At 41.1% G+C, this 125,258-nt stretch overlaps 1 protein-coding gene across 1 annotated transcript; it reads left to right on the forward strand.

Annotated features, from left to right (window-relative positions):
• Nucleotides 1–2,166: 2,166 nt before the first annotated feature.
• Nucleotides 2,167–121,208, forward strand: LOC118556514 (dolichyl-diphosphooligosaccharide--protein glycosyltransferase subunit STT3B-like; the record flags this gene model as incomplete). The annotated part of the gene is given in 10 exon segments (XM_036145338.1): nucleotides 2,167–2,764; nucleotides 60,427–60,535; nucleotides 77,531–77,818; nucleotides 90,109–90,174; nucleotides 101,972–102,071; nucleotides 105,891–105,989; nucleotides 108,714–108,860; nucleotides 113,969–114,017; nucleotides 115,596–115,750; nucleotides 120,995–121,208. Coding segments are annotated over 10 exon segments (1,493 nt in total), but the record flags the coding sequence as incomplete, so codon positions are not given.
• Between the last annotated feature and the right edge of the window lie 4,050 nt (nucleotides 121,209–125,258).

Genomic DNA, 125,258 nt, shown 5'->3' on the forward strand with positions numbered 1-125,258 from the left:
ACTTATTTTTTTATATGGCTGCTTTCAGTTTTGGAGGGCCATTCAAGATAACCAGCACCCCTCTCCAGCCACTGCAACATTATGGGCCCATTATGTGCACAAATAAAGTCTCCCATACCAGCCTGTGAGGGCAGTGCTATGATCTAGGGTAGGCAGTAAGCATGATGGGTGTATCAAATTATGCACAAGGAGAAAGATGAATTTAAACTCATCAGACCATGTTACCTTCTGCCATTGCTCCAGAGTCTAATCCTTATATTCCCTTGCAAATGTAAGCTTTTTTTTTTCTTGATAAGCTTGGTTTTCTTAAAAAAAGGTTTGGTTTTGGTCTCAACCCTGAGTTCCTTTCACAATGTGTCATCGTCGGATGGCTCGTCAATAGGGGGCGCTTGTGTGCCTCCCAATCAAAATTGCAAATGAATGCTAAAATAATGTCCATTTCCGTTTTGGGTTTATTTTAGGTTAGTTTTTGTCTAGGCATCCTGATTTTAACGTTTCAATGGTGACAGGCCATATATAAATGAGTGCATAGTATGGTTGGAACCGTTTGGCTGCCCTAATTAATATTTAAATGTTTACTTAAGATTATCCAAGGGGAGCAACTCTTTTTGTGTCATTCTTCATCCAATCAGAATAATTCATCATGCCTATCAACAAAAGTCACACCCCTGGCAGTTCAGATGCGCAGGCTCAACTATTACCCAAACATACCAGTGCAAATGGAGGAGTCAGACTACAACAACGAAAAGATAGGAGACAATGCTGCAACAGAACAATATTCCGTCATTTATTGACAAAACAATAATTCCACAAGACTTTCAATGGAAGAAAAAGAAGTAAATAAAGGAACTTGGGCCAAAATGACCAAACTTAAAGATCCAGCAGGCAAGTGACTGTGGACAATTTTATGTTGAAGAAGACTGCAATTTGTATAGCACCCTCACAAAAAAAGTATCACCAGCCACCATTGGTGGAAAGGCTCTTACTTTCCCTGTCATACATAACCAGAAGTTCTGCCATTGTATTTTTAAAATTTGACCAAGCGTTTAAGTGAACACCGACTACTATCATAAAGGCTTTTTTTTCCCAGCAAAATTTTTTTCTGCAAAGTTGTCCTTCCAAATGGAAAGTCCTTAACCCAGTTTTAGCGATCTCCATTGATGGAGATCTCATTGCTTGACGCATCCAAAAAATATATACATATACATGTATATATCTCTTCTGAAACAGACTAACATCCTTTCAACAACCACAGGATGTGGCGTCTGACACATTTGGTTAAGAAATGAGAAGGTACACGCAGCAGTCGGCTGGCAACTTAAATAACAACTTACCAGCGGAAACGTAAAGATCCATGCTGTAGTTATCCAATTAAAAAGTTCTTGCAAATTTACTTTGGCAAATCCAGGTGGGGACTTTGTGGGGGTGGTTTAAATAGTAATGAATGGTCTGGGCTCAATTTTTATAAATAAATAAATAAATAAATAAATAAATAAATGTATGTATGCATATATATATGTGTGTGTGTGTGTGTGTATAATATATACTGAGCCCGGTTCTGCCGGAGGTTTTCCTTCCTGTTAATGGGGAGTTTTTCTTCCCACTGTCGCTTCATGCTTGCTCAGTATGAGGGATTGCAGCAAAGCCATGTACAATGCAGACGACTCTCCCTGTGGCTCTACGCTTCTCCAGGAGTGAATGCTGCTTGTCGGGACTTTGATGCAATCAACTGGTTTCCTTATATAGGAACATTTTTGACCAATCTGTATAATCTGACCCAATCTGTATAATATGATTGAACTTGACTTTGTAAAGTGCCTTGAGATGACATGTTTCATGATTGGGCGCTATATAAATAAAATTGAATTGAATTGAATAATCAAACAGATTTGGAAGATAAAGTAATTAACTAGCAAATATTAAGCAATAATTTAAAGCAGGTTATTCTGTATTTACAGAACCTATCTATGCAGCAGATGATCTTTTTTTTTTTCTTTTTCCAATCACTACCAGGCACTATTTATCCATTGGTGAGCTTGTTTGGCAATCGACACAAATCTCCTCCGCTATTGGCTGGTGAACCTAAAGCCCCGCCCCCTCGTACCTGTCGATCTGTGAAAGGCCACAAGTGCTGGCCGTCGCCCCGCCCACCGGACCCCTCCCGCCCCTTTCCCACCGGCGTTCAGTCGTGAAGCGGATTGAACGAGCGGCGCTTGCTCTCTGTGGCGCAGGCAGGAGTCTGCGGGCAGGGACGTGACGGCTGCGGCACTCAACTGAAAAGCAACGTCTAAAACGCACACCGGCAGCGGCTCCGGAGAAGAGGAAACCCTGAGCGGGAAGAACCGAGGGGAGTTTACCGCGGTTACGGAGCGGAGGGAGACTCGGGAGGCACGTCAGGAGGCGGCGGTGGAGAAGGAGGAGGAGGAGGAGAAGAAGAAGAAGAAGTGGAGGGGGGGACGGACGCTCGCCAACGAATCCGACCGACATCGCACGCAGAAATGGCGGAGCACCACGCAGCCAGCGACGGCAAGCACAAAGCGTCCGGCAATTCCGGGAGCTCGGCGCACGGGAACAGCCGACCGGGCGCCGGCGGTGGAGGAGGAGCCGGGGCCAAAGGAGGCCTCTCCGGCGGGCTGACACAGCCGGCCGGGTGGCAGTCTCTACTCTCGTTCAGCATTCTTTTTCTGGCCTGCCTGGCAGGATTCAGCTCCAGACTTTTCGCCGTGATCCGGTTCGAGAGCATCATCCACGAGTTTGACCCATGGTAAGCTAGCACGTCAGATTGATTTTTATTTTTTATTTTTGTTTGTGCAAGCAGCAGCCGCTTGTTTTGCCAATGAAAGGCGCGTCAATTGACCCATTTAGGGGTTTTATTATTATTATTATTTTTATGCATAGAAAAAAAAAGTTTGTCCTGAATTTTCCGCTCCACTTTGGGACATAAAAAAAGGTTATTTCAATTCTACTCTGTTCTAAACATGACGCACAGCGATGTATTGGCGTAAGTTATAGTAGCAGCGATAAGTTTACAAACTTCATATAGAGGCTGATTTGCATCCTGCTGGGGGGACAAACGCTCGGTTCTCCCGGTGATCGGTGAATGAGAGGGAGGGGGGGGGGGTCTCCTGTCCTTTCGCGCAATCTCTTGCAGTTTTCAGAGGAGCGGCGTGTCTGCGGGACCTTGACGTTCATCCTGCTGATCTGCGTAACCGGTCTGGTCGGACAGCGTCTCTCCTGCAGCTTGTGGCGCTTCTTCTTCTTCAGTGCGGCCGCAGGCTGCTGGAGCCGGTGTTTGCAGCCTGGTAACCCGCCATCTAATGAAATCAGGTGTGCTGGTCCAGGGGAACGTCTAAAAATAAAATAAGAAATAATCACGCAGAGGAGGCAGGGTTGGAAAACACTTTTGTGGAGTCTTCATCCTCAGGTAGAACTTTGCTGCGTTAGACCGAGGGGAACAAATGAGATCCTCAGCTCTCGATCAGAACTATGTTTGGAATTTCTTTCAAACTTAACTAAATGAGAGTGATCATTCGGTGGGTCGATTCTCACCATCTTGCCAAAAGTCTGGCTAACACATGAACCCATCCACCTTTTGCAGGTATAACAGATCAAACTCTTAGGATGGCGGTACTCGAGCTTCAGGGGTGTTTTTATGGCTTGTTTCTTTACTTTTTTTACCATTCTTCTAGAAGCCTATATGTGAGGTCAGACACTGATGTTGGACGAGCAGGCTTAGCTCTCAGTCAGGACGCAGGTTGGAAGAGGAAGGAGCTGTCTTCAAAGAGTTCCCCAAAAAAAGTTAGGATGTCCAAAGTCTCTTGGTCCGAGAAGCATTGAGAGTTGCTTTCACTGGAACTGAGAAGCCAAGCCCAGCTCCTGAAAAGCAACCACCGCCCCACCAGAACCCCCCCCTCCCCCCCCTCCACCAAACTTTCCACTTGGCCCAGAACAGTGGGACGCGCACTGTTCTCCTGGCCACCGCCAAGCCCAGACTCGTCCATCAAATTGCCGAGCGGAGAATCTGATTTTAAAAGCGAATCTATCAAAGTTGCTCGTTAAACTTCTTTTTTTTTTACGTTTTAATTTTAAAGCGGTTTTGCTTGATGCAGATATCTCCAAAACCGGCTCAAATGATCCACCGTTACTGTAAAATAATCAATGTTGTCACTTCTGGGCCTCCGTACCGCAATCACTGCAGGCTGTTGACACGGAAACCAGCCGATCCGGTCCGGCGAGTCTGTCATCGCAGCGCAGGGTTACTCCTCGTTGTAGAACGTGTCACATGCGCTCCGTGGCGCGGGCCGGGACGCCTCGCCGCCCCCCCCCCCCCCCCCCCACTCGCTGCGCGGCGTGGCGCTCGGCCAGACTCCGTGGCCCGTTTATTAATTTCCAAGGACGGGTGCTCCGTCTCGTTCAGGGTGACACTTACCTTTTCAATTATGTTGATAACTTGATTGCTCTCTATAGCCCGAGGCCAAGCCGTAAAGCCGGCAGCGCTTTCCGCACGGTTCAGGTGATCTCGGGTCTGACTCAGGGGGGGGGGGGGGGGAGATTTACTGGACTGACCTTTCTTTAATCAGGGCCGGCCCTGTGTGTCACGTTCATTAGTAATCATTAGCAGATACATACATTACCTGTGGTGTAATCCCCCTCCACCGCTGTACCTTCCTGTAGCAGTTGGTGCTGCCTTGCTTCAGCGCTGCGGCTGCAGAAGTCTGTATTTCTACCCCAGCAGGCAGCCCAGAATTGTGATCTCGAAGGGAAAGTGTAAGTTGTTTGAAACGTTTTATGACAAAGATCAGGAAAGTGTGGCGTGCAGCGACGTTCAGTCCCTCCTGAGTCCATCTTTTCTTGCAGTTGCAGGACTTTTGGAGCACGGCCCTTTCCCACGTCCTGTTTGTTCAGAATAACACGAGCGTAATCCGACTGGATGGAGCGGGTCTGGGAACAGCATTTTATTTTTTTTATTTTTATAATTTTTCAACTCATTCTGCTCAAATCTGGACTTTGACTGGAGCCTTCTCCCACTTGGCTGGCCTCTGCTCTCGCGCTGCTCGTACATTCAGCGTCATAGGTCACAAACGTACACCCCGAGCTATGGATTTATTTTATTTTTTTTCTGTGTCAAAACATTTGAAAACCAGGTAGTCTTAACTTGCTTAACAGGATGTGGGAAATGTGAATACTTGTGCAAGAGACCTCAGTTTCCTCCTGCTAAGTGTGAAAAAAGTTGACCTCTACGTTTGTGTGCATCATGGAGCAGTGCCCAGAGACCCCCCTGTCTAAAATCGTTATTGCATTTTTTTTCATGTTTCTTTCATGATGCACTCTGCTCCATGCTGCTGGTCTTAACAAGGAAACAAGTTTTTGTCAGCGTCTGCTGCAGATTATGGTTTTTGGTTCTTTTATTAGTCTGTTTTCCCTGATTTAATCTTCTCACCTTTTTTTTATTTTAAACCGGGTACAGGAGCTGTTGGATATTTACCGTTTGCTGATTGGAAGGGGCCATCGTTCTCAGACACGCTTGATTGGAGCTGCTGTTGTTGATGTTTTGGCTCTTTTTTTTTCCTCTCCCGTCGTATCCGTAGCTAAACAAGGCAGCAATTTGTTGGAATCTGATTGGATTTAGACGCTCTAAAAATGTCAGGCGACGTGCAAACGACGCAAGCGGCGCTGATTCTTGTCAAAGACTTGCTTGATGAGTTTTGCTTGTTTTCTGGCTGTTCTGATTTCAGTCAGAAAGTTCTTTTTTTTCTTCAATTTTGGTTACATTTCTTTCTTTTTTTGGTCTTTTATTGATGAAGGTCATAAGGGAATTCCCTTGCAACCTTGTGTCCTTGTCGAGAAGAGAGGTTCAGTTTTCTGAAGGCGGCTCTAAATCAAATGAAGTGTTTTGTGTGAAGAAGTCCCCATGCTAAATTTGGTCGGTCCTGCTGCTACAAGTAGCTCGTTTTTATGTTAGTTACGAGTCCTTTCCAGGTCCCTGCTGCTGCTTTTTGTGAGATAAGGGTGTGCTTCGGTTCTCTGGCTGTTTCACCTCACCTTGTAGCGTTTGACAATCACTGATGCATAAATCTGAGCTGAGTGGTCTGAAGAGACGCAAGAGGCCCGTCCAACTAACTTCTCTTTCCCCAGTCTGAAACGAGACGTACCAACCGTGTACGGAGGGTCTAAAGTTAGCTCCCGGGTTAAAATGGGAGGCTTTTGTGATGAGGGAAGATTGCTATTACGTGAGCAGTCCCACGCTGAACCACAGTTGTTATCAGTGTATCAACCCTCCAGATACACTCAGGTCTTCTGGCTCCAGTCTACTCTGCATACCCAGAACCAGAACCAAACATGGAGAAGCAGCATTTAGTTCCTATGCTCCACTTATGTGGAACAAACTCCCAGAAAACTGTAAAAGTGCTGAAAGCCTGAGTTCTTTTAAATCAAGATTAAAAAGACATTTGTTTAGGATTGCCTTTAACTCTTATTGGTTAAACTGTTTTACTGAAACATTATTAGTTCAAGTTTGTAGTACAACTGTTTTTAATATTTGTTTTACTTTGTTTAACATTTTCTACATTTTATTCCAACTTGCTTTTATAATGTTTTTGTTTTCCTATATTTTAGTCATGTGAAGCACTTTGCGTTGTCTTTGTGCCGAAATGTGCCATACAAATAAAATTAGCCCTGCCTTCTGGCGGAGGTTCGTAAATATAGACGTTTTTCTGATTCGGCCCAAAAAGAATCACCACAGTTGACAAATTCATCACTCTTGGAAGAAGGGAAGATGCTTAAATGTTAAACAAATTTTCTAATTCCACATGTTGAGAGGTGTAGTACCCTTGGCGTAGGAGCGCAACGCTGCCCTCTAGAGTCTAGGAGAAAAGCGCTACTTCAGAGGAAGGGCTCGCACTCTGCAGCAATGCTGCAGACGTTGTGTCCGCACGTCTGATTTCCACGTGGGACCTACGTGCGTCAAGCTTAAAGCAACCACAAGTGTGAAAACCTTAAACTGATGACCGGTTGATACTGGGTTTGACTTTCAACTTTCAGTTTTGTTGCGTTCACATGTGCCATCAGTTACAGTGAATCATGACTGACAGTATGGGACAACGGTGACGCTGCTAAAATGTAACTTTTGTCCAAACCCGCTGGACGAGAGCAGATATAAGCAGATCAGGGAGGCTCAGATGTGACGGCATCACTGCACAAAAGATATTTTTGCCAAAGTCTGAACTGAAGGGGGGTTTAAAGACTTCAGTTTAAAAGGAAGATCCCATCCCGGTATAAAATCTCCCCGAACCTTGTGGGTCAACAAGTATTGGTTGAATTTATTTATTTTTTTGTTCCACAATTACAGAAAGCACAAAAGAGCAGTGGACATTACCTGCAGGAAAACACTGTGGTGGCAGCTTGTTGGTCTGGGGTTGCTCCTCTCCTGCTAGAGAGCTGAACATCTCGCCATGTTGAGGTGTGGCGTGCTAACGGGCTCGTAGCAGAGAAACCACATGGCGCTTCTGACTGAGCCCACAGTTAGTGCAGCTTTTACCCACGAACGGGTTTTATCTTTCCAGATAAGTTCATCAGCATTTTTGTCCAACCATCAACAGAAATGTATCATTTCCAGCACAAAAACCTGGCATTTTAACGAGGGTGTGTTAACTTCTGAGGGCTGCTGGATCTCCAGGTTTTTTCTGCCCTTTTCCTCGGAGCTCACGGGTAAAACGTGCCTCCCAGTCGTGAAATAAATCATGGTATAATGGGCGAGTGAGGCTTGTATGTAAACACAGGACACCCTGCGGAGCATGTGCAGCAAGTGTGCCCATTTTATGGATTTCTTCTTTAAATCTGACGACCTGATTTTATTGCTTATGGAATGCATTCAGTCGCCGTTTTCTTCACACTATAAGAATAGCGTTTTTTTTTTTCTTCCTTTTGCACGCTATGTATCTGCATTATACCCGTTCTAAGCCTTCTGGACATGTACTCCTCCTCCTCACTTGTTTATCATGCTGTGAGAGCGCTTCTGCAGCAAAAGAACAAAAAAAAACAAAAAACTCTGAAGTGAAAAAAAACAAGTGGTGGAAAAGGTCTGCACGTAATTACCAGAGTATTCCGCCGACCGTCCGCTGCGTTCGTGTGTGACAAGAGCTTGTGACGTGATTTTTAATCAGGCGGTGCGGGCCTATCAGAACCGGACAGGTGTTCTTCACTGGGTTTTTTTTTTCTTCTATGATACGGATGTTGAAGCTGTGAATAGGAGGGTGATGAAACCTGATTTTTCTTTTTCTGTAAAAGCTCTCTTTTTAATGTTTAATTTTACCGCTTTTGTAAAAGAGGACATTTATTCTGTATAATTCTTGGATTAGTGTTACCGTCAGTACAGCATGATTTAAAATATTAATAAGCTTATTTAACTCATTCCAGGTGATATCTAGTGTCTTTGGCGGCTTATACCAGTCAGTGAGTTTTATTCTTGTTTTTTAGTATCCTTTTTTAATATTTCTTTTTTGCATTAGATGCTTCGAATTGATGTTCGCACATTAAAGTGATTCTCTGAAACAATTTCCCCCATCTTGCACTTTCCAATGCCGGCTGCGAATTTGGACTCTTGAACCTTTTTTTTATTGCAGATGGAAAAGCCCAAAGTAAAAAGAAAAGTTAGTTTCCACATGACTGATCCAGTGACTAATCAGCTGCTTTGGCTTCACAACCATTACACGCCGACATCAAAGAACCGGCACAATGTGCAAGAGATCCGCCAAGCACAATGTTGTTGGGATTTTTGTAGCGCTTTGATCTGCCAATATCAGTTTTAGCAGATTCCTAAATTTCTCTTTAGCAGCCAAAATACAAGGAGATGCTTTTTCCCCTGGCGTTCCTGTTGAGAGGGGCCTTCCCTTGTGTATGTTGGGACCAGAGAGCGTCACACTGCATACTTTTAAAAAGAGTTTTCATGTTTTCAAACACGCCTAGCTTCTTATATTAGCAACTAGCATGGGTAGCATTGGGATAAATGGCATACTACATATGCATGTACTAGAGTTGGGGTTGCCAAAAGCGTGTGTGTGTGTGTGTGTGTGTGTGTGTGTGTGTGTGTGTGTGTGGGGGGGGGGGGGTCCAAAATTTCTGATTTTACAATGTCAGCAATATACTTGTTTTAATATAATTTCTGCCTTTTTTTTTCATGGAAAAAGATTTTTTTTCTTAAACGTTTACGACTTCGAGACCTCAGAAAAAACATCATTTTTTTCTCCCAATATGTGAAATTAATCAAATCATTTATTTATTTATTTTTTTTTTGAGAAAATTTACTCCTGTGGCCAATAATTAATTTTCTTTAACCTACAATTGCTGTCATGCGATACTCTTTCTGGGAAGTTAGGAGAATAAAGTCAGGTTGGGTGTACAAGAATGAAGACCATTACGAGTATAAAGTTTGCACAATCGTTTCAAAATCCTGACACTAATAATAATTGGATGCCGGTTTGTTAAAAAGATTTAGGACTTTCTTATTTGTGAAATTGATACCAAAGTATAACTTTACAAGATGCTCAAGATTCCTCGTTTTAATCCAGGGGAAGACTCCATGTTTTTGTAAGAGTTTTGAAGAAGATGCTTCATTCTCACAACTTTATGACTTTACTCTCATCATTTCCAAAAATGGGGGGGGAAAAAGCAGGGAAATGAATGGGAAATGTAAGATGTATAATAAGCATTTAAAAAATACTAAACTCTGTACGTGCATCAAAGTAGATCATCTAGTAAGACTTTACGTTTTATTAGGGGTGCACCGATTGCTGGTTTCTGACCAATCACAGATTACCAATCTTTAAAAAGCCTGACACGCCGATCCTGATTTACTTTTTTATAACTCACACTGTCAGTGAAACAGTAAAAATGTCTCAAAAAACTGCTCTCAAATAGAAATCAAAGTTTAGAACATTGAAAGTGGATGATTTTCAGGCCACTGCAGAGGTGGATCAGATTGGTTGATAAGATCAGTTTCACATCTAAGAATCGGCCGATCACCGTTTTCCAAAGATTAAGAGAATTGTGGCCGATCAAGCCGGTGCACCCTACTTCTGATGCACTCCACGAAAATTTTTTTTCTTTCAGTATTTAATCAAAATCAGAACCAATAAAAGGACCACTGATGGACGGATTGAGCTCTGATCCAACGACACCAGCAAAGGGCTTTAAAGATGAGTGGACGGTTTAAATAAACAAACAAAAAATAAACGTAGTGGTGGTATAAAACTGGGACGAGATGAGCTAAAGCATCCCTTTTCCACAGCACATTCTGTGGCTTTAATAAACAGCTTTTGGAATAATACATAATTGTTGGGTCTAGTGTAGTTTATTATACGATCCAATTAGAGGAACACTTGTTATGCTCATATTTATCTAACAGCACAGCCAGAGCCCCCTTTATTTTTATTTTTTTAGTGAACTACTTTTTAGCAGAGCGGTTGTTCAGCCATTATTTCCTGAAACCATATTTGTATTATTTTAAACAGCGTGTGTGTTCAAAATATAGGTTAAGTTGGCTTTACTAAAGTGCTCATGTAATTAGAAGGTAATGAGGCATGTGGGGCTGTTGTCTGCGCGGTTGATGCCTGAATGCAAAGCGAGCGGTCTGCCTCATGATTGTTTGCCGGAATAATTGAATCCAACTCAAAACGACTGCAACTGATTTATTTTTCTTCTTTTTTTATTTTATTTTTTTTAACGCCATGTTTACTTCAAAGGCGCGTCGTTAGTGAACGCTAAAAGTTGGTTGATCGTCAGCCTCCGCCGCAGAGCGCAATCTGTCAGCCTCTAATTGGACGAAAGCATCTGAAAGCACCAATAAAGATTTTCAGGAAAGTGTCGGAGCGTGTTTTCATTTTTTAATTTAATTTTTTTTTTTTTAATGCGTGACCTGCATACCTGGAAACGATCGGGAGGACTCGGCTTTTTTTAAACCCGTTAAAACCCGGTTTGATTAAAGCACCGTATCCCTATGATCTAGAGCTAAAATAAAATCGGACCTGGCTGCGGTTCTGCTTGCGGTGAGGACGGCTGAGCTTGGTGATGTAGCTGCAGTGCAAAACTTCTGCATAAGTCTGGCAAATGTGACGCGGGGGGGGTGTATTTATGAGGTCAAGCCAAGGCCAAGTAGGATGCTTGTCCTTTTTCACCATCTGCCCCCGTAGTATCCACCAGCTGCGCACCTTCTCACTTCTACGCCGTCGGACGGACGTCTGAAGAGGCCCGCAGCTAAAGAAAGCGTGCTCGTCTCCGCCTTTCTACTTGCCTGACCGCCTTTTGCTCATCTGCTTTCTTTTTGTTTGCAGGTTTAGTCGTCAGATTTTGTTTTAACAATGAAAATCTGGAAATCACAGCAATTATTTTAGCTTTTCTCTAAACGCAATTGAAAAGTCTTCATTTGGGCGGAGAGCGTGAAAAACGGGTCGCTCAAAATAAACTTTTTTTTTTTTTTTTTTTGCGAGCTTACCTGGAACATGAAGAGCGAGGCTCACCCTTTCCAGACGTTTTTTTTTTTTTAACAAACCTTACAGTATTCCTGCATGCAAAGGACAAATCTATCAGTAAAATTTTGTTTATAATGGTATTCGTCTCTATATTTATTCAGTAGAAACCCAAGACCTGTACTTATGGAACCATTGTTTATCCTATACTTGTTGCTATTGCACTTCTGGTTAGACCTAAACTGCATTTCGTTGCCTTGTACCTGTGTAATGACAATAAAGTTGAATCTAATCTAATCTAATGAAGTTTAAATGCTTTTAAAAATATCTCTAAATGCATGCTGAGGAAGTATTAGGAAACAAAACTGTCCTTTTCCCCCCAAAAAAATGGGCTTAAAATAAAAGCTGAGTGTGATTTCTCTGCTCCTCCTGCACTCGGCGGCAGGCTTAGGCCCGAGAATCTGCATGATGAACGTAAGGAGGAGATCAAAACGAGTCAAAAGCCCCCATTTTAAGGTTCGCGTGTGCGCCGGTGCTGCCTTAACACCCGGAATATCCGAAGTTTCACAGATTTCCCCCGTTCAATCCTACGGTTTTCACGAAACGCTTTGATAGCGGGTTCACGCCTTTGCAAGGATTTTCGCAGCGTCTCTTACAGGCGTAATGAATTATTCTTTGCTGCAGAAAATTGCTAAGTGCTGTGAAAAGAAAATCTCCTCGCACGGAAATGTTGCACCTCAGCTTCTTTTTTTTTTTTTTTTTATAAAGCCTGAACACAATTAGTGGGAGTAGCAGCTCCTGTACTCCTTCCATCCTCGCTTATTTTTCTGTTTCAAATGCAGGGTATCATTATCTCCAAGCAGCTGAGATTATCCTAGGAAGGGCTGCAAAAACGTGTGGGACATGCACTGTTGTTTAGGAAAACATGAGAACACGCTTTGATTCTCCTAACAAACGGAGGGCTTGACCGGTATTCCTACTGATACTGTAAAGCCTTTTCTCAAATCATACCCTCGTACACGGTGTTACCATCTGCCTACAGAGGCTGGTGATGTTCCGTTTTTAAGCCGAAGGTTGTCCGTTTCAACGTTCTCACAATAGATTCTACCCACATCTTTTTCTGCTACATGCAATGTCTTGACTCTCCTAAAGAATGAGCCAATCAAGACTCTGAAACATTCCTAATCTAGCTGAGTAAATCTGTTGCTTCCGTCGGCAGCAGCAGGAAGCGGGCCTCCCCGCATGTTAGCCTTATCCGGTCTGAACAAAGGGACTCCATCCAGAAGTGAGTTCGTAGCACCCGGGTGATATAAATCACTTTCCGTTCACTCTGTCACACATGTGGATGTAGGTGAAACTAGGGCTGGGCGATAATCCTGCCACAGTATTTAGTAGGGCTGGACGATATAGAAAAAAACATAGATATCATATTGATCTATATCGATCAATATGATAAAGTGCAGCCCTTTTATGCTGTTGCTTAGCGATCCATTTTTTATATATAAAACATACAAACACTGAATTCAAACTCAACCATTTATTCAACCAACTTTTTACCAAAAATGCACGTTTTAAAAAAAATGAAAAAGAACGAATGCTCTCTGAACTCTTTGAAGAGGGCGGAGCTTAGTGACAGTAGCGTTCCTGTGTCTGCGTTTGTGTTTGGTTGGATGTAACTAGGGTAATATTAATCCACATGGCTAGAATGGAAGGAAAACTTTTATTCTATTGACCTTTTTACTTGACCATTTTTTTCTATCATCGTTATATATGTCAATCAATCGATATATATTATTGAATTATCGTCCAGCCCTAGTATTTAGGTCTATATCATGGTATCTGGTAACCTGACTCCGCCAGATGGATTTGCTCCGCATATCCATCTGGAAACTTTCGTTGAAGTAATTTTGCGAAGGGGTGAAAATACTGGTTAGCTGATTGGCCTATGTTGGTGATAGACGGGCCAAATAAACCAATCAGATCAACGAAGCATATGACGTACTAACAGCGACACAACCACAAGCTCTTGTGAAACCAGTCGGGAGAAGAGCAAAAACATCTTTTCCTCTGAGAAAAGCCTCTAGAGCAGTGTTTTGCTCTTCTTTCAGTGAAGAAATACTCTGTAATTCCGATAAAACTTGCTGGATAGCCACGCTAACGCTAGTTTCATCGGCTGAAGCCGCCATGTTCTTTAGACTGAACTGTCGATCTTCTCGTTGCGTCACACCTCAACCCGCCTCAAAGCCAACGCTGATTGGACGTCCGTTTGGTGAACTGCTCCAAATTTTCTTTAACGGAAAGTAGCCAGACTGATCTGCGAGTGAAACCCTGAAAGCTCACGAGATCAGGATGGTCTCATGAGGCTAGGTATCTGGATGCTCAGTTTTATCCCTGGTGGCGTTCTGCCTGTTACCTGAAGTAAGAGGCTGCAGCTACACAAACGTTAGCCGTTAGCACGCCTGGCTGCTACCGCATGGCCTGCGTCAGCTCAGCTTTACCTGGCTTTATTCCAGCCACATGATTGGTCCAGCACGGAGCCACTTTTATTTTACCTGGCTGCTGTTCATCTTATCTGTACATTGAATGTCTATGTTGAGCCTTTCTCCCATGTCTATCGATTTGGTAAAGCAGGTGGGATTTGACCTAGGGAACATGTAGCCTTCCCAGAATGCCTATGCTGCCCCTAATAACTATCATATGCCCTTTAAAAAAAAAATCATATAGCTATCGGTTTAGATCTGTGTTATAAAAAATATTATTCTGCAATCACTATGGCCTCACGCCACTCGGACATAGGAGGCCTGTGGACATGATGGCTGTGTATAAGATCCACTGTTTGCTGATTGCAAGGCCGAATGCTTCGTAGAATGATTATTGTCTATGATAGACTGTCTTTGTTTTGTCTCATGCCAAGGCCACTGTGCAGTATTAATGGAGAGCCAGAAAAGCGAGACAGGCAGAGACAGGGCAGACGCAGACTGCAGCGGGACCGTGGGGTGCGATAACTTTCCATCTGATCTCTGCTCTGTTTCTCAATAAAAGTGCTGGAACTATATCACCGCCGTCTCTTCATTTAGTAAAGATGGAAATTCAGTTATTATGGTTTAGAATTCCCAAAACAATCTGACATCCATCTAATTCTGTAAGTTTAATTGCAACTAAAACCTTCTTTCGAATCACTTGGCGCACCATGGACAAAAATGACCGATTCTGGCCTCCATATTCAGCTTTCAGACACAACTTCTTACTTTCAGGCTCAATCACGTCTTCTTTACACGCACTCTACTGAAAATTATCATTACTGTTACAGTCGTTAACGCCTAAGGAGCAGAAAAATCATGTTTTAGATGCTACTTCGCAGCCTGACTGGTGGTGTCCAGATCCATCACGTTCCTGTTAGAAAACGGGTCAGGAACAGATAAAATATATATATATTTTTTTTGTTTTGCAGGTTCAAAAAGTTGTGAGGGCTAGTGAGTGAAAGAGCTGCTGGTTACCAGGACTATTTAGGCAGGGCTGTATTAGCTAGTTAATTGAATCACCGGAGGACTGGGGCAGGGGACGCCTCTGGTTGCCCTGAGACGCTGAGAGAACCATCAGCTTTTATTTGGTTGCCGGAGGAAGGTCAGTTTTGGACAAACTCATCCATGTCGTAGGAAACGAATGGCTGCTGTGGGAAATGGACGCTCCGTTGTTACTCGCTCTATCCCCTGTGTAGCTTTCGCCTCAGCCAAGAGGGGGTTCATGTGCAGATTAGTCTTTCTGGAACAGTATCTGGCCAGGAGAAGCAACCCTTAGGATTAGATTCCTGCCTTTTTTGCTTTAGCGATCAAGCTTTTCCACACCCCTCTGTATGACAACCTTAAGCAGGCTACTTTCCCTACGACTAAATAATCCTTCCTGACCTCCCCTTCCAGGTTAGCCTCTTTGCTGCGGATAATGTGACCAGGGGTGTGAATGGGACTTACCGGCGAGCTTTACCAAGCAGCCATTCAAGACGCTCTGCGTTACAGGAGCGAGAGGCAGCGCTCGACTCATTCAGCCTGAACCGGAGAGGATGCCCCAGTTTTCAGCTCTCCATTCGCCTGCCAGGCTGCGTTTCTTGATGACGTTTTTTTCTGAAAGCCCTCTGCAGCCGCGCTACCCAGCAAGAGGTAGACGCCGGCGAGCCGCAGCTGCTGTCGGAGGGTTCACACGCACCCCTCATTGGCGTCACGTTTACTTCCTGGTTATTAAGCTTTACTGTTGCGCGGGTGGAAGTAAAGCTTATAAGCCCAAAACACAACTCTGGGTTTATAAGAACCGTATTAGTTTTGTTATGGATTTTTCTCATTCGGCGTGTGTCAGAAATATACATACGGGCTAGGGACAGGGCGATTATTGCATCTTTGTTCTAAACTCTTTGTGGGCTACAGGATCCATGAGAGCAGCAATAAATGTCGGTATCTTTTAATTTGTAATGCAGAGCGGACTATTAGGTGTTGTTTGGTGATGAAACTGTACTATTAAATGTGTCTGACGCCTTAAAGTAGCCTTTTTGATAATCCATGTGCTATATGATAATGTGGATCAAGGGATGAAAGTCCGTCCAGCAGGCCAAATATCCTATTGTTACGCATCACAGTTGAACTTTAATATCCTACCAAAAACTGCCTCCAAGCAGTTCTTTGCAGCTACTTATTATTGTAAGGCCAGTTGTGATTTGATGCATCGTGCCGCTCTGGAACACGGTTTCTTTTGATAATTGATCATCTTGGTGCGGTCATGTGTCTAAAACCAATGAGACGGCCGTAGATTTTAGACACAAGCCCCCTGCTCCCGATGTCAACCATCCTGGGGCAGGTGGCTGAGAGCGCTGATGGATATCTGAAATACAAACACAGAAATACTCTGCAGGAAAGGTCGGCTACGTCTTTTCCGTCTTCATAAAATGGCTACATTCAACAACCTAGGCTCTGATTTTATAACTCATATCAAACCTGGTCTGACTTTTGTCTTTGATTTGCTGATATAGAAATCCTTGGCGCTCATTAAAGCAGCCTGAGTGACCTGGACAGCCAGCTCCTACCTCCATCCTGTCTGTCGGAGCGCCGACAGACAGGATATCCCTCCCTGGTTCCATGTCCCTTATTTAGGCAAATTGAAGGGCTAGTTGGACAGAGGGTCTTGTTTCTCATCACCGATGACTGCTGTGTTTTTATGCCCCTTTAGCCACTGTGATTTCTTATTGATGTTTTTATCTTGAAGTGATGGATTTACCATGCTCCTTCATTTATTTACTATTCATTTGTTGGACTTATCAGCACTTTATATGATTTTAATAGACTGTTTTTTGTTTTTAACACCCCAGAAGCAGCTGTTTTTATATTTTTAGTTGTCACCAGCTGTAAAATGAATCACCTATTGGGGCATTAAAAAATGTATTATAAATAATTCATTAGAGTTTTTAACTATAATAAAAATAACTTTGTTTAAAACATTTTTTTTGCTACAATTATGAAACGTTGACCCCGTATTAGGACTGGGCAATATGGACCGAAAATAATATCTCAATATTTGTAGTCTGAATGCCCGATATACAATATTGATCTTTGATAAAGTAATTATAAAAAGGCACTTTTAAATCAAAGCTTTATTCCTAATGTCTCGCAGGTAAAAAATTTTTAACAAACATCTAAATAAATATGAGAAACGGCTGAAACATAACCTACTAGAATACACAAGTATAATTATAACGCAACATAGACCATCTCGATATAAACAATATAGTCTCATCTCTTTATAAGAACATCTCAATGTTTTTAAAATCTCCATATAATGCCCAGCCTTACCATAAATAAGTAAATTCTGACTACAGCTGCAGAAGAGTCTCATCTACCAGCATCTAAATGAAGAAAAAAGATCCCAGCATGGTGGAATGATTGACTTCCTGGTTCGTATTCAGATCGGTGTTTAAACACTGGAGCTGGCTCTGAAAAACTGTCAGAGGTTGGATTTATTTCGTTTTATTTTTATTTTCCATCATATCCCCACAGCCCAGGGAGCCGCGACACAGCGGTGACATTCCGTCGCAGCGGACGTCTGAACCTTTTCCTTCTGTGTCCTGCCTCTCTGCGGAGACTCGCCGGGCAGACGGCTGTTTATCGACACAGATCTGGCTGTTCCTCGCTTTTTTCCCCCCCTGCACGCCACTCTCACTGCCGCTGTTCACAGAGCCCCCCCCTCATCAAAAGAGAGAGACGGGGTTCTTACTGTCAGGTGTTCGAACGAGAGCCCTTTTCTGATATTTGGTGCACTGAAAGGAGTTCTGGAGCTTGGCCTTTAATATGTTCTGGTCATTCATATGCAGAGTAATTCTTCCTGGAATAAAACTAGACATACCTGGTAATAAAAAAAAAAAAAAAAAGCTCAACATGTATTTGCAGGAAGAGAGAGACCTGATTTTTATTAATACACACAGCGGCCTATTTGTCATCTCTAATACAAGAGCATAACCTGGAGCGGGTCCGAGTTGGCCCAGAAACAAAACCAGACAGCAGAACTAAACTAATCCCCCCCCCACGCCGGGTTCCTCGCCCACGAGACAGAACAGGAAATACTGCACCACATCTGCGTGTCGGCGGGCAAACGAGCGGCCGACGCAGCTTTTGTCAAGCTGTTTGTTCGGTGCCAGCGTGGCTGCTTGTGATGCGACCGTTGTTGCGTGACCGACCCGTCTGCAGAACCCCTCCGTCCTGCGGAGAATAGGCGGGAGCGGCACGTCGGCTGCAAGGCGGTAAACTGTAAAGCGAACTTTATTTTCTCCCCCCCTTACCCCTAAATGTTTTACTCAGCCGCTCCGCTTTCCCTCCCACTCCACGTTGTTTTAGTGGAAGTGGTCCTGCGTGCCCTCGGTGGGCTGCAGGGAGAACAAGGAGGATCTGTGCTTATGGATCCTTGTCCTCTCGCTGACAGAAGTCGGCATGCAGCTCTGTGGGTGAGCACACCTGCACGCAGAGAGAGGAGAGAGACGGGAGCTGTGAGGGGAAGGGCGGCGGGATGGCAGAAGGAGGAGGAGGAGGAGGAGGAGGAGGAGAAGAAGAGAGACGACCGCCTGCCAAGCGATCAGGCCGAGGCCAAAGAGAAAAGCCGCCTCATCAGTTTCGGGTCCACATGCAGCGCAGCGAGTCTCCGTCACGTCCCGCCTCGGGCCGAGCCGACCGCGTTCTCTGGCTGATTGGTTTGCGGACCGCGGAGCCCGTTTTAATAAGATCAGCCGCTTAAAGCGTCTTCGGCAGACTCGCCGAACGGTCGAAAACGGCTTTGCTCAGCTTATTCTTAAGTCATTTTCTCCTTTCGGTCTAATCCCCCTAACGTTTAGCAGAAAGTTAGTCGAAGCTGGCAGAGGAACTAGGTAGGGGGGCTGTCGCCGTTAAGTCAGGCTAATCTCGGCGAAGGAACCGGTTTCAAGGTGTTGTGGGTCGACTCACTCCACGTTTTCATACCCCTTTAAGTCCTTTACGAAGAAGGAACGATGCACTATTTCCTTTTTGTCTACATAAATCTGAAAACTGGGCCACTGACTCGGGACTTTGTGGTCAGATTCTTGCCCGTTCTTCTTTACATGATCAGTAGAGCTCGGTCAGATTGGTTGAGCAGCGCCTGTAAGGATTCATTTTTCTGTCTCCCCACAGATTCTATAAGATTTAGCTCTGGACTTTGACTAGACCATTCTAACGCACTGATACGCTCTCATCTAAACTAGTCCCCTGTAGCTCCGGCCGTATGGTTAAGCTCATAGCCCTGCTGGAAGGCGGACCTCTGCCTCAGTCTCAAGTGTTTGGCTCCATCCGTCCATCCAGTCAGCCTCTCTGACCAGCTTCTGTCCTTACTGGAGGAAAGAATCCCCCGTACAGCACGATGCTTCCGGAACGCACAACCAACGGTTCTGTCAAAAGGTTCCCTCACCTGAGCTGCAGACCTGTGCAGCTCCTCTACAATTACCCTGTGCCTGTAGGTTTCAGGTGGATGGCTGTGCCTTGGTAGGTTTGCAGTAGGGCTACAGGATATTTGAGACGTTTAAGTGCATTGTTATACACCCAGATTTATTTCTTTTTTTGTCATGGAGCCAGTAGTAAGGTTTTATTTGTGGATATTTAGAGCAGTCCAAGTGGAATGGATACATTATTAGAATCCAAAGTTTTAAGAAAGTCTTCTGGCTCAAGCCTGCTCTGCATACCTAGAACCAGAACTAAACAAGGAGAAGCAGCATTTAGTTCCTATGCTCCGCTTATCTGGAACAAACTTCCAGAAAATTGTAAAGGTGCGGAAAGCCTGAGTTCCTTTAAATCAAGATTAAAAACACGTTTGTTTAGGATTGCCTTCAACTGTTCTAGTTAACTGAATCACCACATTTTTGTTATTTTTTTCTATCTACATTTTATTCCTACTTGCTTTTATTCTGTTTTACTTTGCTATATTTTAATCATGTAAAGCACTTTGCATTGTCTTTGTACTGAATTGTGCTATATAAATAAATTTGCCTTGCCTTGCCTTACACTTAAAATACAGATGGCTACATAATGTTGCATCCAAGTAGATCTTTGTGGTTGGGATTTTGGGACATGCCGCGGTACGCTGTGCTCCCATTTATTGAACAGCTCCGCTTTTACTCCTTATACTTTGGATCTTGGGTTGAACGGAGGTAATTTTCTACGCCGACCCTGCTGTAAGCTTCTCCATCGCTGTCTGCCTGACCCGCCTGCCGGGTTCCTTGGTCTTCCTCATGCTGCTTGTTCCCTAATGTTCTCCACCAAACCTGCAGGGCCTTCGCAGAGCCGCTGGATTTATGCCGAGATTAAGTCAAACAAATCTGGACTCAATTTAGTAATTGGAGGGCCTTCATTGGACCTTTTCACTGTAAAGGGGGCTGAAAACAAATGCTCGCCCACAGTTTATTATTTTTGTTTTCGAAAAAACTTGAATCTCATTCATCGTCATCTTCCCCTCGTTTGTCACCAATCCCAGCCTCTCAGAAGGGCGCAGGACTCCATCTGACAGCCAGGAGACGTTGAGACGGTGCCTCAGCAGGGCGCCGTTTGATTCGGGTCGTCTTGGTTAACTTACCGGGAAGAAGTTGTGCCGCGTGGCACAGCTTCCATCATCGCTACTCGATGATCTCCGGCGCGGGGCACACACACAGCCCAGCACAGGCAGCATCCCGGCTTAATTCCCGTGGCTGCTGTGTTACCGAAGCCATCGTCAGTCACCATCTGCTGCGGCCTTCCCGACAAGGCCAGGGAGCCGAGAGCTCTCTGGATCTTTTGGTGATGGCAAACGGTGATCAGAGGCCGTTCTGTTCACGTTTAGGGTTGGAGCCGAGGAAAATCCCCAACTGGACTCCTGAGTTGCTTTCGGTTCGTTTCACAGCTTGGACGAGTACAGAACACGGCAAAAAACGAACTAAAGGCGAGACGCTCTTGAAATTAGTGTGTCTGTCATTGATTTGCGCAATAATCTGGCAATGGAATGAGTATTCTGACCCCTAAAATAAGATGATTAAAATACTTCAAATATGATGGAGATGAGTTGTTCCTGTTAAGTGCAAAACTCTTATTCAGTTGGCGGATCATTTAAACTTGCCTTCTCAATTAAATGACAAATGCACAGGGACATTTTACCTACTTTTAGTTTTCTTTTTGCAGCGTAATCCAAGCATCCCAATAAAAAGATTTCATAGTTGCGGTTGTAACACGGCGAGAATGTTCCAGGGGTGTGATTACTTTCACGGCGTGCTGTATCTATGTCCCCACACACGCAGGCGGCGGCTGATTATCTCTGGCTGCCGCTGCATATTAGACAAGAATATGCTTCAGTTCAGTCCCTTTCCAGCTCCCTGGTTTAGATGATTGGCTGCCGCTCATTTTGGCACATCTCGCGTGCCTTGTGGTTGTTTCATTTCAGCTCTTATACCTTTTTATTGGAAGCTCCTTATTGCTTTCCGTCATGTCTTTATTCATTTTTGTTTTTTTTTCTTATTTTCCTCGTTTCTTGGCGAGATTTCTGGCAGCGCCGGGCGTATTTTAGTAACTCGCGCCGTCATACCCGCTCCTTCGTCCCGTAAGCGTTGCAGCCCAGCCTCGGGTTTGGGGGGGCAGGTTGCCAGGTGTTGAAAGCGCCGAAACCAAGACAAGCGGGACAAACAAGCATGCACACCTAAAGTCACTTTGGAGAGCTCATTTCATGTAGAACGCCTGTTTGGTTGTGGCTGGAAGCCGAAGATCGCGGCTAAAAACCTACGCATGGGCAGGGAGAATATGCGAACGCCACAGCGAGCCTCGAGGCGCCGTTTAAGCCGGAAACCCTCCCTGCGAGGCGACAGCGCTCACAGTGACGCGCGCCACGCTGCCGTGTATAAATAATATGGTTTTAAAATAGTTTTATCACAGTCTTCAGATGAAAACTGCTACAGCAGCTCTCCTCTTCACGTATTAACGGAGTGGAAATGAAAACAATTCAGCGTAAATATTAACATGTATAAGGATGTAATGGACAAAGATTAATTTGTATATTGAAATATGACTACAGAAGTCAAACCGTGACAATATTTTCAGTAAAATGACGTGACTTTTAAAGGGTTTTATAATGTCATTTCAGACAGGTTTGGCTGGAAAAGTGCAAAATATAGAAAGATTCTCATTCATCCATTCATATTGAGAGCATGCTGGTCTTGGTCCGCAGTTTGTTCCACGCGCAGCGGCTTCAGTCCACTTGGGTTTGGGATCTGGTCGCTCCATCGTGTAAGTTCCTAAAACGCAGTTTGAAATGACGCATCACACAGCGGCACAAAATATCTCATCGCAGTGTCAACATCCCGATCTCAAAGAGCTGCTTAGAAGCATTAGAGCGAAGGCCTTCATGTTCTGACCGCGGCCGTCCGGTCGGAGCGGCTCTCACCGCCAACACCCGATGACGACTCTGCTGCCTGATATTTAAAAGACCGGCAAAGATTATTGAAGCGTCTTAAATATTAAACCGGCTTGTTTAATATCACTGCGTCCTGATATCTTAGGGTAAGGTGTAGCATCAGGGGCCACTTTATTAGGTACGTCTCACTGGTGCTGCTTTAGTTCTCCCTCTTTTTTTTTTTTTTTTTTTTTTTTTTTTCTTTAACGAACACAACCGTCTCTCTTCTTTATGACAGATTAAACAGGAAGTGAGTCCATTACCAGTACAGGAAGCTTTTTCAGGAACTCATCAACCATTCAGGTCCCCTGCATCTGAGCGTGCAAAACCAGACAAACCGGATAGTAAAACGGCCCCATGAGCAACTGCTGCTAGGGAGATAGTAGGGCTGGGCTATATGGATTAAAAAATAAATCTCCGATTTTATCATACCAAATCCGATTAATCGATTTTTTTTTCTCCTTTTTGTTTCATAAAAAGAAATTAAAGAAATTATTTTAAAACCTTGCTTTTTATGTCAAGCATTTCGTCAGGGAGTTGACCTGAATTCAAAGTGCAACTAAAAACAAGCTGTGAAACATGCTTGTAAAACAAGATGGCAGCCGTGCCATTATAAACAATGAAAATATAACAAAACATTTGCTGCTAGTGGTATTACACATTGAGCTAAGAACAGGCTTCACTGCACTTGTGAACTTCAAACTAAGTTAAAAAAAATGTAAATAAGTAAATGAAGTACCTCGTATTATGGTAAAAAAAAGTTTCCACTTAACAATATTTTGACAATACATTTGCCTAAACATATAATCAGCATCACATGCTGTTCTCTTCATGGAAACCCAATGAGTGTATTGGCAAAATAAAATCCAGATTTTCCAAAAATGAAATCTTAAAGAATTGTAAATTCGAATTAATCGATTAAATCGATTTATCGCCCAGCCCTAGGAGATTGGAAGGGTTTTGAGATAGTAGAATGATAATATATATTCCTATTTGCTTCTAATAAAATCTTGTCTTAATATCTATAATGAAAACGATTTGAGAACAATGGAAAGAATTGTTATACGAGTTTTCTCTTTTAAAGATTAGGAATAATAGGAATAAGTAGTATTATTGTGCAGAATGTTTGTTTGTAGAGTAATTAAACACATATGTGTGATTATCCGCTCAACAACGGGCGCCTCTCCATTTTTGGCCGGATCCCATCTCTCCTATTCTCTCTGCTGCAGACGTGTCCATTGTGGGGGCCGTTTGTCCCGCTCGCTTTCACCGGTGCGCTCTCAGTGGATGACTTTATTATCCCAACCTCGCCACCGGCCATGCTCACCTGGCACGTCGTCGCAGATCATTGCTATCTGGGGCCGCGGCTTTGTTTCAGGTCGCGACAGCAGCCTGACAGCGAGACAAGGACAAAAACAGCCCACGGTCTCTTCCCGTTGCCGCAGAGCGCAGGCTGAACGGAGGAGCGGTCGGAGGGGGGGGGGCGAGAGGGCGAAGAGAGGGGGGCCGAGGGCAGCGGATGAGAAATGGCAGATGGACGAAAGGAGGGCAGATAGGACACGGCGACAGCTGGAATAGGTTGTCAAATCTGTGAGTGGCTGCTGAAAACGAGCCAGTCAGGAGGCTTTTATATCACGGGGTTATCAAGTTGACCAGCTGGCAGGTAGCCTGGCAATGAAACGAGCTGGGAGGGGGGGGGGGAAAGCTGAAGCTCACTGATGCTGAGACCACCCTGCAGAGCTTCAGATTATATTTCGCCACTGCTTGGGTTTGCATTTGAATGCAGATCTGTCAAAATGGAAATGCACAGGTCAGCCTCACGCGTCGTTTTGGTCTTTTAAACTGGATTTATTTGTACCACGATCTTCAGTTTGAAAGCATGTAATGAATTAAGCACTTTAAAAGCTTTTGTTCAGTGTAGGATAAACACAGTAGATTAGGGGTATGTTCAAAGCTCTTTTAATTCCAATTAGCTCCCATATAACTGGGGTTGCACCTTCTAATCCTTTCATTCCTGCATATGAGAAGACGGGCATGAACACAGAGACGTTTTTTTTTCTCCTCCGTCTCCACCCAGAGATTACATTTCTGGAGTTTCTGCATGAAACCTTGGAGATGCCCGTTTATGCGCAGCGTGAGGAAACTGACGTGGAGAATAATCTCCTGTAACAACTAGTCAGTGTAAGCCCCTTAACTCGCTACTTCATTAGAGATTAAATGGCCAACTTTAACTAGCGAAAGCATAGACGGAACAAAACTGACTCATTAGGGAGTTTAGACGGACCCTTGCAGAAGCTCTTTGCGTATCTGCAGAGCAAGATGGACGTTCCTGAGTCCGAAAAATGCCCCTGTTGCGTTAGCGGCGCTGAAATGTTAAAGCATGAACCGGTTCCTGGAAGGAGACCGTGGCACACCAGGACGTTTCCTCTAACGGCAGCGGATGCCTGCTCCCTTTAGCCAGGGGCGTCTCCTTCAGCTCCACATGCAAACTAACCTGGGTGGGAATTTGAAATGCAAATGCGGTGGAAAGGCTGGACTGGCATTCATAATGGCGACATTTCAGCCTCTCTTTTTCAGACTTCTTTCTTTGTCTGAAGACAGAACCAAGGCGTAGCTACTTGTACCGCAGTGGGGATCCAGTCAAACAGAGCGCAGCGCTACAGACGGATGTCAGAGATCGACTCTAAGCACAATGTGCTGCTAACTGGAGGGAGGAACGTCTTAGGGTAAAATAAATATGGACTACTTTTAGAAGTTGCAAAATTACAGAGGGTTCCTGCAGTCTTTTGCCAAGGATATTTTTAGTTTATAAATTTTTATGTTTTGCCATGGTCATCGTTTGGCTCAGTCTGAACAGCAGGCTCAAAGCAAACCTGCCGTGTAAAACATCCGGTTCACTGTAGGGCTGGACGATAATTCAATAAAAATATATATCGATTGATAGATGTATATCGATGATAGAAAAAAAAATGGTTAATAAAAAGTTCAGTAGTATAACAGTTTTTCTTCCTTTTGCTTTCTAGTCATGTAGGTTAATATTACAGTCACTACATCCTCCCAACCAATCACAACGCAGACCCAGGAACCAAGCTCCGCCCCCTTCAAAGAGTTCAAAGAGCATCTGTTTTTTCTTTTCTTTTTTTAAACTTGCAGTTTTGGTAAAAAGTTGGTTAAATAAAGGGTTGAGTTTGAATTCAGTGTTTGTGTGTTTTCTATCTAAAAACATGTCGCTAAGCAACAGCATAAAATGGCCAGGGCTGCACTTGATGTTCTGAATTTGTTAATTATCGATATCGATCGATATGATTTCTATTTCATCGATATGCTTTTTTTTTTTTCTATATCGTCCAGCATTAGTTCACTGTCAAAAGATCAGAGACGGGAAAGTTTTTTTTTTAAATTTTAAAAGTTGCCTATAGTGTGGGAGGACTTTTCATTGGGTGATGATAAAAGGAGTTTTGATGCTCTTTGGCATTTTGTTGCAAACCACAGCACAATGTCCTGCCATGCTGGAAGAGCGTCTGAAGAGATGAAGCCCAGGAGCTTCTGATGAGCCAGCAGGAAACAGAAAGCCACCAGAAGAATTCACACACTTTTCTTTCTGTTATGTTTTCCGTTTTCCACTAACTGAACATTTAAGAAAACTTTTAAACCCACGTTTGGTTTGTTAACACTGTTCCTGCGCGTGTCAATGCTCAGGCGACTGGATGAGTTCAGGCCTGCATCAGAAAATACATTTGTATTGCTAAATATTGCAATAGAATATATTTATTACAGTTTAGCCATATTTTTCTAACTCTTTCAAGGTGTTTTCTGAGTTTTATTATATCAAATGCTAAAATCGTAATGCAGGAGTGGCGATAGCAAGCTGGCTAAATATATTATTGACGAGCAGAATCCGACTGAATAAAACCTGAAATAAACGTTCCACCCAAGCAGTCTTTGGCAACTGTTACAATATACTGTATTGGGCAGCTCTAATCCTGTTAATATATAAATGTATCCTATTTAAATCAGACAATACCTATTTTAATAAACTAAATTTACACATGTTGTATTTAAACAATTTTCATCACTATTGCATTTTGTAATATTTTAAGTAGACAATTGTTTTTCATGATTACATCTGACTGACCTGTTTTCATCTGTCTGCTGACGTTTTGCACTCTGAATTTTCAGTTTTTATTATTTATAAACCTATAAATATTAAGGGCATCCTAGACACTGGGAATTTATACATTCAATTCAAAATTTCAACTGCAAATCAAATTCTTTTGTCACGATAAAATATAAAACGTGTTGCATGCCCTAAAATATAAAAGTAAGAACTGCTTAATTTTTGGTGGACAGTCGGAACAAAATTTGTATTGGGGGAAACAAAAATGGCACAAAGAGCAAAACGTTTGGTCCAACCAATCACAGCAAAAGTTGAATAAGATTTATTTTTTTCTCTCTCTAAAACTCAGGGTCTGGTTCATGGACTCAAACAAATCTGAGCTCCAACCATTTCAGTGCTAGGCAGAGAGAAGATGGAAAGCTCAGTGCTGCGGAGTGCCATTACTTGCCTGGAGAGGGTTGGCTAATGGAAACTGTGGGCATTGCTGGCATGAAGAAAACCTCCCGCTATAAAAGGTCTCAGGAGTGCCGCGAGTATTGCTAGACTTGCAGGCTTAGGTTCTGTTTTTCAGGCCATTAGCTGGATGGTTTGTTTTGATCGTTGATTCTAATGACCGATAAGTACAGCGGCAGCTCCTTTTTTTTTTTTTTTAAGATGGAGATGTAAAACGGATCCGGTGTGATTATAGGGGACGGATTGCTTGGTGTGTGTCTCTATTTGCGCTCTGAACATGTGGTCAAATAACGGATTACTCATAGAGTGAAGGAGTGTAAAATCTGGCCCCTATGTCTGCTTCGCACACGTGTCCAGTTGCTGCAAGGATTCAGGGTATCATGAACCTTGGGCTCTTATTGATTTAGAATTTTTGTTAAATTTATTTATTTTTAAGCTTAACTTGCACATTGTTGCTCTAGATTTACTGTACTCCCCCGTGTGCTGTAAAGGTATCGCCGTATGGCAGCACTAAAGTCGAACGCTTGAAGCTTTATTTCTCTTCACAACAATAGCTTAATTTCACACACATCCAACAAGATGTCAGTTTAAGATTTATTTATTTTTTTCGCTCCACTTACTGTCTCATCTCGCAGCTTTTCAGTCTGCAGAGACACATCTCTGCCTACTCATTTCGCCTCTTTATGAAGGCGCCAAGTCCTCTGAACACATTTTTTTTCCTAAATGAATAAATACAATAAGTTTTAATTTTTTTGTTACTTTTTTTTTTTTTTCCCCAAGCCTGCTGCTACAATTTAATGTGTCCCTGAGACGCGTGGCGCACCAGGAGAAGAGGAGCTTTTCCTTCCACGTTTTAATGAATGTCCCTGCAGGCATAAGCCATATCAGTTGGGGTCCTCCTCCGTTTTCCTATCCAAAGTGGACTGACCCACTTGAATTGGAGATTAAATATATATTTTTTTGTCTACTCAGCTCTCTTTACTTTGACTTGGTCATTAATTCATGAATCTAAGGTTCCCACAGCCTTGATTTCTGGAAAACGACGGTTGCCTTTATCATTTATGTGTGGATGGTTATGGATAAAGAAAACTGATTTTGAAAAATGTTTGAGTTTTGTGACAATTTAATTGCTATATTTAAAACTTTTTTTTTAGTCAAATTTACTGATCTGTCAGCCTTTAAGACAATTCTGCCCCTACTGTTTGTTGGAAATCTGCAGATGACAGATGTAAAGACTTGATGATTTGTCTTGTCAGTTTTTCATTACTGCTAGGCAAGAGCACGATTGGTCATTTAGCACAAGCTAACGCTACTGATGGCCTAGGGGTGACCAGACGTCCCCGTTTTCCGGGGAAAGTCCCCGTTTTGGACAACCAGTCCTCAGCAAAAGCTGTCCCTGGATATTCCTCCGGTTTTAATGTTTGATGACTAATTAAAAAATGTTCTGCGTGTTTTTTCTGGTTGCCAAGTAGCCGGCGTGAGTTAGCATGTTGCACGTAGCAGCTGTTAGGCTAGCTTGTCGCGCTCCTGTTGAAGGAGGGCCAAGTCCCGGCTGCATTTAAAAAGTCAAGAAATAAGAGTGGAGCTTTTTGCCACCAACGGGGATCTGGCCTGTGAGATTTTGTGCAAAAAATTTTATCAGCATGTTTGATATAGCCCAAAAATCTAGCCTAAATGTTTTAAAAGGAAGCATAATAGTTAACCTTGAATAACCTATTTAATTCAGAATTAGATAATTAAACGTGTGAATATGTATTTGAACTTGGCAATGTTTCAAAAGCATTTGCTTATTTCAACATTTATTTATGTTGTACTTACAGTTTATCATGGATTTATGGGAAAGGCCACAACTGCTTTACATAAGGTGATTGGTCAGCTGCTGTTGTGATTTGCAGATTAACCAATCAGATGTAGGAGTCTATTAGACTGTTTCAAGATGGACTGCAGCACAGTAATAAAAAAAATATTAAATGTTTTTAACGCAACACAAACTCAGTTTTCATGTGTACAAAGAATAATTGATACAGATATTATGGATTTACCACATTTATTTATTGTATTGCTGCCTTTCATATTTTATAGGATTCTGTAAAATAGATTTTTCTGCCTTTCTTTAATAGATTTTTTGTTTCTTAGCTTTACGCTTTAGGGTACAACATTTTTTTCAAAGATACCTGAAAGAAGTAGAAAAGCGTTTGGGAAAAAAAAGATCGAAAAGCATTTTATGGTTGTTGGGATTTAGAGCTACACTAGCTAAAAAACACTCCATTTGTTTTTGTTTTTATTTTATTTTTTCGACCATTTTGACTTATTTTATTTTTTTTTAACCATCTAGACCTTTGGAGAAAATAAAGCCAGATCAAATCTTTGAAATTTCAACCTATAAATGTGTGGAGTTTTGTAGGAATCTGGTGAAAGTTTCTTAAACCATTCATACCAGGAAAGAGTTTCATGTTTTTTTTTGTTTGGTTTTTTTTTATTTCCAGTGAAAGCAGCCTTTTTCCTCTTCATAACAAAGTGTATATATAGTTTCATGTTCCACAGTAACCAGTGTGCTTGAAGACCAGGGCACTTCTCGGAGTAAAATGTGTTTCTCGCTGTAAATATTTTAAGAATAGCTCCTCAAACAGCTGGTTTAGTTGTTTTGGGGAAAAGCACTGCCTTCCTTGCTTTCATTTTCTTAGCCTTTTACATTGCGCTCTACAGTCAAACACTATTAATGTAGGCCTTTGAAGGTGGCATCTTCACCTCCCAGTTTTTCATCAACCTGCGAGTTTCAAAGCTGTTTTTTTTTTTTTCTTCTAGACACGCTCTAGTTAGGGAGATCAAGGGCGATCTATCTGACACCCAAATGGATCTAGCTCTGAGGTTGGCACCTCTCCTTTAAAATACTCTCTGTGCTTTACTGGAATATATGTGAAAGAGATCATTAGGCACTTTGTGATTTTCTTTTTTTTTTTATAACTCTAGAGAAACAAGTGACCCCAAACTTTCCCATTTTCCTATCAGTATAGTTCCAGTGATTCAGCAATTACCACAGTCATTATAATTTCATTTACTGTGACTGCTTATCTTGACCTTGAAACTTTTTTTTTTTTCTTTCTTTTAGTCATGGTGCCAAACTGATCCTACTGGCAGCCTCAGTTTTGTATTAGTCAGATGTTTATTCGTGTATTTGTGTATTTGCCGTTCCCAGATGGTAAACTGATGCATGGGTGACCCAAGGTACTCAGAGTTGCATTTAAAAGCAAGGCTATCTACACCACAGCGTTATTTAGTCAGATATATTATCAGATTTCATCACCAATTTGGACAACAGAGGCTTTGAGAGCCTATCCAACTGGGATACTATTTTTTTTTTTTTTTTTTAGGGCTGCAGAACGTCAGCAAAATATTCAATTGCGATGCTGTTGATGAAAATTGCAATGACTATACAAATTATATTTCTATATTTTATGGCTCTTCTTTCTTTACCATCATCCATAAAGTCCAGTAAGGGCAGTTATTCTTGTCAAATATATTATTGATACGCAGAGCATGAATGTAGGGCAAGTAAATAACAGTATCCTAGCAAAAATTGCAATTCTGCATTCTGAGTTTGGTAACACTTTATTTGAAGGGGTGTATATAAGACTGACATTACACTGTCATAAACATGACATAACACCTGTTATGAACATAAATGACTCTTTATAAATGTTTAGGACTGTTGTCATTAATTGTCATTCAGTAAATTATGACACTATTAAAGCAAAGTTGACATTGTTTAACATGTCTTTGTTATGACAAGCCCTTAACTTAACAAAACCCCAAGTCAAGCCCTTAATTTAACCTTGTCTCTGTTAATGTCAAATTGTCATAACAGACATTTTAAACAATGTCAACTTTGCTTTAATAGTGTCATAATTTACCGAATGACAATTAATGACAACAGTCCTAAACATTCATAGTCATTTATGTTCATAACAGGTGTTATGTCATGTTTATGACAATGTAATGTCAGTCTTATATACACCCCTTCAAATAAAGTGTAACCCTGAGTTTTTATTTTTTTGTGACTGATGCAATATGTCGTGACTTTCTACTTTGTATGCAAAGGTTAGATGCATACAGAGCAGATCGACCAGTGTCTTCGGCCGAAATATTTCCACATTTTAAATAATTTAGATGTAATCGAAAACCTACAGACCCGACGGTCATACCGCTGATTATTTATAACTGTAAGGAGCTTGGGTAAAAAAAAATGGTTTTGCGTTAAATGCCTGATGTCATTTATTCTGTGAACAAAGAGGTGTCCCATAGGTGCCTATTACTTAAGGAAAAACAGTGTACTGGGAAAAATTGATCGAAGCAGAATTGTTTTTTTTTTTTTTTTTTTGTGGGGGCTTGGGGCCGCACACAGCTGGTCAGACCAAACACTGAATTCAAGCTACTGTACACTACAGTAGGAAGCAAAGTGGCTCAAGCAGTATGCTTCCAGGATGTCGTATTATGGTGTTGGGTCTCTTGATTGATCATGGATTGGTTTAAATCCATGCGACTGCTTGAAAGAGGTCGCGTTGCATCATGGGTAATGCAAAGGAGCAAAGCCCTTTGAGATGGATGTTTCCACAAGACAACAGTCCAAAGCGCATCAAACCAACACGATTAATATTCTGGAGTTGCCAGCACGGTCCCCAGACCTTAATCCACGAGAAAACTGGTGCGGTGACGCCCGGCGCGGTTTCTGAGGCAAAACCAAGAGCTGCTGAAGGATCGTTGAACGGGTTTTATAGCCGCACGAAGGAGCCAGAAGCTGGTCGACTCCATGCAGCACGGATGTGAAGCGGTTCTCAGAGACTGTGTTCAGTTTCCTTGCTTTCCACTGGTCACTAAGCAGCTCCTGGCAGCTGCAAGCAGAGGATTACTTCTTGTTTCCTTCTGCTTGCAGTGGAGATTAAACCCACTTTAAAAAGCCTCACTTAAGCACTTCTAAAGTCCAAATTCTGGTTGATTTTTTTTTTTTTTTCTGTGGAATCCGACGGGAGGTAGCAAACCTCAGCAGTCCTGCAGCAGCGCTGCGAGGAATAAGGAAGGTGGAAACCTGTGTTTGCTCCAGCGTCAGGGTTGGTAACTTTCTCAGTACAGCGGGAGCCATGAAATAACGTCCGCCCGTAAGAATGCTGATCTCTGCCTTCATTAATTAAATGTAGTTTCCTCTAGTGAGGAGAGCGAAAGTTTTGCTCTTATTCACTTCTGTCCTGGGTGTCTTTGAGGTTTTGTTGCATTTCTTCAGGTTTCTTAGCTGAGACGGCGTCTATTTACTCTTGCTCAATGTTTAAGGCAGCATAGATTGTGCAAATGAAAGCCAACACGTGTACATATTTTTAATTAGACATTTGGAATGTGAATAAATGTTTCTCATTTGTTTGCATTTACTTTATTTGATGAATTTAACGTCTTTAATCAAGTTGTACCGATCTGCCCTGATGACTAGTTGCCACTTATATACTAATGCAGGACGTGTTTTTTTTTTTCCACGTTTATTTATGCTTTAACATGTGGCACAATGTACAGATAGAGCAACAGTTATACAGTTAACAATGTACCTTTAGCATACAAACATAATTGGGCTAGAACAAACCCAAATAAACCCACATACAAACACACACTCAATACAAAAAAAAATAAAAAATAGATAAAGAAATAAGCAAATGATCAAGTCAAGGCAAGCACAATGAGAAATAAATGAAATAAATAAAATAAATAAGTAAAAGTAAAAAGGTCATGCAGGACGTGTTTTAAAGAAGCGGTAGAAGCTGCGCTCCCCTTGACGTTTCTGGAGGCCGATCGTCTCAGCCGGTCGATAGTGGGGTCATTGTGTCGTCGTCACGACGATGTGGCGGCTGCTTGTGACGTTTAATCTTGCTGCCTGCATCAGCGTCGCCTGTTTGCAGGGGGAAGTCTGAGCAGCGATTTGCTCTTTAGGATTCGTGGACCTCGGTTCACCCCGGAGTCCCTTTCCCTCCACTCGCTCCGCTACCTTCCCACTCCGACACACTCAGACCCACTGCCCCCGCTGAGGTTGCTATAGCAAAAGCCGGTATAATGTAATTTTGCCACTCCAAGCAAAAGGTTTGGTCCTATTTTGATGGGGCCCAACAAACAAACGCTGAATTCTGGCAGCGAAATGCACTCCCATCTCTGGGGCTTCTCATAATGGGCTGCTGGATCTGTTTCTGCCTCTGGCCGGGATTTGGAGACTTGCCTCCCAGACGACGGTGAGCGGAAGCCTCTTTCAGCTCTCTGCCTCTGTTGGATATATTGGGAGAAGGGGGGCTTTTATGCATTTTATTTTTTTTTTGCCCACAGCCAAATTTTCTACTTAGATGCCATCATTGTGCGTCTCACAGAGATATTATCTGTGAGTGCTGGTGCTGCTTGATTTTTTTTTTTTTTTTTTTTTTTTTAATCTTTGCGGAAGTTTGAACGTCTGGTTCGGGCAACTGTCTTCTCAGTCTGGATTGTGTGATAACGTTTCATCTGCTTAGGAAGATCCACCACCTTGCTTCCTACTCCTTGAACTTTTCATTATTTTTTCCACATTAGCACCACATTGGCACTAGGATGTTCGTGACGGCCTGACGTGCATTTGTATCCAGCGTCAGGCGGATGTGCACGTGTGTTTTGAGGCTTCTTGTGTTTCCACCTTACATGGTTTGTGGCAAACTTTAATCCGGGGTTTTATTTCCAGATTTGTGGAAAGATGTGACTAAAAATGTTCCCGTCAACGGATTCTCCCAGCAGCTCTTTCTGCCAGGCTGTCGGTTTGGGTCAGCGGGCATGTTTGGGTAGGCTTGCTGCTGTGCCATAGTACTTTCATTTTAATTTTTTTGTATTAAAGATTAAACTTTGTTCAATGTGATGTTTGGGTTTGTGTTTTTATGATCTAACCCTGCCTTAAATTACTCCATGACCTGGGCTTTTCCTGACCTGCTTTGTTTCTTTGTGATGCTGGTTGTTCGCTGATGTTCTGTACAGAACCCGGATGTACTCCGTTTACTAATTAGGGGATTTGTGGAAGGATTTTTGTAGCAGTGGATATTATAGTACCAAGGGCTGATCTTATTCTACCCACTTTTGATAAATGTTCTACTTTATGTTGCCCATCACATAATGTTTCGTTGATGTTTTTAGATCACAAGATTAAGAAATTGAGGGGGGGGGTAAGTTTAAGATATATGGATACTTTTGCCCTGTGGTTGGTGTACATGTCCTGGGAGAGCTGGCCTGGCATCGCTGCACAGCGGCGCTCCTAATTAATGTCGTCTTTTACAACCAATGTCATATGCTTCATTAATCTACCGTCGTGACGATCGGAGACAGTAGATCAGCTGCATCAGCGTGGAAGAGAAGAGATGGCCGGCAGTGACGTACTGTTGCCGGGGTGGGGGGGGGCTGAGAAATGTACATGAACCCACACTGGAATAAGGTTTGCTTTGTAATTTATGAGGCCTTGTAACCAGGCCTTCAGTCTCTCAGCTCTTTTATTGCCATGAGACCAATATAGGTCACGCGTCTGTTTTAGCGGGCAGCACAAGTGGAGGGGTATGTATGATTGTTAGCTCAGCTCGCTGCAGCCCTGCGGATGCATTAGGAGACGCTTGCTGCACGGCCGCAGTGACTGAACGAACCCATCCCTGCGCTGAGATCTGTTGGGAGTTTTTGACCTGAATTATAAGTAAAAGTGCATAAAGCTGCAGTATTTCCTTTTATAGCCACCAGAGTCCCCTTCTTTTTTTCTTTTTTTTTGTCGCACAATCCCTTAAGTGCGAAAGCCGCCGTGCGTCTTGGGTGACATTTAATCGGGGTAATCAGACTCATCGTCCCTTCTTTATTGGATATTATTACAGCAATTTAGCCGCCGCCGCTCCCCAGTACTGTGCTCTCTACGGCTCGTACAATTAGGCATTCAGGATCCCAGTTACCAGGAAGCTGCCTTTTTTGTGTTTTACAAAGTCAGAGAGCCCCCAGAGTGATAAGCGTAATCGGCACAGTAGCTCATTACGTTGCCCCGGATCGTTAAAGGCGGCTACATCAAACGGGAGACGCTCGGGTTGGCGTGCGTTTGTCTTATTTTCGGAGCGTTGCCGACGTTGAGCTGCGGCTTTAACAAGGAAGACCCGAACGGCTGGTAGAGCCACGGACCCAGCCCTTTCCTTAAATATTAAACACACCGTCAGAAAATATTCTCAGCACCGCAGTGAATGGATGTTAGTTGGGTTCAACGGATAGAGTTACAAAGCCATCCACGACGCTTGATGGTTCCGATGGGTAGAAATGTCTGTCCAAGTTTTCTCAGGTGTTTATTTAGATTGGTTGTCGCTGGGGGGGGGGGGGAAGTAAGTACACCCTTGCTGCTTGTGTAGGATTGAAGAGGGAAAGTATCATCCTGTTAAATAAGTAGAAGAGTGTAGATTTATTCTTGCAGCATCACTGATCCCTGCTCCATAAGTCCTGTCTCAGAGGCCTGCCATCTTTTTAGCTATTAAAATAACTTTTACTCTTAAAACGTTGGCATTGATGTATCGGTTCGCCTCCTGCCCTTCACTTTACGGGGATAAAAAAACACGACTATTTGAAGCCACCGTCATAGAATCTGTTGAATCTATAAGCGTTAACTTTAAAAAAAGCAGTACGATTTGGGAATTTAACCTTCCCTGAGACACCCCCCACCCCCACCCCCCAACCCCTTGGCTGAGTTAAGCATTGTGTTCTCTCTCTACTAGTCCCGGAGAAGAACAGAGGGGAGGAAGAAAGAAGCTCACTCCTCTGTTCTTTCCCATTATCTCATAGCTACGGAATATGAAACGGCAGATGCGGCCACGTGTTGGGAAATAATGATGAGGAGACCTCAGTGGCACATAGGACGGCGTATAATTACTCAGCCCTTGCAGCAAATTTTGACCCCGGGGGATTTTTAGAATCACACTGGCATGCCTGCCCATGCAGACATGGCAGCTCTGGGGCAGCAATAACTTGTAATATGATGTAGGCACACCGTCTTAATGACTGTCGAGTTTGCAGTGGTGGTGGTGGTGGGGGGGGGGGGGGCTTTAGTGGAAAGTGCCTCTTCTCTTCCGGACGGCGCTGTTGTAGAGCACCTTACGCTGACATTTCAGCCAATGAGGCGTAAATGTCTTCCTGACGTCCTACAGATCCAAGCAGAACGATTATGATCAGAGAGGGAGCAACAGAGTTTTATCTAGCAGTATCATTAATATTGACAGCGTAATAATCTGAAGGTGTGTTTCTCTGGCTTATGTTTTCTTTTTCTTTTTTAGAGATCTTGTGGGCAATAACTGATTTTTGTAAAGCTCAGTCCAGTTCTCTTTATTAACATCTAAATAAACAGATTATTTAAATGTCATTGTAACAATATAGTAAAATATCTCTTAAAATAAACCGACAAAGAGCTGGTGCTCTTTGCATTACTACAGAGATTAAAATTCAGGTTATTGGTCAGAGGTACATAACACAGCTCTATTAACCTCTTTTTCTTTAAAGACCTCCTGAGAATGTGGAATTGCTCCGTTTTTAGAAGGTTTTCATCGTTTTTACAAGATTTTAAAGGTGTACAGCTTAATATTTGAGAGGAAAAACTGCTTAGTTGCTATGTGTTAAATTGTTCAATTATTGCCTAGACTTAAGACCCGTGACAGCCTTTCTACTTTAAGTGGTCATTAATTATTAATGTTAAAGCTGAAGATGATGTCATGTGCCGTTTATGTGCGTGGGAGAGCAGTCAATGTTACACCGCTCTGCAGATGAACAGCTTTTTACTTATGTATCAAAACAAAGGCAAAACAACCCGACTAGCCATTTAAAATCTTAACGATGTTACATTAACGATTAGGACACTGTGTAGTTGGCATTACTAACCGTAAACAGCATTCACTTGAGACTTGCTTCACTGTAGCATTTTAAAACAGGTCTTCTACTGAACTTTTTATTGACCCCTTTTTTTTATATTGCACCACGTCTATCGATCGATATATATTGTTAGTGAATTATCATCCGGCCCTAATAGACTTAGACTTAGACAACTTTATTTGTCATTTTGTATGCACAGAGTGCGTACAGAACGAAATTTTGTTTGCATACACCTTGAAAATTTCTGTGAATTGCAGCAGGTTCGGCAGTATTTGTAATGCTAGATAAGGATGCAATGATGCAAATGTGCAGATATGCAAATGTGGTACAGAGTCCAGTTATAGCTTCAGCAGTTTCAGCAGTTCAAATCCTAAATTTGAACACCCCACTGACAAAAAGCACAACAAACGTTTGAGACGTCTTCACTCTGTCACAACTTCCACAACGAAGTGTGTGGTGCAGCCTGGCAGTGCTTGTCGTGGTGCGTTCACCAGTCAGAATAAAGATGGTATTTTTCCACAGGTCTGTCACCGATGAGGACCGGTAAAGTTCAAAACTCTGGTCTCCAGCTGTTCTCACGGTGCATCTTGCTGCGTCTTTCTGCTATAGTCTCTTGTTTTTTCCTTTATCTAAAGTAGGAGAGAGTTAATTCTTTTGGTTTGACAGTCAAATTAAATTCCTTCACATCAGAGCTGCAAATCATTGCAGTATCACTGCTTAATATTGGAATAACCGTTGATCACCCATATTTTTCAGAATTTTTTTCTATGTTTGCAGTGGGAACAGTTACCTCACCATTTTCTGAGATCTTTAGGACTAAAAACACACCCATGGTGTGTGTGAAGGGCAGTTAGACTATCCAAATTGTAAAATAAATAATTGATATGCAGTGTGCACGCATGGCACTTGAAATGTGACGTGTGTGCACAGATTGCATCCGGTTTAGTGCTTTGGGATTGAAATATTGTAAATATTAATGTTGCAATGGCTGCGGTTTGTTCTATTGAGCAGCTCTACTTCAGATTAATGCAACTTCAGGTCGTGCTCATATTGTCTTTGTCAGAAATCAACCTGAGGTTTAAGGGACAAATATGTTGCTGTCCAAACAGGAAGTTATTTTGAAAGTGCTTTCAGTTCAGATATCAGCCTTTGATAATTGAATCAGTAATTATTGGTGCTATTTCAAATGTTTGCATTTCAGATATCTCATTGATTAGCCCCCCATACCCCACCCCCCCGGTGATGACTGCAGCACTCTGTCTGCGCCAGTAATTACTCCCCGTCTTTAGAATACAGCGCTTCCCGCTGTTCCTGCCTGGCTCTCTCCCAGTGCTTTCCCTATTTCTGCTCAGTGGTAACAGTAGGTTTTGATAAAAGAGAAGCCCCCGTCCCAGCGGACTCCTTTTCTAAATGTGGAATTGGTGTTCCTTTCATCCATTCTCTTTGATTCACATCCTGCTGTTAGAAATTCAGTGACTTTGTGCTTTTGGGAGCATCTCATTTCTCATCTCCCTCCTTACCTATTAAACGGACGGGCAGGATGAATCTTTGCCTGCCTCTGAATCCATCTTTTTATAGACGAAGTGCTGTTTGGTAGTTGGGCTCATTGGCTCTGGAGCGTTTTGGAAAGAATTGAGGAAGATGTTCGACCTGCCGCGCTGGCGTGGAAAAATGTCTCATCCCAGGTTTTTATAAGCGGGATGCTCTTGTCTGCTTGTTCTTTGTTTTCTCAGAGAAATTTGCAATCAGGGAAACAAAAAAAATTAAATCATTATGCCTATTATTGTTATTTTCGCTGTTAACCACTCTTTATAAAATTTCTTGCATCACCTGAAAGTTTTGTTTTTACAATAATACTAAACAGTAAGGATGCACCGATATCGATATCCAATATTGATATTGCTGTTATGTCCGGTAACCGATATTTACTGGTGTGTGTGTAAATTTACATACACACGTATGTTTTTGGGATAATCAAATTTTGCACAATTTTGAACAAACTGAAAACTATGCTAGCTGAATTTTTTTAATGTGGTTTATAACGAACACACTGCTGACGTTGGATCTCTGCTTCATTTAAAAAAAATGAATAAAATAAAATAAAACATAATCCTAGCTTCAATGCATCACTGTCACTGTCACATGGCCACTAAAAACCCAAATGACCAACCCCATCCCCTCCGTCTTCTGAAACACTGGCACAAAGGTAAACTAGATGGGGGAAAAAAAATCAGTTGTTAAAATAAACCCAGTTTTACTTATCGGACCGATACCGATATGTTTAAAACATTGGCTGAAACCGATGTCAATGCCGATATATCGCGCATCCCTATTACACTGTGCTTTAAAATGGTATTTACCACCTTTTTCTTTTTGCCGTTTTTGATCACAACAAATGTTTCAGGTAAAAAGAAAAATAATCTGATTAAATACAAAATCATTGGAGGTAGAAAGTAGCCTTTGATTAGCCGCATGTTTTTAATTCCACCAGCCTGGTTACTATCGGACCTGAAGAAACAAGAATCTAATTTGGATAGGTTTTCATTTCCCTTTAATGAATGATTTTTGTGTTAACTTATTTCTTTTTTTTTTACCTATTGAAAATTCAAGTATCGCAAAAAAACAGCATTAATCTCTGGAGTGCGCAAATACTGTCCCCCAGATCTGTACCAGAGTTCTCCAAAGAACACGTGGTTTATGTGGGGAAAAACAAGTAATTTTGCTACGGATGGGAACTCTGCTTTCCTTTGAACGGTTTTGGGGAAAACTGGGAGTAAAGTGTTTTAAAAGTGGAGGTTTGTGGCTGCCCAACTATAGGTGTCAGATTCTCTGGTAGAGCAAAGGAAACCTTCAGCACAGAGGAAAGGATTGGCCTGATTGGTCCTAGATCTCCTCAAAGGAGATCAAGGAGTTAAAACACTGCAGAATCTCCTTTAGGTCTTGTATGCAAAATCCATAGCATAAAACCTTATCCATTGTAGTTACATTATTAGGAGGATTATAATTATGCTCGTCTAAAGATGTGCAAGGAGACATTTCTTGGCTATACGCTTTGGGCTGCTCGGTGACATTTAAATATCAGGCGTTGCAATTACTCTCTTGGCAGCGTGTCAGGAGCTGGTAATTTCTCTACATGTTTTTAATTAATGTTTTGGTAAAATACGGTTGGTCCTTGTAATTGTTCCCAGCCGTCGTCTCCGACAAAACCGTTCACCTCGTGCCTAAAATCAGGTTAGATTTCACATGTTGGAGTTTCATTGAGTCGTGTCACATTGTTTAGGATACGAGAAATCGTCAACAAAGACATTTATGCTATAAACTTTATTCTGAAGATGCTTCATTTGGTCAGAGGAAGACTACAGAATGATTGAATTGGTTGCATGTTGATGTGATTTATTTATTTATTTATTTTTGACCATCTTGGCTCCGCGCAAATCAGTTTGTAAAAACAGAAGCCGGTATTCGTAGTCCACAAGGCTTAACGCAGTCGGTGCCTTTCCGATAAACCAAAAGTTCAGCGTGTAAAATATCAGCTTGTTTTGTCTGTTGCTTTTTTTTTTGTTAAAGCATACTTTTTCAAAAGTATAGTGAAACTCTTAGCTAACCACCTGATTAAACAGTAAAAACTGTTATTCTTTGCTTTCTAAGAGGTCCAAGTTGTTCTTGAGCTGCCTGGAAAGAACATGAAGTTATATTAATCTTACATTTTAAATTTATCTGGTCGTTTTTGGAGCGACTGGAAAACATGGCTTTCAGAAGAAAGAAAAACAATGTTTAAAACTCTCCTTTATGGGTGCCATGCAACATTAGGCCAGTTATTGAATTATTCTAATGATATCGGTTCAGGCTCAGTAATAAAGGCCAGAGGTGATGCTTTAATTCTCAGTGGGGTTTACAGCATTTCGAGGGTTCCTATGGAATTTAAAGCCTTTGCTTGAGAGAAAACTGTCTGATGAAGACTTGATGTGAATTTATTGGTGGACTGTTAAGATTTTGTCAGATTTCCATCTGCAGGTAAATTTCCTGCATGTTTTGACCGATTAGCTACCTGCATGTGTTGTTGTGCAAACATTTGCACCATCCTGTTCACATTTAACTGTGTAATATCAATATGTAAATCAAATTTAATCGAGACAAATTTAGAAGCTTTACTAACACTAGTTAGTAAAGCTTCTATTACATTTTAAGTAAAATATTTTCTTTAGTACTGAGTTGTATTTTGGCTGAACTGAGATGTATTTTTGTGTTCAGTCTTATGACCTAAAACATTTTTAATATTCAGGGATTAGTTTTTATGCGTACTTTAAATAAAGCGTTTATTAATTTTTGTCATTATGGAGGTGGTATTTTATACACGGATCATGCTTTAAACTGCCAACCTTTAAGATTTAAAAAATGTTTTAAACCATAATGAAATTTTTTTTTTTGCAGGGAAAAAAATGCTTAGAATAATCGATTAATCAAAAATGAGTTGATAGAATGACGGAGTGGGGAAAGATCCTTAGCGGCAGCCATAATCTGATCAAGACATCCCTGATAAATGCTCTTATAAGACCAAATATCGGTGGTTGCTTCTTTTTTTTTTTTTTTTTTTGTAAAACTTCTAAATTGTGTCTTTGACAGAGGAGACTGCACAAGTGAAGCGTTTTCTTTCTGGTGGGGATTCATGTTTGAATATCCTGCTCCCTTTTCTGGTCGCCCCAGTCCTCTGGGGGGGACGGCTGGGAGAGAGGGCAGCGCTGCGGGGAAATCACAGGAATGCAGCTCGCTGACAGATGAAGCTTCATGTCTCCTGGGATTCTGAATATTTAAAAGCGAAGGGAGCACAATCGAAGCTTGAGTCTAAAGCGTCACTCACACATCCCTCCCTCTCCAGCAGTAAAATGCGGCTAAAGTTCAGACGTCACGTTTCCTCTGAGAGCTGATCGATACTCGCCAGAACCCGGTTGGTTAATCGCACGCTTCACTTCTGAATGGCGTCGTTGAACAGAAGGCCCGGTTCCTGAGCGGTTCTGTCTCGGATGAATTCGCCGCACGTCGGCCCACGGTTTTGTGAGAGCTGATAATTTGGAGCCAGCGTACCGGGAGTGAACCCCCGTCACTGTTCCCTTGTCGCAGCCCATTTCGAGGCGCGTTCATTGTAAAGCCTTTGCACCCGCCATGTGCTCAGAAATATCTCTAACCTTTCTTCCCTTCACTGAATAGCCAGATAATGGCACTTTCTTTACCTTGAATAAAACTCCTTTTTATAGGCTCAGTGAGTGATATGTGTTGACAGAAAGCTTCTTTTTTTTCTTTTTTTCTTCTTTTTAGGAAGAATTTACATATTTCACGCTGTCATGTGTAATGATCTGTTATATTTTATCAAACTGATTTACATAAGTGACGGATTTAAAAAAAAAAGGTGAACATAAAAGCTTTTAATGTCTGCCTGCTGAAGATTTAATGCCAGCGTAACAACGAGATGTTGAAATTTAATACCCAATAGATAAAAACTCCTTCAATGAACCAAGTGCACTGGAGCAGGGGTTCCCAAACTTTGCAGCCTGCGACCCTCGTAACGGTGCCAGGGACTGGCAGGAGGTGAAATCATGTAGCAGGTTGTGTTCAATTGAGGAACGTTGAGTATCTTGTAAAGTTCTACTTTATTGCTTTCACAAGTGGGGAAATAATAAATATTTTTAGCACCCCAGCATCAAATTATTATTGATATCATGACTTTTCAAATGGTTGTGCAAATGGCTGACTTTATTCTTGTAACACTGCGACTCTGTTCTGGCGATATTATGATTTTTATAGTCATAAAGTTCTTTATTTTTTTTGTACCCTTGATTATCATACCTTTAAAAAAGCAAAACATTAGGGCTATGTTAGAATAAAGAAAGTAGTGGCCATAGAGGAGAACATTTCTACAAAACTCCTCAAATTTAGAGATTAATTTTACTTATTTGCGGGGAAAAACCTCTGTTAAAAAGTGGTACATATCCTAGAAGAAAGTTACCATTTTCCACCATTAAATTTTCCATGTGCTATTTTAAAACTAGGATATTCTCCAACATTGCAAAGTCAGGAATCAGGAGGGTATAGAGTGGATCATCTCATGAATCCCCCCCATCCCCCCACTATGGGAAGCCCCTGCACTACAAGACTGCAGCCTACGTACACTGTTTTATAACTTCTAGTTTACTAATGTGTTTTCTTTAAATGTTTAGATGGGGAGTGATGCCCAGTGATTGAGACGGGACGTTAATTCCCTGTTTGAATCCCACAGACTGTGACTCTGGGTCTCTGATCGAGACCCTCAGCCCCAGAAATCTCCCCGGCTGCCGTGCAGTGTCAGCCCGCTGCTCCCTAAGGGATGAGTTAAATGCAGAGGACACATTTCATTGGAATGTACGTTGCAATGACAAAAAAAAGATGATTAAATGCCAGCTGAGAGGGTGGAAATTGGTCGCCTAGAGCGAGTTTGCACACTACGCAGCAAAATGTTACATTGTGAGGCTTTTTTTTTTTTTTTTTTGCCTACAGAAAATGTCTGAGCGTCTCTCGTTGAACTCAGGTGACCCGAGAGCTTCTTCTTCATTGCAGCCACACAAACAGAACGCCCGACAGCAGAGGACGTTGATTTATTAACATCCAAAATGTTGTTGTAGCTGCGGAGATCAAAATGTAGGGTGCAGTGAAGCGTGAAATGATTCGGTGTACCAAACCTACCTCTGGTAATTTCTAAAGACTTTCACAACCCTGCGAACTGTTACAGGTGCCAGCAAATTAAACTTTTCTTTCTCTCCCCCCTCCCCCCCAATGAAGTTCTTGTTCACATTTTAAAGTTTTTACAACTTATTGTGAAAGAATGAGGGCATCACCATGGAAACGTATAGTGTTGATATTTAAATCACTTATTTACTTATTTAATCTAGTCAAGCCAGACAGAATTTATTCTGTCTGGTTTGACTAGATTATCTGCAGGCGTAATGCTATGAGGAAATTTTCCAATCACCTCAAATGACTTCAAATCGTTGTTAAATGTTTCCTAAAGTCTCATTACCGTATTTATTTTGAACTCCTTAAAATATTTTTTCTCCACATTTTCATGCACTCTTTTAGAGGACAGCTAATACAGTTAATTGTATAAAAAGGGGTTTTATCATTACTTGTAAAACTTTAGCATAAATAATTTCTGTTTATATAAAGTGAAGCAGAGAATTGGGTCTTATAGTGAATGGTTCAAAATAGTTAAAAATAGAGTTCAACTATGTCTGACATGGTGACAGCGCATGCTTGCAGGATGTGAAGTTTGCCAACGATTCACTGAAGAAGGTTTTCAGGTATCCGTTCTTTTGGCTAAATGTCAGTTTCATCTTTTTTTTTTTCTTTAACTGAAATCAAAAGGCAGTGCATAAACTCAGGCTTGGGCCGGAATGAGATTCTAATGGTATGAAACCCTGATCAAAAAGGGCAATTTTAAATTGCCTGGGTGTTTAAACCACAGATTTAAAAGAAAAGTATATGCCATGATGGAATTAGTTATTTTAAATGGAAAACTAACAATTATTCCTATATTGCTGAAATATCTGTTTGTTGCTATAATTGGTGATTCTATTTAATTTAGGATAACAAAACACTTAATTGACATCACGTTTACAGCTTTTTAGTTTCATGTGTGTTCAGGTTTGAAGCCAACATTAATTTTTATTTCTATGGCCTAAATCAAGAAATGTGTTTTTAAATTAGATGTGAAGGACAGCACCTGGAAACACGGCTGAGAATTGAACGCACATCCGCACAAGATGAGAGTAGTGTGGGTGAAGTCTCTATCGCAAATTGGAGTCATAAAGTTTTGTAATGGGTAATTTATTCGGTGATAAGGTGGTCAGGAGCTGTGAGAGCTACTGCATTACCCTGTGGAGGTAATGCTCTGGGGTCAGCCCAGTCCACCTGAATTCACCATAGTAGGAAAACCTGCTTGTAACATCGAATGTTTTGGCTGAAACGCTTCTCAATGAAAGAGTCGAATTTCACATGAAACAAGTCTATTTCAGTCTATTTCTCCTGGCATTCATCAGCACATTCCACCCTACAGCCATGTTGGCAAAATCAAAATCATCAATCACTTTTATCCACAAAATGAGTGTTTCACTCACGAAAACTTGGCCTTGAAATACAACAAAGTAGCTTTCAAATTGTTAATCTACGAAGACAGTGTCAAGCCATTCAAACTCTAAGTCAGCTCCCAGGCTACCCTTAGAAGTCGCTTGAAAGCTAATGCTACACATAAGGTGCATGGAAGGGAAATAAAAGTACAGATGTAAACGACCAGAATTACGCTGCAGATAAACTCTCCTTCATTTGGCTCAGACACCGAGGAAGAAAGGAGTTGCAAACAAAGCTAAGCGAGGGTGATTATAGATTTAATACCATCTGTGGACATCAGCAGGCTTTTTTTTTTTTTTTGTTACTGAGAATCGACACACAGTTAAAATTAGTGGAAAAGAAATGTCTATTTCTCAAAAAACGTAAGCTTAGGAACATCTGTGGCTACCTCAGTGATCTGGCTGAATCTGCTTGAGGAATCAGTCATAGCGGTAACATAGACCTTCACCATCTTCCCGTTTTTTTTAAGTCAATGAAACAGTCTGTGTCCTGTGTACAACAAAACTCCATTAGTCACTGAAGGTCCAGGCGATCGGTTAATACCAATATGTTACTTATTTTAAGGATTGCTGCTAAAAATACTTTTTCCCCCTTTCCAATTTGCTTTTAAAATGAGTCAGAACAATGGAAAGGCTGATAAATTCCGATTCATGCAGATGACACATTTTTTCCTGTTCTGCTCTTTGTAGAGTAAGACTGGAAGCATAACGAGCTGATAGGAACTGGTTAATCTTATCAGTTGTGATTGAAATTAAAGTTGTATAGCAGACAGCCTGATTATTTTATGGGTTTCACATCTTTAATGTCAACACTACTGTGATAACTAGAAATGTGTCGGTCGGGATCGGAAATAATTTTTTTCCCTCTTTGCGAGCGAACGGAAGAACCGAGCTGTTCAGCCAGCTGAAGGGCGGTGTGCAGCAACATGTGTGGAAGAGGCTTATATATTATATATTACTGTGCTTCACACAGCGAGAGAAACCAAGTTGCTCAGTAACTTTTTCTAGCGGCTCATTTGAAAGTACTTTAAACTGCAGGAGCGGTGGGGCGATGCATATTTTAAAACCACATCTGGTAAGCTTGGATCCAGCTTACTTTACATTAATGGTTATGGTCTGTGTTATAGTTCAGTTGACTCATGATAAATTGGGTTTAGTCCAATAAGAGGGTGCTTTTTATTTTAAAAAAGGATTCATGGTGAAGCTTATTCAACTTTTTATTTCTTCTTCTGTTTTGGAGCTTCACAAAAAAATCCCATCAAATGTTTCCCCATGACATGTGCTAATAAGCACGTGTGTGTGTCATCGCCGTATCACTTCAAAGGCATTAAAAGTCAGCGCTGTTGTGACAGGTGCTGCCAAGCTGTTTGTGCATAGGTGTAAGCAAAAAAATAATAATTAGGCAGTCAATAGCAGTTTTTCTAACTGAAACAAATCCCAACTCGTGCCACAAGTGTCGTACTCATCCGTCACAGGAATATGAATAGATGACAGGATGTTGCTTCAGACAAATCCCTCACCCCCCCACCGCCTAGACCAAGAAAATACTATAGCTCGGTTTATTTCTGAAATGTATATTCTCCTCCCCGGCAGCCTTGTTTTTCATACACACCAAAGTGATAAATATGAGAATCCTATATCTGGACTTGTCAGGATGCTGCACCACTGGAGGGAATAAACAATGTTTATATATAAAGGTGGTGTTTTTTTTAATATATATATATATATATATATGTAGACTGTCCCACCCTGTTTCCAACAGATATGGAAATAGTTGATCTAAGTTCGTCTAGATGCAAAAAAGCCATAAAATGTTAATAAAAACAAAGCTACAGTCCCCAGTATCAACCGGCCATTTAACACTTGGACCTAATAAAGTGGCCGGGCAATGTAGGTGACGATTTTGCACCCAGAATGCCCTGGAAGCCACATGAAAAAAAGCAGAAATCAGTGCTGTGGAAAAACATGCCGTTCTGCTTTTATCAGATGTTTTCTAGGACTTTCCTGCTCGTTTTATGCTGCTCAGCTGATTTACTTTTCATAAAACTGTCTTTTCGGACCGAAGTCGCTCATTTGCATTTGTTTCTTCAAATGTGACTTAAACTGCGTAGAGTTGTTTGGAACAATATTAAATATTTCAACCCTCCATCTTATATTTGCTTTTACATTTTTACCCAAACACAGATGTAAAACTTGTCAGACTGAAGTTGCTCAAGAATCTGTTTATCAGGTGTCGTAGTGTTGCAATAAACGGCTCTTCTTTGTCCTCTTCACTGTAGAGCTTATCTGTTTTTCTCTCTGTTCCAGTGGGGGGGGGGGAAATCTCCCGCAGCGTCCTATCCTATTTAGTAATGAATTTCAGAGATGGTTTAATTTCAGAACAATGTTACAGCCGCACTTCTGCAGAATCCAATCATCCCACGAGGCTTCTGGACAAAAAGGTTTTAATTTTCCTTTAACCCACAACAAAAATGAATTATTTTATTCCTTTCTGAAATAATACATGAAACTGTGAAGCTCTGCCCCTTAACCGACCTTATAAATATATATATATATATATATATATATATATATATATATATATATATATATATATATATATATATATATATATATATATATATATATATATATATATATATATATATATATAGGCCCACCCTAACACAGATCCACAAACTGCACCATTTTGGAATTAGTCGTCTTTTATTAATATTAGCTCAGTTTTACTTATCTAGCAGATCCCGAGATGTTAAAAAATTACAGCCCATACACATGTTGATGGCAGTAAGGGTGGGCGATGTGGACTTTAAATTTCATCACAATATACTGGTACTATCATGGTAACGATTATAGCGATGATAAAAGACTATTACCACCTTCATGTAGACTTTTTAGGTAACTTTGTGGCTGTGACTTCAATTATAGCCCCAAAAAGTCTAATACAAATACTGTCCTTAAAAAAAGACATTTAATAATGTCGCATACATTAAAACAAAATTAAAAATGTTTTACCAGGACATAAGTTACATAAGGAAATGAGATTTTTGTCACTAAACTGCACACGGTAACGGGAATTAATCATATTTATTGGCATTTATTGACGCTCTGAAGAAACAAACAGTACAGACAATAGCTAATATAACAATCCTGACAATATTGGCAGTTTTTGGGATTTGCAGACATTGCTAATAGGAATATATCATTGTCAAGTTGAACCCAAAATCTGATAAACAAAGTTGTCACAATAACAATAGAACGATACAATAAACGCCCAGCCCTAAATGGCAGTATATCACACATCCCTAATTTTGAAGTCTTCATCCTTAATACCAAATTTAACAATGTTATCCTCTTTGTTCTAACTCCTATAAAGCTTTTAAGCTGGATTCAGGTGGAGTGTGTAGAGAACCTGAAGACTATCAGATGAAATGAAGGAAGCTATATATTTGAGTGTAATACTGAGAGGATGATCAAAGCTAGGTGTATAAAACCTGGGAAACTGTGATGCTATTACCACCATCTAAAACGTTTGCTGTTGTGGCTATTGGTTCAAAACACTGTCACTTGATTAAATTGCTGTCTCAATAAGTGTGCCTTATCCCTCTGTAAGTCCTGATGAAAATTCACCGTGCACGGTAAAGCAAAAAGAAATGGCTCAAATATTGTCGGCTTTTTCCTTCAGAGGTGCAGAAAACACAGCCTGATTTGAAGTTGAGAGGAGATCAAAATGCTGGATGAGCTGGGCTTGGGATGTAATTCACCCTGCAGATCCAGACAGCTCACTAAATAAGATATTTTCCAACCTAGGCGTCCTGAAGAGAGTAGCTGGATTGTTTTTAAATTAAAGTTTTTGTTGTATCTCCAAACAGCCAAATAAATGCTTCATCTCCCAGTGAAGACTCCTTGTATGTTGCAGTTCAGTTTATCAACTTTTAACAATAACCAATATTGTTGTTGAATATTAAGATGATACGATTGGCTGCATTTAATCCACATTTTCCACAGAATGATTTTCACATCATTCTCAATAAGCATCTCGCCCCCCTGGGATCTACATTCCGGTTTGTAGCCAAGCTTAAGGCATTAGAGATGGACCTATATGAAAATTTATCGTCAATATTCAGTCTCCAGTCTTTGTAAGTCTTTACCTAGCTGTCTTTTGCAGATTCTAGAACTGGTTTATGAGATAAAGTAATATACATATACATCTGAAATAATTACAAAATTCAGGGTAGTCACCTGATATTATGAAAAAATATTTTAAACAATATCTCAGAAACCCAAACTCGTATGCACTGGTACTCATTATACGCAGAGTAAAAAACCTCGAGCTATTTCTTGTAATTTTGACAGTGCATAAGTTCAGTAAAATCTAAAAAAAGCATGACCATGATACTCAGTGCTTGGTTGGGCCAATTTTTCACGAGTTACTCAATCCTCTCCCCTCAAGCCTGCACTTATCTCTTGCTGGTGCATCTTTCCTACCACACTTTTTCCGTCCACTAAACATTTTATGTTCAGAGTGCTGTTTCTAAGCATATCCAACTAGCTTCTTGAGCAATTACCTTTTGGACATCTATCTGGTCAGTAGTCTTCCTATGATTGCGTAGCCTACTGACCTAGACTAAGGCTACGTCCACAATCAAGTATGACCTCTGTCATACTTCTGTCTGAAGCGACCTGAATGCGCAGATAACAGGAGACGTCACACAGCAACGCACTGACTGTTTCTAGAAGTGTTCAATAAAGTTTTGTTGAAAGAAAAACTTGGGGTGGGGGGGCAACATAAAAAAGATTGGTGTCCCTCATTATTAGAAAGCTGTTGAAGGCAACAATCGTAAGACCACATCATAGCAAGGCAAAGTAAAGTAAGAAGAAAGCACAATGGTCTTTTTTGAAGCGCTAACTGCTACTACTGTGTGTGGATCCGTAGTTGGAGCCAGGAGAGTGACATAAAAGACGGATAAAATGCGACATGACCGTTCAGACTGCGGACACTTTGAAAAATATCCGATACGTATCCAAAGTTAGTACCAAATATGGAAGTGGCACAAATCGGACATGAAAAAGACTGATAAGGGTCGCATATAGGCAAAAAGATTGGATCTGGGTCTCATTTCCCTGCAGCGTGAATGTAGCCTTAGAGGCCATTTAGAGGCTCAGGGAACCTTTGCAGGTTTTGAGTGAATTAGCTCATTAGGATTGAGACACAATGAGTTTCTAATGATAATTTTCTTCATAGTATTCTAATGCCAGTTTTAAGCCATAATTATTAAAACTACAAGAAACGAATGGTTTAAATATTTCTGTATTATAAGAGTTTCTCTTTCTGGAATGGCGTGAAAGTATTGAACGTTTTCATGATATTTACTTTTTTTTTTTTTAGATGTACCTTTCTATTAGGAACAGGCGAAAGGTCACATTGTGTGATTGAGTGATTATTAAAACGGGTTTACTATGATACATAACAATATTGTTATGTAAATGATTGTTGAGCTGACATTTTCAACCATCTTTAGTGTTTTACCTTAGTGATTTGCGCTGCCGGTTACACTAAAATGGCTTTGGTGTGAGCACAAAATAAATTTTAGATCTGGACTTTTCAAGACTTGCCAAAAAGACTGCCACCATTTTCGGATACAGCATGTTCCACGGCTGAGACAGAGGCCTGTTCAGCCCTGGTTAAAACCATGCGTCCTGGCTCATCGGGATGTGAGTGGACGAGCCTAGCAACAGCAGTTCCACTTGACTTTAAAATCCATCCTAAGTGATTGGATCTCAGTTAACCACTTTAAATGCTAATAAACATGCAGTCAAGTTCAAGAGTGGCCTTTTCAGCTGAGCAATAAACAGAGCCACTGGTCTGCTGGTGTTTCTGTGACTTCAGATACATCAGATTACTTACACTACATTATTATTCAGACATAATCCTGACTTGGATTAATCAGTTTCATTTTTGTAGTTTTTTTTTTTTGCCTACAAGTTCTTTATAAGAAATAAAGAATAATGTTGAACTCTACAAAACCCACCCTTAACCCACAGGGATTTTAACCCATGAAACTGTATAGCTGAGGACGAGTAAGTTGCCCACTTATATCAGTTACGGGCTCTTCTGCCCCCATAAATGTGACTGGGATAGTTCTTAAAAATGGGTTTCAGTTTACTCAAATAGGCCAGACCATGAAGGTCTGATGGAAATTACTCAGTCAGGATATACTGTTAGTATCAGGTGTAAATAGGGTCTGAGGGGAAAGTGTTCATAAAGCATATTGAGTGCAGTCACACTGGATGGGAGCAATTGATGCAAAAGTATCAATATATTTGTTACAAATAACGAAGTGATGAATAGTATTTAGAAATCCGTCGCAGTCTTTTCTGGCAGCAGATTGAACAGCTGTGAATTTTTTTTTTTTTTCCAAGATGGCGCTGCGCAGGCAGCAGCCAGTCACATCGGCGGTATCCCTTCTTTTCCTACTTTCTCCTTTTTATTGTGTTTTCTGGATTGCATGTATATTTTTGAATACCGCATCGGGTATTCTGAGCCTGGATGCCCTGAAGAAACCAACTTTTGGGACTCTATTGATTATATTTTTGTTACTTTCGGCACATTTCGATGCCGCGAGTGGAGATCCCTTTGTCCGCAACTCCGAGCGTCCCTTGATCTACACGAGGAACCAGCTTCTCGGACTACGTGACTCCTCGCGCTGCGGCCCCGTTCATCACCACGCTGAGAAACTATACATCCCCGCAGAAATACGGAGGAGGCGGAGAGGATGTCGGGGCGGGAGGACGAAGCGGAGGAAAGGTTATTTACCATCGGTTGTCACGGGAAACGTTAGATCTTTACGGAACAAGATGGAGGAACTCACAGCACTAACCCGTTTCCAAAGTAAGTACAGAGACGCTAGCATTATGTGCTTCACGGAGACGTGGTTAGATGGATCTGTCCCGGACTCAGTGATCTCCACGGACGGCTTTAAACTTATCCGCGCGGACAGAACTTTTGCGGGGAGCGGAAAAAAGAGAGGGGGAGGGCTGGCGGTGTTTGTGAATGAGAGGTGGTGTAACGCGGCGCATGTCCACGTGAAGCAGCAGATATGCTGCTCGGATGTTGAACTTCTCGCAGTGAGCTTAAGACCTTATTACTTGCCGAGAGAGTTCGGCCATGTGATCATGCTCTGTGTTTACATCCCTCCCTCCGCGGACGCCGCCACCGCGTGTGAGCGGATCCACGCCGCTGTAAACAATCTGCAAACACAGCACCCCCGCGCTCTCCTGCTGATCACAGGGGATTTCAACCATGCCTCCCTCCGCTCCACCCTCCCCACGCTCACCCAGTACGTCACGTGTAAAACAAGGGACAATAAAACGCTGGACCTTTTTTATGCTAACGTTAAGGACGCTTACACCTCCGCCCCCCTCCCCCCTCTGGGACGCTCAGACCACAACCTCGTCTATCTGCTTCCCCATTACATTCCACTGGTGAGGAGACAAAAGGCACAGAAGAAGTCAGTGAAAGTTTGGTCTGACGAAGCCAGTGAGAAGCTGAAGGACTGTTTCAGAACCACAGACTGGAGCATGTTTCAAAGCTCTCATGGAGAGGACATCAACAGCCTGACTGAATGCATCACTGACTACATGAACTTCTGTGTGGAGAGCATTGTGCCTACACGACGGCTACGATGCTTTCCAAACAACCCCCGCTGGGTGACCCCTGAGCTGAAAGTCCTCCTGAACCAGAAGAAGAGGGCTTTCTACTCAGGGGACAGAGAGGAGCAGCGTAGAGTCCAGCGGGAGCTCCAGTGGAAGATCAGGGCAGCAAAGAAGGACTATGGGAAGAAGATGGAGGAGCAGCTGGCACAGAACAACGTCAGGGATGTGTGGAGAGGTCTGAAGAACATCTCCGGCTTCGGGCAGAGGACCAGCAGGGCTGCAGATGGAGACACCAAGACTGCAGATGAGTTGAACTCATTCTTCACTCGGTTCGACTCCCCCCACACTGGCCCCCTCCTTGCCCTCAACTCTCCACATGTCTCCAACCACCAGCGCTCCAGAGACCTACCATCCCCCCCACCGCCACTCCGATCAACGACTGACCCATCCACACCTTCAGCCCTACCTTCCTCCCCCCTCACAGTCACACCAATGCAGGTGAGGGGACAGCTGACGAGGCTGAAACAAAGGAAAGCCTCAGGACCGGACGGCATCCCCCCCAGGCTGCTGAGGACCTGTGCAGATGAGCTCTGTGAGGTCCTCAGCTACATCTACAACCTGAGCCTCAGCCTGGGGGTGGTGCCCACCCTGTGGAAGACCTCCTGTGTGGTACCGGTTCCCAAAACACCGCACGCCAGGGAACCGGCCGACTTCAGACCAGTCTCCCTGACCTCCCACCTGATGAAGACCATGGAGCGCCTCATCCTAGCTCACCTGCGCACTGTGGTGAGCCCCACCCTGGACCCGCTGCAGTTTGCCTACCAGCCCAACATCGGAGTAGAGGATGCCATCACCTACCTGCTGCAGCGGGCGCTAACCCACCTGGAGACCACCGGGAGCGCTGTGAGAGTCATGTTCTTCGACTTCTCCAGCGCTTTCAACACCATCAGACCGGTGCTACTGAGGGGGAAGCTGGAGGACGCTAGGGTGGACAAACATCTGGCTGACTGGACCATGGACTACCTCACTGACCGCCCTCAGTACGTGCGGCTGCACGGCTGTCAGTCAGAGGTGGCACTCTGCAGCACCGGGGCCCCCCAGGGCACCGTCCTGTCTCCGTTTCTCTTCACCCTCTACACCTCGGACTTCACCTACAACACGGACAGCTGCCACCTTCAGAAGTTCTCTGACGACTCGGCCATTGTGGGCTGTGTGTCTGAGGGAAACGAGCTGGAGTACCGGTCGGTCATCATGGACTTTGTGGACTGGTGTGAGAAGAACCATCTGTGCTTAAACACCAGTAAGACCAAGGAGATGGTGATCGACTTCAGGAGAAGACCCCCACCACACTCACCTGTGAACATCCAGGGGGAGGACATAGAAACTGTGGAGAGTTTCAAATACCTGGGTGTTCACGTCAACAATAAGCTGGACTGGACTCATAACACCGACGCCCTGTATAAGAAGGGCCAGAGCCGCCTCCACCTCCTGAGGAGGCTGAGGTCCTTTGGAGTGAGCCGGCCTCTGCTAAAAACTTTTTATGACTCTGTGGTGGCCTCAGCCCTCCTCTATGCTGTCGTCTGCTGGGCTCCTGGCAGCGCAGAGCGGGACAGAAAGAGACTGAACAAGCTGGTGAGGAAGGCCACTTCTGTCCTGGGCTGCACTCTGGACTCTGTGGAGGAAGTAGCTGAGAGGAGGGTGTTGTCCAAGCTCACATCCATCATGGACAACACCTTCCACCCCCTGCACCAGACTGTAGAGGAGCTGAGCAGCTCCTTTAGTGCCAGACTTAGACATCCTGTCTGTAAAAAGGAGCGCTACCGCAGGTCATTTATTCCTGCTGCTATAAGATTTTACAATGCTGCACTATAACTGTGACCATAACTGTAATAATTAATGTGCAATAACCAATGTGCAATAATCTATTTAATACACTGTCCTACAACCCGTGCAATAATCCTGATGTAGTGACTTCTGCTGCTATCATCACCTGAACATAAGTCAGCCCACATGTATATATGTATGTATGTATGTATGTATGTATGTATGTATGTATGTACAAATGTATACAATGTATATGCACGTACATACGCGTAGGTGCGTATGTAAGTAGGCGCATAGATATATGTATATATTTAAGTATATAGATATGTTTATATATATATATATATATATATATAGACCACGAAGAATGTAAATGAGACATCATATGCCCATTCCTATTTCCTTTTTTTTGTATTTTTTTTTTGGTATTCTTTCTGATCCATTGTATATATGAAGATTCACTGTATATAATTGAATGCACCTTCCCTACTCTGCACCTTCTTGTATGAGCCGATGTGACGAGTGAATTTCTCCATTGTGAGATCAATAAAGACTATCTTATCTTATCTTATCTTAATACATGTCACTACAGTCAAAGCCCCACAAACACAAATACTCATTCTATATATATTGTTTTAGAGATCTATTTCTATCTCTTACAGTACCAATGGCTCCAAAAACATCAAGCCTAACAATAGTTTAAGGGTTTGATGTAAATGAACCTAGAGGTGCTCCAAGATGCATGTGCTGTTTTTGCAATAAAAGCCAGTTATTAATGTAGAAGTTGAAGCAAAACCAGACATTCTGTGGAAGATGAAGAGTTAAAATTGTTACTTTTTTATCTCAGTTAATAGTCCAGTAATTGATCTAATGTATACAACTGCTAATACACACACAAATAAATTCAGATATATTATTTGATATAGCGATTACTATATTATCTAGTTTGTCTTTAGTGAATTATTTTGAAGATATGGAAGTGCCGCTCGTTCAGTTTCTTGTTGGTGTGGTGTGATTAGTTTACATTGACTCCAGCTGGTTGCCGGCATCTATTAAAAGTATCTTATTTTAGCTCATGGCCAACCGCACGCGCGCTGTTGTTCTATGCCACGCTGCGGAGGCTGTGTAAATAGTAATTTATTATAATTAGAGATGTTCCAATCCATTTTTTTTCTGATCCATACTGATACCTCAGCTGAGCATATCGGCAGATACCGAGCTGATACTGCTATCGAATGAATGAACCGCATACCTTGCCATGTTTGTGGGGTTGAATTTACCAACTCTATCACCACGCTTCGCAGTTTTTCACATTGCAGATAATGCTATTATTATTATTATTATTATTGTGGCATAATGGCACGTGGCACAGAGGTTAGGGAGTTCGTCTTGCAATTGGTGGGTTGCCGGTTCGATCCCCCGCACTGACTGTCTCTGTCGTTGTGTCCTTGGGCAAGACACTTCACCTGCATTGCCTGCTGGCGGTGGTCAGAGGGCCTGGTGGCGCCGGTGCATGGCAGCCTCGCCTCTGTCAGCCTGCCCCAGGGCAGCTGTGGCTACTAACATAGCTCACCACCGTCTGGGTGTGATTGTGTGTGTGAATGGGTGAATGACTGAATGTAGTGTAAAGCGCTTTGGAGGTCTTTAAGACTAGTTAAAGCGCTATACAAGTACAAGCCATTTACCTTATTATTATTATTATTATTATTATTATTTTTATTATTATCTCACGTTGCAGTCAGACTTGTTGGCGTATCAAGTTTGAAATGTTTCCAAATGGCAGACTTGTTTTGGTCTGGCGCTTGCTCTGTGTTTGCTCATCACTAGCTGCTCTGCGTGATGACGTAACCGGCGTTGCAAACATAGAATTGAAGTTACTAGATCGCTGTAACTGTATTGTTGTGCATATTGATTAAAAAATAAATAACCGGATCGGAATGCTGGATCAGCGTCATTCATCCGATATGAATATCAGAGGAGATATCCAATCTGGGTATCGGATCGGTGCATCTCTGATTATAATCAGCCCTATTTACGGCGGTGTTTGCACCAGAGCGGAGCCGAGACGAACGCTGTTTAAATCGGGGTTTTGGGAACATATTAGTCAGAGGTGTAATGAAGTCAGAGTTCAAAAGGATAAAACAGAGCAACTTTGTAGTTGTCTATTCAACCTTACTGTTATCAGTTCAAAAAGTTTTGCTCTTTTGCACCCGGAATGAACTACAGATGTGACCTGATCTGTAGATGGGACCTTATGTAAAACATTTCCTTTTTAAAGAGCCTCTGAAATGTAATGGTAAACATCTGAAAGTGGCCAAGTCTCCTTCGCTGAGTAACAGCGTCCACATTGAAGCGTTGCTGGAAGGATCCAATAGTGCTAACTTAGTGCCTTCACTGATTTTTGGTTTCCTTACCATCCATTCTCTGATCAGAGGTGATCAAACTGATAGACTGTTTCTGGTCATCGGTGTACTGCTGCTGTGCTCAATAGTGAGTCAATCCTACTAGTTAAATCTGTTACCATGAAAAAAATCTAATAGCCTATAAAGCATTGTGGCAGTATTGATATTGCACATGTTGATGGGTGTCTAAAACGGAGGCAAAGCCAAGCCACTCCTGATTTCTGCTCTTTGCTAAGATATAAGGACTTTATATAAGCTTCATTTTCCAGCTTTATCCGTACTGATATCCACCCAGGAGTCTGTGGCCTTGTAGTATTAAGGGTGTGTGTTGCTTATCTTTGCTCGCACTTAGAGAGGCTGCTAGTCATAAAAGGCTTTGTGGCCTGAAACCACATAGGCAGCTATGCATTAAATTGCTAATGTGCCTGGCAGAGCTTCGCTATCCGTCCCATCGACGTGACAAGGGCATGGATGAAACAATCTGTTCAGCTGTCCATGAGATCGATGGAAAATGGGTTTTGCGGATTTTGCTTGGCAACGTGCAGAGTTGTCTCTTTAGGGACCTTTTCTTTGAATTGGCTTTGTTTATGCCTCGCTGATTTGACAATTGCTGAACAATGAGGCTGAAGTGCCTGACCAGTTCCATCTACTTCCAGAGCGTCTCTGTGGAAGAGCTCGCACACCTGGCTGACTCAGTTTTACCCGTTCTTACATTCTTGGGTGGTTGTTGTTGTTGTTCTTTGCCAGGTGCTAGATTCAAGGAACAATTCCTGTATATAGTGGTCACTTGTAAGATCACGTGCATGGACATCAAGCGCGTTGATGGAGAAAGCTAAATTGTATTAGATTTTAATAATCCCAAAAAGTCTGTTTTCTTCGAGTAACTCGCGGTGCAGCTGAGGGGTACGCACAGTTTAAACGCCTTTTAATATCACTTTAGGAGCATCTAGTTGTTTGACAAAAAGAATAAAATGAAGATTTATTTTCTTAATCCAGATTAAGTCTTGCTGTTGGCTGCTTTATATTCTTATGCAAAGTAAACTTGCAGCAGCTTTGTAGCATAATGAGACGGGCACACGTAATTAACAGTGGACAGGGAAGGAAGAACGTTAAAGATTAGTGTTGGGCTGTCAAAGAGTATTTCCAACTACAAAGTCCTCTGAAATCATGTGAGCGTGGATAGGTGTGAGGCAACTCTGGAGGAGCTCCATAAAGCCACAGCTCAGGTGGAGCCGAAGCCTTGTCTGCAGTTTACCTGAAACTTTGTACGGGAGCACAGCCAACAGTGTGTAAGAAGTTCCTCTGATCAGATGAAACCTAATGCAACCTTTTTTTTTGTCTGGCTACATAGAAGGTTGTGTATAACAAAGCCAGCACTTCACCTTGAAAATCCCCACCATGTAACATGGTGATGGCGTCACGCCATGGTGGACGGTGTCCTTCAGCAGAAATGGTGCAGAGAGCGTTGATGAAGCTAATTTCAAATCAAAGAAATCTCATCCTTGGTAAATGTAACTCTTGAACTGCTGTTGAACTGCTGAACTATAACCCATACACTGCACAACATTCACATAGTTGCACATTTTGCATCATTGCATCTCCATCCAGCATTACAAATGCTGCCGAACTCTTAGTTTCTAAATGCATTCTTGCACAAATGCCCTTTGCACAAATTAAAATTCTGTACATACCAATGTATTTTTTTTAAAAATACCCACCTGTACACTGTTACTTTCTCCTGTATCGTTTACACTTAAACTGTTTACTTTTGAATCACTGCTGCACCTTACACTGTAATTTAAATTTACTGTAATTTACAAGCTGTATTCTTGCACAAATGCCCTTTGCACAATCAATTCTGCACATACAAATGGTTTTAAAAATACTCACCTGTACACTGTGACTTCTCCTGCATTGTCTACATTTCAATTGTTTACTTTTGAATCACTGCTGCACCTTATACTGTACTGTAATTTAATTTTACTGCAATTTACAAGCTGTATGCAACGAAATTTTGTTCTGTACGCACTCTGTGCATACAAAACGACAAATAAAATAGTCTAAGTCTCTTCACGTAGCTTTTTTTTTGTTAGCATACAAAAAGCTGTGACCTGTTCTAATGAGCCTGCCTGTGTCATCACGTCAGAGGCATTAAAAGTCGGCACCATTTTGAATGTCCAGCCAACATGCACGGCGGTGGTAGCATCATGCTGTTGGGGGTGTTTGTCTTCAGACCCCATCGGCAGGGGAGGGGTTCGGATCGAAGCATACAGGTCCAGAGCTAAAAGCAAACTCTCCATCAGATCCTGTGCTGTTTTTGCAAAGACAAATGGGCCAAAGTTTTGCCCTCAAGAAGCGCCAAGATCCGAGCAAAGTGCTGACTCATGCAGGGGAGGCTGAATAAACATGAACCACCATTTTCCTCCCGCTTCACAATTACGCCGTCCCGCGTGTTGCTCTGACACACGATCCCAACACAGTGCATTCCGGCGTGTGGTTGTAGCGCGGCAGAACGCGCCGTCTTCAGTTTGACTGCAGATAATCATATAAACTAAGCTTCCTAAGACCAAATAATCTCAGGACTTTGCAGAGATCAGCAGCACCTTGATCTACCCGGCGCAACATTACCTCACGGGATGATTAAATAAGGCTGCCTTGCTTGATGAAATATGAATCAAAGAAATTCTCTGGTTTGAGAACAGCTTTTTATCCACAGACAAGGTTATGGCGCTCGTTGTGTTGTACACCTCCCAGGTAATTGGCCTTTAGCTGACTTCTCTGCCTTCCACGTGGAGCGTTCTCCCTGCGTTTTCGCTTTGAGCCTGCGCTTGAACCACAATGCTTCCCAGATTAATTAGCTGCGTGGCGGAGGGAGCTGCCTCTGAGGGTTCATTCTGGAGTTTCCTCCGCGCTCTCCTGCAGCAGTTTTCTGAAGACTGTCAACTCTGTTTTTTTTTTTTTTTTTTTTACTCCCGGCTGTTTGACAGCGCTCCAACCCCTCTCGGCTCGTCTCAGCTGCACTCTGAATCGGTTCCTCTTTTAAGCGGGATTCCTGGTGTTTATTCCTGGGCGCTGATTGAATCATTAAATGAGGGGGAAACCCGCGACCCGTTTGTTTAACCTCGGCAACACGCCGCTGGTTGGGATTTAAGTGATCTGTGCCGTTTTTTTTTGAAGATGTCGCAGAACGAGGTAAGTTGTTTGATCTTATTTCTACAAACTAAAGTCTGACCTGAAGAGTTGTTGGCATCGGCACAAGGGCTCGCATTGTGAATGGATAACTTTCTCATCTCGGTTCAAACAAGTCAAAGCAGCTCAAAATTCCTTAGATCCTTCTTAAAATCTGCGAAAAACCATCTGTTCTGTGTGTTCCTTCATTTAAAAAAAAAAAAAAAAACTTTAATCCCTGCCTAAGACGAATTGATCAAAACGCAGTATGTCAACATCATCTTGCATTTCTAATAAACCATCTCTGTCTTGTTTTGTGTGTGTGTGTGCTTTAGGTTTAACTACAGATCAACACACCATCTCACCACCAATGGCTTCTACGAGTTCCTCAACTGGTTTGACGAAAGGGCCTGGTACCCCCTGGGCAGGATTGTTGGTGGAACAGTGAGTGTCTATTTGAACCTAATCAATCATGCTGTAAAACTTGGCTTTTCTTCTTCTGTTTATTGCTTCCAGAGGTGCATTTAACAATGGCCCGTAAAGTTGTTTTGCCCTGAATGTGTCAGGCTGGGTGTGTGTGTTTTATGTGAGAACATATGAGGCAGGAAGGAGGTCTTGGAGGTCTTTTTTTTTTCTTTTTCTTGCCCACATGTAAGGGTATCATAAAGTTTGATCTGCCCTAAATAAAATCAGTGTGATATTTCTATCAATGTCAGATTTTAGACAGGGTTCCTATGGAGTTGGCTGCTTGATTTCAGTTCCAGGCCACCATTCACTATGGAAACATGAGCATGGAAAAATATATGGATTTTCAGACTTTATTGCTCTGTTCAGATATAGTGAGCTTCCTTTATGCCCTTCCTTCCTTTGTCCTTCCTTGCTGGTGTCCTGCCTTCTTTCTCTTCCCATGCATCTTTCCTTCCTCCACTGCTCTTCCTTGCATCCTCCTCTAAATTCCTCCTTTGATTCCTTCTTTCCTTGCTCCCTTTATTGCCCTCTCTTCCTTTTTTAATTTCTTCCATCCTCCTTTCCTTTCTTTCCTCCCTATTTTTCTTTCCTTTATTTCCCTCCTTCCTTCCTTCATCCCTTCCTTCCTTGGATGCATACTTCCTTCCTTGTGTCCTTCATTTTTTTTAATGCTTTCCTCATGTCCTTCTGCTCTTCCTTCCATCACTGGGTCCTTCATGTCTTCTGTCCTTCAATTCAATTTCATTTATATAATACCAATACACAACACATGTCACCTCTAGGAACTTTACAAAGTCAAATTCAATTAAATCATACAGATTGGTCAAAAAGTTTCCTCTCTGAGGAAACCCAGCAGATTGCATCAAGTCTCTCCAAGCAGCATTCACTCCTCCTGAAAGAGCGTAGAGCCACAGTGGACAGTCGTCTGCATTGGTGATGGATTTGCAGCAATCCCTCATACTGAGCAAGCATGAAGCGACAGTGGAGAGGAAAACTTCCCTTTAACGGGGAGGAAAATCCTCCAGCACAACCAGAACCAGGCTCAGTGAGAAAGGTCATCTGCCTCGACCCACTGGGGCTTAGAGAAGACGGAGCAGAGACACAGAAAGCACACAAACACACATTGATCCAGGAATCCTTTCTATGTAATGTGGTAATGGCAGATGATCTGCCTCCTTGGATGGTGTCACAGCTAACAGAACCCCACACCAGGTGTACCTACTATGAAGAGAAATCCTTATTTTTATCTTTCTTGTGTGCTATCTTTCTTCCTTTTGTCTGTTTTTGCCTTTAGGTCCTTTTTATCATTTCTTTTTGTTGGGTCCTTTCTCTTCTGCTTCCTTTTTTGTGTTCCTGCTTTCTTAAATTAATTCCTTCCTTCTTTTCTTCATTAATTCCTTTTTCCTCCTTGTCCTTCATTCCTTCCTTTTTTTTGTTCTATCTCCTTGTTTGTCTGCTTCTTTCCCTCTGTTCATCATCACAAAATTGTAAAATAATCCATTAGCAACCAGCTGTTGCATATGCCATATCAAACCTCGATTTTTCTCCGTCTGACATTGAATCAGACTAAACATTTCCTGTTTATGTCTCTTAAAAATAGTTTTTGGTGATCCTAATTGCTACTTCCAGAATAGTGGGTAAAAGAGTATTTATAGATTGTTTTACCTTCTTCATCCAGAGGTTTAAAGGCAATGCTACTAAAAACTAAGTGTGTTTAAGCTGTAAGTTAATGAGCTGGCCCTTCTGACTTTTGATGATCCTTTACTGCTGTTTTATTTTATCCAATCTAAAGTTTGCTTGATTATTATTGATGACACCAGTTTACTCAGACTTTAATTTTAAAACCAGAGTTCAAAACTGATAATTATATCTCTGAGAGTATTTGGTGGATGGGTGCGCCTAATCTCTGTCTAGGCAGCTCATATTGGCTCTGTCTTCTACAAGCCAGCTGCCACATTCCCTGCCAGAAATAATAAAATAGAAAACCCTTTTTTCTTTGTCTTCGGCCATGACTTTGAAGTTAGAGATGTCTTTTTCTTTTCTTTTTTTTAAAGCTTGGAGCTACCTTTTATATTCAGCTTCCAACAAGTCAGATCTTATATTTTAGTATTTGCCGATGATTTTAGGCTTTCAAAGATTCTGTGAAAGTTTTTTGGTACTGCCATTTTTCCTTAAAGTATTGAAAAAGTAGCTGAACTGAATTATCATAAGTCTTTTGTTAGCCATAATGCCTTAAAGAACAATCTAGAAACTGTCACCGACAGTCTGCTGGGAAAGGATGCTTCCATAACTCAGTTTGAAATGGTTAGAATGGGATTTTTGGCGCCGGCAAAGTGCTATTAGTTGCAAACATGACATTTGGTAAATGGATCAGCTAAAAGATGTTGCCTTTCTTTGCTGTGTAAAATTTCCTGATATCTTAAGAGCAGGGCTTTCAGATCCAGTTTATTTGCTGTACGCAGTTTATTAGCCTACCGCGGTAGCTTTTGTCCTTGGGAAATATTCGAAACCATTTTTATTGATATTCTGCAAACGATGTTGAGATGCTACGTTTTTACCTAAGTGCTCTTTGGAGAGCTTTTTGTTGTTGCAGAAACACCACTTTAACTAGGCCAAATGGTGTTTTGTTTTGTTTGTTTTTCTCCCCCCCATTTCTCAGACAATAAAAAAAATAAACTGTTTTTTTTTCTTTCTGACAAGCTGCTTTTGAAAATGCCTTCAGCTATCCAGGTATTGGATTTGGGTGAAAAAGCACAAAAACGGCTGCAAATTTCTTTGAAAGGCTTGAAGTGGCGTTGGTGAGAACCAGATAAAAAGTGTGCCGTCTTGATCTAAACAATTCAGTGGCGGGTTTTCACAGAGCTGAGCAGCACAGTCATTGCGGATATTGATAGAAACCAGCTGGTCCACTCAGCATCCATTAGCCCTTGGTTATGTAATCAGACATAAACATGCTGGCATGCGTTTGAAACCAGATATTTTCATACATTCTCTTTTTTTTCTCTGTCTGTGACCAGAGTGACCCTTTCCTGTTAGGTATAACATCATTATTTCTGCTTCCTAAATGACACAACAAAAGGTCTTTTCTTATTCTTATGTATTAGGTTAACACCTACACCAACATTACGATGGCTTTAAACTATTTGGGGTAGCCCAGATGATGCCATGATGCTCAGTAAACTTTTGACAGGTTAATTTGCAATGCCTGACTTCCCTGGAAGCAAACATGCAGATGCGTTATAAGACCACCACCTCCAACAAGCAGCTTGCTTGCGTGACACCAATGAAAAATCGAAAAGAAATACAACCGTCTTGTTCATCATGGATTACGCTTCCCAAAAACCTGCAGGTGCCACGATCAGCTTGTGGAACATTAATATGTAAGTATAAACACCAGGGGGACTTTCTAGCCGATACGCTGTTCAGGCAGGAGACCGCTCACAAACACTCTGTGAAGATTCTGGCTGATAAGCTGGTTAGAGAGCATCGTTATTTGCATGGAAATGTGTCGTTTACTGTCATGTGCTGAAAGGACACTCTGAGAGGAAGATCAGTTTCTAAATGCTCTCGGGCACAGACCTTAATATGTGGTGGAAAGGGTTCTTTTGTGAGGAGACTAAAGATGATGTTTGGCCAGAGTGACCGCTGCATGTGGCGGGTAAACGAGATGGTTGCACACCTGAGAACAGCAAGTTACAGGAGTGGCAGCATCATGGTCTGTGCAGGTTTTGCTGCAGGAGAGACTGGTGCACTTTACATAATATAGGAGATCTTGAACCAACATTATATATTAGCCAGGAAGTTAAAGCTGGGGTACAAATGGGTCTTCCACATGAACAATGAGCATACTGATATTTTTATTTATAAAGTGGCTGAAGGGCAACAAAGTCAATGTTATGGAGTTACATTAATGAAGATTTCTGAAAAGGTGTATGACCAAGGCTGCCTGACTACATCAGTTCTGTTCAGGAGGAATGGGCGTTGATTTTCCGGTAAACTATTGTGAGAGGTTTATAACATTCGACGCAAATCATTCAGGGAAAAGGGTAGTTCTGCTAAATCCAAAGAAAATGTAAATGACATTTAGAAAATATGTTTTTCAATTGCTTCTGACTTATAACAAGAAATTTTTGGTTCGATTTAATGTGGGACAGTGAGGAGAGATAGTTTTCTTGTTCTATACAGCATCTGCTGTATAGAACTAAGACAAATTGCTTATCTAGTCATGAGTTTCAGCTTGAACCTTGTGAGAAACAAAGAGCTAAACTAAGTAGCCATGAAGTTGGGGCTGTGCGATTTTGCAAAAAATCTAAATTTCAACCATAATGGCGATTTCATTTTGACATTTCTCGGCATTTACCACAAGCAACAAAAAATGCCTGTAGATAAAGATGTTTGTAAACAAGGACTATTTAAAACAAGAAATGTAATTGTTTTAATCAGAATATCATTATTATTATTATTATTCAAGAGAATAGCTTTCAATTGTTGAACATAAAGTGCAACCAAAAGCAAGTCTATGTATTAAACAGTTTGACCAGTACTTAATGCTATGGTGAGATTCCTGAAAGTTTCTGGTTAAAAAAAACAAAACAATAAAAAATAAAAATAGTATGTTTAAATAAACTCACCTTAAAGATGCATCTGATCCATTAGTTGTTGCACAGCCAAATATTGGAGACCTATGTGATTTGAAAATTGCGTTTTTATTCTTATTATTGTGATTGTATTGCAAATGCGATTAATTGTCCACTCCTAGAATCTGTTCCAGGTGACTTGTAGACAGGTTTGTCCCTGTTCACCGTGGAGAAGTATTTCAGTGGTTCTCTGGGTGTAACCAATGCAGTTGTTGGATTCCATGGAGCTGCATAATTTGCTTGCAGGCATCATAAATGGAAGTCACAATCCAGTTGCGATGTATTAACTCAACAGATGCCCCCCCGGCTGCCACGCCGTCCCTACTAACCAGCAGTAGCTACTGTGGTGAAGCAATTGCCATTTTATTAATCCAGCTTGTTGATCAAACGGGTTTTTATTCTTTACTGCCTTCCATCTTCTCTGCACTTCCTCTCAAGACGTCAGGCTCAACAACCCGCGCGCTTGCGAGGCTCATCTGCGTTAAATACCTCAGGTTCATCCATCTCCCTCCATCTATTACAACCCCACCTGCTTTCCCTTTCTTCCAACCACCGTTCATGGGCGCAGCGGGGTTACACTCTTGAGCTCTAATTGCACTCCTTAATGATGCAGCAGGAGTTTATAATCTAAAGTCCTCAGTGCAAGATAAATGTGAAAATGTTTCCCAACGCGTTGCCAACACAGAGTCCAGCTCAAGCGATCAGATGGAGCCTTTGTAATCGGACTCTCCCGACTCATTTCCTCACACAGACAGAGACGGCGAGCCACGTTAATGGACGGCATCGCCGAGCTGCCGTTACTTTGCAACAGTCGGATATAGTTACGGTATATACTGATGTTTCCCCATAGTGTGCAAGAAGCTCAGAGAAGTGCAATCCAGAACGTCCTCATTTGTTATGAGCGGTTATAATAAGCTGCTGGTAATACGCAAAGCCATCTAATAATGGATTTATGGGTTCTGTTACCGTTCATGGCTACTTAGTTTGGCTCTTTGTTTCTCACAAGGTTCAAGCTGGAACTCATGATTAGACAGGTAATTGGAGCATGTGTGGTTAAAACTTCATTTTGATATTTGCAGAACGTCTTTTCTCACCGTTGAATCATTATTTCCCTTTTGCACAAATGAAACACCCGGTGGCTGTCCTCACGCTGCACATTTTATTCACATACCTAATTTGTTCTAAGAAGGATCGCTAATTGATTTATACATTAATCAGGTGTAGCAGTTTAGTTTGTGCTGGACATTTCTCTGCACAAATGTAGTTTAGTGTTAATAGCGTTTGTTTTCCTTCTTTCTCTTTGACATTAAAATCGGTATGCAAGCATAAGGCATACTGCACAAGAGACCTGGTGTTTAAAACTGAGGACAACTCTTGCTCTAATCTGTCATTCATAAATATTTGGCTCTTTTTTTCTGTAGATAAACTTATATTTTTTGTCTTAAGATTTAAAATGTGCCCAGACTGATCTAAAAATTTTAAGATTAGGGCATTTGACTATATCAAACCTGATCCAACTCTGGATTAAAGTGTATAAAATCAATGCCGTGTTCATGCTAGAGAACACAGTAGCACAGAATTGATAAAAATTTTCATCAGTGTTACATGGTTTATATTAATATTTTTGTGTGTGCTGTCCTGGCAGGTTTGGCATCAGTGTTATAGTAACAAAAAAACGACAAAGTACACCAAACTTAAGCTGGTTGAAAAAAAGAAAAGAGCAAAATCTTTAACAATTATTTATAAGATGAGCTTAATTATAAAATGGGACTTCAACATATATTTTACTGCATCAAATGGAAGGGGAACTTCTATGGGAGGCGTTGATTGCGTCACATCGATAAGGGAACAAGTCACTGGACCAAAGTTGTGGAGGATTTAATCACAAGCACTGACACTTCTAAAAAGAATCTCTTCGTTATGACCAGAGTCCGACAGCGTGGGTTTGGAGGTGTATTTTGTGACGAGCTTCACATGCTACCAGTGTATAAGCAGGGTTCAAAATGTATTAGCCACCGTGACTAATTGTCAGTAAATTCAATTAGTTACATACAAAGTTAATTTACCACAACACAATTACAGCTTTGGTTAAGAAAAAAAAGAAAGTTCTGTGTTGTAAACTGAACTCAAATGTACTTCTTTACAAGCTCAAAGAGTAGATCAAATGAAGAAAAAAGGGTAACCCTCAATTTGTTAGTAAATAAACCCCTTCATGTATATTTATAACAGTGGAAGTACGACACTGCGTATGTGCAGCAGGGGATAAACAATGAATTTATTTAGTTATTAGTGATTTTATTGTCGCCATCTGGCTTTTTGATAGTTCTGCTGTACTGCCTGTAGATAGCGCCACGTCTGTTTACATCTGCTCATCGTGCCCGTTGAGGGGGTTATATTTAGGCTCAAAAAAGACTATGAAGCCACTATCAGGATGGACGCTTGTGTACATACCCTTATTTTATCTACATACCCTTATTTTATCATGATGAAAGGGTTTTTGGTCTTTTTTTATAAGCATATAACATGGCTATATACCTTTTTAAGCCTTGCAACATGAACAGATAGACATCAAATTTTATTTAAAAATATCTCTAACTCATGTGACTCTGTAGTGTCTTCTGTGGATGATGAACTTGGATTGATAAGTTGTTCCAACCAAATACCCAACCAGACCAATTGATGTAGCTTGTCAAGAAGCACTACTGAAGAACATTTGACAAGTCAGAGCTCTGACCCGGTCCTCTCACAGTTTCTATAATTCATTTTCCTGAGCTGGAATTGGTTCATTAAACATGAAAGACACCATAACTTTAAAATTAAGTATTATCACAAGCAGTCATGTGCTACCGGCACGAATTGCTGCACTCACCATGGAGCACTTTTATATGCTTTGCCCAGTGTGGTGAGTGCCAGCAAGCTCCCCTGTATAAGTTTTGGCTTGTTATACAACAACATAAGGCAAAGCAAATCTATTTGTACAGCACATTTCCAGACAAGGACAACGCAAAGTGCTTTACATGTTTAAAACATAGGAAAATAAGTTGGATTAAAATGTAGAAAATTCAAAACAAAATCAAACATAAAGAAAATGGAAACAAAAAGCAAATATTAACTATTTTAAAAAACTGTTGGAATACAAACTTAAACTTATGTTTCAGACATATTGTTCTTACAACATGACTGTTATTTTAAGTATCGATACAAGATAACTTTTTCAACACCATTTCTATTTTGTCGCCTAATATTTCTTGACCAGCTCAATATATCAAGGAGAGATGTATGCACTGTACTACTGGTATCAATTTGCAAACACAGTGTGTTTTTTACAAACCTATCTAATATCACTCACTGAAAAAAAGTCATTTCTCGTTTTATTTCTATTGAGCTGCTTTTTTAAAATCAAACCTGACAAGCTTGTGTATGCATTTATTCTTGTATACAATTAAAATATCTGTAATGTGTGTGTGTATATATATATATATATATATATATATATATATATATATATATATATATATATATATATATATATATATATATATATATATATATATATATATATATCGGTGTACTTGTCTCATAAACTAAAGTCTAAAAACATCTGAAAATAAAAAGGTCTTCTTGAACTCCCTGTTGACTTGGCAGAAGTGGCATGCCAGATGGCGACTGGCATTCTGCCATTTAGAGTGCAGACAGTTTGATACCAAGCAGGAGGGTCATTCTTTTGCTCATACTAAATGCAAATATATGAGTGTAACATGTAAATCTATGCAAAGCTATACAGCATCCAGGGATGGCTCATAAAGATGTAGCAGAGCCATAATAAAGAACCAAATAATCATTAAATCTATAGCTTACTAAAAGTTAGATTGAGTTTAAAATGTACTGCATTTAAACCAAAGAAGTTCAACCAAAGACATTTTCATTTCATAGATTGGAACGTTTTCTTTTGCGGTCCAGTGGAATGAGAATCTAAAGCCAGACGGTGTTTGGACTAAAAATGGCTCCACCCACTTACAGAGACTTTACATTGACTACATTGGAGCACCCTAATGGCAGCTACAGGAGTTACAAGAAGCCACTCACTTATTTAGTGTGTAGGTTAATTGGAAAAATCCAGCTTTGTTTGCATGACTGAGCCAAATCATTTTTTGAACATAAGCATGCTTCAGAGACATGGTATTTACCTCACCTCCCACACTGCTTTCAAAGTCATAACATGATTGTGTGAGAGCTCTCATTTGCATCAAGCCTGTGCTTTTAAAACACGGAGGAGTGCAGATGAGAGCTGAGTTTTTCCTCGGTCCTAACCATAATGCAGTTAAGAGCATTTGCCATACAGACTTTAGTCAGAAAGTTGGTCAATAATCCATACCCCTTTTTTCTCTATTTTAGTTATTGGTCCATCACATGTTCTCTACTAATCACCAGCTACTACTCGGCTAGTCTGAAACTCATAAAAAACATTTAATTTTGATTGGTGGTACCGTATTGCTGTAACAACAACACTCTTCAGTGTGGACTCTTATCACTGAGGGAATAACACTAAATGGTCCTATTATTTTAAATTCAACAACCCACACCAGCAAGGCTCCCAATGCATCAGATATGATGCCCAATTAGTGACACTTTGCTTTTGCTTATCACAACCGGATTGAATACATATAACAAATAAGACTAGACATCAAATGGTGGTGAAAATATGCTATTTAACAATGGGAACAAAAAAATTTGAGTCATTTGTTATTGATAAATGTGTTTTTATTTGTGCAAACATGGGAGGCACACCAATGGAGAGAGAGAGAGCCAGTACTAAATTGTTTGAAAGCATGAGGGAGAACTTCTCAGTGCACAAACCAATTCGTTTTCTGGCAGGTGCAGCTCCTCATAAAGACATAGGCAGGAGTGGTCCAAAACCGATACAGAACCTATAATGGTGGGGACGATGCATGACGGCTGATGCCTAATAAATTGTTCTGTTTCTGAACAATGAAGCTAGTTTCTCATAGGTGCCACCTGACACGTATCTGTTGCCTTGATGTAACCCATCACTGCCTAAAGCCAGAGAAAGCATGTGAGAAACATTGTAAGGCAAACTCGATTATCTGACGTATCAAGACATGTTCACACTTCAGCCAAGCTGGAAGAGAGTAAGACTTTCAGCAGATAACAGGAAAGCTAAATGAAGTACTGCAAAGTTGTATTGTTTTAACTCTGTGCTGTTTGCAGTGGGACAGGCTGGTTTAGTTTGCAGAATTTTGAGGTCAATTATAATCATTCTTTAGGGTATCAAAGGAGAGACTACTGTTTCAGTAAAGATAAACGTGCTAACCACTAAGGATGCTAAAGACTGTTTAAAATGTCAAATTCCTAGTCATTGTCTTATATGCTCTCACGGTTTGCGATTCCATCAACGTTTTCTAATGCGTATTTTGAATTACTAGAAGGGGTTGATGGAAACAGCGAAATTTGAATTAACTCGCTAAATTTTGCAAGAATGTTTTTGTGCTCGCTTGAGGTGGTTTCAGTTCTGACAGCAAACGTTTACCTCACATGACTGATCAGCTGTTTCTGCTGCCGGCTTCTTCTCCTATATTCCCATAATGCTCGAGAACAGGTCTGGAAGCAACAGCAGGTTAAGTGTGGACCGACGACGGGACACAAGCATTTCTAAGCCTAATCCGTTAAAAACAAACAAACTCCATTACTGATCTGTGGTTCAGTGCTAGTTAGCAACATCTACTTCCTGTTTATTACAGCCAACGTCAGCGAATGACGACGTTAGGCTGTGCGTCTCCTGGTTAATTCGCTACAAACCAGTAAATGGAAGGAAGCACGTCTGATGCGATATTTTAAAAGTTCGCTCAAAATTCACATTGGAATTGGATGGAAACACAGCTATAGACTGTGTGAGGTTGCTTCTGTTCCCCATATAAATATTTAATGACTGTTCACCCCAGGAAGGCAAAATTAATAAATTTGACTGCAGATTTTTGTAGGGGTTTTTTGGAGAAAAACTGCAATTGGCTGTCTGTATTGTTGGGTAAAGCTGCACCAAAACTGGAGATCAGAAATTGGCCATGATTATCTGATCAGTGCACCTGTAGTATCCACCTCTGCCTTATCCTTTTGCAGTGTTCATGCACCCAAAAGTCTGTTGTTTTATTTCCAACCCTTATCCTTACCGTGCCCTGTGTTTTAATTCAGTTAGATGAATTAAAATACGACATTCCTCATTAATCTTTTAAGAAAACATTAAGTCTCTCAGCACTTGGATAGCTTGCACCAGTTGGAGGACAGATGACTTGATATCAGTTAATGTGACAGTGAAGTGCCTCTTTACTAAGACCGGTCCAGTTGGCCTTGTCTTTTTACTCCCCCTTCTCCCCCGACCCACTCTGCTCCCCCCAGAGGACGGCTGTCAGTTGCTCTTTCTTTCCGAGCTGCAAATAAGAAAGGAAAGCCTCTTTAATGTGCCAGCCTGTAACAACAGAGGCCTGTCAAGCCGATAACCCACTCTTTGTCTCCGCGAGGACAATTGGAATACATATTTTGTAAGGGCTTTTGTCAGGTTTTGAAAACTTCACAATGAGAACTCTGTACTTCAAGACAGTCTATTCATTTAGAAAACTAAAACATTTCTCAAACCTAACCAGATCTGGGGAAGGGGGAGAAAAAAAAAATCACTCCTGTGTTAAGCGGTAACACTTTGCACATCTGGGCCACAATACAGAGTTCAAACTAGCTAATGATAGAAGATTATTACAGGGAATGATGGGAATTTGCTCCAGTCGACTAAATCAAATCCTCTGAGCCAAGAGGCGAGATATGGTTGAGTTTCATTGAAGTAGATTGGCTGGCGAAGCTTGGATCTTGTAGGCTAATTAGAAACATAGAGACACGAGTTTATTAGCAGAAGAAGTGTATGGACTGAGGCTACGCGGAATACACATTAGAGATCACTTCTATGCATAACCTTTTTTTTTTTTAACTTCAGACATCTCCAGCACTCTACAGCAGACCCTAATTGGATCGTCTCTCATGGTTTGACGAGAAAGAGGCGTGAGCCTCACCTACACGGCCACAGTTCAATTCGGCACGAGGAGCTCATAATTATGTTTCACCGAGGAAATGCTTATTTTCTTTTATTCAGTGATTTTTTTTTTTTTTTAAATGCTTTGTAAAGATTACCCCTGTGCTGCAAGGTTGATCTGGACTAAAGGGAATCCATAAAGATGATTAGATTCATTTTAGACTGAAATACTCTGTAATTGTTCTTCTCTCTTAACAATAGCTCCAGATAGTTTGATTTAGACAGAGAGTTTTATTTGCATTGACGAGGCAAAGTTTTTTTCCTTGGTCAAGCATTAATGAAGAAAGTGAATACAAAGCCTGTTTGGAGCCGTTAATGCGTTCTTTTTAAGGATTTAAAAATCAGCTGAGCTAATGATCCCGAAGGCAAAGTTGAGGATTAAAAGAGGCTGTAGCACCGAGCTGTGCCTGCACACTTCTCTAATCACACCAAGCTTCAAATTTCAGCAATGACTTAAGGGTAATCCGAAATGTTGTTTAATTTACCGTTTTTGAGCTAATGCAGAACGGAAGTTTTTTTTTTTTCCTCTCTGAATCAGTGAGAATCAGTGGGAAATTAACACGTCAGACCCGCTGATCCGCTACACTGAGTCTTGAAAGAATTAGAAGCTGTTATTTTCCACAGCATTGGATATGCGAAGAAGGGATGTAGAGACTCTCGTTCGAACCTATTAAAAGGTCTCTGGGCAAATTTTTTTTTTTTTTATTAAAGTCAAAATCTGAAGCTTTCATTTCTTTTACAACTTGCTTGGACACTACATGCATCCTGTAAGTACAACAATGGCATTTTAACATCTTGGTAGCAAAGAACAAATTAATTTTTTTCTTTAATCTTAAAAAAAATCTGTCTGGGTAAACTTGTTATATCTGTCCTGGTGTTTGAATTTTAAGACCAGTACTGCTGCCTCAAGATTAAAAATCAGCTGAAGCTGGAAGTTTATGGTGCTTATTGTGCAGAAATATTAACCATTTTACTGTTTTGCTCCTTGTGGATAACATTGAGTATGACCTGCTGAGAGTTGGCTAGTTAGTCAGGCTTTCTGCATTGTTTTCTTCCCCCCACATTGACTTCAAGTCTTAATACGAGAGACTGCTGGCACTCCTTTAGTTTTCACACCATGAATGCCATCTGTTTTGTTACTAGAAATATTGAATGTTTAGCCCAGATGGCCTCACTTATTGTTCTTATAAATGCATGTAGGAATCTTTAACTCTAATGCCAACTCTAACTCTAACTCACTAATTTACTAGGCAGGTTGAAGCAACAGGTGGGGGAGGGGTAATGTTGTTAGACCTATATCTGGTGATATTCCTGCACTTAAGCTATTTCTAATCATTTTTTTGAAAATATGCCTGATGAGAATTACAATTTAAGCTTGAAAGGGTCCAGTGAAATTGTGGTGTTTCTCAGAGAAAATTATTACCAGTTTCTTTCCCCAGTACCCAATATGCCCATATTTACAAATAAGCTAAGTTTAAATACTATAACTATATTACTTTTGTGGACCCATTGGCTTGACTTTTTAAGGAATTGTGTCCAGAAGCATTAGAAAAACGTGTTTATCACCAACTAAACTGAAGATAATCTGCTAACGTTTCTGTGATTAGGTAGCATACAGTGAGTCACAGAAACACGAACCAGACCTGCTGAGGCTTTTTTCCTTTTCTTGTTTTTCTTCCATGTTTAAAGATTGAAGCACTGAAATGGAAATGTCGTGATTTTTGGCTTTGTGAGAACAAAGAAAGATTTCATTTGACGGTTGAGTGAATGTAGATATAGTTTCCAGCAGTCAGGAAAAAAATACATTTAGCGATAATGAAATTGTCTATGAAAAACCACCTGAAAATCTGCAATCAAAGAAAACATTTTAGGCTGTTTCAAAGGGAAAAAAAAGATGGTGCACCAGAGCCGTGAATCACTGATGAAATAGATTTTTAATGATATTTTTTTCTGACTTCTGATGCTTTAAGCGCCCTTCACACCTGATTAGGACCACCTTGTGGTCTCCAAGATATCCAAGGCTGTGCAAACCTCACTGGATAACAGCAAATTTGTAAGAACACATTTTGGTGAGAAGGCAATAATCACCCTACTGTGCTCTTATACAAGTACGTCTCAAATAATTAGAATATTGTTAAAAGTTCAATATTTACTGTCACTCTTATCAGAAAGTGAAACTCATATATAGATTACACATAGAGGGAAAGATTTCAAGCCTTTATCATAAGTGTTTAAGGATTTTCAATGTAATGATTACAGCTTACACATAATGAAAGCCCCAAATTCAGTTCCAGAAAATCAGAATATTACGTAAGATCAATAAAAAAAGCATTTTAAACAGAATTGTCAGGCTTCTGAGAAGTGTTTATTTCTATGGATTTAACACTTGGTTGGGGCTCCTTTTGCATGACTTACTGCATGTGTGCAGCTCTGCTGAGGGGTAATATTGTGCTGCAAATAAAATATTGTAAACCCTGTAAGTTGACTTCTACTGCTTTTTCCTCCTTCTTCCTCCCCCTCTTCGCTAAATTGGATACAATGTCTTCTCTTAGAAAGCTTCACACACACATTTTTGCATTTGAACCTCAGCCTGAGGAAAATCCTGTTTTTGTCCAGCCTATATGCGCAATTTGGAGACGTGTGCGCATCTGCCCAACTGGAAGGCCTAATCGGCTACCGTTCTCTATGTGGAAGGAGCCTGAGCATTGCTCCTTTGTTTTATTACCTATGACACAGTTTTAAAAAATATCAGCATATTACAGTCAATGGTGCTGTGTGGAGGAGCCTGTAATGGCCGCCTAATAGTTAATTAAAAGCTTGTTTGATGGTAATTATATAATTTCTGTTAAACTATGAAACATTACACAGTGATCTGTGTAGATATTGTATATTATTCAATTCAATTCAATTTTATTTATATAGCGCCAAATCATGAAACATGTCATCTCAAGGCACTTTACAAAGTCAAGTTCAATCATATTATACAGATTGGGTCAGATTATACAGATTGGTCAAAAATGTCCTATATAAGGAAACCAGTTGATTGCATCAAAGTCCCGACAAGCAGCATTCACTCCTGGGGAACCGTAGAGCCACAGGAAGAGTCATCTGCATTGTACATGGCTTTGCTGCAATCCCTCATACTGAGCAAGCATGAAGCGACAGTGGGAAGAAAAACCACCCATTAACGGGAAAAAAAAACCTCCGGCAGAACCGGGCTCAGTATGAACGGTCATCTGCCTCGACCGACTGGGGTTACAGAAGACAGAACAGAGACACAACAAGAGAGACAAAAAAGCACAGAAGCACACATTGATCTAGTAATCTGTTCTACATTAGATGGTAGTAGTGGGTGAGCCGTCTTCTCTGGATGATGTCACAGTTAACAGAACGCCAGACCAGGTGTACCTACTATGAAGAGAAAAGAGAGAGAACAGAAAGTTAAAGCAGAAATGACAACACATAATGCATAATTGAAGAACAGTAGAACTCAATATAGTGAGAAAATTAGATCCTGATATACTCCAGTAACCTAAGCCTATAGCAGTAAAACTATAAAGGTGGCTGAGAGTAACATGAGTCACTAGTTATAATTTTTGTCAAAAAGAAAATTTTTAAGCCTAGTCTTAAAAGTAGACAGGGTGTCTGCCTCACGGACCAAAACTGGGAGTTGGTTCCACAGGAGAGGAGCCTGATAGCTAAAGGATCTGCCTCCCATTCTACTTTTAGAGACTCTAGGAACCACCAGCAGACCTGCGGTCTGAGAGCGAAGTGCTCTGTTAGGAACATACGGGGTAATCAGAGCTCTGATATATGATGGAGTTTGATTATGAAGGGCTTTATACGTTAGAAGAAGAATTTTAAATTCTATTCTTGATTTAACAGGAAGCCAATGAAGGGAAGCTAAAATTGGAGAAATATGATCCCTCTTGTTGATTTTCATCAGAACTCTTGCTGCAGCATTTTGGATCAGCTGAAGGCTTTGAACTGCATTTTGTGGAATTCCTGATAGTAAAGAATTACAATAGTCCAGCCTTGAAGTAACAAATGCATGGACCAGTTTTTCAGCATCACTCCTGGACAGAATGTTTCTAATTTTGGCGATATTCCGGAGGTGAAAAAAGGAAACTCTGGAAACCTGTTTAATATGGGATTTAAATGACATGTCTTGGTCAAAAATAACACCAAGATTTTTTACTTTATTACCAGAGGCCAGTTTAATGCCACCCAGATTAAGTGATTGGTTAAGAAGTTTATTTTTTGAGGACTCTGGCCCAAAGATTAAAACTTCGGTCTTGTCAGAATTTAGATGCAGGAAATTTAAAGTCATCCAGCTTTTGATGTCATCAAGACATGACTGCAGTCGAAGTAATTGATTGGATTCATCAGGATTTATGGATAAATATAGCTGAGTATCATCAGCATAACAGTGGAAATTAATCCCATGCTGTCTGATAATTTTGCCTATCGGAAGCATATATATAGTAAAGAGAATTGGTCCAAGGACTGAACCCTGTGGTACTCCACAAGTGACCCTAGAGTTTGAGGAAGATTTATTATTAACATGAACAAATTGGAATCTGTCTGACAGATAAGATTTAAACCAGCCTAATGCTTTCCCCTTAATCCCTACAGTATGTTCAAGTCTTTGTAGGAGAATATTGTGATCAACTGTATCAAACGCAGCACTGAGATCTAACAGGACAAGTATAGACACAAGTCCATTATCTGAGGCCATGAGAATATCATTAGTGACCTTCACCAGAGCTGTTTCAGTGCTATGATGAGCTCTGAAGCCTGACTGAAACTCCTCAAGTAGGTCATTACTTTGTAAATGTTCACAAAGTTGATTAGCAACTACTTTCTCAAGAATTTTAGATAAGAAAAGAAGATTAGATATAGGTCTGTAATTTACTAACTCATCTTGATCAAGAGAAGGTTTCTTAAGTAAAGGTTTAATAACAGCTACTTTCAAAACCTGTGGTACATATCCATTTACTAAGGATAGATTAATCATGTCTAAAATAGTGCCACTGATCAAAGGGAATATGTCCTTAAACAACTTGGTTGGGATTGGGTCTAACATACAGGTAGAAGGTTTAGATGAAGCTAAAATTTTAGATAGCTCAGAAGCTATCTAGAGGGCAGACATGTAATGCATGTCTGCCCTCTTCCACGGGAATCCTCTCCTACACCGTCTCTTGAACTCACCGCCATGTTTTCCGCTCTCTCTGCCCTCAGGTATACCCCGGGCTAATGGTGACTGCCGGCCTTATCCACTACGTGCTCAACCTGCTCCACATCACCGTGCACATCCGGGACGTGTGCGTGTTCCTGGCACCGGTGTTCAGCGGCCTGACGGCCATCTCCACCTTCCTGCTGACGCGGGAGCTGTGGAACCAGGGCGCAGGGCTGCTGGCGGCCTGTTTCATCGCCATCGTCCCGGGCTACATCTCCCGCTCTGTGGCGGGCTCCTTCGACAACGAGGGGATCGCCATCTTCGCACTGCAGTTCACCTACTACCTCTGGGTATGTAGACTGGATACGTCATCTAAATAGAAAACGAGTCGGACACTTCTGCGTGCCCGTAAATGCCAGTTTGAGTCTTTCTGTAATCACATTTTATAGCAACTCCATGTGTTTTATTTTCTGAGAGCGGGGGTTTATTTAGCCAGGAAAGTGGCCCTGCTTTCAAGTCTTGCTCGCTTCAGATGTTGAATTATTTATCCGCAGCCTTGAAAAGAAAGCTGGCGATCTTCGCAGGCCACGTGGTTCACAAGGATACAACAAGCTGCCTGAGAAAAAACCTCCACACACCGTCCCAACGTGATGACCTTTTTAGAGTACAATCAAACTGGGTTAAGGTGGAGTGGGCCGCTATTTCCAATTAACTTCCCTTTTTTTTTAATCCGCGTGGTTCACACAGCCTCGTGCTCTAACCAACAAAACATTTGATCTCGTTCAGCAGTTTCTTTCTTGTAAAATATTTTTTTTATCGTTTAAGCTATTAAAATATTATTTATTGTTGTCCTTGATCTCGACTGCGAAAAAAAAAAAATTTTTTCCACAAACAAGATTTCTTTTTTTTTTTTTTTTCCTTCTCCTTTCTCCTCTAGCTAATATAGAGCCCGGTTGTTTACAGAAGCTGCACCAAAACGGCACTCTGCAGCTTTTTTAAGATGAAAGACGCTTAAAAAAAACGCTTCTCATACGAGTTTGTCCACTTCTTCGGTTGCATCAGCCGCTGCCTCAAAGCCCTGCAGATATCTTCATCTGAAATGTCATACATGCACGCGTGAGAATGAAACGCTCTGCTAGGCAAACAGTTTGATCAGCAGGCCTCTCTTCCTTGATATTGACATTGACCTTGTCAAATTTTTTTTTTTTTAAATTCATCCCCGAATTTCCCACAGTTCAGTGATATGGATGTTTTTAGCACGTTTGATCTTTTCTTAATCTTCCTCATAAATCACTTGCAACTAAACGCAAATCAGCTCCATCTGTAAAACAATGCTGTTCTTGACATAAAATTATTTTTTTTTATGCGCAGTATCAACAGGATGGAGGAGCTGTGTACGACATGTAATAAGACCAGCTGCTCAAAGTGTATAAATAAAAACCGGATGTAATTGCACACAGTGGATATATTTTTATGAAATATTATTTTATCTCATTCAGTCTCTTAAGATCCAGTCTCCAAATATCCCACATGCCCACAGTGTGACGATATGGACGTGTCAAAATACTTTAATGCAGTTACCAGCCGTGCACAGTAATGCTGTCAGGGACCAAATAAAAAGCAAGATGTTTTTTGTGGATTTATTAATAATAAGCCAACATAAAAGCTGACTGCCTTGTCTTCAGAGCATTGCGTCTCTAAAAATCCATGCAAATATAAAAAAATAATTGTACACTATGCAGGGTTGAAAAGTTTGGATATGGTTCAATTTGAGTTGATCATTTTCCAAATGTGGGACAGTATAGAAAGATGTTTTCATTTCCAAACTTATTTTAGTATATGAAAGATCAAATTAGGAATTTTATTTGCATTGAGTTGCACAGTATCTTTTAGCCTGTCAATGTCTAATTTCCAGTGTCAAAGTTATGTTTTTAGCAATTTCATTGATCGTTTTGAGCTTCTGCCGCCACCCACAGATAAATCCTAACATACTCTATCAGAAATCGGCTTTCTGCTGTTTTTTTTTTCAGCTCTTAAACCCCTTCAGTGCCTGGTCTGTCTAGCCAGTAAACCACTCATATCACATCCCCAACCATTTTCGCCCCATTGAACTGATTTACTGTATGGAGAAAATTCTCCATGAAGACTAGTGCTAGCTACTTTTCAAATAAGATATTTAAAATGGATGTAATGGAAAATAAGAACATTCATTTAAAGATGAAAAGTATACATGGGCGTATACTTTTGCAATGGTTTTGGTCATGTAGTCTATGTGCATATGTAGATGTGTATATGTACGTTTAAAATGTACAGTTAGTATATTGATTTATTTGCGTTCTTAAGACTTTGAGTAAACTGGACACATAAAGTAGGAATCGGGAGGATTGTTGGTGTTAATGACTATAAGGAGTATGATTAAATAAGTTTCACTTAATTAATACCCCTTTTCAGAAAAATCTAAAATTTATACATATAATTATATAGATATGTTATTATTGATATAATTATATATATGGTTGTTTATGCAAAATGTTTGAAATGTTTTAATTTCACTGGATTGTCTGAACTAAATTACTTTATGAAATAAATTAGAACTGCAGGTGTAAGAGGGTAATTTCAAAGGTTTCATTTAAATGCCACATTTGTTATTTAAATGCCTGAATGTATTCAGAGACACTAATTCCCGTCTTGCAACTCTTAAGTTGAATTGCGTTGAGCCCCAGTGTTGGAAAAAGCCTGATTAGTTGCTGCGGTCCTGATTATTCCCATTCAAGCTGAAAAAGAGCTTTTGTCAAACATGCCAGAGGCGGGTTTCAATTTTTAATAGAAGATCAGAGGCTATTTGTCCAATTTTATTTTTCCTTTGAGGCATCGATATTAATCTGTGTTTGAGTGTGAAAACATGCTGCGCACTGGAGGCTTTAATCCAGGTAGAGGGTCTGAATCGTGGTTGCATCACTGCTGTTTGTCAGACCATGAAAAGGCTCTGCTGGAAGGACGCCATCAGGCCCGACAGGAGCTGTATGCAGGGTTCCTGAACACTCTGTCTGGATTCGTCAATATTTTCCTGATTGGAAAAATAAAATAAAAGTTTGTAAAATATTATGTCCAGATATTATTCCCTATCCCTCCTATATGTTGTCCTTCCTTCTTTAATCCTTATCCTTCCCTTCTTCCCTTCTTGCTTTACATATGCTTCACTCTCTCCTTCCGCTCTTCCTTGTTCCCTTACATCATTCACTGTTTGCTTTCTTCCTTGTGTCCTTGCTCCTTTTCTTCTTTCTGCCCCTCCTTCCCTGTGTCCTTCTATTTACCCTTCTTTCTTTTATTGCTTCCTCCCACCTTAGTGTCCCTTGTTTTTTTCCTTCCCCTTCTTCTTGCACTGTTTCTTTTTCTCGTGTATTTTTTCTGTTCTACCTTTCTTGTCTTTGTTCTTTCCTTCCTTCCTTTGTCCTTCCTCGGTTAATTCTTTCTTTGGGACCTTCCTTCCATATAGATATCCAGTTTATTTTATCCAATTTCCATAGAAGTCTGCCTATTAAAGTAATGGCTGCCATAAATTCAAACTGAGCTTTTGTAATTTGGACGTTTTCCATAAAAGATGTGTAGAAACCCATTCAGATACTCACCAATGTTAGTTCCTGTCTCTTTTAAGCCATACATCAGCTCATAACTACATGGGGTGTTAAGGTTGTACGACTCGCTGCCTTTTGAGGCCCCTTTGTGGCTTGTTTTTTTCCCCCTTTGTGTCATATCTGATACTGAGCTGCAGTTTTTTTGTGCAGCTTTTGGAGCTTGTTTCTGCATTTCCAAGGCCCTGATAAAGGAAAAAAAAAAAACTGTGTGTGCTCTGACTCAGCAGTGTAACCACATCAATGGTTCCGCTCTTTTAAGTCAGATCCTCCAACACAGTTTGCAAATGTTTGTCAAATATGTCCATCAAATGGTAAGATTGTAGGACAATCACGAAGTAACACAAATTTAATTTTGTTATTTTGCTGCCACGGACACGGGTTATCTTTTCAAGTTGTCATGAATATGTCAGAAACTATGCAGAAAAACAAAAGGCAATTTGATATTTTGATACCAAGTTAAGCTTATTCCAAGAGCTTCGTTGTGAGAAGATGTAAGAACAGCATTGAAAACATGTTTTCTTCGCCTTTCCGCTGGAGCAACCATTCATTTGCATTATAAAGAGGTGACATAAAGCTACTGTGAGAAAGCTGGCCCTGGAGAACAGGCGTAAAACTTTAAGACAAAGACAACCTAAATTATGGAGTTCATATTTTCAATCCTCTTTGGCATCTCCAAATGGATGAGGGGCTTGCATTGTTAAAATTAACATTCTGTCCTCAACTGTAATATTTTCCCAAAAACTGAACATTTCCAAAGCCTTTTTTTTCCCAAAACAGTTTGAAAAGCTCAAGGATATGAATCAGAGCAACTTTATTTTGTTACTTTCTGGCTTTCTGTTCTCTGCTTAATGAACCGCCAACCAGAAAAACTTTCATCCTGTAAAACTTAATTTTAAACACCTCGTAGATTCTGGAAACACCAAGTCGTCCTCCCTCAATAGCAACTTCCACACTGAAGAGTGTTATTTGCCAGTGCAGTTTAGTAGACCTTAGGGATCAGATTTTTGGGTGTCTGACCAAAGCCCCCTGGTTTAGGACTGATGAAGCAAAACAAGTCATCCAATTATGATCAGCAGCTGTTTTTTTTTTTTTTTTTCTTTTCTTATTTTTGGTGAATCTTTGTCATAACGTTAATTTCAGGTGACACTGATTCAACGTTTGCATGACTTAAGCTGTTACGCCTCTGATGTGGTAATGGAGTAAAAACTGGATTGCAGAGCAAGTGCGAGAAATCCAATGCGGCAGCTGCACAGTCCACAGCTGCAAAGAGAGCAGAGCCTGACTATTTTTGGAAATGTTTAGGAGAATAAGATGCAGATCACGTTTAGGACGGCGTCCATCATAAATTAGAATGCATGTTGCAACGACAAAGATGATTATTGTGTTGATGGATGTGCAATGTAAATGAGAAGTTTTTTTTGGTTGCATGTTTGTTTTATTTTATTTCGAAATTATGAGTTAAAAGAGGCTACAGGCAAGGGCTACTGGGACAAATAAAAATAAATAGCCAGCATTAAAAGAGAAGCCTTTAGACATTACGAAATTCTTCAAAACTCCTTGTTGCCAGAACAAATCTAAAAATGTGTAAATTACTAGATATTTTAAGATATTTTATTTGAATCAAAGTGCTGGAAAGTAGTTTTTGAATTAATATCTTTGCTGGGAAGAAAAACCTGTGCCAACTCAAAGCCACAGTGAACTGGACAGTCTGGTCAAAGTCAGTTCTCTCAGGAGAATGAACAGGCTATAGCAGATCTACTGTACATATTCCACCATGAAATACTATAAGTGGTTTATTCTCCAAACACCTGGTAGGGTTCATCTTGGCTCTGTAATGCGGCAAACTGGACTGCCCCTAACCCATGCTGGCCCAGTTTGATTGACATTAAACCACAGCGTCCACACCAAGAACCGGCTTTCTTTACAGCCCCCGGGGCGAGAGAGCAATATTTGAAAAGCATCTTTTTTCTGCGCTGGTGACGTCTGAAAAATAGAACCTGTCAACGTTTGGGAAATCATTTCAGGTTGAAGGACAAAGGATAAAAATGCTGCGTGCTTCCACACAAAGGACTTTATGGTTGCGCTAATGGCCTACTTAAACTGACACAGACAGCCCACTCTGAATTTGAAATGCTTGCAGACACACAAAATGTTACTGACATGAGTGTAACGTAAGAAAGGAGCATGCATTTAAAAACAAAGAATAAGAAGGTCATGCGTCCAGTGGAAACCCGGCAGCTAACCGGCAATGATGACAAAATGGAAAACAAATACACAGCTTCACAGAAGCATACCTTTCATTGTGTATTTGTGAGTGCTATTGGTGAGTTTGACTTTAGCGTAAAGTGCCGGTATGACCAGAAAAGCCATTTTCCCATTTAGGTGGACCCCGTTTACAACAAGTTGACCTCTGAAGTCAACTTGTTCTACTGGATTTTATTAAGGATCAAAGAGAAACAAATACAAAATGCTCTGATTTTTAGTAAAACATTTTGAAACCACCTATTTCTTTCCCAGTTATGCCACTTTGCATTGATGGTGCCCAACGGTGAGGAGTAAATTCTAGAGTTTTTCACACTTTTGCAACGCTCTGTATATATCGAGGGTTATTTGCCTTGAAAATTGAGATTGACAAGGAAAGGTAAGGAAACGGAGAAACAACAGAGTTTAGTTGAGATGAATTGTGCTGCACGGACTGCAGAGTCGGCTAAAAAAACTCAGCAGAGGGCTGGAGCTGATTGATTTTTGGGAGAGGTTGGCTGCTGCTTTCTTTCTCTTTAAACAGCTTCATGACAGAAACCATCTGTTGTCTTACAAGTACATTTATACTCTTAGTATATTTCCCAAACTACTGGAGAAGGTTCAAAGCTATATAGAGACATTATATGCTTAAAAAAGACCAAAAGCCATTTGATCACTATAAATTAAGGTCATATACACCAAGCCTCCATCCTGATGTTTTGACTGTACTTTTTGTGGATAAATATAGCCCCCAACGACCAACCATTACTAATTAAATAAAACGATCTAACAGCAACTTTAAGAGCCTCATATCAGAACATTTACTCACATCAGTCAACTCGCATCTGAGCAATCAGCAGGTTTAGCGTCCGCTTCAGTGAACACAAACGGCCATACTGTATTCCCAGCGACATTCCAGTCTTTTCGCTCTTGGAATCATATTTTTTTGCGTTTTTTTTTTTCCTTTTTTTTTTTTTTTTGTTTATTCTTCTCTCACTAGATCTTGGAACATTCTTCATTGTTTCGCCTGGGGATGCTAATGGCCTTTAGCCGCTTCCTGCGCATGTGCAGCACGTACTTCCGTTAAAATCGTAAATAAACACGAAAGGCATAATTTATTTATTAACAAACTGAGCAAAAGCACAAAACGCCAAAATCACAGCTAATACGGCAACTAATACGTGATAAGTAGCCCTGAGTGGGCAACTTGTGTATTAAAAAAGTCAAAGCGGCTAAGCATCTTTTAACCATCGTTGATAGCAGTCTCGTTTCGTAACTTTTTTACTTTCTGAGACAAAGAATCTGCCATAACCATTTCTCCCATCAGCGCGTGTGTATGAGGTTGTAGAGGACACGTGTTTGTTTCTGCTTCCTCGTAATGGCCCCTTGTCATCTCGTGCGATGGGACAATACATCTCCAAGCGAGGCAGGTGTTCCTCGCGGCAGCCATCACCGCCTCTTAAGGCGGCATGTCATGAGCAGAGCAGCGCCATCAGAAAGAATCTCGCTGCACTCATCTTACGCCCCCCCCCACCCCCCCCACCCCCTATTCACATCTTCCCTTCAATTTGGTGAGGGCCCTGAAAAACAATCATCCTGGCCATGCTCCACTGCTTCCCATTATCAGTCTCATTTACCCACATTTGTCTTTGCGCTTTCTTGTCCTCCTCTCCATCCTTCTCCAAGATTGTCTAGCTTTAATTGTCTTTGTCGTCCTTCGTCCCTGTCTCTATCAAGCGCCGTCTCATCCCCCTCTTCCTGATTCTTCCCTACCTCACCTTCTCTTCCTGCATCTTCTCGTCGCTCATTACTTTCTTGGACTTTGCCGCTGTCCTCTACTTAGCATGGCATAAACATCGCCGGCCTCGACCCAATCTTCATTATCCAACGCTTTCCTTTTAACCACTAAAAAAAGCCATTCAACTCTATTCTCTTAATCTCTGTTTACCCCCCCACCCCACCCCTCCCAAACACACACACACAAGCTTCCTCCCATAATCTATAATTGAATCCACTCACACAGAGGAGAGCTGCTCCTTCTGTCTGCATAAGAACGGCAGTCGCCCGGCACACAGTTGCACAGCATCCCTCCATTTCTTTAACCCGGCACGCCACGGCTGCCATTGTCGGACCAGTAATTCCACTCTTTCTCTTGGCTCGTATTTAATTAGCGGGTCTGGTAACACAGTGTGAGACTTGTTGTGTGGCTACACAAAGGCAGCAGCCCTGAGGGGGCGGGGTGCCGGCCGCAAGTTGAACGTCAGGCTGCACGCGGCTCGGCTTCTGTAGTTCAGATGTTGCGGAGGAAAAGTTGCGGCTCGTTCGTTAGCGCTTCTTATCCTGTGTTGTTACTGATGTCACCCTTACAGGGCTCCTGCAGAAATTTAGTCTGAGGGTTGTTTGCAGATCTGGATAAGAATGGAAATAGAAGACTGTGGACAAACTAAATGACTATTGACTTTTTTTTTTAGCTGTCCCATTTAAAAGCTCCATCTGTCTTTAGAACCATCCATCTGTCTAGCTATCCAACCATTCTTCCTTCCTATACATTCTATTTTAAAAACCTTTTTTATTTTAAGTAGGGCTGGGCAAGTTAACGCGTTAATTTCGCGTTAATTCATTACACTATTAACGGCGATATTTATTTTATCGCGCATTAACGCATGTTGCTCACATGCTTTCAGTCAGTGTCAGTCAGCACGCGCTGACTGCAGCGCGCTGTCACGGCAGCACTCTCCCGCCCCCCCTCCCCTCTCGTACATGGCTCAGCGGCGCCAGCCAATCAGCACGCAGGCTCAGCCTGGCCCGCCCACTCAGCTCTCACACAAACTTAACAAAGAAACAGCTGAGAGAGACCGCAGCAGCAAAAAAACATGAACGGGGGAAGTAGCACCGTTTGGCTTTATTTTAATACCGTAAATGAAATCAAGCTGTATGTTTTGTAAAAAGCCGGTTCATTTCAGTGGAAACACAACAAATTTATCTAAGCACGTGAAAAAACATGAAAACGTCGAGCCCCAGAAACGGAGAGAGGAGACGAAACTTCTCTCATTGCCCCGACAGACCCACAGACGTCTCTGACTGAGGCGTTTCAGTCCTCCAGGGAACATCCAGGTAGATCAGTGGATGGATGGATGGATGGATGGATGGATGGATGGATGGATGGATGGATGGATGTTACTGGAGCCCACACATAACATGTAATTAAGACTTTGAAAGAACCCAGTACATATATTAAAAAGTGTTATTTAAGATAAGATAACATTAGCTAATCCTTTTTTTATCCCACGACGGGGAAATTTATAGGATTAAAGCAACAGGCAGGTGCACACAACACAGACAAAATTACATAAGGATTGAAATATATAAGAGGTGGATTAGCGAAAAAACACTGAACATAACATTATTATTATTATTATTATTATTATTATTTAATTGTAATAATAAAATGAAAACCACAAAACCCAAAAGGTCAACAGTTTCATGATACATCAAGCTTAGGGACTGGCTAATATACAGCAGGTCAAAAAAGGCCATATTTTGGCTGCAGTGCTTGCTGTTCTCTTATGAAGAAAAGATCAACTAGTGCACTAAATTCAATAGATGGGTTGAAAATATCCAGTATAAAATAAGTGCTACAAATGTTACAACACTTTTGTTCATATGGCAGCAGAACATTAAAATAAAAGTGCTCTTTACACTACTTTTGAATTCATTCTTGGAGTTTGTAAATACAATGCGATTAATCGCGATTAATCGCGATTAATCAGGGCGATTCATCGCGATTAAATATTTTTAATCGTTGCCCAGCCCTAATTTTAAGATATCAATTGTATCTTAACATGCGTTGATAAAAATGGGACCAGCAAGGACTGAGAACTTTAAATTTTGGGTCTACAAAAAAAAAAATTTCGTGAAAATATTTAGAATTGCTGCTTTAGAAAGGAACTAAAACTCAACATGGAGATATCTATAGGCCAAGTTTTGCCGTCCTCAGTAACTCTGTCCACTAAACCATTTCAAGGGCTAAACAACTGCTAGTGCTCTGGTAGCACTAGTTTCAGTATCTTTCACGTGTCTTGCCTGTCTTCTTCGCTTCTGTCCTTCATTGTCTCCCATCTACTGTCCTTTCTTGTCATTTCTTGTCTTGCTTCTTCTACTTTCCAAATTCTGGAGAAACTCACCAGCCCCCACTGATATTTAAAAAACGGAAAATATCGTCCCGACATGTGAATTATCTGACTGGTTTGCCACCATGCAAGTATAAGCAGGTACAGATGATGACTTTGTGGATTTTCACACAAAAGATACAAAAACGTTCATAAATATTGAGCAGCTAACTACATTTTAATAACTTGAAAAGTGGTGAATCCCTAGTTCTCTAATTAAAATGGTTTGATGGAGAATCAGGCGTGTGGGGCTGAATTTTAAAGTTTCTCTTAGTTAAACTATTGTTAATTCTTCAGAATGGAGACTGAGGCCTTAATTAATCACGAGATATCAGTGTTTTATTTTAGCTTTCGATCAGGTTTCTGACTTTAAAGCCTTATTCCTTTGTCTGTGTGGTGCTGGAATCAGGATGCCACTCTAGTTTTTGTGCTCTGACTTTTGTTTTTCAAAAAAAAACTGCTCATTTATTGTTCAAATCGATCAGACTTACATTCTTTGGCGTAATGGGCCATGTTCCCTGGTAAGGCTTTTCCTGCACAATGGGACTAAATTAGATTGATGGGAGTTATGTCGAAAAACACTGAATGCGACTGGAAAAACAGGCACGGCTGATTGTGTGTGTGTGTGTGTGTGTGTGTGTGTGTGTGTGTGTGTGTGTTAATATAAAAAAGGAAAGCTTGAACAGTAAGTGGGGCAGGGGATTTAACAGTCACAGTGTGACAGCAGAGTATGCCCCATGGTAAGCGGGTGGGCAGATTTTAAACGGCCAGAATCGGTTATCAGTCGGTTCTGAAAACAAACACGCGTCACTCGTGATCGCTGTTCTGAAATGACCTAAATACGGTTCTTCCTACAGCATGGCACAGAGGCCTGTTCAGTGTTCTATCACAAGACACAAAATCTGGTATTTAACAGGAGGAAGGAGCTTTATAGACCACTTTTATGTTTCTGTAAAAACAAAAAACGCTAAAATCTGAAATGAATGGGTAATGATAATAAAGACATTGATGGATGGATAAATACACTGATTAATAGACTCAATAGTGAATAGATTAGAAACCAATAAACAGATCACGGATTAAAAACTAAATGAAACATGGATGAACAAATCAAGACTGATTTTTGTTTATTTATTTTTTTTAAAGTGAAAACTTTAAAAAGTTACAAGGTATGTAGAAATAGGATAAAACCACGAGCCTCCAGATGGGATTGGATTCATTATTCAGTGCATTCTTGCTCTGAGGCGCAGTGATATTTATGGCGTTCTTTCTCGTCCAAGGAGATAAAAACCTTTCACCTAACCAGGGCTTTAACTGTGTTGTCATGTCAACCCACGGAAAGCCACGAGGCTCTCGAACACGCTCATTTCCTCCTACAAACAAATTTCTTGTTGGCACGAAATCAGGCCGTCTTCTTCTGACCTGTTCCTTTTTGTTTCGGGATATTCTGACCTGCACCAGCTAAATAAAGCACCTCTGCAGTTTGTAGCTTATTGATCCAGAGGTGTGTGCCCTGGTATGTTGTGGACTGAGACCACCTTTTGTCCGTGTTTGTCCAGCGAGCATCGATTCCCGTTTATTGTCAGTAAATGAGCTTTGCTGAATGCAATCAAGCTTCTTGACAACACCTCTCACCTATTTAACCAGTCACTCTGAAATATGTCTTGTATTGTCTAACTCTGTAGGTGTGCCTTTAAAAGAGGTTTTTAATTATTAATCAGGTTTGAGATTCTTATCAGCTTCTCTCTCAGGAAGGAGAGCTGGTTGCAGGACTGCGGTTTAACCGTGTTTACCAGCTGTTCTGCAATAGCAACAGAGAACACAGCTTTTTATGTTCATGAGCAACATACTGGAACAAATAAAGTGTTTGAATTGGCTCTACTATATTAAATAGGAATAAGTTTGATTGATGCAGCATAAATTAAGAGTAAATCTGAACCCACTGCTAGTCTTGGGTTTTCTGCTGTAAATATAGCATTCACCAGTCATGGAGTTTGTTCGTCCATTTGTCAAACCTCTGTTTGTTCAACCGTTTTTCCATTATTCATCTGGCCGTATGTGCAACTATCAATCATTCATTCATTTATTCATTCATAGTCCATTATCCATCAATAAGGGGGTTTGTCGTTTTTGTACGTCTCAAATTGAAAATCTAACCACTGTTAACATATCTGCACAAATCTATTTGATTGTGAATGTTTGTAGACCAACTTAAATATTCAAATAGTCCTAGTTCCCATTTCCAGAGTTGCCAGTCCTCTGTTTTAACCATTACCTTTATTTGGGCACCCTATCGTATTATGCAAATTCCACAATTTTTAAAAGGGGGGATGCGGCGGCACCAAAGGGCCTCTTTTGCATTTAAAGAGACCACACCAAAATGAGTTGCTGTCAGAACAGGGGCAAAAGAGGGGCCTGTTGGGCAACAATAAGAAGGAATTTAGACCAGAGCATTGCTGCTCCACTTTATATACAGCAGACCCCAACTGAATGATTTCAATGTCAAAAGGCAGAACTTAAAAACGCACGATATGTCCCCTTTAAACTTTCATTACAGACAGGTCTCTGAATTTTCTCTTCTTTTCCTCTTTTCAGGTGAAATCTGTGAAGACGGGCTCGGTTTTCTGGACTATTGGATGTTGCCTTTCCTACTTTTACATGGTAAGAGCTAGAAATGGAACATTTGGACCTAAAATGTTAGATTTTTTTTTTGTGCTATTCATTGTGATAACGATACAAGTGATGGTAAAAATTAACCACCACCACCACCATCACTGTGTTTCTGGCAGGAAGTCTATCTCAACATACAGTCAGGACCCTCAAACACAATTAATGGTGTTAAACTAAAGCTCAGTCATTATTGAATTAGCCATTTTACAACCAGCCACACAAAATGATGCAATTCTAGGAGTAAACGGCAAGAACCCATCCTCAGGACCCTTTAGGGACAAAATTACTTTAGACTTGTTTTAAAGCATCTGCAATGTTTCTTCTAGTAAAAATCTAACTAAATAGCTTAATATTTCAGTTAAACTAAGTTGGAAGAAATTATGATAAATTAACAGTTAGTTGCTTGATTGCATTAAACAGACGTTTCTGTTGTGCGGCTGATGCATCTGTACATCTTGCTTATTTGCTGAACTGACCTCATGCTTCATGTTTTAACACTTGCAGGATGTGTTTGAGGTGTTTAGATCTAATCACCCAGGCCGCATGCAGAGGAACCGTGATAGCCAAATGTTTGCCTCCTTTAATAGTAATTCTTAAAGCGAACGCAGGGCATTGGTGAGCTAGACCTGATTGCAACAAGATTAGTTTCTATTGAAATCTTTTTCACACTCATCCATTTTGCAGCAGAAGAAAATCTTGTCTGGAGGAAGCATCCAATTTACAGGATATGTCAGTCACAGAAAACATCCTCTTTTATGCTATCTTCTGCAGCAGCTGTGATGTTCTGAATCTGTCCAATCAGCTCTGTCAGAGCTCTTTAGCAGACCTTTGTGTGTTTAGAGCTGAGCTCCTCGTGTCTGAGCAACACCAACTCTTCTGCTGATCATATCTCTAACGGTAGAGTCAGATGAAGCAACATTTAGATGCTTTTAGTCCACATTGCTGCATTTGACCTGTTTGACATTTTGAACTTATTGATGTAAACCTCTGATTCTAATAAACTCCAGAAAAGCAATAATTCAGCTGTCATCTTAAATCACTTTATCTTTCTGCTTTAAACTTGGACCAAATTCCCACTTTTAACTGTAGAGTTTTATTGTTGGCGTCAATGACCTATTTCCATTATTTAGTCTATTATACAGCTAAAGCAAGGATTTTTATTTCTTCAGAGACATGAGGTGTGCTGACACTGCACATCAGTAAAGGAAGTAGTTTTTGAAGAAAAGCTAGAGCTGAATATTTCCTGTTATTCCTGGGTGCCATCAGGTCATCGATCAGGGCTGGACGATATTAAAAAAATCATGCAATTGCCACAACTTCAGCATTTTGGCTATCATACGGGTGTTGGAGATTAAAGCAGAAAGCCTTCGTCCTTTCACACAAAGCAGGATTTGAATATTACGACCAATATTCAGCCTTAAAAAAGTAATGCTGAAAATGCATTACCACAAAATTTAAGGATGGTAATCAATAAAATCAGTGTCCATTTCATCCATGCTTTGCAAAGGATATTGTTTATGAAGCCGAAGAAAAATGAGGAAATGAAACTACACCACATTAAATATGCCCCGTCAGCTTTAGCGACTCATAAATGCGTTCTAATTATTCACGATTTAACACTTATTCCTGTTCTGCTGAAAACATATCATTTACATCAATGATTGGCCAATTTTTTTTTGCCACAAAATATTCTTTTTTTTCTTCACTCAGCGATTTAAAATCAGCGATGTGTCTTGTGATGAGTGCTTAGTTAAACTAGTGCTTAGTTTTAATGAAACTAAGCACTCTGATTTATGTAGAAAACAATGTATCATAGGTCTGAAAAATGGTTTCAGAAAAGAAAAAGGAAGGTGTACAGCTTCCTAACGTTTTGGATCGACTGCTTTCTGTTTTGGTGTAAAATGTTTGTTCCCTGCGACAAAACCGGAATCTTTCCAAAGCCCGTGTTGTGTTTTGCTAAGGGTTTTTAAAACTGGTGAGCCCAAATCTGCTTTGAGTAAAAAGTTGCTTGATGTTTGTGGACCTTACTTACTGTGTAAAATTTGAATGAAAGGGGGAAAAAATCCGGGCTAATTAAAGAAAAACACCTTGTCTTACCTGACAATTTCCATTTAAGAAAATACGTAATAAGCAATAAGTAATATCATCTTTATTGTCATTGAAACATACATTGAAACATACACTCACCGGTCACTTTATTAGGTACACCTGTCCAACTGCTCGTTAACACTTAATTTCTAAGCAGCCAATCACATGGCGGCAACTCAGTGCATTTAGGCATGTAGACATGGTCAAGAGAATCTCCTGCAGTTCAAACCGAGCATCAGTATGGGGAAGAAAGGTGATTTGAGTGACTTTGAACGTGGCTTGGTTGTTGGTGTCAGAAGGGCTGGTCTGAGTATTTCAGAAACTGCTAATCTACTGGGATTTTCACGCACAACCATCTCTAGGGTTTACAGAGAATGGTCCGAAAAAGAAAATCAGTGAGCGGCAGTTCAGTGGGCGGAAATGCCTTGTTGATTCCAGAGGTCAGAGGAGAATGGCCAGACTGGTTCGAGCTGATAGAAGGGCAACAGTGACTCAAATAACCACCCGTTACAACCAAGGTGGGCAGAAGAGCATCTCTGAATGCACAGTACGTCGAACTTTGAGGCAGATGGGCTACAGCAGCAGAAGACCACATCGGGTGCCACTCCTTTCAGCTAAGAACAGGAAACTGAGGCTACAATTTGCACAAGCTCATTGAAATTGGACAATAGAAGATTGGAAAAACGTTGCCTGGTCTGATGAGTCTCGATTTCTGCTGCGACAGTCGGATGGTAGGGTCAGAATTTGGCGTCTACAACATGAAAGCATGGATCCATCCTGCCTTGTATCAACGGTTCAGGCTGGTGGTGGTGGTGTCATGGTGTGGGGAATATTTTCTTGGCACTCTTTGGGCCCCTTGGTACCAATTGAGCATTGTTGCAACGCCACAGTCTACCTGAGTATTGTTGCTGACCATGTCCATCCCTTTATGACCACAATGTACCCAACTTCTGATGGCTACTTTCAGCAGGATAATGCGCCATGTCATAAAGCTGGAATCATCTCAGACTGGTTTCTTGAACATGACAATGAGTTCGCTGTACTCAAATGGCCTCCACAGTCACCAGATCTCAATCCAATAGAGCAACTTTGGGATGTGGTGGAACGGGAGATTCGCATCATGGATGGATGTGCAGCCGACAAATCTGCGGCAACTGTGTGATGCCATCATGTCAATATGGACCAAACTCCCTGAGGAATGCTTCCAGCACCTTGTTGAATCTATGCCACGAAGAATTGAGGCAGTTCTGAAGGCAAAAGGGGGTCCAACCCGTTACTAGCATGGGGTACCTAATAAAGTGGCCGGTTAGTGTACATTACAACGAAATTTGTTCTCTGCTTTTAACTCATCACCCTTGGGGAGCAGTTGGGCTGCCATGTGCGGCGCCCGGGGAGCAATCTGGGGTTAAGGGTCTTGCTCAGGGACCCAGAGTGCCGGCGCTGGGGATCGAACCGGGTACTTGCATCCTTCTCTGAGTGCAAGCGCGCTGCTCTAACCACTAGGCCGCCACTCCCCTGAGACAAAAAAAATAATACATGCCTATAAAATACATGCTTATAATTAAAAAGTTCAGCCCAAAATGTTGCAAATGGTGTCCATCTACATTAACTTTATTTGCCAGAGGGCTGAATTTTTACTGGTGTTGCACCGATACCAGTATCGGACGGGGCCCCGATCCAGCACTAAAATGGTGGTATCTGTATCGGCGAGTACCAACAAATAGGGCACCGATACAATTTTGATGTTTGTATGTCACTTGAACGCAGCCTTCTCTCTCCCGACTAGTATTATACTTGTTGTATAAGTTCATGAAAGTTGCACTATTTTGGCATTTGAGAGCCAAAAGTTTATTGAACTATTGTCACCCATTCCACGTATGCAATAAAAAGTTCTACTACCCTAAGTAGTATGCAGTTCTTTATATATACACACACACACACACACACATCAATTTCAAACAGATGGTATCTGTATGGTATCGTACTGCACAGCCAGGTATCAGGTATCGTATCGGGGCCAAAAAATGGCATCGGTGCAACACTCATTTTTACCATTCTTGAACTGTGTTCAGAGGGTACTGCATTATTTCAAGGGCCACAAAGGCCCCCAGGGCTGCGCAGAGGACTCCCTTGATTTACATGAACCGTGCAAACCCCAGAGGCTCCTGAACAAATGCTGGGACGTTCTTACGTTTGCCTGAGAGAGGCTCACTTTGAATGTCTAGCTGCATTTGTCTGCTTCCCATTCACAGCATCCTCTGCAGCCGCGTCCTATTAACAGCGGTCGCATCTCCCTTCTCTGCTGCAATTTCATGGGAATCCAAGACAACTGTTAGTGGGTTTATCCAGCGCTTTGCTGCATTATTTATCAATTCAGACAGAATCCCATCAGGGGGTTGATGAGAGATGAGATAAAAAAGACAGTTCAGGCACGGCGCCTCAGCGACGGATTGTTTGCATGGACGCCTATGAAAATCTCCCGCGTCTCCTTCATTCAAAGCTAAAGCTATTTGGCCGGCAGCGAGACAGATGTCAAATCCAGCAGATTACCGAAATCCAGCTTCATCGATCACACTGCAGTTGGAGGAGGGGGGGGTGGGGGGATGAAGAGTCAAGAGATTACAGAGAGGGGATTGGTGGAGAGATGAATAGAAAAGCAGACAAAACGGCGAGGGGACCGAATGGTGTATAGGGAGGTGCTAAGAGATAAGAAGAAGGACAAAGAGGACAAAGATGGAAAGAATACAAAAAGATAAGACTTGAGTTTATTGTCCTTGTCAGAAGCGGTGAAAACATTTAGTCGCTCTTCTCGGTATGATCTTCTTTTCCTTACACCCACACCTTCCTCCTTGTCCAAAGTGATCAGATGTTCCATTCTAGACGAGTCCACCTGCAAAGAGCAATAAACCAGGCTTGGATGTCTCCATCAATAACTCTGGCATTGTCTGCTCTGCAACCACTGACCGTGTCTGGCCTGTCAGACGGCGCTGGAGACACTGTAGATGTTTTTTTACGGCGTTATTTGATCAGGATATAGCCCAAGATTATATTTCCCAGCGTGGCTTAATTGAATGTGACAGACTCATTAAGGAGATGCAAAAAAAAAAAAAACGAAGAGGGAAGGATCTCCTATTGCTCTGACATTGGATTAATCGAAGGAGAAATGACAGAGGTGGTTAAGATTAAGAGGAGGATCCGAGCGGTTGAACGCACCGATGGGTGGGAAAGCTCAGAACATCGGTGGAAGCTGGATATCATCTGAGGTTGGAACCAAGAGGCGAAGCTGGACAGTTCATTACCAAATTCCCTGAACCCTCCAGCATCCTCTAATAGAGTAACCTGTAATGTCAGAGCGTGTCAAAAGCTCTTTAGCTCAATCAAATGCTGATTAAATGCGCTGAACACCGGGCTCTTCGGGCGATTGCTTTTAAGGAGGCCACTTAGCCACACTGAAAAGTCAAACTGATGGCATGACTTCAGGCATGGAGATACCCGTCTATGCATGATTGGCTTTTTAAGTTTCTTAATTCACCAGGTTGGTCCCGATCAAAGTGTTTTTAGCTCGAGCACGCTTCTACATGCTTATTTCCGCTCAATACATACATAGTGCCAAAAGCATTGAGTTTCTAAACTTACAGATTTTGTCAATCAGATCCAGTCATTCAGACAGGTTTATAATCTTTGTTATTGAATAATGCAGTCAAGCTTTATTATTCCAACTGGCAAAAAAAATAAGTTTTCTAAAGGGATGCATTAAATCGATTTAAATCGATTTTTTTGAAAGACTTAAGTTTTTTTAATATTTTGATTTTATTTTGGAAATGCACCCATTGGGCTTTCATGAAGAGAACAGCAACAATGCTGAGTATATGTTTAGGAAAATATGTTGTCAAAATACTGTAAAGAGGAAACTTTTTTTACCATAAGAGGAGGCACTTTAATGTATTCATTAACTTTACGTTATTTAGAAGTTACACAGGTGAAGTGAAGCCAGTTCTAAGCTCATAGTGTAATAAGTTACCACTAGCAGCAAACCTTTCATTATATTTACATTTACAACCGCCATCTTGTTTTACAAACACGTTTCCTAGCTTGTATTTAGTTGCACTTTGAATTCAGGTCAACTCTCAGACAAATGCCTGACATACAAGCAAGTTTTTTAAATTTCTTTAATTTTAATGAGGAAAAAAAATCAATGAGATTTGGTATAATAAAATCAGAGATTTTATTTTTAGGCGATATCGCCCAGTCCTGGTTATCTATCTGAGGAAGTTCAGCCGACTGCGTTGAATCTCTGAACTGCAGCAATCACTCCTCCTGAAGGAGCGTGTAGCCACAGTGAATAAGTCGATTGCATGGAGTCTTGCACTTTGCAGCAATCGCTCACACCGAGCACTGATGTACCGACAGCGGTGTCCTGTTCACTTCTTGGTGTTTCTCTTATCACCTAAAATTCCTATGAAATGCATTGAGGTCTGTGGCTGTGACAAAAAAATACAAAACGTTTTAAAGGCTGTGAATACTTTGTGCGAGGTGTTGCAAACTAAAAAACTTATTTCTTTTAAAATTACAAAAATAGTTTGACTGTGAACTTCCCATACACATAAACGCATCCTCACCCTCACAGAGCAAACCCTCCACCCGTTGCATGGTGCGCTCTTTAAATCCTCTTCAAAGCACCTCTGTGGTCATCAGATAAGCCCGACTTGAAGTGCAGCGAGCGATAACGGCTGTAAGACTCTGTTCCAAACATTTGAAGATGCCTGCCCTCTGCTGTTGCAGCCCAGCGTTAGAAGACGGTTGGCTTTTTTGAACCTTAATTTGTAGATTTGACCCGCAGCCAGGCCAGGAAAGGGGTCCCCTTGTCGTTCCACGGTTCTCTAATGTGGACTGATTACCATCTAAAGTCAAAAACTTCAATTTTTGAAGTTAGTTGGCTGAAAAATTACATCTTTATAGGAATGTTACCCATATAAACAATTTATATGCATGTTACCACAATATTGAAATATGTTTTATGAAAGATTATAGATAATAAACATAAAAGAAGGGGGGCGGGGGAGCGTCAAAAGATCAAAACTCTAATATCTAAAAGGCTGTATGCTTCAATATAGAAACTTTCCTCTGAGGAAAAATTGTCCCTGCAGCGACTAAACGGATTGTCATGAAATATTATCTGGCGCATTTGTGTCCTGGACTTGTAATCACATTAGTGTTTGCAGAACTTCCTTCATGCATTATTCATGTACAGCCATTATCGGGTCAAAATAATTTTTAGTGCTCTAGTTTACGACCAGATAAATGCAAATCTAATGAGATACCCATCAGCCTCTAATTTTCTGCTATTTAAAGCTAATTTACTGACACTAGTGCCTAAAAATACTTGCAAAGGCAGTCCATCAGCATCAAAGGTACTTGTGCCGTTTTGATCACTCATACGATTGTGACTGAAACTACAGACTCTAGATTGTTGCCGCCGAAACGTATCAATTAAACTTCATGCATTAATGGAGTATTGTTCATTGAACAGGAAATTGGCCTATTGATTGCGTAAAAATTGCGACAGTGGAGCAAGAGTTAGGAAGTTCATCCTGGAACCGGTGGCGATGATGTATGGTGTGAATGGGTGGCTAGTACCTTTACTAGCCACCCAGAGACTTTAAAATACTTCTGTTAGTCTATAAATCCCTGAATGGCTTAGCACCTAAATACATCACAGACTTCTTATCAGTGTATCAACCATCCAGAGCACTAAGGTCTTCTGGCTCCAGCCTTCTCTGCATACCTAGAACCAGAACTAAACAAGGAGAAGCAGCATTTAGTTCCTACGCTCCACTTATCTGGAATAAACTTCCAGAAAACTGTAAAAGTGCTGAAAGCCTGAGTTCTTTAAAATCAAGATTAAAAACTCATTTGTTTAGGACTGCCTTCGACTGCTCTAGTTAAACTGTTCTACTGAAACAGCATTAGTTCAACTTTTTTAGTCCAACTGTTTATTGATGTTCTATTTTGTTTCTACATTTTATCCCTACTTGCTTATATTCTGTTTTATTTTCCTGTGTTTTAATCATGTAAAGCACTTTGCATTATCTCTGTACTGAATTGTGCTATACAAATAAATTTGCCTTGCCTTTACTGGTTCTGTAACGGAGCTGGTTTTGCGTTCCGGAGCCAAAGTTACTGAGGCCCTTTTCACATGACAATAATCAACATGTTTACATGATAACATTGTAATTACAATATCCATTTACACGGCACAATAAAAATTTGAAATTCCCACGCCTCGCCACTAGTGCCGCTATGGTCTTTGAGGCGATGCATGCAACCATCTCATCAAGTAGTGCTGGTACCAGCAGAGGGTATTTGGGTGGGTGTAGGGATTGATGACCGTGCGATGCGGTGGTGTAGGGTGGTAGATCAGCTTTACTCTGCTAACGCTAACAGAGATTGAAGCTACAGATGCCCACCAAGCTGTGAAAAAGTTAGGCCTTGTTCGGATCCAATCAGCTTCTTAAAGTCAAATCAAGATTTTATTTATTAAGGGACATAATCTCCAAATGACCTTATGTGCAAAAGTAAACCCAATAATTAAATGATTTTCAATAACTGCCATTTAGTCTTTTTCATTGCTGTAAAGGGTTTCTCCATGTTGATTTTTCGTGTTGTCAAACAAAAATCTAATTAAGTGATTTCTTCATTCTCCCAAGTGTGCAGTAATTGGTCCGCTGTCTCAAAATAACATGTTTAATTGCAGTAACTTCAGGATTTCACAAGGCAGGAGGTTACTTTTTCAACATAGGGCCAAGTTGTTGTTTTTTTTTTATCTCGTTAATAAGCAATTATTTTAAAGCTGCTTTCTGTGGTTACTCAGTTAATGTTCATCTGATAATAAAAAAGTTCATTTGCTCAGCGCAGTCTCTATTTAAAAAAAAAAAAAAAAGCAACAGATGTCTCAGGTTTAGCTTACCATCATAAAGTTCTTTGAATTAACGGAAGTTCAAGGGCAGATTTTTCCATCTTTCCTCTGCATGACCTTCCCTCCTCTGCCTTGTTTAAATGCGGCGCTCCCACTTTCACTGTCATCTATAGTCGAGAGGAGTATTGGCTGAGTCGCTCAGGCTGTTGTGAATTTGCGGCTATGTTTGGCGCGGCGTACAGAAGAAATTCAGATTGCTCCCCCTGACTCCCTCTCAATCTTGCTGCGCAAGATTCGGTTTGCCCGACTCCACAGTTCATTAAAAAATTAACGCTGCAAGATGTCGCTGGTAGCCCCTCGCTGTGTCTCCAGCGCTTCAGTCGCTTCCCAGATAGTCTCGATGAGCCCTTCCTGTGTCAACACCGAAAATGAGTGTTAAATTGGAGTCATCTTTGTTGTTCGTTCAAGTTGTGGTTCACAGGCTCCTAATTGGCTGTCAGCGTTTCAGACAACAGATGCGAGTGACTGCCGAAGGATAATTGCATCAGCAAGAAGCTTATTTAGATTAGTTTTTAATTTTCTGCCTTAATATTGCGCGGAAATCCCCAGCTTTCTGTAATAAAACTTGCTTGTTTCTCCTGTGATTATAAAAGCCTAATAAATGCTTGTTTTATCATCCTTTGCCGGTGCAAAGGGCCTACAACAAGCTGTTAAAGAAGAGAAAAGGATCAAATAATTAGCTTTTATGGAATTGCCTTGCCAGGTTTTGCTTTTTAGTACGTTCTGCCTGTTTTTATCTGTTCTTTTATTCTTCTGTATTTACAGCTCAGTCTCCCATCCTTTCATTTGCCCTTAGATCTCCACACATACAGATGATTAAAAAGATACTTAGCAGACGTCAGTTACAGCTTTTGTCTTCTTTTTAGTGGAACGTATTAAGTTCGTTAGTGCATCTTATATTTTACATCTGGCATGTAAAGTGTTGTCGCTTAGCTCTCGCTAATTCTATTTCCGTCAGAGTTTAGAGCCGCGGCGTTTGGGTCTAATAAAGATGGAGCTTCAGCGTCTGCTGTGGGAGTTTTTATGCGAGAGTTGGTATTTGGAAGCGTTCTCTTGGCCTCTGAAGATTTAACCATTTTCTTTGTGGAAAAAGCAATTTTCTGCCTTTAAGAAATGTAACTGATTATCTTAATATTTTCAGTTTGCAACCGAGCTGTGATTTCGAGCCCTGGGCCCATTTCAGATGAAAATGCTTTTAGACTGGAAAAAAAATAATAGTTTTGATGCAATTAATGGATGGAGAATATCTTTTTTTTTTTTTTTTTTTTTTTTTTTTTTTTTTTTTTGTAAAAGAGTTAGAGCTGCAGACCGAGCTGATCAAGCTAAACTTGGCCAGTTTTCATCTTTTGCCAAATGATTTGCGAGTGTCTAGTTCTTTGTTGTCCAGGCTGGACATTATTTCCAGTCAGACCTGGCTGTCGGAGCAAAGTTCCATTTTTTTTCTTTTTTTTTTTTTTTTAAATCATTCAGTTTGAGTAAAAAGAAATCCACTTGAAAGGGAGCAAATCAGGTTGAGATGGTAAGATTTATTAAATGTTGAGAAAGCTCTAGTCGTTTGTCTTTTTTTTTCCTCCTTTATTGTCCATTTCCATTTTTCAGACTAAAGGCTTAGATGTGGATTTCTTTGAGTGTCCAAAGCCACGAGGATCTGCTGCCAACATGAACGAAGTGCTTTCAGTTAGTTTTTGGGGTCAGCTGCTACAGGAGATTTATCTTATGGAATTACCTTTTTTTTTTTTTTTATTCTGGTCCAATCAGCGGAAACAATTAGGCATGCCCCAATTTTGTGGTTAGTTTCTGATCTCTAGTTCTTGTAAAGCTTTGACTGGTTCCTGCAGGCATCTAGTTGATATAGACTCTAACTTTTATATTGAGATTTCCAAAATGCTCATAAAAAAGAGAACAATTAAAAGCTCAAAAGATAAAAAAAAAAAATAACAGTAAGGCTGACAGTTCTCATAGCATAAATTAACTCTTCTTTACATGCATAGAACATTTTCCTTTTAAATGGTTTCCTTCATCTCTACTTCCTCTTCTTTTTATTTTAAATCCATTACTGAGGCTGAAAACCGCAGTCTTCATCACTCGGTAACGTCATCCACACCAAAGAGTGTTCACTGATCTAAAGAATTAATTTTTTGAGCGTCCAACCCGCTAGTCACAGTTCAGGGCCGGTTTCTGTCCACAGCCCAGCTTTAAAGTAAATGCGCTGGTTTGTCAACTCCTTTCTAAAGAAGCCCAAGTTTGATTAACTTTTTTTTAAATCAGGAATTTAACTCTACTTGTTTTTTTGTTATTGTAGTTGTTAGTGACAGCTTGTCAATTTGTGGATGACTCCAAACTCCATATTTTCTCCTCGCCTTACTGCCTCTTAAATGATCGTCTATATCGGCAGTTTCTGAAGCAATTTTTCTCATTGCACATATTTTACATAAATGTCAAGAAAACTCGGCTGATTACAGAATGTTACAGCATTTACATCCTGCGGTACAAGGGCGAGAAGCAGTCGGTGGGTCGTAAACTGCTTTTTATGTTCTTTTAGTTCTAATGATACAATGTTTCTAAGACTGTATCTCCATTCGGATCAAACTTTGTCTTGTTAGCGATGCTCATTTGTCTTGCGTTAAGAAAACGCAACAGAGCGACTAATTATCTCAGCTATGACATTTCTGCTATTTGCTTACTGACATTAAAATTTTTTTATTTTTTTTTTGTATCTTCCAGGTGTCGGCATGGGGGGGTTATGTTTTCATCATCAACCTGATCCCTCTGCATGTGTTTGTCCTCCTGTTGATGCAGCGCTACAGCAGAAGAGTCTACATCGGTAAGGCGCGCACAAATCACAAGCAATTAAACTAAAAACATATCTGTGTCTGTTTGACCTGGTATCTAAAATGCCCACAGACGGCATATGAAACGGAGACACCGTGTTCAGAGCTTCTCCCTGTGGAACAGAAATGTGTGCAGTAAACAGGAGATTCACAGGCGTTTCCAAACACAGCTGCCCCCCCCCCCCCCCCAGCAGTTGACCCCGCATCGGGTCTGGGCGCCCAGTCACGTCTGTACTCATTACTGACGACCGCCGGCGCTCCATCATCGACGATGCAGACATCCACACACCCACACGCCTCTTTACAGTAAAAGCAAACCACCTGCTACCTGATCCCCTCTACTTTTTTTTTTTTTTTACACAAATATCACCACATCCCAGTTCCACTTAGTGCCTTCCAAAAGCTTTTGTACCCTTTGAACTTTTCCAAATGTTGTCACTTTATTACCACAAAGTTTCATGTATTTGAGGGTGGGAGGTCTTAACCTGACTCATGCCAGACGTATGTCGCTCCGCCTAGCTCCACTCACATATATCTGGGACATCGCCCATTGAAAGTGATTTCTCCAACCAATTTTAAGGTCTGGCCAATCAGGACGCAGGGCTGGAGTTTCATAGATGTGACGTAGTGGAGAAGCGACCGTGACGTGAGACTGTTTTGATTCAACAATGGCGGCTCGCATCGAGGAAGCAAGCGTTAACATTGATGCTGCTATTTCTTCCGTGTTGTCCAATCTACCTAATATTGTTTCATTAAAAGAACATCAGAGAACGGCTCTGAAGGCTTTTGTTGGTGGAAACCATGTTTTCGCCCTTCTCCCGACCGGATTTGGCAAGTTTTGTTTTCCGGTTAGAGGTTAGCGCGAACCATATTAGAAGGCCTTTAGTCCTCGACGCGGTCGGCCCGGGATCGACTCCGACCCGCGGCTCTGTGCCGCCTGTCTTCCCCCCTCTTCCTGTCAGCTCACTGTCAATAAAACGCGTGCCACTAGAGCCGCAAACACATAAAAAGTTTTTTCGCTCTCATCAGCGTCACGGGTTAGCTTCGGTGTGAGTGGTTGAAATAGCACGTCGATAAAGATGACAGACAAGTGGCTTATCCAATCATATGCAAGGATTTTTGATAAGGCCCAGCCTTCAATAAAGGCAATTCCTATGGCGGTGTCCCAGATGTATGTGAGTGGAGCTAGGCGGAGCGACAAGCGTCTGGCTTGAGTCAGGTAAGGGAGGTGTGTGATAGACCAACTAGAGCTGGACGATAATTCATTAACGATATATATTAATCGATAGACGTATGGTCCAATATAAAAAACAGGGGTCAATAAAAAGTTCAATAAAAGAACAGTACATTCTAGCCTATCATGTAGGTTAATACTACAGTCATTGCATCCTTCCAACCAATCACAAACCCAGGAAAGCTCCATCAGCCTTCAGAGAGTTCAGAGAGCATGTGTTCTTTTTTTTAACACTTATAGTTTTCGTAAAACTTTGGTTGAATAAAGGGTTTTGTTTGAATACATTTATTTAAAAATAGGTTATCAAGCAACAGCATAAAATGGCCAGGGCTGCACTTAAAATGTGTATTTTGAATTTTTTTGATAATTATCGATATCGATCAATATGATTTCTATTTTATCAATATGCTTTTTTTCTATATTGTCCAGCCCTAAGACCAACACAAAGTAGCGCATAATTAAGTTAAAGGAAAAAAAGAATAAACAAGAATCTAAAAGATATAGAGAAGTGGAGAAGTTTAACAGAGGTTTAAGTCAGGCAACGATGTTCTAAACTTGAAACATCTCATCTGCTAATGGGAAGAGTAGAACAGTGCTGCAAATAGACCAAGACAAGGCCGTCCACTGAAGCCGACAGGCTGGGCTAGGGGAGTTTTAATCAGAGAAGCAGCCAAGAAGCTCATGTTAACTCTGGAGGAGCTGCAAAGTCCCTCATCTCAGGTGGGGGAAATCTGTCAGCAGGATACCCAGAAGTAATTCTCTCTCCACGAACCTGGCCTTTATGGAAGAAGAGCAGGATGAGAGTAATTGTTAGAAGAAAGCCAACGGTTGTCCTCTTTTAGCTTTGCTACAAGCCATGCAGAGGATGTGCTGAGCATGTGGAAGCGTGGGCGTTACGGCGTGGCGGGGTACGTGTGGGACATGTCGCCCGCGCTTCCCGCATCTGTGCCCTCTGTCCCCCGCGATTTTTTTCAGCCGCGCGATGGTTTAAGCTGTTATTAAAACGTGGTAACAGGATATTCCAAGCAGTCTTTGAATGCACCATGAGCATACAAATGCTAACGCCTGCATCCCCTGGATCACCGACGGGACGCGTGCTGCCGAGCAGCGCTGCACGGTGTGGGTCACAATCACGTTGAACAGAACCAGCCAGAACCGGTTAAGGGCAAAAAAAACTGCAGTTTATTCCAGACTGACGGTGTAAGTTGATGCTGTAGCATGCAGACGTTAGCTAAATTATGAATAGTTAGAACATGCCACTATATCATATTAAGCTAGTTAACAAGAATGCTAATGTTACGTATGTTGCGTCTCTTGCAAGTTAGTTCATGCAAGGAATAAACATTTCTGTTCAATATGTTGCATTTAGGGTGGCTAAAACAAAAGCTAGCTACATTGTTCTGGATTGTTTGGGGAAAAAAAAAAGTTTGAAAACTTTGTCCTTTTGCCATTTTAGGCTCTTATCACATAAAATCCCAGTAAAATACATAAAAGTCTGTCTTTTTTTGCAAGGCACTGTATCACTCAGCAGCTCTGAAAACTCGGCCTCCCTCCTCCGATCTCTCCACATGGAAGCTGGCGGCTTACAGTAGGCATGAGCTCACAGCAGGCCCCCCTTTTCATGGTCAAGATAAACAAGACGATGTCAAGCATCATCCATGCATGGACTATTAGTTGTACTCACAAAGCATAGTGTTTGAGAGATTTGAAGTACATTATGGTCTATTTGCAGTGAGAGGTCTTTGGCATACCTTTACTCTATCTCCAAACAGTTCTTCAGAGGTGAAATGATGTTTGATGAGGTGGAAAATTTCCCATTTCCGTTTTTTTTTTTTCTCCCCCTCTCAAAATGTGCTGCCTGAGTATTATTCAGAAACCTTGTACCCCATTTGGTGGTAAATGAGCAACAGAGATGAATTTGAAGGCATATTTTTATGATAGAAATGACATTAGGTTCCAGATCTTTACCTTCTTCTTTTTACCTCGTATCACAGCCCCGTTTTTCAGAACCAGGTGTCTCTCCGTCTCAAATAAGGATCCCACACAAAAGAATCTCCTGCTTTAATTAAACGCCTTGCAGGTTATGTTCCTGGCAATTCGACTTTTATTCTGACTTGAATCAATAGCAGATGTGTGAAAAATAGATTGCCGGGGGAAGGCACAGCTACTTCAAAAATGAGCCTCACTCTTCAGGAAGAGTATGAAATCTTAATTAAGCTGGTGTGTCTGCGAATCGGTTCCCCCCTCGAAGCCACAAAAAGGTGGGAGTCTCATCGCTCCTGCCTGCCCCCCCTCCTCCCGCCACACTGTGCCAAGCCAGCTCCCATTTTCTCTGCAAATGACATTAGATTAGCTATTTTGTATTTACTCCCTATGAGGTACGGCAGTGGAGATCAATAGACTTTAAACACCTCTATTCAGGTTGATTTTTGCCCCTTAGTGGGAGCAAAGCTGGAGTGCAGTAATGGCTTTTTTTTTTTTTTTTTTATGCTGTAATTTATTTTCATTGTTGGATGTCTTATCTGGTGTCCCCTCTGTTTCTCCTTTCCTCCCTCTGCTTTATTTTGTCTTCTCTCAGCGTACAGCACCTTTTACATAGTGGGGCTCATATTGTCCATGCAAGTCCCTTTTGTCGGCTTCCAGCCAATCAGGACCAGCGAGCACATGGCTGCTGCAGGTAAGGCCCGCCCTCTTTTCACAGGACTCTGTTTTTATACAACGCTGGGTAAAAATGCGTCAGATGAATCAGCCTTTGAGATTTGTGTCCTAATCACACGCTGACAAATGTGGGGAAATGCAGCCTTTAATTTGAGTTATTTCATACAGAGCGGGAACATGTGGCATATTAATAAATAATTGTTTTTGCAGCAAAATAGATGGACTTTGTGATGAAGAATTAGGGTCCCTGCAAAAACCGCTAAAAGATCAGATGTCAATCCAATCAGAATCAGACATACTTTAATAATCCCAGGGGGAAATTGTCGAAATCAGCCCTCCTTCCATCACTGCAAAAACGGAACTCAGAGTAGGTAAAATCCTCTTGATATTAGTGTGTTTTTCATTAATTTTAGCTGGTAAATCAGACTATTTGCCAATGGAATAAGTTTTTTGCTCTTGAAAATAATAATAATTCATCTTCATCATCTTATTTTAAGTGCAGGATGTCTAATTATCTTTTAAGGGTAGACATTCTCATTTCACTGGCAAATAGTCTGATTTAGCTGCTCAAATCAAGGAAAAATATACTAATTTTAAGAAAATTGCACTTACTTTTAGTTCCCCATTTGCAGTGATGCTCAATCTCAGAACCCAAAAATGTTGAAAGCCTGTAGAGTGAACGGAAGAAAGGACCCCGGACTCTGAGCGGCCAAGAGAGATTGTGCAAAAAGCAAAGTTTGAACATCGCTCTGCATCTCGAGGGTTGAGGAATTTTATAAGGGAAGAAAAAATATGTCTTATTGCCACAGGGGGTTATTGAAAATACGTGTGCCAATATATATTTTGAAATAGTTAAATGAGCTCAAATAAAAGACTCTTTCTGAATATCTCAAGGTGAGACGATTCTACTGCCATAAACAATTTTTTTATATGAAAGACCTTTTAGTCATCTTTACCAGGAATGCCAACTATTTATTGTGGGAAGGGCAAACAAATATCAATTTCACACAGTCTGATGGTAAAGTGAACATATTTTAGGAAAAAGTTATCACACAGCAAAAACAGAACTAAAAATAAGTAATATTTTCTCGAAATTAGTGATTTGTTCTTGATTTGAGCAGATAAATAAGATGATCTGCCAATGGAATGAGTATTTCTACCCCTAAAATAAGATAATTAGATATAATGCACTTGAAATACGTTGATGGAGACGAGTTCTTCCTATTTTAAGTGCAAAAATCTTATTATCTTATTTACCTGCTCAAATAAAGTACAAATACACTCATTTCAAGAAAAAACTACTTATTTTTTTGCAGTGCAGTGTCATGGAATTAAAGCCGTACATTACAATCCACTTTTTTTCTGGGTCTTCATTGGTCAGAACCCCTCAATAGACACGCACAGCTACATATGCACACTTCAGTTCATCCCGGGGGACGTTTGCGTTATTGTCATCTGTAGATGCATACTGGTATTATTTTTACCAGCCGGCTGACGCGTGATCTTCCGGATGTGTCGGGTAGAAACCCCTCCTCTGCTGCCAGCCTTAATCACTCTCTGTGGGAGGAAACGGATCTAAGGTACACTTCCAGAGAAGAAAGAAGGAGGCACCTTTCCATGACACCCGTGTGGGTGCAGCCGGCGCTGCGCTCTCCAGTTTCGCTGGAGGAAAGTTTATTAAAGCCTGCCGAGCTTCAACTCTCAAGTGGACCCATCTGCTGCCTGGGAAACAGAGATGAATACATTGGCAGGCGCGCCATTCTTCCCTTCATGTTTGCTATTTTGGCACCTTTCTTGAAAAAAAAAACTGAGCAAAGCCTCTTTTTTGGAGAAATTCCTTAACTGTGGAGCAGGTGCGTGTTGAAGTGTCCCCGTTTCATCCCTCGCTGCCTTAAGAAGGGCATTTAAGAAAAAAGAAGCATCTAAAAAACGTACCCCCTGGTTTTGGCTCCCCTCTCTCTCTCTCTCTGGGAGCAAACGTGTTTCAGTATCATCAAGGTAGCAGCTGCTGAGAACATCTGGCGGCGGCATTCACGGAGCTCAGTGGGAGCTGCGAGGAGCCACGGACCCGTCAGGCCCCGACGCGACGTCGGCCCCTCAGGCGGGAGAAGAAGAGCGGCACGGGCTGACAAGCGTGTTAGCAGCACGGCGGCTCTTCAGGAGACAGGCAGGAAGTTAAGCGTGGAAATGGGCGAGAAGCCGCTTCTGCCGGTGGCTGCGTAAGCGAGGACCGGAGGGGGGGCGGGATTTCACGCAAGGTTTAAGAAAGGGTGGTAGGTGATGCAAACTGGAGAAACCAGGTCGCTGCTTCCTTTCCGGGTTTTTTTTCTTATATGGAATGGTCCAGACAAGGAAAAGAGATGCTGGAGAAAACGGCCCAAAGAAAGTCTGAGTAAAGGAAGGAAGAAACGCAGCGTTGCTGAGGGGGGAGGGGAGGGGGGGGGGGGGGGGGGGGTTGCACAGAAAGATAAGGCGAGCAGAGAGACGGGCTTATTTGCACAGATATGTCTCATGCATTTCAAATGTGTTGTCCTGAGGTATTAGTCTTCAGCATCTGCCTGAACAGCCAAGGGGGAGCGCGTGGACTTCTTCATAGAGAACTCCGCTGAAGTGACAAAGCCACTTTGTACCCAGCAGGAGGCGGCATCAATCAGAGCCTCCTCAAACATTCAGCACCGACTTTCCTTTGGATGTTTGCTCAGTCTTTTATGTCTGCCTCTGCCTTTTTTTTTTTTTTTCTCAGGTGTGTTTGCGCTCCTCCAAGCCTACGCCTTCCTACAGTACCTGAAGGACAGACTCACCCGACAGGAGTTTCAGACGCTCTTCTTCCTCGGGATCTCTCTAGCTGCCTGCATCGTCTTCCTCACAGTCATCTATCTCACGTACACAGGTCTGTATCGGCACCTAAATGAGGCGGCCGGCGGAGATGTTTCATTTCAAACTAAAGTGGATTATTTTGTTGGTTAATTATCTTTAATCTTTTGGTAAACCAGAAAAAAAATAGGTTATGAATTGGTATTGTTTTAATTTATTACTAAAAGAAAAATGCTGTTTCTACTGCGCCTTTAATATAATAATGGAGGCTGTCGCTTTAAAATGACTTGTTTGACATTTGACTTTAATCCGGTTCAACTAAGACATTAAAGACTTGGACATGATTGATGGGGATTAAAACAGGGAGAAGTGATGTTTATTTTAGCAGCCTACATGTCTAACCCCGTTCAGGAGTTTTTATTTTAGTGTTTTATTTGTTGTTCATCACTAACCTTCAGCTGCTCATGGACGGCGCTTGTGCTGCTTTGACTAAAACCTCAGTGTAGAAACTCCTTCAGCAGAGCAGAGTCAGCATTATTGGCCAAATTTGTGAACACAAACAAGCAATTTGACTTCAGTTCCACTTTGCTCTCAACATGCATATATTAATAAAACAATTTAGAACTCTTATTGTTGAAGTACTCCTAGATTTTAAAGCGTTTTTGACCTTTGAAAACTTTAAAAAACCTTTTCTAAGTAAGCTCCCGTGGCGGCAATCGCACCGTGTCTCTGCCAGAGTTGTTTTCCATCCACCCATGTGAGCATCCGTCAATATCTCCATCCATCCGTCCATCCTTCAGTCTGTTTGCTCCTCCATCTGTTCATCCATCCAGCTTTGCCTCCATTATTTCATCTGTACTCTCCTCCTTTTGTCCATCCATCTACAGTGCTGTGAAAAAGCGCTCCTTATTGCTTTTTTTCCTCACACTTAAAAGGTTTGTGATCATCAAACGGATTTTCATTTGGGATAAAGATAACCTGAGCAAATCTAAAAAGACAGTTTTCAAATCCTGATTTCATTAATTAGGGGGGACTATCCAAACTAACCTGGCTCTGTGGGGGGGAAAGTAATTGCCCCCCTCGTTAAATGATAAATTAACTGTGATTAAACTTTTTTAAATCAAGCTGGATTTCACAAGCCAAAGCCAGGCCTGATTAGAATCTGACCAGCAGATATAATTTAAATAAAACCTCCCTGACGGCTGAAACGTCTCAAAAAGGCAGCACATCGTCTTAGAAAATATAAAAAATGGTACGAAAATACATCTTTATCGTAATATTTTAATGAAATTATCTTTATCCAATATCAAAATTAGTTTGATTTGAACCGGTGTGACAAACGGGTAAAAGGCAAAAGAAGTCTGTTAGAGGGCAAAACTTTTTCCACGTCATTGTGTGGTTTTTATGTATCAGTTCATCTGATGGTCCATCCATCAATGCGCTTCATCTGTTTTTACGTCTGGGTGCCCATCCATCTATTCTTCCTGCAGTCTCCAGTTATTACAGGTTTAAAGTCGGCCCACAACACTGAACGTTTGTGTTCTTCCAGTAAAAACCGCCTGCCTGGAGGAATATTAAACTCGCTGCGAGCCCTGGCCTTTACTCTGCAGTATCTCTCAGCCTTTTTACGATGACATTATTAAAAATGATTTGTTGCTGTGTTTTGTTTTTTGTTTTTTAAAGAATTGCAGATCTGATATCCGCCTATTATTTCCTCTAAAGTAATGCTAAGGAGGTCTTTACAGACTAATAGCTTGACCTATTCATCATACATGCAGGACATTATCGCTTGTTATTAAAAGGAAGAACATTTTGACAACTGTGTGGGGGAAATTGTTTGGTGGATGGTTATTTATTTTATTTTATTTTTCTTTCTGGACAGAGATCAGTTTTTATGTTCTTTGATTGTGATCCAGACCTGGGATTTAAGCCATTTCAGATCTTTGTTTTCCTTGGTTTTGGCCAAACGTTGCCATGCGCTCATCCACCAGCCATCCCTCTCATGGTCTGACCTGCAGGCCTTCCCAGTGGGCTGCTAATCAGCATTCTGTGGCTCTGGAAATTAAACTTGGAAGACAGAATGATAAACAACTATAAACAGAAATGGATGTTGGAGCTATTTTTTTTCCAGTCTTTGAATTACGGTTTTGCCCGTCGGTGACCTAAGCTTGTGTGTTGTTGCATGTGCAGCCAGCTGCCTGAACTTTGGACATGTTGATGTTTTTCCCTAAAGATTTCATCCCTCTGCGATCATTATGCAGGACCTGATATTCCTCTTGGCAGGTTATTGATATTAAAGTTTATATTTGCCTGACCTAAATCCAGAAATCCTTCCCTCGTCTTTTCCTCGCACAGCAGTGCTTTGCCTCACTGCACTCACTGAAGCGAAGGGGATGATATTCCTGTAGGTAAAAGTAAACTTTGTTTGCAAAGTTTTAGCTGTAACATTTGAAATTCAACGTTCTACAGCTCGGGATAATACATACAGCTTGTTCCGGGACTTTTCCAAGTGCAGACAGATGGTTGAGCATTACGTTTCCACCAGGACGGAGCGGTGACTCGCATGGATGCAGACGTTCTGTCACTCGGACGCTGGCGTCGTCTGCTAAAACGCTGCCGTCTGTCTGCCGTCAGAGTTTAGCGGGAGGACTCGCTGACTGTTGGCTGCCGCGTGCCGCCAGCTTTTCACTGAGGCACTACCTACTCACTCCTGTCTGTCAAACTTTCATTTCAGAGTCTGCAAGAAGACAGACGCAGCTCCCCCCCCCCCCCCCCCCCCCCATCCTTTCAGTATCTTTACCACTCAGCCCAGTATTGATTGGTGAAATCGGTACCGTTCCATGAATCACCTCCTACTGTGTCTCCATTTTTATTCCTGCTTGCATTTCCTCGTCTGTTTTTCTTGCCTGGTTTGGTTTACAGCTCCGTCGTATCTTATTCAGACATCCCTCCATCTTATTTAAAACACCTGAACGACTACAGAGGAGTAGGACTAAATGTTGGTGGAACCGTTTCAGGAAGCGTTGGGTGTGCGTACCGTTTTTTAATTTGTTTGGCCTCCATAAGCCCGCAGGAAACCAAGCTGAAATGTATTCTAGATCAAAGCCTAGCTAAGAGAAGACATTTGTAAATACCCTGTGCGGTCTAATTTGCAACTTAAATGCTTTCACTTATAGTTAAAAACAAGTCAATTCCACTAATTAAATAGCATCAATAAAGTATATTTCAGGCATGGACACATTCATCGAGCCGTTCTCGCTTCTTCTTAGTAGCTCTGACATTTTTCTGTACATGTTTTCTATTCTACTTTGTTTTAAAGTAAATGTTATTGCAGCTCTACTAATTTTTTTTGTACGAAATGACACTGTCGTGTTTGTTTTTTGCACCTGTCCTGAGTCCATTGCAGTGAAATGGGATTCAGACAGTATTTCATGATGCAAATCTGCATGGCAGAAGATCAATACAAGTTATCTGCTGAGGGTTTTCTTGTATTTAAGCTGCAATTACTGTATTGCACTTTTTAAACACTGGTTACTTATATTCAGTATTGATGAATTTTTATTTTTCTCATTTTGAAAACAACTGAATTCCAATAATAGGTCACAAAATGAGCAGTTTTCCTTTAAACTTTGCTTTGTTGTTTATTTTCATAGTTGTGAGATAACTATTGTCTACAATCATTTCAACATGTAGTTTTATGATTATTTTTTTTTTCATTCATCCACATTTAAGATGTCGCTTAAAAGGAAAGCAGGGTGAACTCTAGAACAGGCGGTTAAAACTAAAAATACACACAACCAGAGATAAATCGGACTACACAGCTGTTTCACAGCCAGAACATCTGCAGCAAATAACTAATCAGCTCATTTGATATAAGAAAACCTGACGTTGGAGGCAACCAGCTATTAAGAGTTTGATAAGTCAAATCTCCTCCTAATTATGTAGTTGGAGCAGTTTTTAGCCATAAGAAGCCATGTTCCTTAAAACAGCCGAGTTTACTCTGAAAGATCCAAACTGGACAGTCCTGTTTTATCAGTATTGGCGAAAACCGGGATCCATGTTTTCTTTGTTTCACTACAATGGTTGATATTCTCTCGGCTCAATGAAAGCATCACAAGGCAAAGCAGAACTCATTAATCAGAAGTGACTGGTACAGCTCATTAAAACCATAATCCAGTGTTGGGTTTGTGAAGTTACCAGGAAAATGGCGCGCCGTCTCCACTGCTGGCCTATCAATATATGTTGGTTGCTATTTAAAAAAACAACAACCTTTAACCACATTGTTACTCCAAATTATTATAAGCTTTAAATTTCCATCCCACTTTTATTTACACATGTAAACATGTCCTCGTACACGTTTTTTTCATTGTAACTGGACCTTTTTAAATCAAAGTTTTTTTTGTTGGTGTCGCAGGTCACGTCGGTATTATTGTTGATGAGAAAGCAGGCGCTGCAGAGTGCTAATGCTGAATATATCCACTTCCCTCCGTATATCTAAGGAAAAGCTAAAGAAATGAGGCGAATGTGTTAATGATAAATGGTGTGAAATGAAGAATGTTATAAATAAGAAACTGTCAAAACTAGAAGGGGGCTAATGGTCTACACAGGATGACGCGTTTCACGCTCATTTTGGCTTTACCCACATCGATGTATTGAAAAAGGTGTGGAGCCACCATGATGTCTCTCTTGAGGTGTTATCCTCACACTGAAACACATTTTGCTGTATTTCTCTGCTTTAAATCAAATGAGGCCCTGGTTTTATTGTCGAGTTTGCTGTGAAAATGCTTTTAATAAGATAACGGAACACAAAGTTCTTTTTTTTTTTATTATTAATGGTTATTGCTGATATGCTGCTGCTGTTACTCCTCTCTTCTTCATCTCTTATCGTGAATAGACATGCCATGTCTGCTATTGTTTTCTAGTATTTCTACTGGCCTGGCTGTCAAATATTTTCTTTTATTTACGTAAAGCTGCACAGATTTTATATTTTATGTATTTCGTTGCGAAAAAAAGTTGCGAAAAAAAATTTTCACGGCGTTATTGGAACCTTATTTTGCTCCATTTCACACTAATATAGTTCAGTAAGCTTTCTGCACAGCAACAAACAATGCTTGCATGCCGAGTGTTAAATAAAAAGCATTAAAACTACAGCATTACCTTATTGATCGTCTTCTCTGCCTGCAGGTTACATCGCTCCATGGAGCGGTCGCTTCTACTCGCTCTGGGACACCGGGTAAGCTCTGCTGACCTTCACGCTCCCTCTGTCGATGCAACACTTGTTCAGTCCGCTGCATGTGTGCGTTTTGTTTTCTGGGACGGCAGTAAAGCCGTCCCAGGAGGGCGAACGCTGCTGATCCAAGCCGTGTTGAACAGTGCACGAGACACGGCGTGTTCTCCAGATGCTCTGCAAAGTGTGGGATTTTACAGCACAACCAATCAATCCCCTAAACTCTGGCTTGCTGATATAAGCAGAATTGGGATTTTTTTGTTCGGATTTTATTTTTTAACTCCCAAAAAAGAAATCTTATACCCTTATGTTCCAATTTTCCAAGCTGCAAAGCCATATTAATTAAAATATAAGAAATATATAGATAAATATAAATGTTGTGAAGCAGCTCGTTACATCATTTGAGTAATTTTAGCCCCGTATTCTTCACCAAATTGTTGCATTTAAGCCACATCAGAGGTTTTCTGAGCATAAATGGGCTGTTTCAAGTCCTACCATGACATCTCAATCAGATTTAAGTTTGGGCTTTGACTAGGCCTCTCAAAGACTATTATGTTTTAGCCATTCAAAGGAGCGTTACCTGGTGTCGGTCATTATCTAGCTGATGGCCGGACGTTCTCCTGATAGAAAGCAGAGTTTATGATTCCACCAATTACAAGTCAGCCAGGTGCTAAATGCCCCCTGGACCATCACACGACTACCCCCACGTTTGACTGTAGCTATGAGGTCCTTTTTTCTAAGGCTTGCACCACATATAATGTGACGCATGTCTGCCAGAGAGCTGCACTCGTCTCATCAGTGGACGGAATATTTTCCCTACAAGTCCTGAGGATCATCAAGGTGTTTATTTTTAACTATTTTTTTTTTTTTAGCAGAGGTGAAACGGGGCTTTTGAGTAGTTTTTAGTTTTGGTTGAGTTTTGCCCAGCCTTTTTCTCTTTTTGTTGAACACTGAGCTTAACTTAAGTGATGCCTGGCCTGCTTTAGTGTGGGTTTGTGTCTGGGTTATTTTCTGACCTTCTGAATGAGTCGGAAATGCACTCTTCAATTAAATTACACAGGCTGAGACTCCTGGTAATGTTCACCATTCAGTGTTTCATGTTTTTTCTCCGTTTGTGGATAATGGGTCACTCTGGATTGCTGCAGTCTCAAAGCCGTAGAAATGGCTTCTAGACTAATAGATGGCAGTGACTTTACTTCTCATCTACTCTTAGCTTTCCTTAGATTGGGCCATCATGCCTTGCCTTTTGAGATCTCTTTGCCTTCTTTATGTCAATTAGTTTATAAGTTATTTCTCTAGGCTCCAGACTTATTTGATAATCATTTAAATGTGACAAAAAAGGTGAAAACAGAAGCGATTTTTTTTTTTTTTCATCACTGCACGTACATACACTATTTTCTGAATGTTTATTTCGACTAAACAAATCAAAAAACAAATAATTTAATCTGATTAGGATGTAGTGGTGCAAAAACGATTCTTAGTTTGACCCTTTATCAGGAAATTGTTTATTTCTTTCCCGTATTTGGGGAGAGTACATAAATGATAACCTGCCTGTGTTTTCCTCCCATCATCTCGTCTCCATAGTTACGCCAAGATCCACATCCCCATCATCGCGTCGGTGTCGGAGCACCAGCCGACCACGTGGGTGTCCTTCTTCTTTGATCTCCACATCCTGGTCTGCACCTTCCCAGCAGGCCTTTGGTTTTGCATCAAGAACATCAATGATGAACGCGTGTTTGGTGCGAAGCTTTTTATTTTAAAATATTTACATCATAAAACCGTAATTTGACCTGTGCCATTGAGCTGCAACTTGTGCTGTCCTTTTGTTTTGTTTTTTTACTCCAGCTCTACTTTTTGTGAATTTTCTTTATTTTTTGGCAAAATCTGCATAGATTTCCAATAATTTAAGCACAATCTGAGACCTTCATGGAGGACAAAGGATGAAGCCTGATGCTTTTAATGCTTTAAAGTTATAATGATTTTCAGACATTTGAATTTTTCACTCTTTTACATTACAAAAGCTAATTAGTCCTTAACCAGTGGTGAAGTCGAGTGTCGTTTTGATGGCCTACTACTACTTAAACTTTTAATATTGTCTCTATTAACGCACACATGTATTTCCTTGGAAGCTCTGTCTGTTTTGTCCGTGAAGAAAGTTTCACTTTCAAAGAAAATGGCAGACAGCGTAGAGAATGCTCGCTCATAAGTTAATAATGCTTGAGCTCAAAGCTGCTGCTCGGCTTGTTTTCAACCTGTCAAGCAGACAATAAGTCAGTGTGTATCACTGTGGTGTCGATAACAAAGAGATGAAGCCTGTTCGCCTGCGAGCAGCAATGTCTCCTCTAGAGAACAACTCTCTGTAGTGTAAAGCTTTGAGTTTGGACCAAACGTAGGACAGTTAAAACGTTAAATCGGTTTAAATACAATAGCCAGGTTGATATCATTCAGTGTTGCAGTGTTCTTTTTAGATTCTATTGGAAGGTTTTTTATAAGAGAAAACCTCTATATAAATTTTTTGAGCTGCTTGTATATGGACAAAATAAACCAACAACAAAATAGTCGATCTGCTGATTATTAGGTGTCTCTAAACGTCTCTGGAAACATTCAGAGGAAATGTGGAAGGACATAAAGTTGTTTATAGAGGGCATTTAGCAGCTTAAAGACAAAACTCGCTGCAGCTTTGTCTTTACTCCCGTCTGATCCGTAGCAGCTGGGTGTCGTCTCTTCAGAAGCTCGTCCCGCCTCGCTCTTGCAGCGCTGTAGTTTATCTAGAAACCTGACATACCTTCCCAACCTTCAATTCAATTCAATTAAATTTTATTTATATAGCGCCAAATCATGAAACATGTCATCTCAAGGCACTTTACAAAGTCAAGTTCAATCATATTATACAGATTGGGTCAGATTATACAGATTGGTCAAAAATGTCCTATATAAGGAAACCAGTTGATTGCATCAAAGTCCCGACAAGCAGCATTCACTCCTGGGGAACCGTAGAGCCACAGGAAGAGTCATCTGCATTGTACATGGCTTTGCTGCAATCCCTCATACTGAGCAAGCATGAAGCGACAGTGGGAAGAAAAACCACCCATTAACGGGAAGGAAAAACCTCCGGCAGAACCGGGCTCAGTATGAACGGTCATCTGCCTCGACCGACTGGGGTTACAGAAGACAGAACAGAGACACAACAAGAGAAACAAAAAAGCACAGAAGCACACATTGATCTAGTAATCTGTTCTACATTAGATGGTAGTAGCGGGTGAGCCGTCTTCTCTGGATGATGTCACAGTTAACAGAACGCCCAGACCAGGTGTACCTACTATGAAGAAAAAGAGAGAGAGCAAAAAGTTAAAAGCTGAAATGACGACAGTCATTTCAATGTAATACAATACAAAACTGGAGAACAGTAGACTGAAGAACAGTAGAAATCAGTAGAGTGAGAAAATTAGACCCTGATGTCCTCCAGCAGCCTAGGCCTATCACAGCACAACTATAGAGATAGCTCAGGGTATGAGCCACTCTAACTATAAGCTTTGTCAAAAAGGAAAGTTTTTAACATTAGTCTTAAAAATAGATAGGGTGTCTGCCTCACGGACCAAAACTGGGAGTTGGTTCCACAGGAGAGGAGCCTGATAGCTAAAGGATCTGCCTCCCATTCTACTTTTAGAGACTCTAGGAACCACCAGCAGACCTGCAGTCTGAGAGCGAAGTGCTCTGTTAGGAACATACGGGGTAATCAGAGCTCTGATATATGATGGAGCTTGATTATTAAGGGCTTTATACGTTAGAAGGAGAATTTTAAATTATATTCTTGATTTAACAGGAAGCCAATGAAGGGAAGCTAAAATTGGAGACATATGATCCCTCTTGTTGATTTTCATCAGAACTCTTGCCGCAGCATTTTGAATCAGCTGAAGACTTCGAACTGCATTTTGTGGACTTCCTGATAGTAAAGAATTACAATAGTCCAGCCTTGAAGTAACAAATGCATGGACTAGTTTTTCAGCATCACTCCTGGACAGAATGTTTCTAATTTTGGCGATATTCCGGAGGTGAAAAAAGGAAACTCTGGAAACCTGTTTAATATGGGATTTAAATGACATGTCTTGGTCGAAAAACAACACCAAGATTTTTAACTTTATTACCAGAGGCCAAGTTAATGCCATCCAGATTAAGGGATTGATTAAGAACTTTATTTTTTTGAAGACTCTGGCCCAACGATTACAACTTCTGTCTTGTCAGAATTTAAATGCAGGAAATTTAAAGTCATCCAGCTTTTGATGTCATCAAGACATGACTGCAGTCGAAAGTAACTGATTGGATTCATCAGGATTTATGGATAAATATAGCTGAGTGTCATCAGCATAACAGTGGAAATTAATCCCATGCTGTCTGATAATATTGCCAATCGGAAGCATATATATAGTAAATAGAATTGGTCCAAGAACTGAACCCTGTGGTACTCCACAAGTGACCCTAGAGTTTGAGGAAGATTTATTATTAACATGAACAAACTGGAATCTGTCCGACAGATGAGATTTAAACTAGCCTAATGCTTTTCCCTTAATCCCTACAGTATGCTCAAGTCTTTGTAGGAGAATATTGTGATCAACTGTATCAAATGCAGCACTGAGATCTAACAGGACAAGTATAGACACAAGTCCATTATCTGAGGCCATGAGAATATCATTGGTGACCTTCACCAGAGCTGTTTCAGTGCTATGATGAGCTCTGAAGCCTGACTGAAACTCCTCAAGTAGGTCATTACTTTGTAATGTTCACATAGTTGATTTAGCAACTACTTTCTCAAGAATTTTAGATAAGAAAAGAAGATTAGATATAGGTCTGTAATTTACTAACTCATCTTGATCAAGAGATGGTTTCTTAAGTAAAGGTTTAATAACAGCTACTTTAAAAGCCTGTGGTACATATCCTTTTACCAAGGATAGATTAATCATGTCTAAAATAATGCCACTGATCAGAGGAAATACCTCCTTAAACAACTTGGTTGGGATTGGGTCTAACAGGTAGAAGGTTTAGATGAAGCTAATATTTTAGATAGCTCAGAAAGCTCTTCTGCTTTTAAACAGTTCAGACACTGCGCAGGTTCTAAGGATTCCTCCAATGCTGCCTCACTTACTGAGGATGATGGTATCATGTTTGGGAGGATGCCAATTATTTTATTTTTAATGGAATCAATTTTATTTATGAAGAATCCCATAAAATCATTACTGCTAAGAGCTAAAGTTTTAAGTTCAGTTTTTCTAAACCTAACTTGAAGTATTCCCGTTCTTAAGATCACTTCAGCCTTTGATAACTTCAAAAAACATTTCTAACGCGACTTATTTAATCATGAATCAGGCAAATTTATGTGCCTTTATTTAACCAGGAAGTGCCACGGAGACGTAAATATCTTTTACAAAGGAAACCTGGCCAAGGTAGCAGCCACAAAAATAACAATATAAAACAGATATATAATCATAAACAGTACAATAAAAATGGAATTAAACATCTGGATTTTAATTTAGTTAACATAAAAAATGGTGACATTCCCGCTTCACTGCGTCCTTATGATTTTCCTGATGCAGGTAATTGTGAGGAAACTTGACATTTAAAAAAAAAAAATTTTTTCTTTATCTTTTTTATTAATAAAAGTCAGGCTTATTTCTTTGCTTTGCATCTTAATTGATACCAAAAAAAAATTTTCCTCCATGTTTTCTACATATTTATATAGGGTGTGTAAAATATATTGATTTATGTCGTGAATTGTATATTCAGAAAATTGCAGACTTTGTTGAAAAGGAAGAGGTCCCGGAATTATTTTGACCAAAAATGGGAGGGTTACGAGTTTTCTAAGGGTTATTCCATGGTCTATGGTGAATGAAAGCCTTGTTTTACCGAAGACTGTTGAAACTCAGGAAAACATTTAAAAGAAACCGCTGCGGTGAACCAAGTGGCAGCAGCTAGAGCGATGGACAGACGGCTGCTGAGATTCTCTGGGAATTTACCCAGCAAGCTTCACAGATAAACAAAAACAGACGATGTTGCCCTACGAAAACTTGATGATGTCCAGCCCAAGCCACTCATAAAGAATGCAGTGGTCGAGAGACAGAGGAGCTTTTTGCGTTCATATTTGCTGTAAACTGTAGCTCGTATAGGAACGATGCAGATATGGGAAAAGACTAAAACGTGTTGATGTAACAGATTTTACCTGTTGTTGTCATCTGGATCCATTTAATGCAACACTTTCACATTACAAGTCAAGCTAAATGTACTTTGGCGTTGCTTCCAGCAGCCAGTGTCACGCTGCACACAGCTTGGGTCGTTTGAAGGCGACGCTTTTGCTTGAAGAGGGTTTTGTGAAGCTAAGGACTCAGCTTATGCTCTACACTTACTGTTTATAAAGAATCTAAAGAGGAAGTGAAAGAAATGAGTGCTTTTACATCCTGAAAGACCTGAAAACCCTCTTTCTGCATAGGTAATCTATTAAGTCTCTTTGCATGTGGAGGCAGGAGGTTTTTGATTAGTTTGTGGTTATCCATCAGCCTCCTGTTTCATGATTTAGCTGCATTGGTCGAGCCTTCTTCCTCTCCTTTGATAAGTTTTTTCAGCAGACTCAAAACACTGACTAGTTATTTCTATAAAACTTTTTCCATTTTTTAAAGGAAGGGGTCAAGGGCAGAGAACCTTTCAATGCTTAATAAAACAGTCATAGCGGTTTTGTTCAGCACTTAATTAACCAATAATGGTTATTGATTAGCCGTGCACCTGTTGAGCAGGGCGGGCGTTTGTCAAGGGCAACAAGCAGCCGGCGTTCTCTCTGTCCAGGGATGTGCAAAGCAAGCAAAGACTTATTGTGCTGCCTTCCTTTTACTGCTCGGTCTCTTTATCTCGCAGGTTTCTCTCCTCTCTATGCTTGCATTCACACCATGTCTATCCTCGCCTGACCTTTTGTTCTGCTCTCCTTTCTCCCTGCCTTGCAGTGGCGCTGTACGCCATCAGCGCCGTGTACTTTGCCGGCGTGATGGTGCGGCTCATGTTGACGCTGACTCCCGTCGTGTGCATGCTGTCTGCCGTGGCGTTCTCCAGCGTCTTCGAGCATTACATGGGAGACGACACGAAGCGGGAGAAGCCTCCCGCCGAAGACAGCAGCGACGAGGACGACAAGAGGAATTCTGGGAATCTTTACGACAAGGCAAGTCGTGGTGGGGGAAAAAAACACTGAGAAGTTGTACTATTTAAGTAATTCAAAAGTAAAGTTGTTGTTTTTTTTGTTTAGATTTGTTGTACACAGCGATACGCCGCAAGTGTTTGTGTTAAATCTAATGATTATGGCTTATAGTGAATCAACATGTGGCTCTGCGGAGGTGTTCAGGAAGCCCAGATGGCTCAAATAGCAGCCTAAAGCTCATCTGCCTTGTTGGCTCTGGCGTCTCTGGGATTTAAGTGAAGCCAGTTTGTCGGCCAGACAAGCTCAGTTTTTGGTCATTAAACCCAGTATTGATGCTTCTGGCAACGAGGGCAGGTCCCGCTGGAAATTAGGATCTCCATAAAGCTTGTCAGCAGAGGGGAGCGCGAGGTTCTCTCGAGTGTAGGTGTAGAAAATTGGACTTAATAAAACACTCTGGTTCAATATCAGCAGACAACACATGCTGAAAAGGAAATGGAGTGGCAGAAAACGAAGAAGGTGAATCGGATGTTGCGGATGCAGCTTGAAACCTGCAGGCATCTCTGCAGGAAAACTTCATTCTGGACCTGAAGCAACTTGGGTTTTGTGCCTCTCTACTCTGAAAGCTGCGGTTAACCCTGTTGCTTGTGGAACTGTTTTCTGCCCAAGCTTTTCCTTCCACTAAATCTTTCATTGACTTGTTTGAATACAGCCCTCTGAGAAAGGCAAGGTGCTTTAGCAGTGCCCTGTTTTGGCTTACGCTCTTCATCAATGACCGTCTGCTGGATTTGTCTTGTCAGCAGTCTTCTCCACTGTGTAGGACATAAGAAAATCCATAGACACGTTTTAATGGGCCTAAAAAAACATCAATAAACACTTGAAATATATCACTCTGTCTTTAATATCTGTAGCAAACATAAATGTTTTTTCTTTCCAAATTGAAATAAGTTTGCGTTTGTATTCTTATTTATCAAGGTGCACTTGTTTGTTTAACACTTAAAGCTGCTAATGAACTGCTGCTGAGTGTCCCTTAATTTCTTCCACCAGAACCCTACAGTTTGTATGTGTTTACACATTAGTCTGCTTCCCTCGTCCACTCCCCGACTGTTGGAGTAGGGGAGCTGTGATTCAGAGTGACTCAGCTGCAACGGTTTGCTGCTGCTGCTGCTGCCATCCTCACTTTGCTAGATTTAGAGACACCGTCCTGAATCGCTGCACTACAGTGAGAGAAATTAAGACATTAAAAGGTCCTCCTCACCCTGCGACTGCAACAGCATTTCCCCCCCCGAGGGTGTTTTCTGTTAAGGAACGGGTCTTGTAAACCAAATAAATGCCTATAAAAGTAGATGTTGCAAAACTCTGGAGCTAACACCATGCATCAGCAGTTATTGATTTAGGAGCATTAATGTATTTATGCATTGTTTATACTGACAGCTTCACTGAGGCAGATTGTAAATGTTTTTTCTTTTATGAGCAACTCATTCAGTAATCATCAACCTGTCGTCGTTCCTGCCGAAAGCTTGTTTGTCAAAGGATTCTGTCCTCTGAAGTAGTCCTGTTTTACATTCGGTTAGTTAGGGCTCTTAATTAAGTTTTATTTATTCAGGCGGTTTAATCAAGGTAATGGCCTGCTCCACAAGAGCAACCTGGGAATGGAAATACAGCTCCTCTCATCAAATCAGAAACGCTAGTCACACCAAACGTTTATCACACTCGGCGGCTCAAAATATCGTTAGAAACGCTAATAAATTAAACTCTGCCATAATCCCGATACTGTTCATTTCAATATAGTTTATTTATCCTAATATTATCTCAACGCAGGTTAATAGACAGACTGATCCCGTTGTTATATAGTTCTGTTAACCCAGTTTGGGTCCAATTTTAATAAGAATCAATTAAATCAATGCAGTCAAACTTAATGATCATTTAAAACATTCAGGAAGCAAAGTCTACTGCATTTAGCATGCTTTTTTTTTTTGCTTTTTTTGTAATACCTTTGTGTGCATGTGGCGACAGTGGAAAGGAACCTCCCCCTTTAACAAAAATAACTTCCTGCAAAATCAATTGAGAGTGTGGCCAGGTGGAGGTGGAGGATTACCTGGCCAGCCAGAGTGATAATGTGCAGCATTGTCCGTTCTGCACAATAGAATCTGGGACCGCTCCCATGGAATGAATCCCTTTGGGGAGAGGAGAGACATTCAGCAGTAACTCTCCAAGCTGATTGGGCAAAATGACACCTAGTGCCCGCCTACCAAGGATTGGTTTTAGCCATTATGGTATCAAATTAAAACGTAAGCAGCAGTTGTCATGATGAGAAACCACAATAAGGTAAGCTAGTGAAGGCACTTCTGACTTCACTAGTCCTTTCTGTGGCTCAGCAGCTCTCGCTTTCGTTGCACCGGTATGTCCCGCCTTAAACCGCAACCACTGCAGCGTGATTGGCCCGAAGCATTTTTTTGGTTCGGACAGAAATGGTTGGAGCTGGAGCGGTAAAAGATGGATTCTCGTGTGGTTTGTGAACGCACAAATACCGCGAGAATTCATCTTGTTGGCAAGGTTAGTAGAGGACAGGAAGGAAACACAAAATTAAAATGCATTAGGACTGGACCAGGAACACTTTCTGTGGACAAAAAAAAATCAAAATGGGAGACGCAGCAAATTGCAGAAGCAGAGTCAGAAGTCCTTTCCATAGGAAATAGGAAAAGAACCAGGATGCACAAACAGGGGCAGAAAAAGACAGAAAAAAATTTAATTTCTATTAGAAAGAAAAAACATAGTATTAGTTACAGATTGGGTAGTGATGTCTAGATAAACTCTGAAGTCCCTTCTGTGGGAAATAAATACAGAGTACACAAAGTTAATGGGAGCAGTTGCTCCATCAGTGAATCCATCCAACAAAAACGCAGAAGCTGTGGGAAGATCACTTTCTATGGGAAAGGAAGACAAAGCGTGCACATAGTTTATGACAATCCCTAAGAGCTTGATTACAAAGGAACGTCTCTTCTTATTTGAAGACATGTCACTGCGAATCCAAAAAGCTTTTTAGTTGTAGTCATGGTTTTCTGAGTTGTCAGACTGTGAAGGCTGCGCCGACGATGGAGACAGAGGAAAACCACAGCCACATCCCTTACTGTTTGTTTTTAACATCTGCTTTCTTCACTACTCTTATGCTTTGGAAGTATCAGACAAAAAAAAACGAGAGCATATTCTTGCCTTTTAAGCCTAGCACTCTCCAAGACTGCCCCCCGCAAGGATTAAAATAATACCAGCTCAGCTGTGTAGCCATCCAGTGCAGTGAAGGCTGCTCAGACCTCTAAATTTTAGCTGCAGCTACACTAAAGGCTGCATGGGCCTAACCAGCATTGAAGAGCCAGCTCATAGGGTCAAGACTCAGCAGTTAATTTACATCTTGAAGCGATGCATTTTTGTCAGGGGAAACTGTGAAAAGGCAACATTAAACAGGAGTAGGTGGCCTCAGGTTTTCATTTTCTAACACCTACACTGCATCCTTGACTTCTCTCCCCAGGCAGTTTTAAAGCCGTTCACACCCGGAACAAGTGACCACAGCAGGCACCGTGTTTCATCCTGATTTGGGTTAAGCGACAACAACCCAAACTTTTAACTTAATAGAGCGTAAGGACCAGTGTCTCGTGTGACCTTTACAGCCCTGTTAAGATGATCATGACTACATCTTCCACGCCTGCTACGCCTAAACTTATGTCCCGAACTGAAGACGTCTGCGGATGAGTGTTGAAACGTCTTGAGGAAATGAGAACATCCACACCTTCATAACTGGGAGCAGAACTCCACCAGGAGAGGGACTTGGCAAAGAAACACTAGAGTTAGGAGTACTCCCTAGGAGAAGAAAACCCACGAGTTAGCTGTGCACCTATGCTGTTAGGAAGAAAATGCAGCTAGACATAAAAACCACCGTGCTGGGGGTATCTTCCATGGGGATAAAGTAAAAGGTTAATTATCTAATTGTTGAATTGTTAATGTCTTTGTCAAGAATGAGACAGACCAACCATTGGAGCGATGGGATTGGTGATTTTGCAGCACAGGGAATAGCGGAAGGAAAA

Source organism: Fundulus heteroclitus, chromosome 13 (assembly GCF_011125445.2).
Source record: "Fundulus heteroclitus isolate FHET01 chromosome 13, MU-UCD_Fhet_4.1, whole genome shotgun sequence".
Lineage (NCBI taxonomy): Eukaryota > Metazoa > Chordata > Actinopteri > Cyprinodontiformes > Fundulidae > Fundulus > Fundulus heteroclitus.